This window comes from Argiope bruennichi, chromosome X1 (genome assembly GCF_947563725.1).
Source record: "Argiope bruennichi chromosome X1, qqArgBrue1.1, whole genome shotgun sequence".
Lineage (NCBI taxonomy): Eukaryota > Metazoa > Arthropoda > Arachnida > Araneae > Araneidae > Argiope > Argiope bruennichi.
The window spans coordinates 17,908,315-18,021,712 of record NC_079162.1 but is presented as its reverse complement, the minus strand read 5'-3'; the positions used below and the strand labels follow the sequence as shown (position 1 = coordinate 18,021,712).

General features: G+C 29.7%; 2 protein-coding genes across 2 annotated transcripts; both read left to right on the top strand.

Moving 5' to 3' along the window:
- Window positions 1-20,022: 20,022 nt before the first annotated feature.
- LOC129958669 (uncharacterized) lies at window positions 20,023-77,837 on the top strand. Its single transcript, XM_056071298.1, has 9 exons — window positions 20,023-20,101; window positions 21,012-21,101; window positions 32,606-32,669; window positions 42,237-42,334; window positions 49,000-49,092; window positions 54,520-54,582; window positions 57,288-57,371; window positions 58,336-58,762; window positions 77,625-77,837. The coding sequence occupies exons 2-9, from the start codon at window positions 21,027-21,029 to the stop codon at window positions 77,705-77,707; spliced, it is 987 nt and encodes a 328-aa protein (XP_055927273.1). The 5' UTR covers window positions 20,023-20,101; window positions 21,012-21,026; the 3' UTR covers window positions 77,708-77,837.
- A 13,201-nt stretch (window positions 77,838-91,038) lies between these two features.
- Window positions 91,039-113,112, top strand: LOC129958670 (uncharacterized). Its single transcript, XM_056071299.1, has 4 exons — window positions 91,039-91,357; window positions 99,688-99,801; window positions 107,482-107,551; window positions 112,974-113,112. The coding sequence occupies exons 1-4, from the start codon at window positions 91,259-91,261 to the stop codon at window positions 113,000-113,002; spliced, it is 312 nt and encodes a 103-aa protein (XP_055927274.1). The 5' UTR covers window positions 91,039-91,258; the 3' UTR covers window positions 113,003-113,112.
- The last annotated feature ends 286 nt before the right edge of the window (window positions 113,113-113,398 follow it).

Below are 113,398 nucleotides of genomic sequence, written 5' to 3'. Positions count from 1 at the left end.
AGTGATGAGGAATGGGAAAATACTCAGGGATATATCCTCAAATCCTGGATATTTTAAGAAATAAAAAAAAAATTAGAAAGCAGATAGACAATAAAACATCTACAGAGTTTTATAAATATCCTTCAAAAAGTATTTTACAGACATAATATGTTTATGAATGGTCATTCGAATTTAAATTTTAAGTTATGTTTTAATTTAAACCTTAAGCTGAAAAAGCAAAATTAAAGTTTTTCCCCCTTCAAACTGCAAATGAGTTTTCTTTTATTTAGATTTCAACCATGACACTTACATTAAAGAGCAAAAAAGTATATTAAAGTTCATGATCCAGATGAATGCTGTCTATCAAAGAAACTGCAAAAAAAGGAAGTGTGTGTCCACTATAGGGTCAATTACGTAAAACAGATTCAGCTACAAAATGATTTACAATCCTTCCTTTTGAAATCTTGTTACAATAATACTTTTGTTGAAATTAATATGAATGAATATACTTTCAGAATAATCAAAATTTAAAAACTTTGAATTTAACTTATCAGCAATGTGAAGGGCAAAGAGTTTTTCTCAATCTTATGCTCCTGAAACAAGGTTCATAGCTTGTGGCAAGTTTTAAAAAAATTTATACTCGATTATAAAAAAATATCTATTTGAATTTATAAAAATTATCTGGTAATTTGATTTATTAATCTAAAAAGAATTATAAACAACTATACATTACATTTTAGTTTCTATTCTCTGCTTTTTGTAATTTCAAAACCGAACTCGCCATTTAATTTCGTATCAAAAAGGGCTGATACTTTTAGATCACATATTTTATCTAAGATCCATACAATAAAATTACTTATTTTCTCTTTCTGATTTATGTTTTTGATTGTTATAGAATAGAATATATTATATAGAGTTATTATATGTTAAGTAAAAATTTTTTTAAACCTACACATATGTCACATTAGAAATTCACTAAGCATCACGATTATTTAAATTAACAAAAACAAAATTCCTGGTACCCACTCGTGTTATATTAGTATTTTAAAACAAGTATAAAAATGCGAATTTTTTTTAATACATAGAGAGTTAGTTTGTGCGCCAAAAAGGCAGTATATTGCCAAGATAAGTAAAACTTAGTATTTAGCTCACGTGATTTAGACAACCAATAAACGTTAAGATGTTTAGATCCATGCTTGTGATATAGACGCTTGTGACGGCAACGCACTGCTGGTAGTTTTATCAACAACATCCGCAGAATATCCACTCAAGCCAGATTCTTTGAAACAGATAAATTTTACAAACTATAATTTTTTTTCTGTCTTTCTTATATAATAGAAATGCATGATTATCAATTTTTTTAAATAACAAATATTTTTCCTAACGATAATTTTAATTTTCTATTTCAAATAGCAATTATTTTATTCTCACCTTTAATTTTCAAAAAGTTACAAATTCCGTTACATTTTTTCAAAAATTGTATTTTGCTCTCTACATACGGCAACAGACAGCTCAGGAATAAAATGCATTGTTGTATGTTTGAGCAAATCGCCTGTTTTATGGCTGTATTCACCAAAACGAATTATCTTTGACTTGCGAGTTTACCTATCAGTTCGTTGTTCGCCATGACAAAACATCCAGTAGAACTCCATCTATTTGTTTCTTATTCGATTGTATTCACCGAAATAGTGAGTATACTCCCTAGTCACTCAACCTGCGACGGTGAGAAAACTCCTCAATCAAGAGTAAGGGATAGAGAGGTTGTTGCCCACGCAGTAGGCAACTCCACGGTCAGTTGCTTTTTTCAACTGTAAAATGTGTATGAAATGATCTTAGGCCACCTGGCTACATGATGAAAAGTTTATGTGTTAGAATAACCCTCCCTTCTATCTAAGTTCTAGTTTTTATTAGAGCATTATCAAAAACTGAAAGAAATTGGAATTTTCCTTATAATTTAGGGCCTTCGGTTTTTAAAATAAAATCCTTTTTCAGAGTAATAAAATCAACCCGCTTCTATAAATATTGTCAAATCTGCCATTATTTGTTGGAATAGATCATTTTTTGATTCAATGAGGCATGTTAAATGAATAAATTCTGAGTGGGATAATTTCACGAAGCATGAAACTTGGTGCATGGTATTAATCCATCCAAAAAACAAAAAAAAAAAAAAAGCTTTATCTAACGGGCATTTTGCAAATTTTTTAGATGTAATTTTTTTTTATACACGACATATTTAAAAGGCATTTTCCATAAGAGACCCATATCCTTAAAAAGAGTCCAAACTGACAATCATAAACCATGTTGGTGATTTAAATATCGAGGATGTCGAAAATTACTATAAAAATTTACGAGCAATTATTGAAAAGCAAAAATTAATCGGAAAATGAAACTACAATGTAGAATAGACGGGAAAACAACGATCTAAAACCTTGCAAAAGTAATGGAGAAAAGAAGACGAAATAATTCTGATTTGTTAAATATTGCAAACAGCGAGTTAACTTGCATGTTACTCAAACAGGGTAGCAACTCAAATCAAGGAAAAAAATGTCCCGTGTTTTCCCTGTACGTATAAGCAATATAAGAGGAAATGCGCGAACTAGAGATGCATAATCCACGATTTTTTGAATAACAAATAATATTGCTATTGTTATTTTTAAATATGCGTTCCAAATATCTGTTATTTTAATCATATTATTAAATAAAAATTATTACTTAATATTAAATATAAAATTTATTAATTGTAATTAATACTTAATTTACTAATTTAATTAACGTGTGAATGAATTAATTTATCTGTTTCAGCTTACTTCTTAATTTTTTTTCAAAACTATTTATTTAATTTATTTATTAGAGTGAACCATTTTCTGGAAAAGATGAGTTAAAAATATATGTCATTTCTTTAAAATGTTTACTTTAGTCCTATATTCTACCAATAGATGGCGCCAGCAGTAAACAGAGTACATGTAATCAAAGTCAATCATGTCACGAGCAATAAAAAATGATCTGTATGGAATAGTGCATCATCAAATACGAATATCAGTGACTTTGCACTTTCCAGTGAAGCCTCGCACTTTCCGGTGAAATCACCGCAGCGATAAATTTCTGTGATATGCAATTCAATGATACGATACGATAATTCCAATAACCGGTCCGTTCACTTTTCAATCCAATCACAGATTTCTTTCGAGAGCTTCCATTGGACAGATCGTATCGTCACCGCTCCGGCAAATTTCAGTGATATCGTATCGATTGTTAGTTTCTATCGTGATCCAAAACTTGTAATCGAAATATCATCAGTAAGATCGTATGAAGGATTTGAATCACACCCCTCTTTGAAAAGTATTGATCACTTGTATTTGTGACTTTTTGATATTGGTTACGTAATAACCGCTCTGAAAATATTCGTCATCTTTAGCGCGAACAGCACTCATGTACTAGTTATAATAGTATAACAATACTCCATAGTTTTAATGAGTGGGAAAAGCAAGAGTCTTCAATATATGTGGATTTAAACAAGATGCCTTTTTTAAAACAGTAACATTTTTTGGCATGCGTTCGAAAACTTTTTATAGTATTCTTCACAAATATAAAACACTCAGCTAAAAAGCCAGTAGCTACATTAATAATCAAATAACTTATAGTCATTATTCCAATACCGGTATTTCGTCTGTGTTAGATTTTTAGGATCATCAAACTCTATCAAAAATAAGTGTCTAAAATTTTTGATTCTTCCATTATGCTTCTTTTGACAATGTTTTTCATTAACAAAAATGAAAAGATTTTCATACAAGAACGGTAACATATTCTGAATATTTTAAAGAAATCGCTGATGAAGGTTAGAGAAGTAATAGGAGAAGCTAATTTTAATTCTTCAGTTTATTCTGACAATCATTTATCATATTATCACTCGCGGCAGATCCAGGAAAAGTTTTTTTAATTAAAATCTATGCATTTCCTTATGTTATCAAAAACCCTTAAAGTACTTTACAATCACTGATATTTTCAATCAAGCGGATAGAACAAAACTTCAGTGAAAATTCAGAAGAACCATTAACTTCTAGGAAAACGGCACATCTGTCAAACACATACTATCTTTAAATATTCTACACATTTCTCTTAGAGTAACATGTATTTTCTATTCAATATATTTATGTTCATATTGAAACGCGTAGTGGATTATGTGTAGTTCACAAGTATCTAGATCTGAAATTTTAAAGTCATTTTTGTATGAAAGTTCTTCCTTTACATGTTTAAAAAATTTTTTATTTACATTTCGTCCATCCATACTAATTTGTAAAAGTAACTGTATATGTCCAATTTTATATAATTTCTTTAAAATTCTAAAACAATTCTTGAGTAGTAGTATACCTTAAAAATATTGAATTCCAATATCTTGAGGGGATTCTATTGTTTGATTCACACCAATATCTTACAGTAAGATACATTTGGTACTTTTGTGATGTGATTCAAAGCTTTGTCAAAGCACATAACAATTATTTTTTTTTATTGTTTAAAGATTTCTTAAGAGATCGTTGAAAAAACAGAGCTAACCGGTAATAAATAATGTACGACCTAATGTACATTTTTTTTTTTTTTTTTTTTTTTTTTTTTTGCTATTTTACTACCAGTAAATGTGTTAAAATATTTCCGATATATAATTGGATGCATTAAAGGACGAATGTGACGCAACAAGTTTTAATGCCCATAAATTTTTAGCTTTAAATTATCGTCTTTGAACTAAAAAGTTCGAAAGCGGTGTTTTCGGACATGGCATATCATCTTCTGCCTTCCTTGTAGATACAAAGTTCAATATCGCATATGACCTTTTGAATTGGCACGCATTTTTGTATGTTTCCCTCTTTTGGCATGACTAGTAAGCGTCTGTTTTCCCATATTACTTAAGCTTATTATCTTCTTATAAAACAAGCAGTACGCATCAAACGGATTTTGCGGAACTTCTCTTACCAATTCAGCGAAGTCAGGGTTCATATTTTTATTCGTCTAATCAGTATTAAATACGGATTTTAAACACTTCCTTGTTTTAAAATTTCTCAAATAAAAAGCAAACATTCAATAAACTCACGTGTGATTGATTAAACACCACTACGATGCTTCCTCACAAGGTGAGGGCACGGGGTTGAAATCTGAAATCGGGATGAGATTTAATAGAATGATAGTATACATTTAGAATGTTCATTCATGAAAATATTAAAACGCAATGGCCAGTCAATTTCGAGAAAATGGTCCTCTAATTTTTGGTAAAGCTTATATACTGATAACTTGACTCCCATACAAATAATCCCAATGGCGTGGTTGTCTAGGTAACAGTCTCATATGCGGAAGGTCAGAATTTGAACTTGGCCGGGAATTTTTTTCTTTTTTAATAATTTTTATTCATTTAAAAATTTACAAAATTCTTTTAATTAATATGTTTTTATTGCTTTTATCCAAAATAAATATTTATTATCGAAATACATAATAATAAAATTAAAATTTTAAAAGAAAAAATTTATAAATACAGATGCATTATTTAAAAAATAAAATTATTTAAATTTAATTAACTATTTACAGATAGTTTTAATTAATATGCTACTTATTTTTATGCAAGGATAAATGCTTATTTTTTTAATACTTAAATTATAATTTAATGTTTAAAGGAAAAATAATTAAAAACGTAACATTAATGGCTACAGATAATTTAACTTGCTTGCATCATTTTCAAACAATTAAGTTTCAAATTCTTGGATTTTAATAATAATAAATTATTAATTCTAACTCAAACGAAGCTGTATTTATATCAAAAATTGAAGGGAGCAGCTGATATTTGTTAAATACGTAAGTAAACGTCCCTAACTGCAATAATCAAAAGAAATAGTAGAGAGCAGATGTTAATTTATTAAATGCTTAGACAGATGGTTCAAATTTTAATAATCATTTAAATTTGAACAAAGGCAGAGAAAGTTAAGATTTTGGTGTGTCTTTTATCACACTTTAGCTAATTAACCCTTAACTGGGGAGGTGCGGTCTACGAGACCGCCTTTTCTTTACTCGCAATTTTAATTTTCTAATGAAAGTATTAATATGAAAATCCGCTAATATATCCTGCAGATATTTTTCTTGATATATAAATATGTTTTAGAAATTTTTCTAAATATATTATCATTGAAAAAAGTAATTGCGTTTGAACATACATTTTCTTCCCAAATTATATGTTACAACAAATAATATTCTTGAAAAGGCATATTACTTATTATTTTTTAAATCATATTTATTTTTTCATATATAAAAGTGTGTATAATGGAAAATTCAACAATTACATGAAAAATAAAAAATAAAAAACTGACAATGGGTTAATTTGACCCTTTTTTTATCGGCATCATTGGTTTTCGAGGGCATTTTAAACATACAGGTTAAGTATTATTATAAAAATCAGCTTATAAATTCTGTAGATATTTCTCTGGGCATGTTAATATATTTTAGAACTTTTTCAAAGTACATTATCACTAAAAAATTTAATTATATTATAACATATATATCAGAATCAGCCGAATGTGAACTTTCATCGAAAAAATCTTCTGCACAATTATCCTCATCACTCAAATCACTTTCTGCTTCATTTAAAAGACTCTGGAGCTTTGCTTTATACCGAGGATCAGTAGGTTGGATGATATTTCTAGGGCCAAGTTTTAGCACCATCTGCTAAACCTTGTTTAATACTGGGACACTAAAAGGGAGGTGCGGTCTTACAGACGTCGCACAAAGAAACAACTGAATTATTTAAAAAAGCATCCACTGAAACCGTTTGAAAAATTGCTCGTGTATTGAAGATCACGAAACGGGAAGCTACAGGGTCAATCCATTCAATTGAACTAAAAATAGAATAGTGACCGAAAGTCCATCGTTAGTGGTCTGACAGACCACACTTCCCCAGTTAAGGGTTAAAAATAATATAGATATATTTTAAGTTTAAATGTCTGTGAAAACGGACACGGCAAATGTATCGGAGACTGAAAATGAAATCCCGTTGGAATCACTATACAGTGAAGTGTTAAAATTGAGATTAAAAGATGCAGTTGTTTATTATCAAGGATTGCCAGCTGAAAATAATCTTACTGCAATGGAATCTTCAGCTTCAATTTCTAGAGAAGCAATTTTATTGGGCGAAGAAATTTATCAAAATACTCTTGACATTCTCTCTGAAAAAATTGTGTGTGTAAAATATCTTCAATAATTACTATGGATGTGATATGAGAGAACACTTTATTTGCAATTATTTACATAGAAAGTTTCTAAAGCATATTTACATCGAGAAAAACGAAATCTTAATTAATTACACTGGAGTGGAGTTGAGTTGCAACTGGTATGACGCTTACATAATCTCCCACCTTTCAATTTTATAGAGTACCTGAATTGCAACAAAAAATATAAATTGAGTCTATTGGGAATTTTAATACACCGGCCAGCTTTAGTGACAACATCAGGAGTTACTTTGGTTATATAATCATCATCTTCACTGGAATCTTGATCTGAAACAACTGGAATTGCAGGAAGTTGAGTGTTTGTGTCTTTATCCTTTTACTGAGCAATGAATGGTAATTTTTCAGAACTTCTGATTTCCAAGGAATAAAGTCTCTGGAATGGTCTTAATTTTTCCCCTTGAGCTATTCTTACTCTGGCGACTCTTGAATGCTCATCTGCTCCAGGGAGGACTTCAGTTACAATTCCTAAGAAGTGAAGGCGTTTTCCATGAGTTTCAAGGAGAATTATGTCTCCAACATTCAAAGATTCATCTCGGGTGTGACGACCTTGATGCACTAATATTGCTAAGTATTTGTTGCGAAATCTCGTTCTTAAATCATGCCGTAGTTTTTGAATAAAACATAATCTTCTATTTAGGCTTTTACTGTCGATTTCGTCTAAATCAGTTGTATCACTACTAGAAATGCCTTGCAAGAAACAAGCAGGTGTCAATGGTCTTAGACCTTCTGAGTTTGTCTTCAATATATGTGAGAGGCCTGGAATTTATTGTAGCTTCACAGTCACATATAAGAGTTTCCAATTCTTCATAATCAATACTCTTTCGACCCAAAATTCTCCTTAACATTTCTTTTAGCATGTGGATCATCCGCTCCCACCATCCACCCCACCATGCAGCAGTTGTAGGGTTAAAATTACATTTAATTTTCTTGATAGTGGAAAACGACATGAACCAACGAAGTTGGTGCCGTTATCAGTGTAGATTATGTTAACTCGACCTCTCCTAGCAAAAAATCTTCTTAAAGCCATTATAAAGGCTTCCGTGGACAAGGAATTGACTAACTCAAGATGAACAGCCCTATAAATAGCACAGGTAAAAAGGACAATCCATGTCTTTTCCCCAGAACGCAAAAACAATGGGCCTGCCAAATCAATCCCTGTGACTTCAAATGCTGCAGCAACTTTTATTCTATTTTTAGGAAGAGGTGTTAAAGGTGGCTCCGTAGGTTTGGCTTTAAATCTTTTGCAAGCAATACAATGAGAGCTTACTCGTTTTGCTATTTTATTGACAAAAATAATCCAGTAATTTTCCCTCAAATTGGAAATGAGAGTTCGAAGTCCGGTGTGTGCTGCATTGTGCATTGTGCTGCAACTCACAATGTTTCTGGTGCATCAATCGACGAATTATTTCATGGTTACCAGGCAATAATATTGGGCACCTAAAATTCTCTTCTTCATCTCCCAGTATGAGCTTAGTTCTAACTTTAAGAATGTCGGAATGTTCTCTGAAAGTTTGCATATTTTTCAATGCTTTGATCTTGCTTCCTGCAAAACTTTCCTTTTGAATTAGCTTTAGCAAACAGTTTTCAGCTGATTGAACTTCTTCATAGTTTAGTTCGGTTTCCTTACATTTTTCTTTAAGATGACAGTTTTTAATAAAACGTAGTAGCCAAGCCAGCATTGTTAAAATCTTTGTATATTTCGAGAAATAAAGTAAATTGTCAGTAAAATTAATTGATTCATGCTCCACATTATAATGACTATTGTTTTCCTTTTCTCTGATTCAACTAAATTTTCATCAATAATTTGTTTTTCATTCAAATTCTTGTGACTTTGATAATCATTCAGGACCTCCCCACCACTTGCTCTTCAATAAAATCTTTGCATCACAACCTCTTGAAGGAAGGTCTGCTGGATTCATATGACCTGGCACGAAATGCCAGTTATCAGAATTGGTATGTTTTCTTATTTCAGTTATCCTATTTCTTACAAATGTATTCCAAGAACTGCAAGAATGCTCAATAATTTAAAAACGATCAAATTTCAAACGATTTAAATAAATGAAATTTGATATGTGATCTTGATATTAAAACTCCAGTTCTGTATTAAATTTTAATTTCATTCGGTTGAAAACAAAGGCGTTCATAATGCATATTGTCTTTTTTTTAACCGCATTTTAGACTTTTTTCTTTCTTTTTTTACCTGCACAAAACTTATATTCGGGTGACTGCACTTTTTGCGTTGACGGTATCGACTAATGTCCACGATTTTATAGGATGAGGAAGGTGATACCTTTATTAAAAAGTTGGAGGAGACCATTCCTATTAGTTAAATCGAATAAGCTTCCATTTGTTAAAGATTATTTCAAGAAAAAAATTATTTATTTATTAAGTGTACTTCCTAAATTTTGTTCAACTTTAATATAAAATTCGAATTCTTAAATACCATTGTGTTCATTCGATTTAAAAGATCGGGAAAAATCATTGTCACTTCATTCTTTTACATTATTTAATAAAAGAATTTGGAGTAAAAAATAAAAATGAATGTGTGTGTGTGTGTGTAATTGATCTATGCTCTGAAAAATATTTCCTTTATTTTTAACTCCTTAATTACTTGGGATCGTATTTTTCTCACGGAATGCATCGATTCTCAAAACGCTGCGCTTGTAAAATCTTTTCTAAAATTGCATAAGTTCAAAATATTTTCTCAGCCTTTCTTTCCTACTCTCTTACCTATTCTTATTCTACAGCGTACTCATTAAAGCTTGAATATAGGATCTTGATAATGTATAAAAATTGGACAATTTCCTTGAAAGTATAAAGAATAAAAATCGCCAGCTAATTCCACAACTCTTGCTTCAAATCAAATGTTGTTCATAAAATCATGTTTTACATAGATACATTGTGTCGATAAAAAGCATATTCTCACTACAATTGAGGAGAAATAAAAGTTGTAAAAGTGTTTAATAACATATAGGAAATGCCTTCAAATTATAAAACGATATTAGAAAACAAGCATGGAGATAAAGAGAAAAGATCAAATAAATTTAGTTCCCGTTATTTTCTTATCATCAATATAGTTTTTCCAGGAAAGGCTTTTCATTAAATAAGGCTGTAAATTGTATGACAACACCTTGACTTCTGAGGAGGTTGGTGGTAAAAAATTAAAGTAATTAACTTTTTATATGTCCACCATAAAGCCGAGCAAGAAAATGAAATTCTTTGACCGCATTTGTGTGCTTTCCAGAAAAATAACATATTTTAATAATAAGGAACATTTGGATCTGTTAACGACTTCTGCTATATGAAATAGTAATCCGGTCTAGTTGTAGAAGAATGCATAAGTCGTGTTCCGAACTCACAGTTTCCGCTAGGAAGTAAGTTTACAGAAAAGTTTAGCGGTTACAAATTACCGGATCCTTTCCGGAAGAGGAACAGAGAAATTGAAGCATTACACATTTGATACTTTGGCTTATTTTTCAAGTTGATCTCGTACTGGTGTATGAACATTTAGTCCGAAACTCAAAATTCCAAAAACGACAGCATAAAGAATATTTCAACGTAATAACTAGCATCTGTACAATATTCGTAGAATGAATGGACAGTCGCAACAGTTAGATTGATAACTAACAACATGATCGACGTCTAGAATATTACAACGGAGTCCTACTTTAGGTGAAAGCAAATCCTTTTATTCTGAAAAATAAAATTTGGGATAGATGAAAGTTGTTTTAATCGAGATATAAACATTAATCTTCAAAACTATCGCTTTCGCGACGGTGAAAATTCATTCTTCGTACAAAAGATTCATCATCAGTGGATAACTTTCTATAAATTAGTCACCCTTAGTCGTAAGCTTGTTTGCCCAGATTATTGACTTTTTAGACTATTAAATGATTAATATGGAATGCAAATTTTTTCAAAATTCACTATGATATTTCATACAACTGAAAAATATGAAATCAATTTACTGCAAGCTAAAAAGTGCATATATTAAAAAATAAAAGTAGAAGCGAATACTATTACGGAGATAACAACCAACAAAAGCAATTGAATGTTTTGATGGATGAGTTTGAATTTCATCATAACATTTAAAAACATTGTTCATGAAACTGAATTAAAATATAAGGGGGGAAATGTACAGAAATGAAAGTGATCTAATTAAAAACGTAATTTTTAGGCTTATTACAAAAATCAGTTTTGTAATGTAAATCTTTTAGAAGATAGGACCATCAATTTCCATAGTTAAGCCATAGTTATTACCCACCAGGCGATGGTGCAGCTTATTTTCGCTCTTGTTTCAATTTGCTTGAAGCTTATTTCTTGATTCTTTGATACCTTCTTTCATTTTACTGAATCGACTTTCTGTTGACATAGCAAAACGTTTCCAGAACATTGCTAATAATATTTTACAACTCCATTAATTAGTTAAGCGAAGCGTTGAATTCAATCCAGCTGTAAAAGCGTTTAATGAAGCAGATGGAAATTCATAATATGGTTTGTTTACATCTGACTGTTTGCAAGTCGATAATAAGGTATAAGGACGATTTCTGTGCCATGTACTTTAGCGCTTTATATAGTATATAGATGGCATTTTTAGGAGCTACTTGCTACAAGTTGCTAGTACAATGGTGACCGATATATTCAGTTAGTTTTAATTAGCCATAAGTCTGAACTACTGTTGAATCAAGGACTCGAACCCCCCCCCCCAAGCTTTTGCGTATGCTTCAGGAAGTATTTGTTTAGTCAAAATAGGGATGGAATGAAAGATGGAAAAAAGAGATGTTTACTTTAAACAATAAAGTGAACTCGGATTATTCAGGGGCTTAGAAAGCGAAAAAGCTGCGGATATTGCAGGAAAAAGATTCTAATTCATAAGGATATACTTTAGAACAATTTTTATTTACTGTAAATATGTAGGGTGCTGCATATTTAGTTCTGATGAATAAGTGGAAAATTTCTATTCTTGAAATCTGATAATTCACTGCTTACAAAATAATAATTTTTATGTTCAAACACTCTTTTATTCGTTATTGAATTTTTTTTTTAAAATTAACAATTGTAGATAATTTCGGTCACATTTAATGATATATAAAATATTCTTTGTGCCACTACTATATTTTTTTTGCCTTGAGCCATGATCGTCTGGAGATATCTCCCGACGACCATGCTTGAACTAGCCATATAAGCAATCATTGCACAATTTTGAATTAAAATAAAATAGTACTGCCAGAAATAACATGACATTCAAAAACACGTGGGGATAAAACTGAACAGAAAGTATCTAATGGGGCGGAAATCAAGGTGAAAGAATGACGAATTTCGGAATTCGTCCTTCCGCGTCTCACCCCTTAGAGAGGCCATCGAAAAGTGATAATCTCGGTAAACTAAAACGAACAGTAGGAATGAATTGGCTTTGGCATCACACGGTCTGTAGATCTTTGTCTACGAATTTAAAAAGCCGGCATTTAAGTAATAAGTGATGAACCCGATTATATATGTGTAGGTATTGTTAAAAGGAGGAAATTTTGTTTAAGTGTTGAAGGTTTTTATTTTCAAGAAATTTTTAAGCGCTTCAATTAATGTATTATCTGACCATTTTTTAATTTAATGAAAATTAATAAATTTATTCTTGTTTTTTGATTCCGATTTTAATGATCTTGTGGTGAATAGCATGTAAGCCAGTTAACAGCTCTGCTACCCGAGTAATTGGTTTGGTATCATGGCCATGTTACTGGACTGCGAACCACAAGGTCCCAGGTTCTATCCTTCACTCATTTCAATTCGCCACATTGGTGACCTCGGATGATGAACTTTCAACCTTCGTAACAGCTGTTGTGGCGCCATCTACCCGCAACCAAAGTCGTCAGACTCACTTGACGCAGCAAAAACCAAAGTCGTCAGATTCACTTGACGCAGCAACCACTCACCCACACACACTCGCTACTCAACTGGGTACAGGCCCATTAGACAACAGCTCAATACATCACAACTCAACAGCCATATCGTTCGTCTCACCTCCGACTCACTGGAGGGAGAGTCTGTGGTGAATAGCATATAAGCCAGTTAACAGCACCGCTACCCGAGCAATTGTTTTGGTATCATGGTCATGTTACTGGACTACGAACCACAAGGTCCAGGTTCTATCCTTCACTCATTTCAATCCGCCACAATCTTCCGCGGTGTGTATATTATCCCTGAAATTTACAACGACAATTTTATTCAAAAACCGATCAAAGGTAATAAAAATGGTCTAAGTCAATAAATTCGCTTTTTAATATCTCAGCACATTTTACAGATGAAAATTTTAATTTTGTGTTGTTATAGATGAATGCAAGAAAATTTGCAAGAATTTTTGCTCATTGACACTGTTTCACTACGGAGGCCGTATAAAAATGTGTTATGATGACTTGTTAGTAGAGGTCCATTCTCAAAAGCAGGCCCATCAGATTTAGAAACTAAAATCATTGTTTCCAGTAACAGTTAATATCAATCCTTATCAATCGCTAAATACCTCGAAAGGTTCATCACCTGCGGGGAGCTATTAAATGCCCAAGTAGATGTAATAAAAGCAGTGATGAAATAGCATAGGGTTATAGACGTTCGCCACAACAATATATGGTGTGATGGACAACTCAAACGAAACATAGCATTCTAACTTTTCAGACCCCCAAACTACTCGTGCAAATTTATGCAGGTTGTATAAGATTAGCAGTCAGACCGTGCATTCCATACCCACTTAGACATTTCCAATAACGCTGCTTTAGCCACTCAAGGGCAAACTGCCGTGGGTCACTCACTTGTGCCCATTTTCTGGAAAACAGCATGATAACCAGTAGTATTTCGTGCAAGAAAAGGGCGTGAACTGCAATCGCAATCATCCTTCGTATTCTAGATCCTACCCGCGCTGAAATTGGAAAAATAAATAGATCCCATGAGTAAAAATAATGCCTCAAAGCCAGGCGTGTTGTGCAATCTAAAACTTCTGCTCTTGGTATCACTACGCTTCCGCAGTCAAAAAATCATCTTGTGAAATGTGTTCTTGTAATAACTGTATGAAAAATGCTATAAAACCCAAACGCCTCATGAAAAAAAAATATATTATGATACAGAAATTTCACAACAAGTGCACCTGAAAACTCTCAAATAGTAAAACTAAAATCAGAAACAAAAGCAAAATTCATCGTCACTGCAACTTGCGAAACGCGTCCTTTCATAAAAAGAACTCTAAAATTTAAAAAATTCAATCGCCTTAAGACTAGAGTTGCAGGATGTTGTGCACAAAGAGTTAACGTTTATCTTTGGCGACACATCTAACAGCCCTGACCCATCAAATAGCCTACATCCGTCTGAGGATGATGACCTGGAAATGAGTTGCGAAATTCAGGCAACTTCAATAAATTCATCTAATCGTTCCCTGTTAAAATCTCTACCTTAGTGGTTGCATTTCTCTCTTGTCGCGGCATTAAGTTCAAACTTCATGGCATTAAATCCATTCTTAACAACTTTCATCTGGTCTGTTTTGGTGTTCTTCTAGACAACACTCAAATTCCCTCAAATTGAGCGGTTATATTTGTGTTTGGAAAGATGCAGATAATGGATATCACAGTTTAGGACTTGTCTGCATCTTCACATCAAATTTATATCGTAACACACCTTTTAATTTGCATATGTCTCTTCCGGCAGTAGCTGTACAAGTTCTTACACGAATGCTGGACACAGTTTGCTGTATTTATCTTCCATCCAGTGATGCCATTTGTCAATAATGTCTCGTCAATTTAGTGGACTAGCTTCCTTGGTTATTTATCCTACTAGATGATTTCAACGGCTATAGTCCTTTGTGGGGTTTGGACAGCACAAACTCTCTTGGGCAGCAGACTGAATAGTTATTTCTAATAATTATCTTAATCTGCTCATTAATGATGAGATAGTGTTCTTCCATGAACCCTCACTAAACTTCCACAATCTTGATTAGTCCATATGTTCTCCTGAGCTCCTACTGTTTTTCATATTTGCAGTCAGCAAAGATCTATATAATAGTGGCTTCTACTCAGCATAAAATGGTTATTTATACAAAAAGCATGAGTTCTTTGGAGAAAGACTTTCTCACTATCTCAATCGGATGTATCCGATTGCTATTCGCCTTTTGTTCACTTTACTACACTAGAGAAAAAGCAGTTTTTATATATAATTTTTATTGGGTTCCGAGTTATGCTGGCATTCCTAGAAATGAAACAGTAGTAACCCTTTTCCATTGTTCACGACTGCAATGACGATGCTGATATGTCTATTTCAAAAGAAAATAACGGCGATATAGAAAAGGCAAGGAAACCATGGAACATCGGCGTCGCTTTTGGAATATGTTATTATGACTAATGAAGTGTACGTTTAAACATTTTGGGGAATTCTTTTCTATGAAACTCGGTTAAATTTAAGGAATTTTATTTACAGTTAAATTTCCCCCATAAAGCAATAATTTCCAAAATCACAATAAAATCTTCACGTTTATTAATTTTAAATTTTCTCTTCACCAGTCTTGCTTGGAGCTAATATAGTTTTATTTCAAAAGAAATTACACTTCAAACATTGCCTGTATACTTTTTTTGTGAAGTGTCCATAAGACAAATGTTGGACGCTTTTGGCATGTTGGCAATACATATGCCTATTTTTTATTTCACTAAAATAAAATGAATAACACGTTCAAACATTTGGGAGAATTCTTTTCTGTGAATCTCGTTTGAATTTAAAGAATTGATTTTTATTTACAGTTAAATTTTCCCTATAAAACAATTTCCAAAACCACAATAAAATCTTCCCTTTTATTAATTTTAAATTTGCCTTCACCAGTTTTGCTTGTAGCTAATATAGTTTGATTTCACAAATAAATTTTACTACAAACATTGCTTGTATGATTTGTGTGTGTGTGTGTGTGTGTGTGTGTGTGTGTGTGTGTGTGTGTGTGTGTGTGTGTGTGTGTGTAACGTCCATAAGACAAATGCTGGACGCCTTTGGCATGTTGGCTTACCTTTCATTTTTCATCTATAAAAATGTCTATGAAACATATTCTTAGTTTCTACGTGGCTTAGAAGGCAAAAAGGAGATTTTTTTTTCAGATTATAGCGGAAATATGAAGATAATCGACGGAAACTTAGACGAAAAGGTTGTCCTTTTGAGATTATATTACAGAACTGCGCCACCATTGTTAGCTGCATGTAATAAGCACCAAAACAGTATAACCAATGCTTTTATAAGGGTAGATAAGGTCATGCTCTATTTTTTATGATTTATTATTCTATTTCATAGTTCTAATATTTTTAGAAATATATTGAATTCACTGATTATTTTCAAGTGGGTGGTTCACCTTTTAATTTGGATCATATTCTCTTTGATAAAAACAATTTGCATTCATCCAAAATATATTCGAAAAAGAATTTTGCTATAAATAAACTTGTTCAATGAGAAGAAAAACATTTCAACACTGAAGAAATATGATGCACAAAAGAAAATTTAGTATCACCCGTATTAATCACTGTCCACTATATAATGGCTATTTCTCACTTTGCATGCATCAATGTTTATACAATTTATATTTGCATAATTTAAATTGAATGCTTTGCTATCTTTAACTTATCACTTGAATTTCTGACGGAGTTAGTGATCTGTAAAGTGAATTAATTTGAATAATTAAAAAAATAGCTTATTAGTAAAAGAAAAAGAGCTTTTCAAATACTTTTTTAGAATTCGAATCATAAAAAAAACGGTTCTTGAAATATAATTATATGCATTAAATGTAAATTTTATAATGCAAAATATTTGAATTACAGTTCTAAAGCTTATGCTACTAAAACGGAAGTACCATTGAGTTGTAGATTGCAGAAACAGCATCAGTCAATCATTTCAAAATATTAAGGATTAATAAAAACTGATTATTTTTTGAGTCGTCGTTATTGTATTTCTACTTAGTAAATTTTGTACACCTGCAAAGGGTTTAAGTGTTAAATTACTGTATTTGATAATAAAATGGACAAAATTCTCTAATTGTTATGGTCTAATAAAATGGTCAAAACTTTTTTATTTTTGCGGATTTTACACTCAATAAGCAATTTTACGCGAATTAATGAAATGGACAAGAAAAATAAAAAGTAAGCACATACATTGTTTACTATGCATACTGATTTATTGCATATGGTGTATAAAGAAAAAATATTTACAAATAATTATAACATTAATATCACATCATTATTACATAAATATAAAACAATTAATCATCTACGTAGTCAGTTTCTTCAGACGTTAGCCTTTAAAAAATTCGCATTGCAAACATCGATGCGTTCTTTTTCAACATAAATTTTTAATTGCTTTGAGTTACCCTATTTTTTAATCTTGATAGGAATCTTTGTTGCAGCCAAGATTTTATTTTCAGCTTAATGTATTCACTCTTCTTGAGATTCTCCTATGGTTTATTCATCTATTAATGAACGTTTGAACCATGACTGTACTCTTAACCTGAATTTTAGAATCTTTTTTCCTAGAATCCATAGTCTTCCACTGATCAAATAACCTTGATTGTTCATTTTTGTTACCAATCATCTTGTTCATTTTTATTGGTCAATTACTGCTGTCATATCTAGATGAGTAAAATTTCACAAAAATTGACAAATCCACTCAGCTGCTGAACAATCCGCAACCTGCTTCAAGCGTCCTTTTTCGAGCTGTTATATTGGTCAACTAAATGCTTGTAACAACCAAGAAGGAAAATCATAACATTTCGTTTTTGAATTTATCTACATTAAGGTCAGGCAAGAAATAGGTTGTAACTTACTTGCAATTTCCATCAATATTTTTCTTCTTTTATTTCTTTGCTTTTTCAATTTGCGAAAGTTTTTCCTGATAAATTTAAAGTGTTGACAATGTTTTTTCTACGCATGCTTGGTTTTTCCCTTCTTTTTATACTCTGATCCATTATTCCTACTTCAAATTACGAAAGATTTTATGAAAAAGACTAGTATAAAATGATAATAATAATAATAATATCAGAAAACCAAATAATACCAATAAAAGAATAAATGCAAACAATTCTTTCAAGATTTTCGCCACCGGTTTTTGGTGTACAAAATATTGTAAATCAGTGAGTCGTGCGATTACTCCAGTGGTTCAAGCATTTACACGGCGAATCTGAGAATTTTTAACAAGATTCAAATCATTTCTTCACATATTAAATTCTCCTACAAACTTTAAAAGCAGAAAAAATATAATTTTCAAAAGAAAAAAATAACTTATTTGGGATTTTTAATCTGTGATTAAATTACATTTTTTTTTTTTTTTTTTTTTTTTGTAATTACCCTGTAACTAGAAAATCATTATTTAAATTATCGATAAGAATATTTTCGATGCACATAAATGACGGAGAACTTTGAATTTTTTTTTTTTTTTTTTACAGAACAATATGAAGCTCAATTTCTCAAAGACTCTAATTTATTATTTAACTTTACATCAAAACTTAGTTTGAATATTTCAAGAATATTTTTTCTTCAGTGATTAAGATTAAAATAATTGAATAATAATAATAAGAATTTTCACCACCTCTTTGTAATGAGACTAAAACAATTGCGAAAATAAGGGTGCGGCTATTTAATACGAAAAGCCAATGCACAGTGTCTCCAAAAAAGTGGACTTCGCACATAAAAGCGGAAAGTATTCTATCCTATAGTCTAATTAATAGTATTTCAAGAATCAACATAAAGAAGCTGTTTATAAAGTATCCAATTGGATACTGTATGCTTACGCTTTTGATCTTTTCTTCTGCCTTGAGATGCCTACTAACCACTAAATGAATTAAATTGAAATGTCTATGGTAAATTATTTTACTATCCCTATTTAGATTTGTCATCTTCTAATACACAAATCACAGAAATTAATAAAAAACATCTTCTGACTATATGATTTTACTATAGAGGTTAGTCGTGGGTAAAAGAAGGGACAACATTAGAAAGCCATTTATTTTTTTGTTGCGGATAATACTTTTATCAATTGCGCATTTTCCATCCGATTATATTTGTGCTTTATTGATTTAGAAACACAGAAGGACAAATATATGTTACAATAAGTAAAATCCTGATTTATATTTAATACTTTTTAGAATTTTGCATCCACTGGAAATCTTTTACCTAAAACAAATTTGACTTTTATTGTTAGAATGTATAAAAAATGCAAATATATCAACGAATGACTTACTAAAAAGGTCATATTTACAAAAATTAGAAAGCAAATTATTGACATTTAAAAAAGTTGTAAATAATCAAACTGATTTTATCTAATAAGCTAAATGAATTTCTTTCTTTAAAGCAATCTCAATTCCAAAAATATATGAATATATAATTATTTGAGCTAAAAATGCATATAAATTATATTCAAATCAGAATAGATTTTAATTGTGTTTATTTATGCCTTTAAAAAAACTTTGAATTTCTTTAAGCACAGCTAATTTTTTTTTCGTTGTTGTTATAATACAATTTAGAAAGGCTATCAGATTTTTTTCTCTTGATTTAGCATTGTATTGAGCCTTATCGTGAAAGAATTCAAAAATGAATTTTAGAAAAAGGGATTAATAGGTACAGCATCAATTTTGAGACAATACTTTTATTAAAGTGTTGTTTGATTTTATACCAGTTTGCATTTCGTTTAGAACCCAATGAAGCCTTACGTGAGAGAATTGAGCGCCCCCTAACGACCCCACGTGCGCTCGATAATCTAAGCTCCTCGCTTTCCCGTCAGAGCCTCGAGATGTTCCAGAGATTTCTCTTCAGACCAAATGGGCTAAGTCAGGACAACGCAATGTAGCCTGTATTGGATAAAACAGCTTCATTGTAAGTAAAACTTTATTCTTGCATTATTAGGATGTAAAGCAGAAAATTAATCAAATGCATTGCCTTCTTCAATTTTCATAATGGGCGCTGCATCCTGCAGGACTTGTTTCCATAAATGTTACGAGATGGTGATGCAGTTCGGGTGAAAGTAAACAATACAGGACATAAAAAAACCACCGCTTTTTGACATTTAATGCAATTTTTGTAAAATCGCTCACACTTTGCGAACTTTAACTAAGTATTTATTTTATTAAAACTGTTGCTTGCTTACTTTATTTTTCTAACATGCATGAATGTTTTAATTTGTTTATTTAAGTTAACAAAAAAAAAATGCTTTTCATGCTGGCTAATTTATTAGATCGTGCTGTTTAGGTCGTTGTCATTTGAGTCGATGATGAGAGGAAATCATTTTTTTCTATGCAATTTGCAATTTCAAAGTTATTCTGTAAATGCTTTGTTACAAAACTTTCTGAATTGCTTAGAAGAAGAAAACAAGAATGTTTAAGTTCAATTTTATTCAGGTGGTTTATGTTTGGGGAAAATTATCAGAAAATTTGCCGTAAATTTGTTCAGTAAAATTCATCGTAGAAACTATTTACTAAATGATAGTTAAAATTCTTGTTTTCTCAAAATTATGATTTCATTAGAATAGTGTTTAATGCTTTCATGTGAGAAATTTGTGAATTAGAAAACATAGCAAACAGACAAAAAAAAAGTTTTCAAAATTTGTTTGTCGTTGTCTTTCAACTTTGATGATAAATATTTTTTGCCTTACAATATTGTAAATAAATGTATTGAATATGCTTGTTTATAAGAAATGCAAGTAATGATGAATATTTATTGAATAATTTTTGTTTTCTTATGAAAAGTAGAAAATTATGTTAAATCTGAGATGGATTTTTATTTCTAGATCAAAGCAGATACCATGGCTTTGTTGAAGTCATGCTGCTGTTGGAGATCCATCAGAAGTGGGAGTTTTGCCAGCGGAATTTACACTATGGTAAAGTATAGTTTAATTTGATGTGTAGCTTCTTTAATGACATGCTCAAAATCCATATTTTTTTAATGCTGATAAACTATTGGAAATAAGTTTTCATAGAAATTTTCAAAGATTTGCCTTAGAACTTAGTAGAAAAACACATTTCTTCATTAAAAGAACTATGAATCTAATATTAGTCATAGGATCTAAGGCATTTAAGAAACGATAGATGAGTTTAAGATATTTGGGATAATTTAGAAATGAAAAACTGTTACCATTCAAGAATTATACATCGATGCCATTTAAATGAGTACATTTCAAGATGTATTAAATGTAACTGTTTGCTTTTATTGTAATGTTTATAGGTTTAAATTTGTAATTCTATTGAATATAATTTAAATATTGTTAATATAATTAATAATATTGAAACTCTGTTTACATTAGCGAGGTCCGCTAAGCTTGCATTGTTTCTGTTGAAGCATTTTTGGAGGGTTTCACTTGAGTCATATTTTTCTATTTTAAATTATTTGAGCGAAAGGTGAATGTTTTATTTAAAAATGAATGCCTAATGTTTAATGAATTTTGAAGAATGTTTAATTTTCACATTTTTTAAAGAAGACCTCAGTGTATTTAAATTTCTAAAATGATAGTTTAATCCATTTCTAATCCACAAGATGATTTTCAACCTGTTGATTCATTATTCGGGTTCCGAAATGAATAGATTTCTGTCTTTTGTTCAACCATATTTATAAATAAAACTCAATATTAAAGCTTTACTCCAGAAATCACTATTTTCAATTAATATGAAAGCGACAAAGAATAACAGGAGTTTTTTTATTTATATTGTTCGATATGTTTTTAATGTATATTGCTTTTTTCAATCAAATAATTAAAATATTCATGATATTAATACTTTAGATGTTTGATAAATTGTAAGATATGTTCCTTTTGTAATTTTTATAATTTATTTAAATAAGAAAGCAGAAACGGAAATGCTGTCTGGTTAACAGACACACTGCCGATGACAATTCGTACCTCTCTTTGAGGGATAGATGTAAGTATTGTTCTGAAGGAGGAAAATGAGACTATTATGCGCAGGCTGAAAATCACTATTCGCGATGACCTGGTCATGCTATCTCACTTCGGAATTCTAGGCAGGACGGGTTAATTCTTTTGTATTGTTTGAATAAAGATCTTTCATAAGTTAAGTTGCAAAATACTCATTGATATAAAAAAAGATAATATATAGATAAAAAAAAAATAGTCTGTTTCTCATCTTTTCATCACGTGTTAAGTTAGGATAATGCTTTACAAAAATAAAATTGAAGTAATTAATTCTATCTTTAACTCTTTCTTCTCATTTAATGTAATTTCAGGTTTTTGTGGAAGAAATTTTCTCATTTAGTGATAAAAGAATTACACATGTCGATTCAATTTCTATTTAAATGAAGTGGAAACCAGGACTTTTATTCGTAGTTAGCAACTTGTACCTATCTTGACTAATATGTTTTTTTTTTTTTTTTTTTTGAGAGTGTGTTTGTTTCATTTTCAGTTAATTCAGCATTATAAAAAAGCTATACGTTAAACATAAAAATTTTAGATATTACCACTCAAAATAAAAATATACGAAATAATATTTCAATTCTTTTCTGATGTTAGAGAACAGTCAATTTAAAGGATTTAGACTAATTAAACTGAAAATAATTCATGCATTTCCTTACTTTCACTTCTTTCTCACAGAATAGCGGATCACTTGCAGAATAACAGCGTAAGATAATAGAATTTTCCTGTTTGCATGTAGGAAATATTATTTGATAAGGTTTTATAAAAATATTTGAGGTAATTTGAAATTTGAAGCCTAACCATTTAAATTCTTTTCGCATTTTTAACTAGAGAAGGCAGTTATTTAAGCTGTAAGCAATCTACATCTTATATGTCATTGTTTTCTGATGATCTCTCTGTAAAAGTTTTGAACAGCTTTCTTCTCAAAGTTGGCTTCCTCTAGAATGTTTTTTTAATCACTTATAGAAACGTAAAGGATTTTCAAATGGAACAGTATGCAAACGCTCACAATTTTTCATGCAGAATATTCATAAAAAAATCAGGGCTTAGTTTGTACTCTTCGTGTTAGGAAGAAATGCTGCTAACAGCCGGGTTTAAAGTTATCAATCATTTCATCAAAACCTTTCGAAAACTTAGAATATTCTATGGACGGACAATTCCTGCAATAATTTATTCAGCAGATGCATTGATGGATTCATTGTGGCAGGAGGTAATATTTTTTCGATTGGTAATTTAAAATACTGCATAAATTTGTGAGGAGACAATGTTTTGTATTATTTATCTGAAAGTTTATGGAAGGTGGTGTATGGCGTCATTGCACTTTCCTGATTTCTTCTTTCCTAGAGGAAAACTGTTAATTGTTAAAAATTGCAACAGCCTACCATCGTATTCTTAGAATTTCAATCTGTGCAATTTTGCTATACGAAGAATGTGGTGTACCTACCATTATCTCAAATGTTTGAGGAACTTAAGATTTATCAGTCAAGCATGTGCTCTAGTTCCAACAGTAAGGCACAATACATTGCTGATAGTCTATGACATATCATTTTTAAGTATTGTGGGCATTTTGAGAACATTACCATGAGATTTCCACCATTTTTTTTTCTAATTATTGACAGCTTCTGAAGGAGAGCTACCTGTTAATGACATATAGTAGTAACGTAAGAAAATGTATCAACAAAACTTGCAGCCTCGCACAATAATATTCTGAAACAACAATTTTGATTTCTTTCACGTTTTAAAAATCACTAGTGAATTTTAGGAGCTCTGAATTTTTGAAAGTTTTTTTTTATGTGTATATTCAGTTAATTTCATAAAGTAAAACCCTCCAATTCTACATGATATGCATACTCATCAAATTAAAAATTTATATCTTGCATATTGCTTGCATTTTTATTCTGGAATATTGCATGCAAAAAAGCAACAAAATCCTCTGCTGTGTGCCTGCTAAAATTGAGAATTAGTCACACGTTTAATTGCTCAGAATACTTAAAAATATTTAAAAAATACATTTTTTAAAAAAATTTGGTTTCTTTCTTGAAATGAAAAAAAAAAAAAAAAAAAAAAAAACACCGTTCTCAGTCGTTTCAACAAATGTTAAAGCAAAAACGTCAATAGTCTTACTTCATACTCAGTTTTACGTTACTGGTTTTTTTTTACAGTTTTTTCAATCAAGTTTTCTTATTTTATAGTGTTCCGATTTCTCTTGTAACATATATCGACACTCGAGTCTTGTAATACGATTTAAAGTAGGTACTTTCAATTGTATTTCGTTGAGCCTGGTTCGTAATCTGAAATTATTTTTTGGTACACTGGATTAAACAAGTCTGCAATTAAAAGATGAAAATAAGATAATAGTTTCATCAACGGGGAAACTCGAAGCTAAAAATCCTTTTTCTGAAGCTTTTTCAGAGGTAATTTTTTTGCACTGACATTAGAGGTTTCAAGAGCTTCATCTAAAAATTTATTAGATATCGATTGCAGTTTCTAAGTTGACGGCAAATTAACAACGTTGCAATCTCTTTCTATGGATAATCATTTAGCACAGAAAATTTCTTCCGTTTTTATTGTCAAAAAAAAAAATGAAACGCTTGGGGAAATAAGCTCTAGTATGAAATATTTGAATCCTCGTTTATAACATTCCTAGCTGGCCACAAGGGAAATATGTATTCTCTACAGAACGAGATAAGCAGAAGATGATACTCATTTCCTTGATATTTTCATTATATAGAGTGCAATGGCATAACCACACGCATCCAGTTGAGTTTTCTTTGAAGAAGAGGTGTCCGGTTCTATATGAGGAAATTTAGAAAAGCTCGTGGCAGATATAATATGGGTATGGCATCATGGCCTGTGTTTACCTCAGGTGTACGTATTTCAGGTATATGTATCATAGCCATAGATGTATATATTTAGGAAGAAAACCTTCTGAGAATGTAGTGAATTTTACTGTTGGAAACTGAAATCCCATTGATGTATTATTTAAATGAGACTGATCAGCTGAAAGATATAAATTTTAGATTTGCAAAACGGAATTTTGTCAGAAAGGCAGAGACATTTGTTTGAGACATTTTGCAACCTTTTGAGATAGAAAATGTCAGATTAGTGTTCGACAACAAAATACAAAAGCAATGTCAACTTAATCCTTGCCGATATTTTCCTTTTTACTCTCTACGGAACATTTCAAGATTTCTTCACGAGCGATTATTTAATATTTCTTGAAACAGCATTCAAGATTTGTGTATTTCTTCGACACATTCAGGCCTATTATATATGTCTAAAAATGGTTCTACGTTTTACTAATAAGTTTTTTGCATTCATTTGTGGTATTTGCATTATTTTGTCCACTAATGTATATTTTTTTTTCTGGGAGCCTTTTTATTTCAGGTTTATTATTGTGACTTAACATATTTCCATTCTAAAAACATTTGCGCTTATTAAATACCTATCAATTTTAGTGAATACTTGCTTATCCCAACATTTAATTACCGTTTTTTTGCAAGATTTTTTAATGCAATTTTTTGCATACTAACATTTGAAATATTCTACATTATGCCATCTAAATTGTTAAGTCTTGATTATAAAAAGGTAATTTCTATTTTTTTTTCTTTTAAATCCTTTACGCTGTATATTAAATCTGATATTAAATTAAGCAAAGAATCTTTTTGTAACTTTTTTAAATCTGTGTGGTTTATTAGAGAATTTCTTGCTACTGAATCCAAAATTTCCTTCAACCAGCCAAAAATGAAAACACCAAATCTCGTTGTTCAGTTCTATTCGGGAATTCGTTTCCTCATTGAAACCGTCTATAATCTAATTATAATTCAAATAGTTGAAATCATAGTCGAATGAAATCTGAAAGCGGATTAACTAACTGGCTTAACTCGAATTGTGTTAAACTATTTGATACGGCATGTTTACTTTCGATACATAGTTCGAATTAAATCCTATGATTGTATTATTTTCTGTTTTAGAACACTTCAGATTCTTGAAACATTTATCCATTTGCATATAATCTTAATACTTTTTAAAAAACCCAGCCAGAAATAGACGGCACTAATTCCACGCTTGAATGGCCAATTTAGAAGATGTATACAATCATTAACCCTTTCGCCATTCTCTCATATCGGCAAAAATTTCTGTTTTTCCTCTGTTTTTTGCCGCATTAGAACAAACAAAAATAAAAACTCAAACAAGTAAGCATTTAAAATCGTTTTAAACGTTTAAAATTTTTAAAATGTAGAAGAACGCTTGAAGCGCATTACGGCGGTCCTGCAGAAGTTTCACTCGAACGCGTTAGACGAGTTACGGACGAGTGAAGTATTCATTCATTTATGTATTTATATTACCCGTATTCTGAATATTCAGAAAGTGGTTAATTTTTATTTTTCACGATGTACCAGATACAGAGTAATCAAAAAGGTCGTTCACGTTACAACAAAAAAATTTGAAAAATTATTCGACTGATAGCCTATTTCCTTGTAAACATTCTATATACATAGTTTCTTTTTCTGGCTCGAAAAATGATGAACCATTTGGGGTGTTGATATAAGTTAGGGAATAAGTGTAAATTTTGGAATTCATATAGGTATAGCTTGCAATTTTAACATTTTTATTAAATCAGTATTGTGGCCAAACCATAACGCCAGCGATAATATAGAGCGGTATGATCGGAGAATACCTTTCGGCTTTCAGTTCCAATTAAATGAAGGTCACGATCGATACTCACGCGATTTCAAATACATCCTCTCCCCCTCCCCCCCCCAAAAAAAAAAAAACAGAATTCTACCAGAAGAGAATCTGGCAGTCGAGGAATTCATTGGAACTTGCAGTACCTGCTAGTAAAGTCTTCTTCAAAGGTCCCGATTAGGAAATATTTTACTGGACGTGCAGAGAACTTGTTCCACATCCTATGTAAATTTTTAATTAGAAAGCCTAGGAAGACACGACTATATTTTTCAGAGTTCCGGATGATATTATCAATATGAAATAATCTAGATATAAATATGCAATCCAATTTTGCATATTTTCAATGCAGTCTCTTTTATAGTATCGTCTTTGGTGATTTTTACTAAAAAAAAGTTTTTATTAAAAATAATCTTCTATGAAAAAAATGATTGCTTCTTTAAAATAATTTTAAGCAACGTTTTTTATACGTTGAGAATATATTTATGTTATTATTAAGAACATCTGAAGGTACCCGACATTCCGTTGTACGCTTCTTAAGTTATTTCTTTTGGGGATTGTAGAAAGTAGGGTGGCGAAAACTTTTTTAACGATATAGGCACAGGCAATAACCGGAAAAATCGAAAAAGAAAAAACTGTGGCTTTGGTTTTATTGCTTTAATCGCTTAAATTAGGTTCTTGTGTTACTACCCACTTTTCCCTCCCTGCCGAAGTCAGCTTTAGCTACTAAAAGAAATGACAGCCTTTCTTACTCAGATTTTAACTTAAAAAGACGCAATCAATCTTAAAAATGATTTTCATAAGAGATATAGAGCATAAAACTGCAGCTTAAAATGAATAAAAATCATATATTGTGGCAAGAAGGATGAGTACTAGCTCTTATTCAAGTTGTGATGATATTTCTAGTTTTCAAAAAATTCATTTTCTGAAATACAATGCATGCGACCAACGAATTATCCACATAAAGATTCTACAGATTAATGTTCATTTTAATTTACAAGTATTACATATGTTAGGGCACAACTACCAGCGCCCTAACATACGGTATTGAAGTTTGGAATAGGCGTTCCAGCAAAGAGTGCATCTTATTTAATTCAGAAAGATTCGAAATCATGATATCCGTACAAAAATAGCTACAATATAGCTCCTAAACAGTACGTTGTCATTCTCTATTTTTTTCAGCTTGAACCGAAAAAAAGAGGGAAATACGATGTTCTGTCATAAGAAATTTTGCTTTCATTATATATTATAATTATTTACAAAATAAAACGGTAAATGTAAGGGAAACAAACTATCGCAAAAAAACAATAAGCGGATGTCGTCGGTGATGCTATTCCGCAGGAACACTCCAGAGAAATCAGATATTGAGTAACGGGATTATTTTGCTTATGAATTGGCACATTAGTCAATGTCCCTCTTGAATGAATGCGATATAAAGAGTTTTAAATTTATTGCCCTCTTTGTGGGGCACTTCACATTCCGTATAAAAATTGGTAACTTGGTAACTGATCATAAAATCCAAATGTAAACAATTCGGAATATGCCATAACGCCAGGTGTCGTTACTATTAATTACACTAGACCAGTACAAAACGAGCTTAACCATTCATCATTTTTTTTCAGCTTAAATCGAAAAAAGAGAAAAATATGAAGTTGCGATGCATGAAATTTTGATTTCACTAGGTAGCATAATTACATATTAGACATATACAAAATAAGGCGACACATGTAAGAGAAATGTAGATAACAAAAAATTGTTAACGTTTCTAGGATTTCTGGAAATGCAAGAACATTTTTCCGTGGAGTCGTTCTCATTCACTAGGTATTACAATTGTGTATTAATTATGCATTTAGAAAAACAATCAGTATGAATAATTAATGTAAATTTTCTGCTTCTTAACTACTTGCGGTGGAAAGACGTGCCGTGTCACAGAATCGCCAATGACTTGCTACACACGTCAACAGGCAATTGTCACAGAAATAAAAATGCTTTTCACGACTTGTTGACTGAGATTGCTTGTCGGATCACAGTCTTAGGTTGAAAATTAATTCATTTAGAAGATTTAAGTCTTTTCCGATTTCTATAAGGTATCGGATATTTTGTGTCCCCTTGCTGCGAGTTACAGCGGATTGTTTTGGCATGCGCATCTGTGAATTTCTTGCCACCGCAAGTGTAAAAAATATTTATTCTATTTTTTTACTTTATTATTCAAGTTCTTTATAATTCAAGTGCTTTAGGATAGACAATAGTTTTTGTTTTTCCGTCTTCATCAAAAACAAATTCCTTGGCTGTCCGACTCGTGAGCATACAACATACAAAGGACCATGTGAAAAACATGGATTTACTAAGTTCAATCTGCACACTTGAAGTGATTGATTTTGCGCCTTCTTGATGGTCATTGAGAATGCAAGTCGAATGGGGAACTGCAGTCGTATAAAATTGAAATCAAAAGGCATGTAGGTGGGAATAATGGGAATGCGTGGAATGAGCACATCTTCTCTATTCGACTTTCCTTTAAGAATAGTTGAGAATAATAGATTCGTAAACGATCTGCTTCATTGCTCGCTTTTCGTTCCTCGTTTCTTTGAAGAGCTCGAATTTATTTCTGGTATATCTACTAAGTGACGAACGTTTGGGAGGCATATATATTTTGACGAATCAATTAACACGACATACGCTTGTATAACCGAAGTATAGTTTCTTTCGTCAATTGTCAATTTTAAAATAATGTTGAATCATAGAAACGTATGAAGCGATTTGTGTGTGAATTTTATAGTGCTCAAAATGAATGCCAATAATTGCACTATGCCTATGATCTTCGCTCAAGTGCAAGCAATAAGTTGGCAAAGTTTTTTTTTTTTTTTTTTTTTTGCAATCTTTGAAAGGTATGATTACGCATAAAATACGAACAAACAAAAATTCCTTTTCTATATATTAGATAATTTCAAGAAAACATACTAATTTTTATACATTTTCAAGAACCTTTATCCAAGCTCTATGAATACGCTGTAAAGTAAGAAGAATAGGTAAGCAGAGAGTAGAAAAGAAAGGCAGAGAAAATATTTCGAACTTATTCTGTTTTAGAAAAGAATTTACAAGCGCATCGTTTTGAGAATAGACGCATTCCATGAGAAAAATACGATCCCACGCAACTCAGAAATTAAAGGTAAAGGAAATATTACTTACACACACACACACACACACACACACACACACACACGCGCGCGCGCGCGCGCACGCACGCACGCACGCACTAATATATAATTCGCTGTGCATAGATTAAGTAGGTAAAAAAAGAGGTACAATACTTTGTTGCCCTTTATTTTTATTTTTTACTATAAATTCTTTTATTAAATATTGTAAAAGAATGAGGTTACAGTAATTTCTTTCTATCTTTTAAATGGAATGAATACAACAACATCCAAGCATTCGAATTTTATATTAAATGGGCTCAAAATTAAGAAATAGAATTAATTAAAAAAATATGTATATTAAGTTTTAAAAAAGGAAGCTAATTCAATTTAATTAGCAGGAATGTTCCCTCCGCATCTTTCCAATACATTTTCTAATAAAGGTATCACTTTCCCCCTCCCATAAAATCGTGGACATTGGATAATACCGTCAATGCCACAAGTGCTCAGAATTTTATTTTCAGGCACCCGCAAATGAGTTTGTGCTTCATTGTGCGGCGAAGAAAATTAAATACGCATTGTAGATGCCTTTTTACTTTCGCGTATATGTAGTATAGAGAAAGTATAGTAATCGTTGAAAAATTCGAACTCTGGATTTTGGCGAATCTCTCCGTTTTAGAACTTTCTGAGTTCGAAAAATAAATTTTTGGAAAATGTCTGTCTATCTATGACAAATATAAATAACTCAAGAGATTGGTCATCTATTTAAGAAAATGCTAAACAAAACAAATAATATCATTGCATTCATAATATTTAGAACTAATAGTCAGAAGTCATTTAACTTTCAGCAGTTCAGTCAATTAGAACTGAATGACTGCAGCCAATTAGAATAAAACAGCTGAGTTATTAGATTCCAGGTTAAATGAAAGGAATTTACTTGAAAACTCCTAACAAAAGCTTCTTCTTTCCCCGAGAAAAGAAGTTTCTTTTCAGACCATTAACGTCTGTCAAGATATCTCAGATCTTCTTTGTAAAGTACTTTCTGTAATCCAGCATAAGGGCAGTTACGTTTCAGATTGCGCTTCCTTTTATCAAAAAGTATCTTATTGCTTATTGATAATATGTATGAAGCTGTACATATATAATATGTGTGAAGTTTCATTGTGTTTGTGAGAAACATATGACTACATTAAAATAGTATTCATTTAAATTCGCTAATATAATTGGATTATTTGTGTTGACAACACAAATAACAGATTTGTTACAATGCTTAACATTCTTCTGGGATAAAAGAAACGGTTCATAAGATTTCCAGTATCTTTGCATGTGGAACAACTGTGTCCAGAGAAGCACTAGACACATAGGGTGTATGCATGTCAAGAATTGTGAAAGGCTAGTTACCAAATGTGAGATGATCCTATTCTTCCATTTCATTTTAAGCATAATAAAGAAGTTTTTTTTATGGTGTGGATACATAGTTTTTTTTTTCTTTCCCCTTTTAACTTTTCAAGAACATCAAAGCAGATGTGTTCGATGCAACTCAAATTCGTCATCCTTGAAGATGCTCATGAAGTTGTTAAAATAATGAACGAAAAATCAACGTTATGAATGATTCTATTCTTTATCAACTTGTATGCTATTTATAAAAAGCTAACAATTGCCTTTGGTGAAAAAAAAATACACTAGCTTTAAATTTGAAATCAACATACTTGAATTAGGTAAGAATAAGTGCTTGTTTCATTGCGATTTTGCGATTCCTTTATGAATTAGCATTATTAGGGAGAATATTTTGGAACTTGTCATTATAAAGGATTTAATTAATTTAAGTTTATATCAGTAAACCTCCTTTAAGGGATTATCCAAACTATCACACAGATCCTGGAAAAAACTTATTCTCTTAATGAAAGAAAAATTGCTAAATTAATAAATTATTAAGAATGATGTAAATAATGATAATAATAATCACATTTCTTCGAACTAGGTTTTATAATGGTCAATTTTGATATTTATAATATGATTATTTTAAATTATTCAAAGCGAAAAAAAATCGCCTGTATTGTTTAGAATACAAGGCTAGTTTTAAAAAAATAGAACCCCCCTTTTTTGTAAATTCTACTGTTGGATAAAATTTAGAAAAAGGAATTATTATTAGCACGAATTTGTATTGCATAAATAAATGAAAATGACAAAAAATTGTGATTTGAATGAATAGAATTTATCATAATATACTTAACAAATTAATTTCGCAGTTTTATCTTAAGAATGAATGAGATTCTTGACGCAATTTTTATTTTATGCTTTGGAGCAACCGGCGTGTTCCACAAAGAATCATTTCATCTTCTCAAATGAATTAAAGTTTTCAGAGTTTTCAGTTGTTGCATGTTGCTGTACGCTTATTTTAAAGAATTATGTATTTTGTCCAAAATATGTTGTAAAATAATATTCTGAAAACAAATACCTGCTGTATTTTATAAAATTTATTTCTTTATCCTAAGCTGTGACATTGGTTGCTAGTAGGAAAGCGCAAATTAATGTTCATTTTTTGCTTTTACATGCTTCTTGAAACTCTAATTTTCTACCAGTTTAGACAGTAACATCTACGAAATGAAAATTCTTTTATCACCAAATTTTATTTATTTGTTTTAGGCATTTTACACTGTGGTCGTAACAGCTGGTTCCTTCCACGTGGAATCAATAGTAAATCTTCCAAGTAAGTTATTACATATGTTTCCCTCTTCATTAAATGGATGTTCAAGAAGGTCTGTCAAAAAATAAAACGACAAAACAAAGCAAAATTTCTACGTGCTACCTGTAATTAGCAAACTACATTAAGTATTTTATGACAATATAAAAAGCTGCGTAATAAAATATTGTTTCAATTAATTTTTTAAAAATCCTAATCAAAAGAAAGACAGTTCAAAGTTGATTATTATATACAGGGGGCGTCATAAATTCCTAAAAATTTCATAATAGAAGAAGTAGCTCTCAGAAGAAAAAAATTCGGTTTGCATGAATATGATCAGGGGAATACTAGATTTTTTTTCCATGTATAGAAAAATGATTTTGAAAGTAAGCAAAGAGGATACTCGCACATCATACTGAGACTTTTATGCAAATCAAGCAAACACAGACAATGAAACTGAGCTCAATAAAATGAATGCACAGTGTCATGTTAAAGTACAAAATGTTCAGCATAATGACCACCAAAAGGTATTAGGCAAGTGAAACTAGTTACTAAAAATATTATAGCTGAGTGTACATGCCGGCATCAATGCCACCGATAGTCAGTTGAATGACGTCTTTGAGTTCTATCAAAGTGGTTGGGGAGCCTTGATACCCACGAGACTTCAAGTATCTCCACAATCAAAAATCTGCCGGAATCGAATTTAGTGATCATGAAGACCACTTAAACTTACAACCTTCACTTATCATTAAGTCTAGGCAATGACCGAACTTCAACATCGTGATATATCGTCAAGAATAAATTGATATTTTTCGATATATGGCAATTTTATTATTTATTTTTCGGAATACTAAATTATTAGATCTTAGCATACTACTTATCAGAATTTCTACAACAAAAAAAAAAGGAATTTTGAGTTATTTTGACAATTTTGATTTATAATAAAAAAATATTCGTGTTTTCCTTCCAATAAAATAATTAAAATATAGTTAAATGGATAATGATTACATACATACATACGCACTATTTTTCAGGTGCTAAATTAAATAGTTTTGCCGCATCGTGAATTCGAAATCTGAAGTCGCATAGCATGAAAAATTATTTCTGTGCATTAATAAAATACATTATTATTTAAAAAGTATTGGTGGCGGATTTAGGTGATTGTACAATTGTAATTTGAACTCAATTTATAGATAAAAAAAATATTTAATTTATAAATAAAATAGACAACTTAAAGACGCTTGAACATAAAATTTTAGAAATTAAAAATAGAATTTCCGAAATTTATGAATGTTAAGTATTATGGAGTGTAAGCGCACTTATGAAAGAATATTGTAATACGTTAAAAGTTTTAGAAAAGGGTTTCAATGCTGGACTAATTAGAATACTTGTCCAATAAATGCTCTTATATGTATCATAAATTAATATAAGCTCATCGATAATATAATCAACATCCAAACAAAACGGTTATGTTTCTGAATATTAATAGCATTTCCGATTATTTCATCAACATTTAGATATGATGTGAAAATTTGATTGTTAAAAAGTGTGATATAAAATACAATTACAAATTAAAAAATACAATTAAAAAATTTTTTATGATAAAAATAAAATATTTCAATGAAAATTATCTCAACTTAATGGAGACATTTTTTAAACAATTCAAATGATTGAATATTTGAAAAGAAAAAACATTTTTAAATTGTGAAGGAGTGTAAAAGAAATGCATTATATCATCATACAAGCTAAAATAAGACCAAGAAAAATCATTTATCATTCCATCGTCACATATTCCTATTAACATTGCCCATTTTATCAGCGTAGAACCTGTTCTATTGCCATGTTACCGAAACGAAAAGGGACATATTGCAGAATATTGCCAGGACTAATTGTCTATACACTTCGATTAGCAAGATTGGATCAAAAGTTCAATTAGCACTGAACGCTTGAAAAAATTAGATAAGTAAAAAAATTTAAATAGTTATCAAATGATAGGTGTACCGATATATCACTGAAATCATATTGAGTCATATCTTTATCATAAATGCAGAGTAAAATGAATTAATAAGCAATATATTATGAAATAGAAGTGAAGTAATATTTTTAGAGATATAAAGTGCTAATATATAATTTGAAAATACATAGAAGCATATAAAAAAAATAAAAGCAGTAAACATCATAAATTTCCAAGCTAATATTCCACTCATACGCAATCTGAAATAAATCGGAATAAAAGTCTGTCAATTCATCAATACACAAGATGCTCAGAATTAAAACACCCTTACTCTAAGCTCCCTATACAGCGAACTACTCAGAGTGAAGGCTCCAAAACTGTTAAACATGGGGGACCAAAATAATTCAATACATGGGGAAGCGGAATACGCGAAAAAAAAAAAAGTTAGTTCCGAAAACACCGATAAATGTAGTTATACAGCAAAAAATAATCGCAAAAAAACAAACACATGCGGTATGGAATTTTTCCTTTACAATTTCTATTTCTGATATGAAAAAGAAAATAGAAAAAAAAAAGTGAAGAAACTTAAACTGTCATTGTGACTGCAATTTCGCACTGCAAGTACAAAAATTTGCATAAACCCTTGGTTTGCAGCTACTGTTCTGAGCACAAAAGGAGATAAAACTGGCATAAAGTCATTCTTATCAGTGATGGTTGTCACGTTGCTAGAACTAACTCTTTGCTTGTGAAGTTGTTTCATGAAAACAAAGGAAATGTTGCAGCTGCACTTCGAGTGTTTCGTCGAATTAAGAATTTACGCAAAGGACCATTACTTCCACAAGCTCTCAGGAGAAGGATTGCTCGGTTCGAGAAAATTTGAGATCTTCGAGTTCAGCCGGGTCGAGGAAGCTCGTTCAGATGTAGTTGAAGATGTTGCTAACCGCTATTATTGAACAATCAATGGATAATGTTGTAGGCTGTTGTAATGCACGTGCTGTGTCACGACACTTGGGTGTTCCCTACAATACAGTGGGAAACGTACTGAAAAAAATGGTACATTTATATCCTGTGCAAAATTCGTTTTAATTTAGCAATTGCTACTCATCGATAGGGAGAATGGACTGACCTTTGACTTGACCAGAAATCCCTAGTACTTCTGGGTTGTGCGGTGTTTTTGGAACTAAATTTTTTTCACGTAATCCGTTTCCCCATGTCTTGAATAGTATGATTAAAAATTTTGGTGCCTTTACACTAAATAGTTCGATAAGAATCGAAAAGGTCATATGTATAGAGTACTTGATCAAATCTGATCGATATCAAAATTTTTCTGATGATCAAATGACAGGAGAACAGATCTGCGGCCAAAAATTATCAGTAAAAAAATAAAAATAACAGAATCATCAATAAAAAAAACAGCAGAATTTAATGAAAAATACATTATAAAATAGAAATGACGCAATATTTTTAAAGGTAAAAAAAATTGTGTACTTTTAAAACTATAAAAGCATATACTATAGAAACACATGTGAATTAAAAAAATGAGAATGAAAAAAAATATGCATGTCAGCATTTTTCCATTTATATGCAATCTGAAATGGATCGGAATAATAAAGATCCATCATCCAACATCATATACGTCTTCCCGAAATGTTCCAAAGCGATGCCTTCGGGTCCAGTCGTTAAATATTAGCAGACTTATTCTCGACAGCTTGAATGTGTAGAAAAGTTCCAAAAAACCTTGATTAGAGGTATAAAGTTCGAAAATTTAAAAACACATACTGTAGAAAAGGGAAAAAAACATTAAAGTATAAAATAATCTTAAAGTAAAAGAGCTGATTTCGAAATTTCGAAGATGAAATTTGAGAAGTTTATCTGCATCAAAAGTTTCATTAGAATTTATTCATTCAATTGTAAGTAAAATCGTGACTTTAGTTTTTCAGATTATTATTCCTTAATAATATTCTTCTACTTTTGTTTATCATTACTAATAAGTCAAGAAATCAGTTACTTAAAAAGCTCTGTATAAAAATATAATAAATCTTATACTTTTAAAGCTTGAGAATTAAAATTTGAATGATATAATAAATATTTAAAAGAAAACGGAAAATGAACTAAATTTAATATAAATGCTTAAAGCAGAAAAAGTTACTGAATTTGTTAGCATACTTTAAATTTATTTCTAAAATTTTATAATTACATTCATAAAATTTTCTGTTAACTCTTTTCATGAACAGTAAATGTTATAACCAGAAAAAGTTTTATTGATCAAATAATCTTACAAACTTTAAACATGAGAACCATATAAATCAGCGATTCTCAACCTGTGGGGCGCGAGCACACTAGAGGGGAGTCGCGAGAATATCCAAGATAAAATATTATTTTAAAAAATTGATCAACTGACTGAAAGGAAAGCACAATACACATATAAAACAAAATACATTTTGACATATTTAATAACTTATTAAAGAAAAAAACTTACTAAATCAAAATTTACTTAATTAAAACATACTAAATTAAAAACAAATTTAATAATTATTATTATTAGTGACTTCCTTGGGCCTGTCTTTCAGAGCAAAATTTTTCGAAGGAAGGCTTAATATTAGAAATAGCCAATCTCAGTTCTGTTTCTATATTTAGCCGAGATCTGCATTTTGTCTTCAAAGAAGCCACTGCAGAAAATCCAGTTTCATAAAGGTAGGATGTTGAAAATGGTAATAGAATGCGAAATTCCTTTGTTTTTAGTGCAGAAAAATCATCCTCTATTCCTGCCCAAAATTCAAATAGTGATTTATTAGTAAATTGTCTTTTAGTTTCGCCACTTGTAGTGAAGTCTATAAATTTTTCTTCCTCATCAATTGAGAGTCCTTCGGGAGTCTTATGAAATGAATCCCTAACCCACTCGTAACTTGCTATCAGTTTGTCGTCAACAAGAATATACCTTTTAAAATTCTTTGCCAGCATGGCTAAATGATTTTCAATGGTTACAAAAAAAAATTTACATGTTCTTCTTCAGCCTTGTAAACTTTAGTACAATCATCCACTTTTGCAAACATTGTTAGGTTTTTTTGCTTTAAAATACGGTTCCACAATACCAATTTTCTAAAAAACGCATTCATTTTATCACTCGTATCGAACATATGTCTATTTGCTCCTTGGAGTTAAAGATTCAAGTTATTTAATTTCTCGAATATGTCGACCCATTAGTTCAATTTCATCACAAATAAGCCACCGCGAAAATTCTCGGCCTCTGGTCTGTTTTCTTCTAGGAAAATGGCGAATTCTTCTCTTAATTCATAAACACGTTGAAAAATTTCCCACGCGATAACCATCTTGCCTCGCAATAAAATAGTAACGCTGAATGTACTGAACCCATGTCTTTACAAAGTGCAGAAAATATTCTCGATTTCAAGGGTCTCATTTTTATATAATTTACAACCGTAGTTAAAACAATATTCAGACCAGGACTCATTTCTTTCGAAACCAAAGCTCCTCTGTGGATCATGCAATGTATCCAGACCCACTGAGTCGATTTTTGTTTTACAAGTTCTTGTATACCTTGGAATCTTCCGGACATTGAACGAGCACCATCGGTGCATATTCCGACGCAATTTTTCCATTCTATGTTTGCCTCATTCATAAAATCATTTAAAATAGCAAATAATGCGAGTGCCGTTGTTTTGAGTTCTATTGGTTTGCAGAAAAGTAGTTTTACTGACATATTATCACAAAATCGAACACAGGCAATAAAATGAACATCTTTATTACTATTTCTTGCTTCATCAAGCTGTACTGAAAACAATTTGTCACGCAACTTCGAGAAAAGCTGACACTGTACATCTTCAGCTATACTTCAGTACTGATAAACCCAAAATTTAAGTATTCTTGAGAATATTTTCTTGGTTTTATTTTCGGAGCCACGCTCGTATGTGCATTTGTTGGTGCTTGACTATTGTCTAATTCTCGCTTACTTCCGCTTAAAAATTTATCCACGAGTCTGCATAAATCTGCTGCCGTAAGTATTTAATATGGTGAATTGCAATTAACACGAAAACATATATAACATACACATTCACGATATATTCGATAGCGATAGAAGGATCGATTCGAATGAGACTGGCAGGAATTGAAACTTGCGTTATCGAACATTTTTCTTCTTTCTATGAGAAAACCTTTGCTCTGCGCCTGCTCGAGCCGGCATCGGTCGTGTGGATTCCCTTCCACAAACATTTTTTTTTTTTTTTTTTTTTTGTTTAGTCGTGCTTCTGTTAAAGTGTATTCCCAGTTTCTAAATTTAGCTCACCCCGTCTAGGTTAACTTTCATTAACGAATTTTTCTACTTTCTTTTTCTTTTAACGTTATCTCCCTTTTTGGCGTTCATTTCAAATATAATATTTAAATTTTCCCCGCTTTCATTCGCTTCATCTGTTCACTATCCACTTGGCAAAATGCCAAATGTGGTTTCTCGCCAACGTTGGCTCGCTTTTGCTCTTGTTTTGGCAGTTAGTTAAAAATAATTTAAAAACAGAATCTAAAATACTCAATATGTATTATTGTTGTATACGTTTTATTGCAAGCGGGGGGGCGATAAAAATTATGATTGAGACCTGGGCCGCGAGTACTGAAAGGTTGAGAAACGCTGATATAAATGGCAGTTTTAAATGGTTGGTATAAATTGAAGGACATTTTGCAATAAAGAACCGACTATCAACTTATTGAATTTTGATTTTATTAATAAGTAATTTGCATCTTGTTCGAACAAAAATATTTCGTTACACAACAAACTTTACATAAAATGCACAGTTATAATTGTGAAAATATGTAAGTTTTGGCTATATTTCTTCGTTTTATTTCATGTTTTTATTTCAAAGCATATAAGTTCGAGTTCGTTCCTTGCAGGACAATTAAATCAAAATTGATTTTAGAAGATTCATACAACAATAAAACATAAAATTGTAAAAACTCCACAAATGTACCAATGATAAAAGTTCGAATACCTGTTAAACTTCGAAAACGAAAATTAACGGTGTGCATCACTTCATTGGAATTCGATTCATCGTGGACCATTATTCATTATCATGATATCGATAAATTGATTTTTTTTTTCAAAATTTGATATCGAAAAATTGATATTTTCGATATATCGTTTTTTTTTTTTTTCGATCGAAAAAGATCTTGGTTTTATCATTGGTCACTCGGTCTTCAGTGAAAGTGTATAACAAGAACGTGGAGTCAAGTGTATAACTTGACTCCACGTACAAAATGAAGGAGGAGGTACAATCCTGCACGAAGGTGACGAAAAGTAACTCTCGAGTCTCTCCTGCAATGCAGGCACAACGTGGTCATGCGAAAGCGCAACGTATAGTTACACTTTTGCATTGCATAGATCTTCCAGCAAGATAAAGGACAATACTTTTTAAAAAAAGAAGGGGACCAGAATGAAAGCTACATTGAAACCACACCAAATAATCACGTGAGGAGAATGCAGTAGCTTAGTGAGGTTCTCACGAGGGTTTGACGAGTGTTTTGTGTATTGATGTCAAAATGCAATCAAAAGTGGGCTCTATCCGTCCATATGACATTCAGCAAACATTGAGGCTCACATTTATTTATACCCGCCTCCATATGCCAAAGTTTTCTTTCATCTGTATGTGCCTGATAATATCCGATGAAGTAAGTGCCTGCATCTTATATGAATACAGATTCAAGATTCTGTCTAGAGTACGTCCAATAGATGATTCAGTTGTATCGGGGTTGTAGCACATAAGATGATTCTGGAATATCCTTTATTCTCCTAGTTTCACGAGCACTGCTACTCCTCTTTGATGCCTTTGTTGGCAATTCTTCCATGACATTTTTTAGAGCATGGATGCAGTCTGAACTTAAAGATTATTTACCACCTCATGGACGATCCTCCAAACTTCTCATTTCCTCAAAACATTGTATTAAATTCAATATCTCATTTTATGAAATAGGGCTTTCTGCCTTCAGCCCTTTTTTCCCGTGAGAAATTTTTGCAGTACAACAGCTGTGGATTCACCATTCTTGTGGAGACGTTTAACCATCAACACTTATTTTAGTAACGATAGCATGCTGCCAGGATCGAATAACAAATCCATTTCCAGCCAGGTGTTTTATTGCTAGGCTGACTTGCATAAAACGCCTGTTTATTACGTGTTAGTGCCCGCTTTTGGTTAATTTTGAAATCCTTTTAATAAATGGAAAAGAATCTACTGTCCTTCTGGTCATAATCGTACAAACCGAAATTTTTTCCATGCATTACTACTTTAAAGCGGCGCAGTACCATCTAAACAGTCTTTTAAAATTTTGATGTATGTAGTTATATTTTAATTGTATTTTATGCAGAATAGTATTATGTAACTGTTCCTCACAAAAAATTTTCAATTATTTAAAAAATATTTGTAAAATTGAAACTTTTAAATAAATTTTGAGCTTTTTTTAATCCCCTGCGACCCTTTTAAAAAAGCTCAGATTTTTCTACAAATTTTTTTCTATGTGGTTACTAATGTTCTACATAAAACAAAAACACACTATGCATTTCCTCCTGCTAATGATATTTAAATTTTTAAAAGTTTTTTTTATATGAAGAAACATACAAAAAATTTTAATTTTGACTTAAAAAAAATACTACACATGTTAGAGCTAATTCCATAGAAAGTTTTATAAAGCATATATTTTAGAGCATTCACAAAAAATTCTCACCACAACTTCAATTTTTTAAAAAACCTTAAGCTTTCGAAAAATAGTATACAAGCAAAACACAACATGGAGAAAATTATTTTAAAGTTTTCATTCATCAATACTCTTTGATATTTATCCATCTCATTATATCTTTATTTGTATGGAGACATGTATATTCTAAGGATTTTCTAAAATTAGCTGAAGTTTTTTTTTTCTTTAGGCAAACAATGTAATTTTTATACCTCAGAATAAAACAAACTTCTTTCAATTATCTGCTAATACCAACACTTCTGTAAAAAGTATCAAATGTAATTTTTTTGAGTAAAAATAAAATGATATAAGTCATTTTCTCATCTTCATGAAATCATTTTAGTAGATACTCTAATGCATATATAAAAAGAAACCAAATCGTTTTGAAATAATTCAAATTCTTAATTTCTTTGAAAGAATGGTAAATTTTGAACCAATAGGTTGTTTTGTTTGATACTGACGCCTTTCTAAGGACAATTTTTTCCAGTTTTCTAATAGGTTTCTCTCTCTTTTTTTTTTCTTTTTTTTTTTTCGTTTTCTTTCTTTTTGCATTATTTGTAAGAAATTTTCATAACAATTCAAGATAGAAATATTCAAAGGAGAAAAAAAAATTCTTCAATTTTTAATAAATCAAAATATTTCCAATTGACTAGAAAACATCGTAGTTTATAATCTTTACCACTGAACAATCAATGTGATTTCGGGATTTAGTGTTGGATCTTTAAAAAAAAGTGTTCACTCCGAAATATTTACCTTTTCTTCTTTTGAAATTATCCGCGACAAGAGATCGATGATGAATATTTCGTAACAAATTCATGAAGTTTGTTCTGTGAAAATGTTTATTTGTAAGTTGATTTCGAATTACAATGCTATTTTTAATTAATATCACTTGCATGATTGATATGTTACAGTTTTCCTTCCTGTTCTCCTAACGTTCAGTATCTTGATGTTGGTCTTTGCAGCTGTATCTGTCTTGACATCTGTTCTTTTGATTGTTGGTCTATGTACGGTAAGTAGTATAATCTTGCTTTGGTTGCTGTAAAAAAAGAAACACAGATAGTATAAAGTAGAATAATATGTGTGCAGTATTTCATTTAATAGAAAACTATTTACTATTTCAAAATTAAAATGCTGAACAAATAATCAAACTGTGTAAGAAAAATTTCCTCAACTGAGAAAGTTACGACTCCTGTGAAAGTATATAATTCTGATTAAGAAAAAAGTTGTGGATTTGGGACTCAATTCAGCTAGAGACTCATCGTTTGTACGGGTTCATCGCTCGTAAGGGGGTATCAACTAATTGGGGGTTTACAAATCTTGAGAGAGGGAGGTTATCTGACCACTGTTAAAGAATTAATAGTCCCAACTACAAATATTTGTAGTGTATCTTCAAAGCAAGTATTAATCTAATTAAACAAACAGAAATGAATTCATTCTCTACCATAGCTTGTTTATTCTGAATGTGCAGCAGCGGACAAAAATGGGTGCACGAAGATTTATTTTGCAATCGATTATCCTATGTGAAAAGTACCATTTTAAAGGTAGTAATGAATATTAAAAGATGCTGTGCCTAAAATGGGTGCTGTAGGGGTTTGATTTGAATTTCTTATAGCAACACCCTTTTGTGATATCATGAATAGATTTCCTGTGGGGGAAAAATACCCGGAGCATAATTTTTGGTTAATATACCATGATTACGGCAGGAGATATTTAAAATTTTCTGTTAAGGGGTTGTTTCCGTATTTAGGTGTGTAGACGTAGGAAATAATATTTTTTCTTTGTCATACTTTTAAAGCATCTTTAAAGCTTCAATCTACATGGTAAAATCGTTTGTTATTTCCTTCATGACAAAATACTTATAGCGAAACTTTTAGGAGAATCTTAACTCTTTTCAGGAAAGTACTCTAAAGCATTGAAAGTTTTGTTTAAATTGCATCCGAGCCTGATTCTTTATAACGCTGAAAGCACCAAAATGGAAAGTTTTGTTGTATGAATAAAAGATATAAAATTAAATATATATTTTTTTAATTTTATAAAAGAAATGGCCAGTTCAGAGAGAAAAATATTAACTTATTTTTAATCTCTTGAACTTCATTCCAGCATTTCTTTATCAATATATGTTATTCTCACTGCTTACTACTCATAAATATACATGAAAGGATACACCCCTTTTTTTTACAAGCATGCAAAAAATGTATTTTACTCACTAATAAATGCAAATCTGTTTTCTTCCATGCTTTACGAGCAATTAGTTTTTGTTAGACAAAGATTACCTTGTATGGAGTTCATTTATACAAGATATATGCGTGTTACAGACGTGAAAAGCAAATTACAGAGCATCACTCTAAATGATCATTCATATCTTTGATTTCCATTATTGTAGCACTTTTCAGGATATAATACATCTCATATCTTGCTGCTTCTTATATCAGTAGAAATTTGAATGGAGATATAGTTATGAGAATTATTATATATTATTATATGAATAATTACATATAACTATAAGAATAACTATTTCTTTGCCTTTTTTGCCTTTCAAAAGTAGTCAGTTTAATAATCGAAAATTAATATTAGAACATATTTGCGAAGTTAATTTAATTAAACTGAGATTGAAAAATTCTGTACTTATTAATCAGATATATTAGATAAATAAAAAAAATTACAAATTTAAATAATATATTATTACAATTATATATATATCAATACGTTAAATGCTTAATAAAAAATGTTTGGATGCCTGATTTTTTTTTTTTTGTTTCATTTGTGATTACATGTAATAATACAATAATTATAAATAATCTTAAGATAAGCAGATTAATCTTATTAAGTTTGAAACTTGTGTAAGAAATTTTATGCACTTAAACAAACATCAGTAAATTTAAACAGACACAAAAGACCTTTTTCTTTTTAAAAAATATGAAGTTTGTTATCCTTTAATTACAAACAGAAATAATATGTATGTATGTTTGTAAAATAAAATATTTAAATCTTACAAAGTAATAATTACGACATAAAATCATCATTTTTCTGGAATTTGTTATATTCTGTAAGTGACATTCGATGAACTGACGAGTAAAAACTCCAGCATATTATAAAGACAGAGACTATCCTCCACATTTAAAAATCGAGATTGTTAATAAAATATTATAGCAATAGGATTTTTTAAAACTTCGATTTCCAATTTTTTGCCACTCACGAATTTTTAAATATATTTTTATATTACAACAATGCAGAAAACTATATTTGTTTCAAGAAATGCATGATCAGCAGCATTTCAGTGCCAAATAAAAATCTGTCAATATTTTGAAATTTGTGAATGCTCCCTTAATTGCATCGTTTAAGGTGCAATACAGAAAACTTATAACTGAAAAACTACTCAAAATGAACTGAAATTTTGCATGTCTCCATAAAATGGTCTTGTCTGATTTATGCCAAAATTTAAGTATTTTTCAGATTAAAAAAAAATTTAAACTCTAATTTTGAAATTTTTTTCACATATTGAAAATTACCTTTTCATGTTAAATATGTATACAAAATGTGTAAAATATCAAATATTTTCATTAAAAAAAAGAGTTTAGATCAATAACTATATTCTTTTTAAGATATGAATAAAAGTTTAAAATTTTATTTTAACATCAGAAAATCAAAATTTTGTTAGTTCATATTCAAGACAAATAGGCCTAAACTAATGAAACTTGCTTTTCATGAGTAATGCTTGATGCAATTTTAAAATTTGATGAGAAAAATGAATGTTGCCATTTAAAATTTCGAAGTTTGCTCTTTTTCCAATATAGAGAGGGCCCCTTACGAAATTTTTAATTCAAAAATCTTGAAGAGATTGTACAATGAGCGATGCCGGAATAAAGCTGGATGGCTCCTTTTTTTCCCCCCCGCGATTGTACATTTGTATTCATAAAGTAGCAGGAAATAACATTTCGTAACGAAAAAGCTATTACGGTTTTAAGATATTAACCCTTTGTCTCGCACTACCATTTAAATATTAAACTCACACAAAAAAAATTTGTAGAACATTTTTAGGCCTGTAGGAGTACAAAAGTTAAATTTCGTGAAAATTGTACTTATCGTTTTGATTTTGGGGGTGTTCCATCGCCTGAAACACCGCTCTGCTAGAGCTCTGGAAAGTGCGACTAAGTGAGCATTGCAGTATAGCGCAAAAATGAGTAAAAACTCTAGAATTTGAATTTAAAAAAAAAGCACTACGTTATACCTGTGTAGCAGATTTAGCATGATACAAGGTGCACCACACAGAGGCATGCTCGGATTTGCTATTGAACTGAAACTAATATAAAATCGGAGCTCCAAGTTTAACTTCAACGAATTTCATAATGCAAGAAAAGTTCATTTACCTTCAAGATGTTTTTAATGTGATTGTTCTTATATTTTACTGATGAATTATACTGCAATCGCTTTTGTCGTGGGAAAAATTATGTTCAAAACGTATAATAAATCTTGCAGAAAAAGTTAATCGAAGCTAGAAAAGTTAAGAATAATAGATACTAATCAAATATTCCAGTTTTAAGATAGTACTAAAATGAAGTCTATTTCTTTTACTTGAAAAAAAATTTCATTTAATGAAGCGAACTTTAAAATAGTTCCGTATTTTCTTATTCTCGAAATTGAGAAAAGACTGAAATTGAGAGTTGAATTTCATTCATAACTGGAAAAACTCATTCATATCTTTGAATTTTTTTAAAATGATGTACATCTTATATTTTACTGACGAAATATACTGCGATCGCATTTATCAGTACAAAAAAACAGGCTCATTACGTAAAGTGAATCTAAATCGCTTCAGAAAGAATTAGTCAATGCTAATAAATTTGAAGAACAGTTCTTTATAAAAATGTATTATATATATAAAAAAATAGCTTTTTTGAGAATTAATCGGAGTAAGATAATCATAGAAGAGAGAGAACGAACGAATAAATTATTTGTAATTGAATCATTGAGCATTTCAAGAAATTTTATCAAAAGGTCAAAATGAATTTAAATCTCTAAATACATTAAAAAATGTCCAAAATCCAAAATAGAAAGATAAAAATGATCAATCCCTTGAAGTGGTTGAAGAAGCGGGTTCCATTATCGACCGCCTCAACTGAGGTCGAGGTCAATTTATCCCATTATCTCCTTTTTCTCCATCCTGATGATTATAGACAAACTGGTTTTATAATTTTTCTCTGTAGCAACATGAATGCGGATTCCTTTTCTTTTAAAGGTATTCTCTTTTAAATTCCTCCAGAGGATCATCTCTTCTGACTGTCGCAAAGTAGTAATGACTCTCTATTTATTCATATTAATTTACTTATGAGTGATTAGCAAAAGAATTAATATTGCCATTCTAATTCAAACTAGACAATGAATCACTTGTTCTCATTACATACCATTATTACTTGAAAATACCTCATTAACAATAAAATTTTAAAAAAAGAGAGAAGTCATAGCCTTAACATAAAAAATATATTTAAAAATTGCTGATATATTCGTAATTTATTGCTGATACAATCATAATAGCATTTTCACGCTTCTTTTTATGCTATGACGTCTGTAATATAGTTCCACTTGGAAGCTCAATTATTGCACATGTCAAATGCAAAATGATGGCGATCCTTTTCTTGATCGGTAATTTTTGTTTTGTTTAACTATGACTGAGATTGCCTTCAGGCCTATATATATATATATATATATATATATATATATATATATATATATATATATATATATATATATATATATATATATATTGTGTTTGTGCTGAAGTTCATTGCGCTGAATTCGACGCAGGACTGCAATTTTTGCGTCGAAGCTATATACCAAATTTCATATGTATAGTATGTTGAATTTCTGAGTAAACCCATTTCATCACGTCAGAGAGGCAGTTAGCCATTTGATAGAGTTGACCCAGATCTATGATAAAACCTTATACAAATATTTTTTCAGTTATTGTATTTGCATGCTCGTGATCGGACAGGTAGACATAATGACTTCTTTTATTTAGGTTTTCTCCAAAAGTTGATACAGTACTACATTTTGGTCCACCACATACCGAATTTCCTCTTTGCAACTAATTCCATTTCTGTGTTTCGTGTTCATCAAGAGGTGGACATAAATTTAAAAATGCGACTTTCTGGAAGTCAGAAACATAAAGGTTTAGTCAAATTATTTCATGATTTGTCTTGTATACTTTACAAATGAACTTTCATCTGCACATTTTTATATGCCCTCTTTAAAATCCTATTACGTATTCTAATCTGATTAAAGCATTGTTGAAATCCCTTTAAAAGTAAATGAATAATATCTTTTTTATTAACAAGAAATACTAGTTCGCATAATAAATTTCTTACCTCATTAACAATCGCTTCCACCTAGAAGTAAAATTTCATCCTTTTAACAAAACCTGATAAGTTGATTGGATCAGAATGTCATTATAATAATTATTTTCCTACCAATAAGATAAAATTTCAGTTAAAAACAATTAACCCAATGCATTTTCATTCTCAAAAAGGCTAACATATCTTTAGGGCAGAGCTCAATCAGAGTTAAATTTGTATAAATAATTTAAAAAGTGATCAAATGCGCTTATTTCAAAAAAAAAAAAATAATCATATATTAGGAAGGATATAAAAATAACTTTATTAAGAATCAATCTGAATCATTATGGTTGAATTTCCGAAATGCCAGTTTCAAATATGACGCTTTTGCATTGAACAAGCTGAGATTTACTTACTATGCGTCTTTAGTGGGTTGATTGTTTTTAGGCGCTTTCTCAAGCAAAAAAAAAAAAAAAAAAAAAAAAAAAGTATATCAAGAATTACTGCGAATTTCGGTTCAAAATTTGATACAAGTATACAAAAGGAAATATTAATTCGAATTATTAAATAACACTTTGGTTTCCGTAATGTGGAAATTCTAAGAAGTTAATTATGTTATTAACTCGGTTCACAAATTTTTCGATCCAAATAAACTTGTTCTCTTGAGCCATTTCTATCGACGCCATTTTTATGAAGATGCGATATTAATTACCCAAGTTATATAGGTGTCTTTTTTTTTAAACAATTGTATTAATCAAGGTCTTTGCTCAATTATAAAGATCGGACGAGAACTAATGTATGGCTTGTGGCGTATTGACCAGAAAATATTGTTTTATCTGTAGGATTCTGTAACTCCGAATAATGTTATCCTATAATTGTAACGAAAAATTACTTCCTCTTTATGTTATTCCGAAGTAAAATTTTCCTTTTGTTTTTATTTTGTACTATGTACCCATTTTAATATTCACAGGACGAGATTATTTTTTATGCATTAATTTTTTAAACTATCTGACTTTTATTTGTTTTTTGCATTAAAAACTTTAATTTTCTCAAATTTTACTCATGAAAAGTAAATGGTTCTAATTAGTCTTCATCCGAAACCAAAGTTGATACATTTTCCCCGAAATTCTTTTATTTCTTAAAATGCTGGAGATGACACAAGAGAATTATTACACAAATTATTGAACTTTATATTCTTATCAGGAACTTGATAATTTTGGAAGTAATATTAATCTAAAACAATATTAATTTGCCATAAGAAATAAAAAAAATGTTCTTGCAATTCCCTTTGAGGGGAAAATAACTCATCCTATTTGTATTAACTTATGAAATTTTCTTTTTGTAGGATAATCGAGTTCTTCTAATACCATGGATTGTCAGTGTCTCCATGACAACTATTCTTGATGTCATACTTTCACTTTATCTGATAACCGATTCGGTGAGTGTTAACTATTTTTATAACTGTCAAATAATTTTCCATTTTTCTGAGCACGACGAATGTGGTAGTGTCTAAGAACGCATGCTGTCTGAAATATTTTTCTCTTAATTAAATAGATCATGTAATTTATTAAAAGTTGACAATTACCCTCACTGAATTTCTTTTCAAAATGATTAAATACTTTTCAACGTAAATCCACTTTTCCTTGAAAGTTTCTTCAACCTCCAAGAAAACTTTCTAAATGAATATTAATCTTTTATGGCATCATGAAAGAATGGTAGATAATTTTGATCTCTAAAAATGGAAATGTTATTTTAATTAATTTTACTAGAATTCTAAATTACGAAATAAGTTTCTTCATATATTGACTTTCTAGTTTTTTGTACATAAAGAAAATAGCCTGTTGCGTGTTTGATTCTAACTTTTTACAGGCTTCAAACAAAATCATTTCATTGCATATCGTATAAGTTGCACGTATCTAAAATTCAATTAATTCATTTAATCTGTTCTGTCAGTCATAATATTTATTAATATAATATTTTGTAATAAAGTTTCCTACAAACTTCTGTATGCTTTGTACATTGAACATTGCAACCAAACTAATACTTTACATGCCTTTTAATTTAAAAAAATAACCAATTTCTATAGGAAATGCAAAGATAACAGTGTGTGTTACTTTTGGAAAGAAAAATCCAAAGAAATTGCCATTTTAAGAATGAGAATACATATTTCGAAAGATTATTTATGCCTATCATTCATACTTGTTTACATAAAGCATTTTAAGACTTTATTCTTATTTCGTCGAAATTAATAGGCATATTATTTAAAAACATAAAACCAATTCCTGCCTATTTTTTCTGGCAGTCCGGGAAAAGGGTCTTTATTTCACTCTTAGTTTAGCTGCAATACAATCCGCCAATGAATTGACTCCACCAAAGAATGATCAACAAGCTCTGAATTAAAAGATCATATTGAATTTAAAAACATGCATTAACACGTTATATCACTATAACTGCTGAAGAAATAATCGAAGAATAAAAGAAAGTAAGTCTTTAAGTTCCAGAGTTCATTCTAATTTCAGCCCAGTTTCATTTCTGACCGTTGAATCTACTGTTTTAAGGGGGCCTTTAACGCATATAATTTATAATTATAGCAATGTCACGTGATAAAGAGGAAGAGCAATCTGATCTGAACCCTGTTGTTCCCTCATTCCATTTTGTTTTCTAGTAAGTTTCTATAAATTTCCCTAGATCTCAATAATTCTTTGCTTCCTTTTTTAATAAAAGTAAAATACTTTATATACGTTTCAACAAAAGTTTGAATTCGTCTTCAATTCTTATTTTAAAAAATCTAGTCAACCGACTTTAAAAAAAAAAGTTAGCCCTTAATCGCAATTGAATATTTTACATTATATTTAGATTTGAAAATTAATTTCTTAAGAAACACATCCATTTTTTTTTTCATTTCTAAAAGTTCCTATAAAAGTACCTTATATTATATTATATTTAATTATCAAACGATCACGTTCAGAATGTTGAGACTCTATCTGAATTTAATTTAATTTAGTTTCTCCACTTAAAATACTTTTATGATGTATTTTCATAAAACAAAATAACAAGCACGTTAATCTGATTTCATTTATTTTCATATTAAATTTAATATTTTCAATTGTATTTACATAGATATTGCCGATCTCAAAAAAGAAAACGTCATTTCGCGAAAAACAGGAAACTTAATTTTGGTTCACTAGCTGCTGTCATGACTGTGTCTTTTTTTTTTAAAAAAAACCCATTTGTTGTACCCAACAATTGGAAAGATTCTAAGCTACAACAAAAATTAATGTCATTTAGTCCAATATACTCATCAATTATTTTAAACCCATCTTCGATGGAATTTGCAAAGTCCGAAAAAAAAAATTACAATGTATTTCTTTTTAGAAAAATAATTAGTTTTTCATGCCTTGGAATTTTACTGGTGTTTTGGATAAAATATGGTTAAGACAGATTTTAAAGAATTTTTTTAATTAGAATATTTGTCACTTAAAAAAATAAAAGTGTGAAAAATGAACTAAAAAATTAGATTTCATAAAATATATATATAGTGAGGTGACAAGTCATGAGATAGCATTATGCAAATATATAAATAGCAGTAGTATCGAATATAAATTATATAAATAAGCAGTGCATTGATAGGGATTTGATTTGTATTCAAGAGATTCATGTGAAGAAGTTTCTGACGCGACTATGTTTCTGACGACTATGGCTGCATAACGGGATTTCACAGATTTTGAACGTTGAATGATAGTTGGAGCTAGACGCATGTGACATTCCATTTCGGCTATCGTTATGGAAATCAACATTCTGAGATCTATAGTGTCAAGAGTGTGTAGATTTAATAATTCCTAAAATCCTAAGATCCATACCTAATTTCAAGTATAATCTCCCACTATGGAAAAAGCAGGGGACGACTGCCTGCACTTAGTGACCAAGATCAGTGTCTGTTTCATAAAATTGTCAGTGTCAACAAACAAGCAACACTGCGTGAAATAACCGCAGGAATCAAGATGGGACGTACGTCGGAAGTGTCCGTAAGGAAGTGCTGCGAAATTTTGCTTTAATAGGTTATGGCAGCAAAAGACGACAAAGTGCCTTTATAATAACAGCACGATATTGTCTGTAGCGACTCTCCTGGGCTCATAGTCTTATCGGTGGAACCCTAGAGGACTGGAAAATACTGGCTTCATCAGATGGATCACGATTTCAGTTGTAACAGCTTATGGTAGAGTTCAAGAGTGGCGCAGTTCCCACAAAGCCATGGACCCAAGTTGTCAACAATTAATTTTGATAGCTGGTGGTAGCTCCATAATGGTGTTGGCTATTTTCAGAAGAGATGAACTGGGTCCTCTGTTTCAACAGTACAGATCATTGACTCGAAATGGTTATGTTCAGCTACTGGGAGACCACTTGCAGTCCTTCATGGATTTCATGTACCCAAACAACGATGAAATTTTTATGGGTGATAATGCTCCATGTCACTGAACCACAATTGTTTGCGACTGGTTTGGAGAACATTCTGGACAGTTCCAGGGAATGACTTTGCCACCTAGATCCCACCACATGAATCTTAGAGGTCAGTTCGTACACAAAATCCTACATCTTCAACACTCGCAATTATGGGCGTCAATGAAGGCAGCATAACTCAATATTTCTGCAGTGGACTTCCAATGACTTGTTGAGTCCATGCGTCACGTTTAGCTGCTTCAAAAGGAGATCCGACACGTTATTAAGAATTTCCCCATGACTTTTGTCACCTCAGTGTATATGAATATATTTGTCCTGATAAATGAATGTATTTCATTTAAGGGTAGGAAATAACTTCTTGAGTTTGAATTTACTTGTCTTCATTTTTTAAATGCACCTACTTATTAATACTGACTTTCCCACAAAGCTCCCGTACCTTGGAATGCACTCAAAAATGAGTATTTTTTCTCAGTTATAAATACTGGCTTTCCTCCATATGGTATATATATATTCTTTCAACTTTTTAATGAATCGACATTTTATCAAGACATCTTTATCCATAAATCTCTAAAAATTTAAAAGCATATCGAATTATGTAGCTTCTACGTAATTGACAAAAAGAAGAAAAACAAAATTGTTGCATTTTTAAAATATTGAATATAGATTCTTAATAATCTGGGTATGAAATCTTTCAAGAATTTCATTATGTTTTTCTTGGATAAATTCTTTTATTGTACATAATAAACCACCGTTTCATATATTTAAATTTTGTATTAAATTTGCGGTCTGCAATATTTTCCTAATGAAATAATAATATCTTAATTAGATAAAAATAATCATATATCTAACATCTACCATTTTACTTACTCCAATGGTTTCTGTTGAATTCGTATCCTTTCATTACAACAAAGGAACATTTCTTAGCATGACTGCATGGTAAGGAAAGGTAGCAGCTTCCTGTGTTTTTACTAGATTCACTTTAACAATTAACAAGATTTTAGTCAAGGAATTATTATGATTATATAAAATGTATTAAACTAGAAAATACTGTCATTGTATTACCGAAAAAAAGCGATTGAATGAAAAAAAATGTGCTTCTTTTTATTTTTTTAAATATTCAGTAAAATCTTAATAACGCAAACCAAATCCATAGCTGTCCATGGATTTGTAGTAATAGTCTATCGTCACACTTTTGTATAATACTTCTCGTACCATATTATATTCTAATCTTCAATAACAATTCCACCGATAAGTGATCAAAATAAACAATGAGTGCAACAAAACACAAATTTTCGTTCATCCTGTTGATTTTTCAGCCGACAATCGACAAAACGCGACATCTGATTCACTTGTCGCTATGTTGATTGTTCTGCAAATGTAGGGTCAACTACAGGCTGAATGGCTGATACAAATCAATTGTCTGTCGTTCTGTTGATTTTGTTGTGTTCCGATGTCAGATTCAGACACAATTTACTCATTTACTTATTCAGGCACAATTTATTATATAGTAACTTTCAGATGAAATGTAAATTATCGGATTCTTTGGAAACCAATTCACCTCACCTTCTACCCGAAAATGTAAAGGTTTTGTCGATGAACCTCTTAATTTTTCGGCGACGGGAAGCAACTGGTCCTTTTTGCCTCCTGCTGTCTCAATCTTGCATTTGACATAAGATAAATTTCTGCCACCTGAAAAGAAAATAATCCGATTTCTCAGGAAATGTTATATGTTATATTCTTTCTAGCAGCTAGGTCATGGAAATAGCGCAATTTCTGCCCCCTTCAGACTTTATTAACTCCTATCTGCAGTGAATTCCTTATGTGCACTGAAACCTATAAACAGAAAAACTTTGCGCATTCTGAAATAGCATTTCTTTGAAAATAAAATCCAGGTGTCTTTAATAATATTAGATAGTCTTATGGAGTTTTTATATTTTTTAATGAGCTGAAGTTTTATATATTTCATTATAAAGGCCAAAAAACGCAACGTTTACATTTTTATAAATATAGTAATATTAATTGAAATTGAACTAGTAATGCTCAAAAGGAGGTAATTTTGGTCATTTTACAGTTGGGGAAAGAGATTGTATAATCATCTTCGCTATTGCATCTTTCTTTAAGTAATTGCATCATCGTCGTGTATAATAAATGACGAAATCTGGAACCAATATATTGGCTATAACCAGCCTCTTTATTATTTATAACTGTCTGAAATATTTAATTAACATATGGATTCATATAAAAAAATAAGTCTTAAATGCACCAAGCTTCTTCGTTAACTTCTCAGTTCAAAAAATTACGCATCTTGCATACTCTGATTCACTAGCATCTCTGTAAAATATTTTCCAATTTGCGTTTCTGGTACATTCTTAATCTAGTATTTAATTCGCTTGCTTTCTTTATTTAGGAAGAGTTGGACCCCTTTTTTGCCGTTCTTGTCGTCACGGACTTCTTGATTTGTGCTCTGAATGTAAGTTATTGCTGTGCGTTCTCATCTGTTATAATTAATATTTATGAGCTTAAAAAATAAAAACAAATTCAAAAAATAAATAAAATTTAGCTAAAAGAGGCAAAAGTTCTCTATCTTGTGACTGAATTTTATTAAATATGTATTTATATAATATACACTTCTCGAATAGGTTATGTTAATTCAAAAATTGCCATCTAAATCAAAATATATGGCATTTATAAAAACATTAACACACTTTTTAATGCAAAGAAACATTTTATGAAAAAAGTAAATTAGAGATCCGAATTTTTAAAAATATGAAATTTCACATTGGAAACGATTGATGAATCTTTTCTTTGGTACATAAATTTTATTTATTATGCATCATATTTTAAAGTTATTTACTTAGTTATTGTGAGAACCTTTCCGACTTTGGAATAAAACATAAACTTGGAAATTAGTCTTTCATCAAAATCAATTTTATGCACATACACAATGAACTGCCCTCGTTTATGTCTGTCGATGCTTGTGGCATCATCAAGGAAAAGGGGTCAGATGTATTTTATTTATCTCTCTATATAACAGTACTATCTTCGTCTATATTAATCATTTGAAGTATGTAGCTTTTCTTACATTCCAAAAGTATGCAGTAACTAAGATACTGATACGTCATAAAGAACCATCGACTTACTTCATCTTCCCACAAACTGTATTTAAAAAAAAGAAGAAAAAAAACGCTACTATTGAGAAAATGTATGAGCTCTACTTTTATCTTTAATACAATATAGAAACTGCTAAATTACCTTGACTTTATACGGAGAATTTAAATAAAAACTCATTTTTCTTTATTGTAATTTTATCTTAGAATAATATTGATTTGTTATTTGGAAGTATCATTTAAAAATAAACAGAAGTCCATTAAATATTAAAACGAATATTGTAGTAATTATAGAAGTTTCCTTTATTCTTAACTTTGTTAAGTAGTCTACATATGGATAAATACAAAAAAAAGGAGTATTGTTTTCAAGAAAAAATCTGGCATCACATCCAAGTATATTTAAAAAAAAACACCCTTAAAAATAATTCGTTACCACTTTTAGAAGCGCTTTTGAGGGATAGCTTACTCAAGAATGGAATAGTTTAGCAATTGAATAGAAGAATGGAATAATTTAGCAATCTTCATTCAGCAGTTATACGTTTAAATAGCAGGATAGAAGATTTCCCAAATTCAGATAATTATTCATTGTAGCAACATTCTGTGATGAAATATGCTGCTTTTACAGTAATTAAAAGTCAGAAAATTACCTTGACAGTCACACACTTTGGCATTGCACCATCTTGAACTCCTGGTGCCTATAACACTGAAAACATCTAACCTGTTAGATGGATTTACATCAACAAATCCATTCAGTAAGTGTATCCCTTCGTAGATAATTAGCAGGTGAATTAACTTTTTGAACTTTCAGAACTTTCCCTAATCAAATTGAATAGGTTAGAGTTCAAGTTGCATCAATTGGTGTCTTAGGAAAGACAGCAGCAAGTACCAATTCCTTATGTTCTGGTAGGTGGATTGTCTTCTGCATGAGGACTGTTCATCTCATCCATTTTAAAGATCCTTGTCTTTCATCCCTGATTCAGCCCCGTCTCTCAAAGAAATCCGTGTCATATAATCTTTGAAATAGCCGTAGCTGGCATATATCTCATCGGTTGGTTCTGCTGATATGAGTACTAAATACTCACGTGTTATTTAATGCATTTGTGAAACTGTCCATTCTGCTAGTCACCAATTTCGGATGGTGGTGGTGCACTGATGGTTTTCTTGCGCTGTCGTTTTCCCAGTTCCTTAAAAACTTTCTCTAATTTGCTATGATTATGTTTCCTATCCTACATTACTTACTTATTCTGATTACTTTTTTAATAACCTACCCCAACTAAAAGTTTATATATACGGTAGCGAACTCATCCTGATATTGCAAATTGAATAGATATATCTATGCGCATGCATTACTATCTTCAGTACTCTGTAATTACTATCCTAAATTACTGAAAGTAGTTTGGTTACTTCAATCGCTCAAATATCTTGCATCATAACTAGCCACCTAATGATACATCAAAATTTATATTCAAATCATCAATAAAGATTAGCCTTCTTGTTTAGAATTAATTTAAAATTATTTCATTAAAGAAATCAGTATTTTCAAATTATCTTGAAAATCATCATGAAAATGTGAAGTTTTTGATGCTATTAAATAATTTTTCAATCATATGTTTTAATTTTTTAAGTATATTAGAATCTCTAATGAGCATAATTACCCTTTCGCACTATAAGTAATCAGAAACAATTTGTCCTTCTATAAATTTTAGGACATTTTAATAGAAATTTTTATTAGCGTCGAATGTTCATTCTATATTTTTAATTCTATTATCATCTTAGTATAGACAAGTATTCATTTTTTTATTTTTAAGACAATCTCATGAAATTTTGCGTAATTTAGATTAAACATAATTATTTCATCGACCCTTTTTTAAGCCCATTTTGAGAATAATGTTGTAGTGAATTCAAAGTCATTATGCAAATCAACATTGAAATACAATAGGAAAGAAGAATAGATTGGTATACTATAACTAGCAACTCATTAAATTCGATGCATTTCAATTATAAGTTTTCACAGATTTATTCCAAATTTATTCATACTGAAATTTCATTTTAACGTTTCGTTTTCCAGGTATACTGCATCCTTTGTGTTGCTTCCCAATACCAAGAATTCTCAAATGGCCGAAATCAACCATTGCAATTCAGAGCAGATGACGTAAGTAAAATTTTAAATAGATCTGGTTTCTTTTTTCAAATAAGATAACTTTTCATTTAAAAGAAAATTGGTTTCTATTTTATTTTTTCTTTATTCAGTTGTTAAAAAAATGATGGCAGAGGAATAAATCGTTTCCCCTTTTTTTTTAACATATTTTATATTAAACAAATGATTTAGAGAGAGAATAGCGGGCTATTTGCAGCATTATCGCAAATAACTTGGACTATAATGCGTTCTATACATGCATGGTAGAATATAGCTACATCATAAATTTCGCCTACTTTGAATTGATTATTTTTTAAATTAAGAATGCTTTTGCACTACAATTTCAAGCGTTTCATTATCATAATTTTAAAAAATGCATTTTGAATAAAACTGTGTATTTTGTAATTTCATTTAAAGATTGATTTTCGTGATATATTTTCATTTACATCAAATGTACTTTCAATAGAATTCCGTGTTTTTTTTTACACTGAAATTAATTTTCAACAATATAGTTGAAGTTAGAAGCTAATATGAATATGCAGATTTGTTTTAGTTGTTACAGAAATTAACATTATAAATTTCATACGATTTTCTCAAATGCTTGTAGCATTTAAAAGTCACATGAATCTGAAAATAAAAACATCTTTTAGAGAGTAGCTAATTTAAATCTTACTTATGATTCTGAACCCATTAATGTCATTTTTTAACAATATAAGTTATATTTTTCACATAATGTTTCTGTAGAACATGAATATTCTGTTCTATAAACAAAAATCAGTGTCACATTTCTGGCCTTCATGATAGAGATTTTTTTTTCTGGATATGGGGAACCGAGACACACTGTTTTTAGGTACAATGTTTTAATAATGAAAGTCAGTTTTTCCTTTGGACACATTTTAGACTATTATTAACTTGATGATATATATTTTAGAAGAAAATATTTATTACAAAACAAAATTATTTTTACATTATGCTGCAGGTCATGCCTGTCATTCAGATTGAACCCCCGTCGATTATTAGACCAGCAATGACCAGTCAACAACCCTCGCCAAAGCTTACGGTTAGCATCATTCCAAACGAAAGCATTTCATTAGCGAGTTCCAGCCTTCGTCCATTGTTGTCTTCATCTGAACTTCAGCCTTCTGGATCTCCCAATCTGGATGTTCGCCATTCTAGTTTTTCATCCACAACTGAAATATCCTTCTGTTCATCGGATACATTTGGAGGCAGAAAAGAATCGGTATTACACTTGCAAGAAATATCGCACCCAGGTCTTTTATCCTCAGGTGAAGAAATGAAGTCTTTCATTGACGAAGTTTCCTCAAACGAAGTCGAAGAACAGAACAATACTACTTGTCTTGGTATTGAGGTTGAGAGAGATGAAGTTTCGCCTAGAATGTCGCCAGGTAAATTTAAAAGTTCCCTTATGAATGAATGCCATTTATACATAATTGAAACACATAGTCATACATTTAGAGGAATCCTGACAAAATATTTTAGGAGCGCGCAAACGAAATTGTCAGACTATGGTTCTAGAGGCATTATTTTATCTGGTAAAACATTTAAGATTTCTCTGACAAATAGCTGCGTGAGTCAGGGAAAATCTTATATAAAACGGTTATCTACGTCTTGATCTTTTAACGAAACTGAATCGATAAAGTAAGTAATTATGCGTGGTCAGGGATATTCTTTCAGACTCAGCGCGTAATAATTCAGTTTCTGCCTTTAGAGGATGTTAGTAGAATCGGTATTACTCTCGAATATATTTAGGACTTTTTTACATCAAGAAGTGAAAAGAAATGTGACATTAATGACTGTGATTGATATATCAGTTTTGCACACATGTAAATAATTAACGCCACTTCACCATCGGTAAAATATACTTAAGACACAAAATTGATTTCATACATATTCAACTGTAAATAGGAGTTATACTTCTCCTGCAGACAAAAATCCAATTATTTAGGGAAATCCATGGAGCGATGTTACTTATTTTATCTTTCTGACAAAGACACCACCATTTCTAAATGCTTATTATCAACTTTCACCTGAAAGACGCAATTATCGTCCTGACAAATCTCGAAGTTCAACCATTTAGAGTACCAGAAACCACTTGGATGCGAGAAACAAAGATATATGATATATATATATATATATTAGTCTATAATTATACTATAGGGACCTGGGAAAAATATTGTTATAAATAGTTTCAACATATGAAATTATTTACTTTTCATCATATCTTCAAAACGAAAATTTTACTAACAATAGGTAAACAATGCAAAAATATACCTAAAAGAAACATATAAGCATAAGTTCACATCGTTCGAAAATCACAGAAAAAAATTATTAGAAAAGAATCGGTTAATTTTGTTAACAAATTTAGAAAAGATTTTGTTAATTCAACGACAGGTGAGCGAAATAGTGAATGGAAATAAAAACTCAATTTTTTATAAATGTTGATATTTTGTCCTAAAGACAATAGGCAAAAATTCTACAACTTTTTCATTTGCCTCCTCGTCAGTTCTTCTGCCAAATAAAGAGTCTATAACTATAGTCTGAATGCACTTCAGCTGATCAAATGAGGAATCATTTTTCGATTTAACGTCGTCGACATCCGTCGCATGAATTTCTTAGTCGACCGGCCAAAAATAGTCGCCAAAATGCGACATTTTATTTACTTGTCACCCTGCCGATTAATCTACCGAATGTAGGGCAAAATATACGCTTAATAATAAAACAATTGATTCAAATATCTGTTAATCTATTGATGTAATGTCGTCGGCATTCGTTGCATTGATTTCTTAGTCGACTGATCAAAAATAATCAGCATAATGTGACATCTTATCCACTTACCACCCAGTATCAATTATTTTGCTTAATGTATTCATTCTGTGTACCAAAACCATTGCTCGGATATTCAGATTTCTTACAATATATTAACTTTAAAATCGATTTTTTTTTATCTTATCATATTCGTTAATACCTACCTCGTCATACCACCGCTCCAAAGAGATAAAAAAAAAATTTCCGATGGTAGGACAAACTGTCACTCTCCCTTTGCTTCAGCTATTGCCGTCGCGTCTGGATAAAATAACTGACTTGGTCTTCCTCACGTCGGAAATTCGGAACGCCTATAATTACGAGCTACGCACATACGCTGCAAATCTTTCAATTGGATTGAACCTGCCCCGAAAAATCAGTCACATGTTACTTTTTCCTTGTTTTGCGGTAAATTGCGTAAATAATTTATATTTGATATACAGTTAAAATTCCCTATAACTTTTTGAATGCAATAGTATATTTCGCATTCCCCGTGTTTATTTAAATTATCGTCCCTCTTTCTTTATAAGTTGTTATAATTTTCAATATTTTTACTTTTAGTTATCATTAAGTTTTTCGCTGAGTAGGTTTATTAAGTTTTCTGCTTTGTTTATTCCATATAATACGAGTAGGGAGAAAAGGAGAGTTCTGGGCCAAAATGACCTTTGACCCCAACTGAAATGGATGATAGCGAAACCCCTTCCCTGCAACTCACCCCTCCCCTCCCCAACCCCTTCGAAGACAGATAAAGCTTATCTTCCTTTTAGGACTTTGAAGATTTTTGGAGTGTTTTTCTGATTTTTGGAACTTAGAATTTTTCCAGAATAAAATAACTACTAATTATTTTTTGTTACTTCTCGAATTTAAATTCTGCTTTTCAGGAATACCTTTAGATTTTATCCATTTAATGAAAATCTTACTTTGATTAATTCTCATGAAAGATGTTTTATTGATTGTATAAGGCATTATTTTCCTTTGTTTTTTATTTATTTTAATATTTTGATAAAATTTGAATTCAATAGGATTGAATGGAAGTATTATTCAATAGAATAGAAATTTTAAATAATAAAATTTCATTATTTTTTTCATAATCTGTTTTAAAGAAAATGTTAATATTTTATCCATTTGATATACATAATATATATTCCGCCAATATATTAGCTTTAATTTTTCTAATCTGATTCAAATTCACTCTTCATGTTGAATATAAATTTTCCAATGACAAAGGTGATGATGAAATATTCCTTCAATAAAATATAGAAGTGATCTTTTAAGAAATTCTTTTAATGGTTAAGCATTTCTTAGATATTGAAATTCAACCCAAAATATTACTTTTCTAATGAAAGTAATAGTAAGTTTTCTAATGAAAAAATTCTTCAAAGCTAGAAAAATAAACTTTATGTTGACATTTCAAAATTGAATTTCTTAAAGCTTAAAATTGTCCAAATTATTTTATCAAATAAATCTTAAAAGCGATGCCTCTCACATTTTAATTTCTTAAGTGAAGATTAATGTGCTTATAGATATATAAGTCTACCTTCAATAATAATATCAATCATAGAAGTATATTCTAGATGTAATGCTTATATTAGTCAAGACTCATAGAGACTATCTTTCGAAATGTTATGATAAGAGTTGTATTTTATCTCGCGCACATAGTTCTCAGCGTCACTGAATATTTTATCGTAAAAATTTAGTGAATCTTCGACAGCATACACTTTTTAACCTAGATAATTCAATTTTATAAGGATTTTTCTTCCTGACTTCGAATTCTTACAGCAGTATGAAAAAATTTCTAGAAATAGAGTTAACGTTTCATAAATTTAAATTCCATTTTTTTCCCTTTGTGATCGAGAATATTTTAATGTGTTTTTTTAAAAAAATATTATAACTTAATTCATTCTTTTCCACTTCTATGAAAAGTTTGCCTAGATTAATTCTCATAAAAGCTATTTTTTTATTTCAAATCAGTTTTATAAGGAATTTTTCTTTCAACTTATTAGCTTTGATTAAATTTTCTGACCTGATTCAAATTTACTCTTTGCATTGAACATAGTTTTTCCAATGAAAAGGCGTTGAGAGAGTATTTCTTCAATAAAATAATAGACTTATTATAAAAAGAAATATATTAGATGTGAATAAGTTTTCCTTGGATAATGAAAGTAAATTCGGATTCTTAATTTTCTATCGATTTCAGTATGAACACAACGCGAAATTAATTTAAAGTTCACCGCTGCAAGTGAAAAAAAATTTAGTTAGAGAAATAGATTTCATTTTAGCGATTTTTCAAGAATTAGTTATTTTATGAGGATTTATTCTTCTAATTTGTTAGCTTTGACTAACTTTTCTTGCTTGTTTTAAATTCTCTCTGTTGTATTAACATACTCTTTCAGTAACAAAACTGATGCCAGCGTAAATCGTCAATAAAATGTAAAAGTAATTATAACTTCTTGAGTATGAATAAGTGTTTTCTTGCATAATGAAATTTGTTGAAATTAAAATAAGAATTTCATCCTTTTATTAATTACAAGCATAACAAAACTGTGCACTAATTTTAAAGTTCACGGCTGTTGATGAAAAATTCTTTCGACTTAGAGAAACAAACTTCCCTCTTTCGTTACAAGATTGCGTTATTATCTTAATCTAAAAATTTTAAACATTTATAGCGCAAATGCTAAAAATTAAATATATTACTCCTCGAGTTTTAATTCCTTATAATAGATCAATGCACTAACAGATATATCAATTTATTTTCAGTAATAGCAACCATCAAACCATTTATTTTATATTCAATGCATATTTTGTCCACGCACTTGCACTGGAAGTAAATTACTAACAATCTTTGCAAGATTAACAATAAAAGGATTGTATTTTAATCCGTGCCCGCGTTTACTGGAGTACTTCTTTACCGATTATTTTATCTTCAAAAAGTTAATCTTTAGGAAAAAGAAGTCAAAATGTCTTATCGAACACTGGTCTTGGCGATTACAAACTCGCTGCACATAATATTAGATTATAAGAACTTAGAATTAGGTTGGCAAGACAAAATTTATAAAATATTACTAGTGGTGAAATATATCAAAATAATCGAATTAGAAATTTAATATATTTTATGTTTAATTTCATTTAGTTTTAGTTTATTAGTTTTCACTTTTAGTTTTATATTAGTTTCTAGATATTTGTTTCGGCATAAAAAAATGATTATTTCCGATTTTTTTTTCTGTAACATTTTCTTTGTTTTAATTTTTGATATCTAATCCAAGAAATGAATGTCTATTGCTCGGAGATTTTTTCTTCTTATTTTTAACAGGAATCTGTTTTTCCCAGTAATCTGTAATGTCCCAGTTTTCCTATTCTGTATAATTTTCCTGTATCATTCCTTTTTTGAATCCACATTGCACACTTGCATGTCATAGAAGAACTATTAACAATAAGAATAACATAATTCTCTAAATAAAGATATAGGTTATTTGTATCATTAAGATCCTCTATGCACTTAATAAATTTCTGAGATTTGCGATAGCGGAAACAATAGATCTTCTCGGAAGCAATGTAGTCCCTTGTCATGAAGCAAAAATGACCAGCTAAATTGAACAGGGAAAGTCTGCTGTATCGGTGACCTCCCTCCCTCTTCCCCACTTTACATTTCTCTCTTCTGATTGCACAAGTCATTTATTTATCTTCTTCGGACTTCGAAGGGCTTTCATTTCATTGACCTTTCAGGTCTGCACCTGTGTATCTGTCGTTATAAGTATAAAGAGTCAGCCACTGAATTTATTTTTAATCAATTTCATCTACTATGATTTTTAATGTTACTAAATATTTTCATTAATTTTAGCGTTATTAAATTGACATTAGCGTGAACTTGAGTAACTCCTTGCAAAATTTACATTTAACCCTTTGCATTCGGATCGCGACTCTCACTCACCATTCAAGACGATGCGTCATTTTGACGTTCTATTTGTTTATTTTCTAATTTTAATTGTTAAAAACACCAACAAAATGGAAAGAAGATATGAAAAATAATTCGGGAAAATATAAATTAAAAAATTACATATATATATTTATTTTTCGAAGCAACGAACAAGCCTTCGTCTTAAGTGAGTAAATATGCATCGGATTATTTTTCCGCGTGAAAAGGGTTAAAATTGACTAAACAAAAAAGCATATAAATATAACGTAAAAGGATTTTTGTAACAGGAATACTTTTATAATTATTCATCGAAATCTATTTTTAAGTGAAAAACAGTTTATTTATTTCCACCTTTCTGAAAATGAAATGGTACTATTTTTTTAATTTTAAGATATATTTTCAAAGCATCTGGTGTTTCAGAAAACCAAGCCGTGTATAGAATTTCAACAGAATGAAACAACATTAAGAGATGATTTTTTTAATAAAAAAGAAATGTTTATTAACTCTATAAGATGATATCCATACTTAGATTATTCATTTATAATAAATAATACTGTATGCGTTTATTATCTGACATCTGTTTTTATTCTATTTTCCTGTCGCTCATTAGACGTCATAGTTTATATATTCATTGAGACAAAGATCAAATTTAGCATAAAGATTCTTTAGAAGATATAAATGGGTAAATCGGAGCAATTTTAAAATTTTAATTAGAATTTAAAATAAATAAATATCGAGCAAAATTTTGTCGTTTTCCATTAAGAACTTCCTGAAATCTGTATAAATAAAAATGTAAATTTTGCTTGTTCAAAATCGTTAATCTCCGAAGCTTCTGAACCGATTGCTTTGAAATTTTTACACAACTTTTTATTCGAATAAATTCGGCTTTTTATGTATGTATTACTTAGATGTCACACCTGTAACAGGCACCCCTCCCCCTTTTTCACTGTTTTTGATAATGGAAACGACCAAATGGTGCCACCTAAAACAGCGCTATCTGTTGGATGTAAAAGCAACACACGCTATACTAATTATTTTAAGATTCCATTTTAGTGTTTCCAGTTGCAATATTAAATTGAATTTTCACAAATGTTGGGTTATTTTCATTTTGATTTAATTATTTCTCGAGACATTTCGTTGGAATTCAGGCATATATTTTATCATGGCGTTAATTTCGTGCACTCAGCAGAATGGCAAAAGAAAGGGCACACACATATACAAAGCTGGCTCTATAACAAAATAGCTTCAAACGAAATAGACAATGTAACATGCTGGAATACCTGATGCCGACGTGAATAAGGATTTGCATTAAATTGAAACTAAAAATATAATGCGTGCATCTTGCGTTACAATGAATCCAATTTCACCATGTATGATAGAAGAGAAATGCTCTAAGTATCTCTCGAGCATAAGCATCAAAGACAGTTAAAAGAACTCATAGATATCCTTTATGCAGAAAAAGATCAACAGAAGATGACGATAAATTAGCAACTGTAGAAATGTGAAACGGTTATATCGAAGTAGATAATCGGTGGATTGTTCCATATTTGCTTTTACTATGACGCAAACATGGAAAGCGAGTAGGCGGATAATCTAGCCCATTCATTGAAATTAAGATAGGCAGATTGTACACCAGCCATCCCAGTCAAGTTTCTTTTTTCACATACTGTTAATAAACGTGTCAAGTTCAACATCTTTTCAGTAATTGGGAATTGCCAATAGCGTTACGATGCCTGTTTCCGCAGTGGATGTCTAGCTCTTAATTTACTGGAAAAGGGCCGACATTGAGATGCATGTATTAATAACATGTGCAATATGTCACATCCAAATCAAATTCATGCATTATTTGCAATCATACTGACTGCTTACTTCCTCACTTCGACAGAGTTATGAGAGAAATATAAATAAGTATGACTAAAGATATTTTCCGTCGAATATGCAAGGAAAATTCAAGTATGAACAAGGATTTCACAGCAGAAATCTACAAAGAAGCGGATAGAAATCACGGATAAAGTTCTCAATTGCATTGGAATCCTATTTCCGAATCCTTCTGCTACTGCTTCGTTCGATGTAAAAATGCGTCGTAAGCAAATACAACACGGGTGACCTTTTATCATATGTGCAATCAAATATTCCTAAGCAAATGCTTGAGCAAAATATACATTTACGATTAAATTGTACAAATTGTCGATAACGGGGCTGGAGAAATCTTTTTTAGTTGTTCCAGAAGGTACTGATAAAACATTCCTTATTAGATTAATTCTGGCAGCAATTCCATCCAAAATGATCTAGTGTTCGCTCTTGCGTCCGAAATATCTGCGACATTGCTACCAGAACGTTGGAAGGACTGCCAGTTGGAAAAACTACCCATTCCACTTTGAAATAGTCATTGAACATGCTATTCATTGAAACTCCAATTTGCAGCATATGCAAAGCATACGGCATGGTAAAAGTATGGCAGAAATTAAAATTTATTGTTTGGGATAATTCAAAATGGCGCATAAAAATTCGCTCAAGCTTCTTTATCGATCATTGCAAGATTTGCGTAGAAACATCTAATCCTTTCGGAATGCATTAATGCTTGCAAGAGATTTCAGGCAAACTGTAACAATTCCTTCATTGACATCAGCGGATGAAATAATTGATTGCATAAAATATTCTACTTTGTGGCGATGCGCAAAGACGTAATTAACTACAAATATGCGTACCCTGATATAAAACGATTGATTAGCTCAGATATTATCATATTAGTATCAGAATTATTTAATAAAAATTTCTCTGATTCATCATAAAATTCAGTTTTTAGATTTATTTTCAAAAGGACTTAAATGACGTAAATAATACATTTTTTTCAGTCAATAAATGTATTTCTGAAAAAATTATGAAGTTTAAATTTTATACAGTCTTCGGTCCTAAATAATCATATTCTGTGAAATATTCTTGACACTCCACCCTTTAAATAAAAAAAAATAATAATAACGTTTCTCTCTTCTGTGAGTAAATCTGGTCGAGTTATGAAGTTTTGAATATCACTATTTTAGAATAATCAGCAATTTCGTAATTTTAGACCACCTGCCTTGAAGAAACTCTGGCTGCTGCTTAGCTGTCTTTTTTGAAACAATCAATGGAATTGTCTAAAAACCGTTCGTTTTTTATAAAATAGCAATATACAAATTTTCACAACTCACTTAGTTTTAATCGCAATAGAGGGGCCTTTCTTTTTATTTAAAATGGTAGTGTCTCAAGAACATTTTAACAAATATGACTCACAGGACCGATAATCTGTATAAAAATATGAAAAACATTATTCATCAGAATGTTTATTGACTCAGATCACATAAAACATAATTACTCACTTCATTTAGATCATTTTTCTTATTATATAGGCATGTCTATTACTCATCTTTCAGAAAACAGTTATTGAGCCCCAATTAACGTGAATATGCAATGTATATAAAACTGTGTTTGCCTTAAATAACAGCATTATTGAATTAATAACGCAGGGATCTTAAGAGTCGCAGAAACTTTTTTGTTACATTTATTTTTTCTATAAAATATCATGTTTCATATTTATTTTATTTCATACAGACATATGCTAAAAATTGCATTTCTCTGGATTTAGTTTGTAATGAGAATTAACTTCATCATTTAATTTGAGCCTTTATCAGCGTGATGGCAACACATTAATCGAAGTTAATTTTTTTCAAGCAAAGTATAACATGCAGGTTAAATTTTATTTTTATATTTTGGAAAATATATTGTTGGAAAATATGCTTAAAATATTTTTTAATTGATTAAAGGTAAAAACCTATTTTATATGTTAAAAAATGGGTTTCCGTATTGAAACAGTATTGAAAAGGTGTTTTTTTTTTTTTTTAAGATGACATAAAAATCATTTTGTACTATAATATTTTCGAAAGTTATTGAGGGAAATGTCGAAATTTTGTTTAATTTTTAATTAATTAATTTTTTTTAATTTTTAAGTTTAATTTTTTTTAAAAAAATTCGCTCTGATGTGTCTATCCCTACTTTCCAGAGTATGCATGTGTTATCTTTCGTAGCTCTAAGTCAAATGGTCATGCCTGTAGCAACACGCAAACACAGATATACGATTCACAGAAACTTTATGCCGCTCATATTACTATTAATTTTTTTGTCGGTTCCCCTAAAATTCGTTAAAAAATTGATACACTTTAACAATGTAACCTAATTTCTAACCTTAAACAATATAAATTTGGCATTTTTCTTCATGTTAATAGTATTTTAATAAATTTAAATCTTTTTTTTTCTATTTTTTCCAGATTTAAATAAATATATTGCTTACTTTGCTGTGACCTGCTTTGCCAGTAATGATGCATGTTAGGAACAGGATAATAATTTGGATCGTGAAACAAAAACGAAAATGTATCTGCAACTTTAGCAGTGATTTTTATCAACCGCTTTGATCTGCTTCCTGAATTCTTAGCTTTTCTTCCTTTGTATTATTGTTCGTGATACGTTTAATATTCGTTCGGAATTCTTATTGGACATTATGCTTAAAATATTTTTTAAAAATTGATTTAATACAGAAATACAATAACATAAAAACGTTTAAAAGATATATTTTTTTTTAATCTTAGGAGGATGTAAAATTCCTTTTTGTACTGTAATATCTTCTGAAGTTATGGCAAACAAGTGTAAAAATTTTATTTAATTTTTAATCGAAATTCTGTTTGAATTTTTTTAAAAAAAATAGCTGTGAGGTGAACATTCCAGACTTCTAATTATATATGTTTCAAATTTAGTATCTTTAGGTCAACCGGTCTGGTCTGTAGACTGTGTGTGCGCCAATATTCACACACACACACACACTCATCTTTATTATCAGTGAAGAAGTCTGTTGTGGAAAATATTAACAAAGCATTCTTAGAAAATATGTAATACTCATATGCCATAAACTGAAAGATAATATTTTTTGGCATCATGTTTCAATATATCACACTGCTTTCACACATGCTGGTATAATACAAATAAAGTTCGCAGTATTATTTGAATGATAGCTTTCACTGTTTATTTTACATGAAGAATTAGAAAACATAATTGCAGCTCTGCGAAAAAAAATTACAATTCAATGTTTCATGAAGTAAACAATAGCAAGTTTCATGAATATAGCTTCATGTGAATTGATACCATTGTATGTACCCAATCAACAGAATAAGTGTATGACTGCCAAAACAGCTCGACATAAATAACACAATTTGCTGTTTAAAATTATTCGGTGAGGAACCATAAAAAAATAAGAGATTTGATTTCATTGAAACTGAATACAGCCAATATTCTTTGCAAACCAATTAGTCACTAAAGACAGCTAATCTCTAAAATATATACTAAGAAAATTATATTAATCTAGTGAAATGAATTACAGAAACAACGTGTTATTCTACCATTAATATCTTTCAAGCATTTCAAATAAAGAATGTGCCCTTAGCAGCAATATTTCATGTATTTTGACATTTTGTACATATTTATCCTTCATTCAGATGAAAGCATATTCTTTATCAAATGAAAATAATTTTTCATAAATCTCTATTAATAACGAAATGTGTGTGTCTTGATGCAATGTACAGACCAAATCATTTGACCTAGAATTACCACACTTGGCATGTATATACTTTGGAGGCTGAAGATGTGTGGCTGACTCGCCTCTACCTGCTATACTAACTAGATTATAGCGACTATCACTGCTCACTATACAACTGACCGGTGGGAATTTAATACTTTTTCCCCAACCCTAAAAAGAGGATGCTACTTTTTTAAAATTTTCTTCCTTTCCTTTTTCTGTAAAAATAAGTCATTGTTTGCTCTTGTTCATTTTTGAAGTTCTAAAAATTTACGTGAGGGAAATTCTCTACTTCCTCCCTCCAAACATGATGACCCTGATTTTAATACCGTTTACGGCTTCAACTAGTGGAAATGATTGAAATCATTTTAAACTTCAAATATGTTTCTGATTCATTTTTGACTTTTTCTTTCGATCGTGTTCCTGTTTTATAGAATTATAAATGGATACTGAAACTAAAATTCTTTTATTGCTTTGAGTGATGCTGCAGTTAAAGCTCCACTTTTTCGAAAAAGTAATCATGAGTTGTGATTTTTAAATTTAGAATCTCAGTTTACTGCTGCAGAAGTTGTTTCGGAAAGTACTAAATTCCGTTCCGAAATCTCGATTTTGAATTGTGATGTTTTGGATTACGTAAGTAACTTAGTTCGTTCTCATCTTCCTACCGCTCTATTCACACAATTAGAAAATAGAATAATTAAACAAAATGTTGACTCCGAAAATTTTAAAGCTCTTATACAAGACTTGCATGTAGGATAAAAATTCCTTCCCAACTTTTAATGCAGGCGAAAGAATTGAATAAGGGTTGTATCAAAGACGATGTTTTAAAAACCCTTTTATCGAAATGTTTTCCTGTTACAATACAACAGATCTTGTCTGTGATGGTGATTTTGAGAAATTAGCACAAATCTGTGATAAATTTAATGAAACAACAGCTAATGCTTCAGGGGTTTGAATTGTGATGGTTTTCAAGGATTCTTTCTTTAAAAGCGCTAGAATTGAACGCTGAGGAGCTGTCAAAGCAGGTTCAGCGAATGTGTACACACTTATTTAAGTAATAGAAATAGAAGATCAAAATCTCCATCTCGATCAATCTCTATAAGCAGCCTCTAATACTAAGAAATAATGGTATCATATATGCTATATTAATAAGGCTAAAGAATCCTTGGAAACATGTTAAAAATCGTCAGATGTAGCGGCTGCTGACGATTGGGATGATAAGTACGCTTATTTGTTTATGACTGCAGATCTGAACGTAAATTTTTAATAGATACATGTGCAACTTGTTCTGTTTTCTCGGCTTCTTATGCAAATTTATGTAAACATGTATAAGACACGAATTTTGTTTTTTATGTTTTAAATTTTTAAATTATTCGAGTTTACGGTTCTAAACTTTTAACTTTATTTCTTGGTTACGGTGATTATCTTTCCTGAAATTTTGTGACTGCGAATGTCTCTCAATTAATTTTAGGTGCAGACTTAGACAAGCTGACTCTCCTTAAAAGTGAATGGCAAAACTTGCAGTAGCCCATTAAGCGGCTTAACAATGATTTTTAATGATTCGCCTTACCATCAATTGCTTTCTAAATTTCCCAATATAATCGAACCTGTTCTCAATTTTATACCAATAAATCATTCTATAAATCATTGCATACTCATTAAAGGATCTCTGGTCTTCAGTAAACCGAGATTACTTACACCTGAGATAATAAAAGTGCTTAAAAATGAATTACAATCTTTATTAGAATAATGCATTATATGCTCTTCTGAAAGCTGTTGGAGATCCTATTAGCCTTGCAAAGAAAAAGGACTCGGCGCATCTTTGGTGATTTCCACAGATTAAATGCAGTTACAATTTCGAATAAATATCCTTTCCCTCATATCGAAGATTTTTCTATGGAAATAAATGGCAAAACAATTTTTCTTAACTAGATGCGTTGAAATCTTATAATCATATGCCAGTTAATTGATTGAATTTCGAAAAAACTATTGCAACCATACCAATAGTACTTTTTAATTTCAATCGCGTACTATTTGGCTTTAAGAATGAAGGTAAAATATTTCAGAATCATATGGATGAAGATTTGAATCATTTAAATTATTATATTTACCCAGATATTATAGAAGGTTTCTCTATACATTTGCGTGATTGACCGATTTATCAACGACTCCATCAACATCAAGTTTTTTAAAAACATTTAAAATAAAGTTTTGGCCGAGCAGAATTGCCCTTTCTTGGGTATTTAGTAGAAAAGTAAAATATTTCTCCCTTGCTTGAAAAGGTTAAAGCTGTTTCCGAATTCCCATTGCCTGTTTAGATATTTGATTTGCGCCGTTTTCGAACAAAGATTAATTTTTATCACCGCTTTCTTCCCCAAGCTACATATGTACAACCTCCAGTTTATTAACAGTCAAAAGTAATAAAAAATGAGATAGAACTCCAGTACATTGGGCACCAGAAGCATTTGATTCATTTGAAGCGTGTAAAAATATGCTAGCTAAAATATGCTATGTGCTGCTCTGAACCAGCAGAACTTAACTACTTGCATTTTTTTTCTCGTTAGTTAACTTTTATTGAAAAAAATTTTAGTGCCTATAACCGAGAATTACTTGCGATCTATTGTGCTGTTCGTTATTTTCAACATTTTCTGGAAAGTAGACGATTCTCAATTTATTGTGATGACAAACGACTTACTTTTTCTTTCTATCAAAAAACAAGCAAATTTTCTCCTTATCAAGCAAGATAATTAGAATTTCTAGTACAATTTTCGATTGATATCCAATAGATTTCAGGGTTTTTTTTTAATGCAGTAGCTGATGCTTTTTTACGTGGAGATGAAATTCACTTGCCAATTCAATTTATTATGAAACTATGGCTAGAGAATAGGAGTTTGATAATAGTCTTAAGTCTTTGTTGGAAACTGGTTGAGGGTAGAATCTTAAACCTATTAAACTTGCATGTGGATCAAAGTTTATGTGTGATGTTTCAACTAGCACCATATGTCTTAAAATTCCAGAAATTTTCACAAAAGTTGTTATCAATAACCTTCATTACCTAACTCCTCTTGGAGGGAAAACCACGACTAAATTAAGGATTGGCTTTTCTTACAGAAAAATTGCATCCATTTCACAAGAAACTATATTTCCGGAAAAAATGTAAAATATCGAGGCATTTCACATCTCCAGTCGGATTGTTTCCTCTCATTTCAGCACGATTCAGTCATTACGCCTCGAATTAATAGAGCCATTACCAACATTTGATGGCTATACTTATTGTCTCACATATGTCGATAGATTTTCAAAGAAGCTGGAAGTTTCCCCGATGCGGGATATGAAAACTAAACCTATTTTGAAACAAATTTTTTATTTGAAAAGTTTGGAGTACCTGATATTATTACTGCAGATCTTAGGTCACAGTTCGAGACTGAACTATTTCAAGCGAATAGATTTTTATCTTCCCAGAGAATCCGAACGATAAGCTATCATTGAATTTCAAAAGGTATAGTGGAGAGATTTCATTGACAGTTGAAAGAGGTTATCAGATGCTCCCACCTTTCTATGTAGGACGAGTATTCTGCCAATGGCCATGCTGTGAATCAGAGAAAGTCTAAAAAGTGTTTCTTATTTGTACTACTCTGCAATGAATCCTTGCGTTTTCCTGGAGAATTTTTTCGCTCATGCAAATTCAAACCTGTAATTTCTGAATTCATACGACTTTAAAGAATAACATCCAGTGATTGCAACCCGTTCCTTCATCAAATCACCTAAAACACAAGAAGTTTCTGCATAAGGATCTGGCTGCAGCAACTCACGCTTTCATACGGCAGGACACTGTATGTCAACTTCTTGAACAGCCTTATAATGGGCCGCACAGGTCCTATAGAGAATGGACAAAGTGTTTACCTTTGACATACATGGATAAAAACGAACTGTAACTGTTGATAGGCTCAAGCCTGCTTACGTTTTAAATGGCCATCTTGAACCTGCTAACGTGTCTCTCCAAAAGAATCCGGAATATAAGATTCGATATGGAAGGATGGTCAGATTTTGCCTTCCTCTTTCAATTGAATCATAACCATCCAGGAGAATACTTTGGTGACTTGCCACTACTTACTATGGAAGCTATATTATAGTAATTATCACTACCCACTATGTCAACTAGCCGGCTAGAATCTAATATTTTTCCCAGCTCTAGAAAACTACCAGTACTTGCTTATTTATTTATTTTTAATTTGTTATGTTCTTTTTATGTAAAAGTAAATCGTTGTCTTGTTCTTATTAGTGCTGTAGCATTTTTTCAAGCTTTTAACATTTAATGCAGGGGAACTTATCTTACTAACCATAATGTGCACCTCTCAGCAATTAAAAAAAATTATTAATTAAACGAGGTTGTACCAATTTTTCATGATAATACCCGAAAATATTACACAAAAAAAAATTTGCATCGTTTGAGAACTAAGAAAAGTCTTTTAAATGATATCAATTTAATTAACTGCAAATTTTTTCAGAACTTTGGAAATTTTTAAAAATATTTTTTACCTAATTTTCAACAATGGGTTACATGATTGTGCTAAAATTTAAATCATTTTCATTGATTTAGCATATATTTAATCAAATGATTTTCTACCATTGTTGAAAACTGAGAAAGAAAGAGTTTGTTTAATGTCTGGGCAGTTTACATGACGAATAAAAAAAAAAGGGAGGGGGGACTTGAAATATCGCGAAAGTTAGACATTAGATAAACCGGACAATTACGTATTTGGTATAGCTATGATGTCTCTAGACTATGATCGCTAGGAAGGTTTATATAGTACACAATGAACAGAATGTGTGTAAGTGTATTAAACGTATTTAACCCCTTAACCTATGATTTACGTTTCAAACGTTTGGGACGAAAACGTAAACAAGATTGCGCTGACTTCGAGCCATTCCACGGTTTGGCAAATCGGTCCTAAGTTCTACGCGCACGCCTTACGGAATGTAAATACAGTGTATAAGACACAACTCCTTTAATTTTGTGAGATTTGGATAGGTAATAACAACCTGATGTAATAATTGGGGTAGATATACAAAAGAATTATTATCGATCTCTAAAATATAACATAAATCAATAACATTTATTTGTAGTTCCAGCCCTATCATACTACTACGAGCTATGCCCGTGATATTTACGTTTGGCCCGATCATTGTGCTACGGGCTATGCCCGTAGTTATAAGTTAAGGGGTTAATACTAGAGAGCTGTTATTTTGATTTTAAACTTTCATATTTTCCTTGCTTTTTCTTCGATATCCGAATTGTTTAGTGACTTTTCTTAAATATTTATAAGGAATATATAGAGCAAGAATAATTTGGTTTTGATCATTATTACAGATGCTATTAAAGTGTATACCTAAAAAGACGAACTGTCGTTATTCTGACTGATGAAAAAATAGTACAGACTATGTTTTCGATTTTAATTTTATATACGCACTATTTGTCTTGACATGTGAATAGGATTTATTGGAAAGTGTGAATATAAGTAGAGATTGTGCTAAAAAGAATTTGATGATCACCTACAATCCTTTGTGCTTGAAAGCATTTGCTTTATTGTAGTAACTGATATTCCTTTCTTTCTACAATTTTCTTTTTGATTCATTCATTTGTTGAACAGTTCGGCACATGATTTCTTATTTATGTCACACAAAATTTGTCAGAAAAAAAAATGTTGCGGAATTTAAGTAAAAACGATTCTGGTTCGGACCTAAATTCTTATTCATCTAAAGAAAATTATATTCCAGTAGGATTCAGCGAATATGCTGTCAGCGGCCAAATGCTGGTTGATTTTTTTTTTTTTTTTTTTTTTTTTACAGAAATTGAAGGAAGCGATGTTTTCACTGAATCATAAAATGAAGTAAATTCATTGATAAACGTCGATAACCGACAAGTGCTTCACGAGATGTCGATGATTAAGATGAAGAAGGTGGGGGTGGGGGGCTCAAAAGCAAAGTATAGTACAGGAAAAAAAAAATCAAGAATATTTCTCTCTTTTAAATGAAAAAAAAAAAAAATCTGGGGTGTACACTAAGAGTATAGATTGACTCATATTTAAGGTTTGATCCCAAATTATAGGATTTAAAATACTTCGAACAAATCAATGTATACTTGTAGCAGAGATGCATAACATATTTAATCAGAATTGTATTCTATAACAAATCATGTCAAAACATAACGGCTGATGATCAGCTATTCCAAAGAAAGATATTTGGTCCATTTATATACTATAGGCCGCAAAAACTGGATTGTCTCGACTTTAAATTTAGGATAACAGCTTATGTTTGGTCAAAATGTTTGTTGAACGCCTTTCCATATTTAGAGAGAAAAGCAAATAAATACATTAATGAAACCGTTAGAGAACATGTAATATGAAATTTGGTTGGGTTATTTCACAATATAAGAACATCCGATCTAACACCTTTTTTTTTTTTACATCATTGAAGTTAACCAACATCTTAGGGAATAAAAAGCCTCTTTGGTACTGTGAAATTCTCAAATATTTGAAACTAAAAAGAGAAACCAAGTCCCGTTCACTATTTTTTCTCCCTTTCTTAGAACTAATATATGAAATAAATATGAAACTAACATTTAATTAAATTCTCACTAAATAACCTCAAAAGAACAAAAAAAAACACTAATAAAAGTTCTTGAATAGAGTTGAACTGATCAGAAAATTTCAATGTACTTGCGCATTAGAGACAAAAAAATCTAGGCTGAAATTTTAAGGACTTTTTAACTAAGAGGATGTTTGACGGCAATCACTAAATGAATTTTACTTATTTTCATCCATAAATATTATTACATAGCAGTTTAACCTATTTGTTTTGTTTAAAGATAAAAGTATAAGCTACAATCTGTTTCTGAATGTTCAAATATTGATTAGTCTCCCCTTTTCTAAGAACACTCACTTCCGCTGTTTTAACTGCCGTTTGATGAAATTATTTGATTGGTTAACAATAGTTTCAATAGGACAACTTTATTAGCCACCGTCATTTCCTGAAGAGACACAGTAACACCAATTGATGGATGGAATATGTCAGCAAAGATGCTTGATCTAAATGCAATGGAGAACAGGAGATTAGTTGGTAGTCCAAGACTGAGTGAAGATTAACTAAACTATTCCTGCTTTATATTCATCAAAATTCAAATAGTTTTCATTTCAAAAAACCTGAATATTCAGAAAGAAACAACGAAAATTAATCTTTTACACTCGGATGACTTTTGTCATGCACTATTCTGTACGGTGCATCATTTTGACATTGCTTGATTTTGATAGTTAAATACTTACCATGATGTAAAAAATCGCAGATTATTTTTATGAGCAAATAAATGTATATAATTATGTCCTTTTACTTCTCGAAGCAATAAGAGGACCCCTTGTATTCAGTAAATAATTATATTGCCAATTATATGTTTTCAAGAAGGAAGCGTTAAGTATTCTCATTTCAGTCATTATAAAGAACTTCAAAAATGCTATATCTTATTAATTTCTTTAAAATTACTGATACACTACATTCTTCATCAGAATTAAAATGAATGAAAAAAAAAACAAATTTAAACATTGTATTTGTTTATATAACAGTAATGAAATTTGCATAAAATATTTCTTTCTTAAAAGTTGGTTAGCTGACAGAGTATAGAAATGAGAGCTTAAACCCCAAAATAATTTCTTCGACGGTTATTTATTCCATTCTTTGAGCTTTTCTTCCAAAAAAATAAATATTTAGAGATATATTTTTGCAAACACTCAGGGGAAAGGGTTCTTTTTGTCTTACAAAAATAAAATTGGAAGATAGCTTAACTTATTTACTTTAGAAAATTGAAATTTGAATTGAATTTCCTTATCCATGAAATGAATTTATTTCTTGATTTTAATAAACTTCTATTTTATCTTTACAGGAGCATCTCGATTCGGTGTATCAGGCTTGTTTTCATCCAGCATTTTCCGACAAATCCCATCCAAAGATCCAACTCTCGAATGATATGATCCTTACAACGAATTATTTCCATCTGAATCTCCTGATGGGATTGAACAATAAGACACCTCAGAGACAGTAAAACCATCTCTACTGATTAATGTACCTCTTCTCCTTTAAATTGTTTTTTCCGTTATTTGTGCTGTTTTCATTCATTTGGTCTAAAAATATGGAAGGAATTATTTGAAAACTACAACATATGCCAGAACATTCCTGAATCGTGAAATTATCATCATCGCTCATGTACCAATTATAATTAAAATTGAAATATTGACAAATATATGACATGTGCGTCTAAAGAGAGATGGCTTAATATAATAGAATATAACTTTTAAATTTTTATATCACTTAATATGGATGCAATTACAAAAAAGTTACACGGCGCTCAAAAGTTCATTTCACGTTACAGAATTGAATTTCCATCTTTCAGGTAGAGAAGAGGAATTCTTATCCCCATGTTTGTTTCTATCAATTTTGTCTGTGAAATATCTGACACATTCCATACCTTCACAGTAATTGTCCTTTAATTTGGAATAAATATGTTGAAAACCTAGCATCTGCCCAAAAATATTAATTGAGTGTATCTGCGACAGCATTGTAAAAACTCATGAATATTGCAAGGCTGTTAACAAAATGCTAAATTCGTAAATGCACCCATCATTCAGTTACTCCTTCCATCGGTATTTAAATTTCTTTTCGATTCTTATCCATCTACTCCAATGAAAAGCAATTTGTCCACAAATTCTTCAGAAAAAAGAATTGAAGTTTTTAAATTCTATAAAAAAATTAACATGTTGCAAACTACTTTTTAAAAATAAAAAAATAAGCCTTAAAAAAAGAATTTTAATATAATAAAACCTGTTGAATCCTAGTTTAGTGTGTCCCTGAGTTTGCCATCAATATGGTAAAACAAAACAAAACAAAACAAAAACAAAAAAGCAAGAAGAATATTTTTCCTAGTAACCCTAATACTAAATATGTTTACAATTTTTTTCTATTGTTGGCTTATACATATGCAACAATTTTGTAAGAAATGAAAATTAAAAAGAATCCTTAAATAAACATCCATTAAAGAATTAAGTTAAATTAAGTTTTATAATTGAATGTAATATTATGCTAATAAGACATTCAGTGCTGTCTTAAAAGTGAATTATGAACAGATAATATTTATCCTTTTGCAATTCTTACCGAATCCTTTTATTCTAATTAATGCCGTCTGCTTACGAATTTTCTCAAAACAGAAAATAAAAAAAATAAAAAATAAAAACATCTGTTGTGATGGAATATCTTTACAGTATCTTGTAGAATATGACACTGATAGTAAAGAGGGTGAGATTTTTTAATAATTTTTTTTCTGCAAAAAAATCAGTTTGATTATGATTCACTGGCCTGGTCTACCTTAAAGGCGTAAAACTAAGTTAAGTGTTTGGGTAGACTTATGTTGCATTTAATTTCGCCTTTTTACAAACAGATATCTATCAGACATCAATAAAAGAAGCTGAAATTTAAAAAATCTTAAATCATAATATTTCAATGTATCATTTCTTTTTTTTTTCTCCTTTGTTTACTGAAATTTATAAAATCTTAAATCTTAATATTTAAATGTATCATTCTTTTTTTTTCCCCTCTGCTTTCGTAATGTGTCGTCTGCTCCATTTATGAGCAACAAATGTTATCAGCCTTGGATCATAGCAGTACCTTTAATTTAATCTTATAGCACGTTTATTTTTCTTCAAAAAATCCGTGAAAATCCTAAACTTTTGTAAATATGTATCTCTAAGTGTAAAAAATGTACGAAACAAAGGAAAAATCAATTTTAAAAACATCAATCGATTTTTTTTATCATTTATTTTTCCTTTTTCTATTAAAAAATTAGGCAACTAAGTTTATTAAACAATTTAAAGCATAAAAAATTGGAAAATGTTAATGATGCAAACACGAGTTGCTGCATAATGTAATATTTAAAGTAAGCTTACTTTTTTTTTTACCATAATGAATTACATGCTTTCAGTGTTTAAACTATCAGCATGCATTTCAGCTAATTAATTTATTAAACAGTTTGCTATTATTTCACTATTTCAATTAAGTACTTCAATTATCACCGAAGTAATTAAATAGTTTATAAACTATTAATTTACATAAATAAAATCTAAAAGTAATAAATAGAAAAAGCAAATAACAAAAAAAACTGAAGAAGGATCTCCAAAATTTAAAAAAATATGAAATATGTGATGAATTTTACCTGAACTGAGTACCTGTTCCCTGTAGTGAGTGTCAAAATTCAAGAATTAATTTAATTTGATTATAATAGAGCTCATTTTTAATTTACCATTGTTCATAAAATTGTATTTATTTCTCAGCTCAGAAAAACACGTATCGTTTAACTTTGAATTCGCACAAATAATATTCCGTTTTAATTAAAATATTTAGGAGGCTCTTTTGATTTTCGTTCTAAATTATTTATTTTATTCATAATTGACATGTATAGGGAAAAAAACTCTTACTAATATTTCCAAACATAATAATGAATATTACAAAATATGTTCAAAACTAAAGAAATGATGTAATGCGATAGCAGTAGCCTCAAGTTTAAGTCAAATAGTGCAAATCCTATAAGCGTAATATCTTCTATGGTGTCTACACACTGCTGTGCGATTTTCTGAATGCTGGAAAATATGTAGAGATATCGTAACAATATTATTGAGCATTTTGTGATAATAGGTAAAATATCACGTTCTAAATATATTATTAAGACAATAACATTAAATTAGAGCTGTTTCAATTAGAAACAGTTATAATAAATAGATGTGTTAATATAAATCAAGTAGAATTTAATAGAACGATAATATTAAATTAAGGGGAAAATATTTGTTTGTATTTTTTATTACACAAATATGATAGAAGTTACAGTTTCTAACGTTTTTTGAAAATTTAAAGGGAATATCTATTGATAGTTCGCTTGTATTTCTAATATTTTCGGAGAGTAAAAATAATTGTACTTTTATAATCTGAATATAAGCAATAATTGTAATCATCACAGTTTTTAATAATTTCTAAGAAGGAAATATTAAAACTAATCAAACAATTTTTGAATAAATGACAGAAAGCAATATTTTCAAATATATTTACAATATGAGATCTATCAGCAAATACGAGAAGTAAAAGTTTTTTTTAAAAAAAGGCTCATTCATTTTATAATAAATTCTAGAAATATTTATAGTAACTTAAATAATAACTTAAATATTAACTTTTTTTTAATTATTGACATTACTGTAAAAGAAAAAATATTCTTTCACTTGAAATTTTACATTCCCAGCAGAGGAAATATATGAATAAATACTGTTATTAATTTAAACTTTTTTAATTCAGTAATACACCTAAAACAACACAGAAAAAAGCCTTCAAAAGCTTTATTAAGAAATATATTATTGGTTTGGACCATGGATTTTAAATTGCATCTGATGAAAACTACATCATTGCTTTCAACAATTTCATTTTCGGAATTCGGAAGCAAATTCTTGAATGTCATATTTATTATAATCGTTTCATTTTCATCAATTAAACAATTAACTCAATTAAACACAAAGGCGTAGTTCGTATTCGGAAATTACCAAATGCGACACCCAAGACAAAATTAATTGAAACAAATTTAAGCTTCGCTTATAATGAAATTTTCCTCTCTCATCTGTATTAGCTTCGATGTCAGCCAACGATATTACCTGATTTTCTCCCATATTTGATATAGGGTAGAGAATGGGAATATACATCCAGGACACCCTGCTGAATTATTGATTCAAACATGCCTTGAACAGAGACAAGACTATCAAAAAAAAAAAAAAGTGCTCATCCCGCAGCAGAGGGGAGAGATAATATTGGCAGCTGTTTGATTCACTTAGAACAGGGAGGGTTTATATACAGTCTTCACTTGTATAATTATGTCGACTCTCAGATAACAAAAGACTATTAACAGATTAAACATACATATAAAATATACCGGAGGAATGGTGATAAAAATGGAAGAGGGCGTTACTTATTTTATAATTGGCAGTCTGTCCAAGGACGTTAACTAAAATAAAAATTGAGATATAAAAATAAAGCTTGGGCAAAAAAAAAAAAAAAAAAAATGAGAGAGAGAGAGAATACTAAACAATAAACACGTGTTAATAAATGTCAACCAAGTTCTATAAAAAGAGTGTCCGGAATTTATTTAATAGAAAATATATAAAGCAGAATTTCCAGCTTATCACTCAATTTTACTTAGGTTTTACCATTGTTAAATTGCAATTAAAATTTTAATTTCCAAAAATAGAGAATGTACACAAAATCCTTCCTATAATTTTATTTAAAAAAAAGATATTAAAAGAAAATATTTGGAAATTATTATAAATCTAAGAGTAACCATTGTAATGTATGGGGCTTTTCATTTAACTCTCTCATGACTCCAAAGTGCCCTTCTCTTGCGATATCCTGAATCTGTCATAGAACTTCTAGAATTCTGCTCTTCAACAGAATCAGCTGCCATCGATAAGAGCTTCCATCATCACTTATGATATAAAACAAAATCCTTAAGATTTAACATTTAAAATGGTAATTCGAATATATTTTTATTTTGCTAATAAGTATTTTATAATTAATGGTATTTGGTAATGTAATTAATGGTAATTATTGTAATTTCCTCATTTTTTAATGTTTCCTATGTGCGTTTCTCTCACTAAAACGCCCTTCAAAAAATACATTTCCAATAAAAATAATGTGTAGTCATTAGATATTGGAATATAAAGACTTACAATCGAAAGGCGGATCGATGTCGGAAAGATGAAAACCCTTTACCGATTCATCCTCCTTCATCTTCAGGAATTTTTTTTTTTTTTTTAATCTTTAGTTTAATTTCAGAGACTTCAGAAAACATTACCGACATTTTCTTAAAATAAAGTCATATATTATATGTCCGAATCTATAAAACTAAGGATTACATTTCTCTTTTATAATGAAAAAAAAAGAAGGAAAGAAAAGTTTTAATGTTAAATTGGCAATATATACATATTTGCATTTCAAATAAAAATTCTTTTAATATATTTAACGAAAAGTTATTTTTTTTAATTTAGAGAAAAATGAAAAAGAATTAGTTAAAATAAATAATTTTAATGTGAACATTATATTTTTTCTGTTAAAGAGAAATCCATGATACACTCAATTTATATAAGATTAATAATTTATATATCAGATTAAGATTTTATATAAGATTAAGATTTTATTATAAGATTAATATTATAATAAAAGCTTAGAAATTTTAATAAACTAAACAATTTAGATTTTTCTGTTATACATTTTATAAAGTATTTACAGTCTGGTGAATTTTTATGCATCACCCAAAATATATTTAAAAATCTATAAAGGGAAATTTATCAGTGGTAATTCATTTTGGATATCACTTTATTTTTCAATGGGCTTGAAAATAAACAATATATTTGTTTTTAAAAAATTCACAAAGATTAGTTCTAGTTTTTGCTAAGTGTTAATTAAGGGAAGAAGAAACATGCTACTGAATAATTCACGACGCAAGATTATGTTTTTAAATCCATTCACTAAATTCGCAAATTACCATCAATAATTTTTCTTTCATTGTTGACAATTGATCAACAGCATGTATCCTTCTCTTGAAAATTCTCTAAGAGAAAAGATTATTTCATTCTGTGCTGTTTTCATGAACTCAAAACTACCCTGGGCCCTAGGGCAACGGAATTCTCATGCTAACTGGGGTCAAAGAATATAATTATGTGAATATTAAATCGTTTTTATCTCAAACAATATTAACAATTGCAATAATTTTGGCATTTATATCCATTTAAGAGATATTAAATATAAAATTTCTTTTGAGCATCGTATATCTGCATTAACTTCTTGAAGATTATTATATTTCTATGGAGGTTTAAGCGAGAAAGAAATCTTGTTTACGTGTAATGTGATAAGCGGCTTAGTGCTTCCAGTGATGGCCATTATCACGCTGTAGTTTCAGGAGACTTCTGCCGATCTCTTTAGAAAATAAGAGGGTCTCTGCATGTAGTCATTAAGCATGCTGTGGTCATCATAAGTCCGGCCACAATTACATATAGAGACGCATAATCCACGATTTTTTGAATAACAAATAATTTTGCTATTGTTATTTTTAAATATTTGTTCCAAACATCTGTTATTTCAATCATACTGTTGATTATAAATTATAATTAGTATTAAATATTAAATTTATTAATTGTAATTAATACTTAATTTGCTAATTTAAGTAGAGTGTGATTGACTTAATTTATCTATTTCAGCTTACTTTTTAATTTTGATTTTTTTTTAAATCCATTTATTTAATTTATTTCTTGGAGTAAAGCATTTTCTGAAAAAACTGAATTAAAAAAATGTCATTTCTTAAAAATTTTCACTTAAGTTCTATTTTCTGCCAATAGATGGCGTCTGAAGAGAGAGCAGAATTAATGGCATTAGAAAGTCATGTCACAGACAATTAGAAAGGATCTTTATGGGATAGTGCATTGTCAAGTGCGAATATCTGAAAGTCAAGGTCACAAAGGAGCGGTGACTTCACACTTTCATGTGATAACTCCACTTTCAGAGATTTGCGATTAAATGATACGATAATTCCAAGAATAACCGGCCCATTGACTTTTCAACCCATTCACAGATTTCTCCTTTTCTCTTTATTCCCATTAAGGGGATAGGAGAATACATATCCTAAGAAAACAAGAGAAGAATGTTTTATGTTTCTGGCATTTCCTTTCCTCCCCCGGGAGGGTCGGGGATCAGCCGATACCCCTTCTTTTCTTTCAGAGGTGTTGGTTGAGGCCGCGTAATGTCAATGTAATTAATCATTTATTGACACTGACTAAATCGGATATTTGTGGGGCAGCAATATTTTAGATTATACTCTTTTTCTATTGTTAAGTGAAATTAAATCAAATTATTGACTGATTTACTATTTTTGTTTGAATAGCTTTCAATTTTTAGTAATTTGCATAGGAACAACAAATATAGACAATATTAACGTATTTAACTCATCAGATTTCTTATTTTTTCTTAATATTGTACAAGAACCAAATCTGGGAAATACTTATATTATTTAATTTATAGGGAAATATTATGTTCTATGCGAATCATAAGAGTATCTTATAGGCTCAACTAGATTTTTACACTCCTAATGTAAAAGATAAACCATAAGTGTCATTTTTACGAATACCGCTATAAAATTATGTTTGATATTTATGGGGATCCCAATTGGATTATCTTGTTAAAGGGTAAACTATCCAAAGATAAGAGAAGAATTTTATAAATTATAATCTTTAAAACCTTTATATTTATAATATTTATATTAGTAAAATAATGTATTAATTTTACTGTTATTTTTTTTTTTAATTCCTAAAAATATATAGTTTTGTGAGACACAAACACCTCTTTTAGCTATGTTCTATACGATACCAATTTATTAAACATTTTCTATAAAACATGGCTAAAGTTTTACAATAGACATTTTTTTTAAATGCAGCATTTATTTTAATATGTAAGAATGTTAGTTTAAAGGAATTTTAGTTTTGATAGTAAATATTTTATAATTAATGGAGTTTTGAGATTTTTCAATATACTTTATGATCGTTTCTTTTATTAAAACTTTCCCTGAAGAAATTAAATATAACTTAAATAAAAATAATATGTTGACAATACAATCTAGAATATACATAACTGACAATTGAAAGGCTGTTTGCAACTCTTTTTCAGAAATTTATCTTCTTTTACTTACAGAAATTTCAATTCGATTTTTTTCAGTCTTTAGTATAGATTGATTGAGACTCAGTAAACATTACTGATGTTTTCTTGAAATAACTTTTTTGCAAATTTATGAGATTATATTTTCGAGTCTAATGATTTCATTTCTCTTTTATATACCTCTAGAACACTTTGTAGAAGAGAGGAAAAAAACAGAAATTTTATGTTAAAGTGGTAATTTATTTAATTTCATTTCAATTAAAAAATATTTCAAAGAAAATCAGTTTATTGCAAAAATAAATGAATAAATATTTTTGATGCGAACATTATAAATTTTACCGTGAAATTTTGAAATCCAGGAAATTTTAATAAACGATGTATTTTTTTCTTTACCACATTGCCAACCATAATATTGATGATATATAAACAAATGTATTTATATATACGTAATGTTAGATTTTCTGTTATACATTAAAAAATATTTACATTTGGATAAATTTCTGTGCATCACCCAAGATGTTTCTAAAAATCCATGAAGAGAAATTTATCATGGCAATTTATTTAAAAAATCACTTTTATTTTTTAAAAGCGGTTGAAAATAAGCCATAAATCTGTTATTTTAAAAATTGGGCAATTATTCAGAGCAGCGGAATTCTCAAGCTAACCCGGCGCTGAAAATTTAATTTTGCGAATATCAAATCGTTTTAATCATGGAAAAATAGTAACTATGATGTTTGTACCCATTTAAGGATATCACATATGAAATTTGTTTGGAGCAATGAATATCTGCAAAAACTCTACATGTGACAAATAATCCCCGCCGCCCGCCACAACTATTTTGGAACGTGTATCAGTGTGTAAGGGACTTTCCCTATGCATGATTGAATTTGTGTTCGAGAGCTTCAATTGGACAGATCGTATCGATTGCTACTTTTTATCGTGATCCATGACTTGTAATCGAAATATCACCAGTAAGATCATATCAAGGATTTCAATCACATCCCTCTTATATATATTCGTCATCCCTAACTACATGGTAAATTTTTTTCTAGAATGCGTGTCAGAATGTAAGGGCCTCTCCTTACGAATGCATGAATTCTCAAGTTTCAACCGATCTGGACAGATTGAATCGATTGTTACTGTATATCGTGATTCAAAATCTATATAGAGATGCATAATCCACGATTTTTTTAATAATAAATATTTATGCTATTGTTGCTTTTAAATATTTGTTCCAAATAACTGTTATTTTAATCACATTTTTATTAAAAATTTTAATTAGTATTACTAATAAAATTATTAATTATAATTAATATTTAATTTGTTAATTTAAGTAACGTGTGATAGACTGAATTTACCTATTAAAGCTAAATTTCTAATTTCTATTTTTTTAAACATTTATTTAATTTATTTATTGGAGTAAAGTATTTTATGAAAAATTGAAATAAATTGTCATTTTTGAAAAATGTTCGCTTTAGTTCTATATTTTGTCTTTAGATGGCGCCTGCAGAATGAATGCCAATAGAGGGTCACGTCACAGGCAGTTAGAAAATATCTTCATGAGATACTGTTATTGTTAAGTGCGAAGTCACTGAAAGTCAAAAAATTACTGATACCAGTGAACAAGCAATGACTTCATACTTACAAACACTTCCCGTAAGAAGTGATATCCGGTTTCGAATGATTTCAATGATTCTGTAATTCTAAGAATAACCGATCCGTTCACTTTTCAACACATTCACAGATTTCTCCCTTTCCCTTTAGGACCTCAATTAAGGTGGAGGAGAGAAAATGGTTTCCCTGAAGTTAAAATCTATTTCTGGCGTGTCCTGTCCTCCTGCGGGGGACACCCCTTCTTTTCCTTCTTTACACTCTTTCTTTCGGAGGTGTCGATCTGAGGAGATTTCTGACGTTTAAGGTTTTCGGCAGATGTTCTCTATGGGGATCAGAGTTCCCTGACCAAGATTGATTTGTGGTTTCGTCAACTAATTCTGTGGGAACTCAGAAGGATTGAACTCGGTAGAAAGCGTTTAACCGACCAGATAAAACATTTGCCAAAAATGCAATTAATAACATGATTTTTAATGCATTTTATTACGATTGACATCAGAAATAGTTTAACTCATTTTATGCATAAGATATGTAAGAAAAAAACATATCTTTTTTAGTAAATGATTGAAGAACTTTTTTTCTGTTTATCATTTATTGATACTGATAAAATCGGATATTTGGGAGATAGGAATCTCTTAGATGGTATATCTTTTCTGTCATTAAATTCAACGTAATTAAATTATTAACTGATTGATATAAATTTTTGTTTGAGTAGCTTCGAATTTTTAGTAATCTGTATCGGAACAATAAATATAGATAATATTATCGTATTTGACTGATCAGATTTATTAAAGTTTTCTAAATACTTTGCAAAATTCAAACTTGGGAATTATTTAACTTATATATTAAATTTGTGTAAAATAATTTTATTCTATGTGAGTTATATAAGAGTATCTTATAAACTCAGCTTGACTTTTACATTCTTAATGAATAAACAAGCCATAGATACTATCCTTTTTACTAATGCATCTATAATATGTTTTTATTTATAAATTGTATATTTAAACAGTTAAGCAACCGAAGGCATTTTTTTTTTCGATAATTATATTAATAGTATAAGATTCATGCGAATCTCTATTGGATTACCTTGTTAAAGGGTAAAATACACAAAGGGAGGAAGAGACTTTTACAAATAACGATCTTTAAAACCTTTTACGATTTTGTTGAACAGTATTTGAAATTTTTACTTTTATTTATTTTTTAATTATTATTTATTATTTTTTATTATTAACTTTTATTTACTATTTAAACAGTATTTATTTTTAAATATGAAATTATTAAAGTTATTAAATATAAATATTATTTATTTCTTCGAAATAATATATTACATTAGAGTTAAGTACTTTTAACTCCTAAAACTATATAGTTCCGAGGGCCACAAACACCGCATTTTGCTGTGCCTTACTTATAGACAATACTAATTTGTTAAAAGTTTTCCAAGAAATGTAGCTAAGAAACTTTATTTGAAATTTAAAAAAAAGCACTTATTTTAACATTTAAAACTGGTAATTTGAAAATACTTTTGTTTCGCTAATATATATATTTTGTGATTAATGAAATTTATAATTTTTAATATACTCTATGTTTGTTTCTCTTAGTAAAATTTTCTCTAAAAAAATAAAATAAAGTTTTAATAAAAATAATATGTAGACATTATACACTGGAGTATAGTTGACTGACAATCAAAAGGTGGGTTAATAACTTTTTTATCGATTCCTTTATTTTCAGAAATTTCGTTTTTATTCGCTTTTTTAGATATTGAGACTTAACAAGTATTATCGGCATTTTCTTGAAACAACTTGAAATGTTTCTGAGTTATTATATTTTCAAGTCTATAAAATCAGAGATTTCATTTCTCTTTTATGTATCTCTCAAGCAGTTTTTAGCAAAAAAAGTATAAGAAAGTTTATATTGAAGTGGCAGTTTATTTATTTGCATTACAATTTAAAAAATTTCACAGAAAAAATTAGCTTATTGAAAAAAGAACAAGAATTAGTTAAAATAAATAATTTTAGTGCGAACATTACAATTTGTCTCCGCTAAGGAGAAATCCCCGTAACACTAAAAATAAAATCAATATTATAATAAAAACTTATGAATTTTAATAAACGAAACTGTTTTCTTTACCACACTGCCAAACATCTTACTAATGATGCATAAAAGTCATAAAAGTTCGATGTATACCTTATCTAAACATGTAGATTTTCTGTTACACATTTTTTTAAAAAAGTATTCACATTTGGATACATTTCTATGCATAATCCAAGATGTATTTAAAATCTATGAAGGGAAATTTATCAGTGATAATTTATTTAAAATATTACTTTTGTTTTTAAAAAGACTTAAAAATAAATTATATATCGGTTTAAAAAAACTGGGCATTCTTTCGCGGCAGCGGAATTTTCTCTCTAATTGGAAACAGACAGTTTAATTATGTGAATATCAAATTGTTTCAGTCATGGAAAAGTATTAATATATGACAGTAATTATAGCTTTATGTCCATTTAAAGAATATCATATGAGGAATTTGTGTGCAGCATTGAATGTCTGCACACAAAATAAAATAACTTTAAATAAAATAAATAATTATTTTACTGTGGAAGTTTCAGTGCGAAAGAAACTGGTTTATGCACAATGAGGTTACTGCTTTCAACTATAGTCGTTATCAGGCATGGTTTCAGAAGACCCTGTTCTGACTATCCGTTGCCTTTACGTATATGTTCGTAAATTTGCCATCTGACCCATTGTAGGACTACTCATGCCTGTGGGCGTCGATCAAGAGTTTTTCGCAATCTGTCGGTAAAATGAACAGACATCAAAGTACACTCGGAAACCACAAGTGGCAAAGAATACAAAATGCGCCATACTGAAAGCGCTCACGGGCCGTCGGAATGGGGCTTTCTGAGTGAAATGAAAAATTCTCTGCTTGTGACCAGTGAGTCTGGCAACAACAATGGGGAGGGAAGGGCTTTTCCTAGAACATACATCATTGTGTAAAGGACTTTCCCTTTGCATGACTGAATTCTTGTTCTTTAATTGTACAGATCGTATTGATTGTTACTTTCTATCGTGATCCTCCAGGTACTATAATCGAAATATCACCAGTAAAATCATATCAAGGATTTGAATCACACCTCTCTTTGAAAAGTATTGATTACTGGTATTTGTGACTTTTTGATATTGGTTACATAATAAGATTTCGTAAATTATTCGTCATCCCTAGATCCATAACCGTTAAGATCATGTCAATGATTTGAATCACACCTTTCAATCAGCAGTACTGATCACTGGTATTTGTGACTTTTTGATATTGGCTACGTAATAATAGTTTAAAATATTCGATATCCCTACTTCTCCAATAGTATTCATCACTGATATTTGGGATTTTTTAAAAATGAATTACAGAATAAGATTTCGTTAACTATTCGTCAAATGTAATTGCATGTAAGTTTTGTTCTTTCTTGTAGAAAGATACGAATAGATATTTTAAAGCTTTCTCTGAAAATTTTATAAAATAAGTTCGATTTATTATTAAAACCTCTTGCTAGAACTTCTAAGCAAATGTTCATTCTTGTGAAAAGATACAAATACATATTTAAAAGCTTTCTCTGAAAATTCGATAAAATAAATTTATTTATTCTTAGAACCTTTGGCTAAAACTCCTGAGCAAATGCATCCATTATGTAATTTTTCTTACTTAAAAAAAAAAAATGATAGGGTAACTACTGTATTGATGATTTTTCGAATGATTTCATGCCTACTTTTTTCGCTATCTTTATCTCCTTTTGCTAATATAGGTGATTATTATAATATGAAAAAAAAAAATAAAGCTGGTTGATTCGATAGCCTTAAGGAATTTTGAAAAGTACATTAGAATGCTGTAGTTTACATACCCAGCAAAAACAGCCTAATTTGGGTTGCCCACTAACGACTGTTCTTGTGCATTCTCGAACCCAATAGCTGATTCGGGCAACTGTCATCACATCTCGGCACACATTCATTTTGGAAGCCAGTTTTTACTCTATCCGAAGAGCAGGAATCTTATTGGACACAGATATCGAGAATGTGAGAAGGAACTATAGACAAACCTGCTCTGACAAATCCAAACAAAACTGACGTTTGTGTTTCGAAGGTCAGACCGCATATAATTTTCGAATTCAGAACACAAGTAACTTCGTAGATTTTATGATGTCGCCAGAAGAAGCTTTAGCATTCTTGCAAAAAGAAGCATTTGTGTTGAGTCGTTTAAAAATTGCTTTGGAAGAGAAATTACTCCAGTTACAGGTAATGTTTTACGACAAAGCTTTCTCTCGGTGTTCCTTGATGTTTCAAATGTATAATGGGGCCCTTAGTGGGTTCACAAAATAGTTTCATTTGCGAAATCCTTTACAGATGTATTGCGGATTTTTCGGCATAGTATTTTATTTCGTGGAACTACTCCATTTGATTGAATTTAGATTGACGGTTGGTGGGGTGTGTTGCATACATTTTATGAAGCTAATTTGATTGAGTAGTTATAAAAAATGGAGTCCCCATCCGACCTGGTTTGCACATAAATAGTGAACATAAGTTCACTTAGTTATTTTTCTTTTCTTATTAGCGATTTAAGTTTTTCAAACCGTTTGACTCTCACTATTGCTTAAATGCATTACATCCGAATGTCTTAAAAAAGTGCTAATAATACAAACAATGAGTATAATCGCTATATATTTTAAGATAAATCTGCCTATAACTTGTCTATAGTAATACATGTATATGTAATTTAACTCTCAATTGAGCTGATAATTAGATAATCTTAAGCAGATTTCAGACGTCTCAATTCCTAGTAGTTGCTCCAATAATTTGCAGAATATTTATAGTATCTCTTCAAATAATGATAGTTTGTCTGTATATATATATTTTTAAAATTAAACATTACTATCATGAAATTTTTATCTATAAATATTTTAAATATAGTAAATATTTAAGAATGAATTGAAAGCCCAAATTGTATTGTTTGTTATATTATAATATGGTTAATAATATTTTGCTGTACATAAATTTTTTGACATTGATTGCTGAATATGTGATTAAATTATGACATAAATGATAGCTTCTGTTGAAACAAGTATTCCAAAATATGTATTTTGCACTGACTTCTGTTTTAATTAATGAATTATCTAAATGAATACTCTTCATGCCATTAAAAATTTGAGTATTTATTTTTCAAGAGAATAGTTGTATTGAGAAGGTTTCAGAAATTCCTTATCTTTATTTATAATATAACTTATACTTAATCAATACCATTTGCAAATTACATATGTTTCTATCATTCTGTGTGATGTAAATATTGAAAGTATTTTCTTTTGTATTATCTTGTCTTAACCTGGGTATTTGTTACTTTGATTGTTTTAGTTAATCATATATGTGAAATACTTTGCAAGTAAAGCATTCATTTTATTTATTTCAGTGGATAGAAACTTATGATTTTTAGAAAGTATGACATGAAACTAAAATTAAATTTAAGATAATGCTTGTACAATATTATCTTGTATTTGTATTCTTGTTGTATTGCATTTTGTTGTTCTCAGTTTTCTTATAGTATATTAAAATCCTCAAGTTTACATTTATGAAATTTTAACATTCCTGTCTTTTACTCTACTTCAAATGTAACAATGTTTTTTTTTTTTTTTATGTATCGTCTATAAGAGGGAGATGAAAATAATTTATTAAAAATCTTTAGGAAATTGAAAGGGTAAGAGATCCAAAAAGAAATTCATTTTAGATTATTATACTTTAGAAGAAAATATTTTTTAAATCTAGAATAAATGTTTAATATGGTAGTTATAATACAAGTTATTTAAATTTAAATATTTCCTGTGAAGAAAGAATATTTGTTGCATCATAAACAATTTAAATCCATACCATGAAAAAGAATCAAATTATTTTACTAGTTCAACTGACTTTCTGGTAGCTAATGAATGAGTAGAATTTAAGAAGGAGAATAATAGTAACAATTTGAAATAAATATTGGGAATAAGAAAAATATTATATCATTTAAATAATATGTACTGGTGAAGTGTTTTCAGCTTTTGGTTTTGAATTTCAGCATTTTTTTCTTTAATAATTTTCACCTGTAAATATTGCTTCCCATAATTTGCACCGTCATTCCTCTGGTTCCTTGAAAAGTGTATAAGTGAGGTGTAATACATTTTATGATTAAGATATCTTGTGTTAATTTCATATCAGAAATTAGAATAATGTTTAAAATACTTCAGTTTTAAATATTTTTTAATTTCTTAAAAACATTTTTACTTTGAATGTATAAGAGAAAATCATATGGAATGCAATTTGTTCCTGGAGCTTTGTGAATTTTGGTGAATGAGTTAGTAGTAACAAAACTTTAGATGTTCTTTTCTTTGAGTTTGTATAAAATCTGTGAATTTTGTTTTTATTTATTAAAATTCTTTAATTTTAAAAGGTAGAAATTTTCTTTAATTTTACATTTAACTCCTCCATTAGGATCTGAAAAGGTTTTACTTAAAAAAAAATTCTTATGTTGTTTAGTTCCCATTTATTTAAATATCTAAGACTATGGCATTTAAGTATATAGAGTAATTTCTAAATTTTCTTTTACTGAGAGCTAGCATTTTTATCCCTGCCATATCCTTTAGAAAAAAATTTACAATCATGAAATTGAAAATTTAGGAAAATAAAGATTTCTTTTAGTTTTGAATACTTATTGTTTATTTTTGTAAAATACCTATAATTAGAAGTATGATTAGAAATAGTCTAATATAATATCTAAGGTAGTGATGGCAATTTTTTTCACTTTTATCCCTTTGTTAGTCTTTTCATATCTGGGTACTCCTGTTATGTCCCCTTTTCTCTCACCCATATTTCTATGCAAAAGGAGTTTTTATTAATAATATTCAGTACTTAGATCAAGATTTACATGCTTTAAATAAATTTAATAACATTGGAAGAAATTACATTAAATTGATGTTATTTTTTATAATAGTATTTCTTCATTGCATTCATAGTTACAGTATCAAATAATGTAGCATTGGATTACAAAGACTATTGAGTTGCTAATTGTGATATTCAAATAGTAAACCATTTCAATGCAAATATTGAGTTCGTTTTATGATGGTACAAAATATAAATGAATTTTGAAAGGATTTAGGATTCTTCTTCATGATGAGAAAAAAAGAAAAAGGGCAGCAAAAACTATAGGGCCTTATTAGGGCAGGGATGAATGGTACATGACCATACATATTAGTGATGAGCAACACTGGTGATAACCAGTTATAAATCAATTACTTAATCATAATTTACTCTTGTCTTTTCTTTTTCTTTTTTTTATTGTATTAAATTTTTGTATTTTTACCTTAGCTTGGAAAAATAATTTTCTCTTCCCCCCCCCCACATTTTAATTCTGTATGTTTTCTGCAATTACCAACATTGTTACATTCTCTTCAGGACTATGTATATCACAGGTTAAAAGCATATGATTTCAGAAATGATGCATAATTTCTTTTTTTAGATGCTTTTCCATAACCATTCTTTCTGAGATAAGTTACATTATCTGGCAGGTTTCATTTTCTAATTAATTGGTTGAATTGCTTTTAATAAGCAATTCAACTTTTCCATCCTGTCAAACACAGTGCATTTGAAAAAAGTGTTAAGTATCTTCTTTTCCTTACAGTTGCAGTAATATGCTAATCCATTTGTTGGTCAATGTGCTTTTTAAATTAAAAATATGAATATTTTTGATACAGCATATAGGGATAAGAATATGGGGACAATTTTTAAATTCTTTCTCTCTCTCTCTTTTTTGGGTAGGGGGTAGAGTAACAAGAAAGCTATCTTGGGTTCCATTTCTTTACTGTATTTTTCTCATTCATTCCAGAATTGTATACTATTATGATATTGCAACTATTTTAAGTTTGATCATAAAGGCAGATGAATTATAGCAATGTTGCTTATATCATCAAGACTCTGAAAAATGCAGAATCTGTTTAACTGTTTTGTTAACTTTAGTCTCTTGACAACATTATGCATTAAAAAGGGGGGGGGAGTGAAAAAGCTAATGGACTGTGTAAATCTTGCTTCTACACTGTATAAATAATTAAAACAATTTGTGAAGCTGCACAAATTTGATATACAAAACAATTAAGAGGTTTGACATGATTTTGAGAGTGCCAGCTGACATAATTTAATGGTGGAAAAAGTTTTTTTCTAAATCTTTTTGTAAATTAATTTAATAAAACATTATTACTATGATTTTAAGAAAGTTAAGATCATATGATTTTCGAGTAATTTTTAAAGGTTAAAAATATTAGGTTACATATTTTATAACATTAAGCTTTTGAATACATAGATTCTTCTTAATTATATGTCTTTCATTATAGTTCATCTAATCAATGAAAATTATTTTGAAACTTCTTAAAAGATTATATGTAATTATTTTTTTCTGGAAATTGGAAAGTGGTTTAATTTTTTTAAATTCTATAAGTATTAATATAGCCAGGGAATGAAATAATCCAAAAATCCTTTTACAATGAACAATGAGGGTGAAATCGCTGTTTGACACATTGTCATTGTTACTTGCAATGTCAGGTAAACGTGTATACATAAGCATTATTAAAAGAAATATGGAGCCTTTCTTCCTCAGACCATTGTCCAATTCCACAAGTATGACTGGAAGCAAAATTTTGGCATGGAAGTTTTACTCTAAATATATATACTAATATTCAGATTGAAAGTTGATAGGATCAAAGAGGATGTCTTGGATCATTGTACTTTTTATATTGTGTTCAAACACTTCTAGCTGTATAAATAAGAGCGTTATTATCTTGAAAAAACAGTCACTCTTTGGTGATTAACATTTTGTTGCAGAAAGATTCAAAAGTCATTACTTTAATCCAATGCAGAATAATACTGCAGATTAAATATGCATTTCCAAGAAAATTGTGTTCAAATCATTTGTTAAACTAAGATGATTGCTGGCCATTCAAGTGAGGAACCTCTTCTATCCTTCACAGTTGACAAGTATCTGTGTATTTTCCAAATGAAATGTAGTCACCAGTCTGAAATGACACAAATTCTGATTAATCAGATTTGATGACTTACTACTATTGTTGCAGAGCTGTAATGGTTTATGAATTGTCACTGTGTGATAAATAATTGCAGTACAAGAATTGTCTTTCAACAGTTTTGATTGAAATGCATCCTATCGATAAATATTCATGAGATATTTATTGAAAGCATTAACTTGTGCTTTTGGCCTACTTTTTCAGTCCAATATATTTTACTTTATCTTTTGCATGCCATTGTGCTCTGAAGACATCTTATGATCTGTTAATCATGTCTCCATAATAATTGATATTGAACTCCTTGCATTTCTTAAAAGATTTGCTAATTCAGTCACCAAAGCTGTGGCTAAATGTGCTTCAAGAATTATGCCTCTTTAAAAGTCGATTATATTTGATACTGCATTATCTCTTGAAGAGTACAATAAGCATGTAGCACATGCGACAGCTATTGAGCAACAATACCTCATTTCCACTGTTTTTGGTTGCAGACTTCTATGTTGAGAAAAGTGGCTATAATGTGGTTATGAAATGTGGCATACTTTTTGTGTGTGTGTGCATTATCTTTATGTAAAGACATTCTTGGAATCTCCTCCCTTTTCTATTCACTTCCTTTTCCTGCATACATCAGTCCAATTTTCAAGAATAGGAACAGTGACTACATCAATTTGAATACTAGTGGAGCTATTGCAACTGAACAAAGATACTTCTTAGCAAAATGTTTTTTATTGTTCAAAAAAGTATTTTTATCCATGTCCAAAAATTTTACTATTTTAAAAGCTGTTTCTTGTTTAAATTCACATTTATTTATTTGCTTCTTTATTCCAAAGCACAAATTTTCATTGCGTGTTCAGAAAGTGCAAAGATCCATTAATAATTTCCTGTAAAAAAAGTAAATGCGAAGAATAACCTGATTCATTTACTAAAGAAATTCGTTTAGATTATTTCTATTCAAATAGTTTGAGGTCCAAAGAATTTCCTGATTTTTGGGAAGTCATAAAAATAATGTATTGCTACTTGGTAATGGGACTGTGTAAAGCGGATTTAGTATCAGCAAGGATATGCTTGGTGAAACTGAAAAAAGAATTCTTTAATTGGTTTAAAAACTGTGTATTATGATGCATAAACTTTTATGGAGAATCTTGCATGTTCTGGTATTAAGAGATTTGCTATAGTATACAAAATTAGCACATGTGAGATATTATATGACGCGTTAGTAAAGCAGAAAAAAGTTCAGGAAAATAAGAAGAGTGAGAAAGAAAGAATCCTACTAATGCAATATAACTTTGGAAATTAAATTGTTGCAAAAGAGAGAGAGAATGAAGTCGACAGCTGAAAAATCTGTAAAAATTGATGCTCAAAGTATAAATTGGCAAAAAAAAAAAAAAAAAAAAAAGGGAGGAGAAGAGTTTTGTAATATTTTTTATTCAGTAATTTTTAAATGGTTTGTATCATGGTAACAAGATAGTTATTTTGGGTTTTATTTCACCCGAGTCCTTAATTTTGAATTACTTTAAATTGAGAGCATAAGCAACATCTTTCTCTTAACATATGTATTTGTCTAGCCAAATTTGTAGCAGTATTTTTTTTTTTTTTTTTTTGTAAATATAAACATTTAATATACCACTATTTAATATATTGATGAATTTTTGCTTACTTGCCTTTACTTTTTCCCGCTGATGAAAACTATAAGAGGGTATTGCTATTCTCTTGGTAATTATCGCTTCCTCTGTTACTGCGTATACACTGGGGAAACATAGGGATTTTTCTTTCCTCAGATTTCAGTGGCAATCCTGTGATATCCCTGTGTCTAATGGGATGACTGAAAGACTTCTACAACTACAAAGTCGATACTGCAAAATGCTGATATCGATATAAAATGCCCTTATTTAGCTTTGTTGGAATATAGAAATATTCTTATATCTGAAAACATACCACCTTCATCGAAACTGTAAGGAAGAAAAGTGCAAGATCTCCTACTCATAAAGGAGTATTTTTTTTTTTCAGATGAAAATTACAAGAATGGCTTCAGAAAGAGGCTTTTAAAAAATACAAGTTTTTTTTCATAAAGAATGCGATTATTCCAGACAATCAAAACTGTTAAAGCCGCTTCTAGAGGAAAATATGGTGTTTAGAGACCTGGACCGCTGTTGGTAGAGCTGTGATAAAACGCGTTCTTTCAAATTTTTGGAAGAAGATGAACAGATAATGGAAAAGGAACCGAGGATCTAACCTGAGAAGCAGCAGAAACATTGAATTTAAAACCTAGAGATAATTCCATTTCCACAAATCCAATGTACCAGTAAACCAACCTACATCTGATGAAGCGAGAACCCACCTGTCAGTGAACGTTTTCTTCTTATAATTAATGCGGAAAACGATTCAGCGATTGCTCCACCTGTGTACCAAACCAGATGTGGGAGATTGGTTGAGGCCGCGGTGGCCTTAGTAGGTTTCAGATTTGGAGAGTATCATGTTCGAGAACCGATTTCTCCGGAGAACCACCATATAAGCGGATCAGGTGGGCATTAAATCTGCCAGGAACAGGTGTCCCCCTGTTGGTGTTTTGCTGAATTATGGAGAGGAGAATGTCAGCTGAGGTGTCGTCATCATCATCTGACCGCGGTTCAGATTACGAATTTTCCAATAAAATTGGGAATGATTATAAATTACTTGAAATTGTATTAAATTGTTATGATATTTTATATGCAATATTCCATGTATTAGAATTTATTTTTATTTAAAAACTGTTTTTAAAAAAAGCAGTACCTCTATGTAGTTGGGAAAAGGTGGTAAAATAAGTTCTCAGACAAAAAGCTGTAATTTTTTTATTATTTAAAATATTCACTTTAAATCACTTCCATTACTGTAATCAGAAGCCAAAGCAAGTATGCCCAGTTAAACCCATAGTCTGCGGTAAAAAGGAGCATATCAGTGTATTTATTAATGTTGCTGTAACTGAGACTGATTAATTAATCAACTGATTTGAAAAAAAAAGGGCTTTAATTAGTCCTACAGAGCATGATTATGCACTCATAATTTACAGGCTTATTTTTTTATTTCATACAATCATTTCAAGGCGAAGAAAATGACAAGGCCTGCAAAGCTTGTTTGTTTTTATATGGACTGATTATATAAAAGTTTTCGGAGCCTAATTTACCTGTAAAATTATTTAAGAATGAAACATTTCATAGAATATGATTTTAGTTAAAATAATAACTTTGTTACTATTCACACAGTATCAATTATGTCAATCTTTTTATGTATGAATTGAATTTTTGAATATCTTTATTTAATTTCAAAATGTTGGAATGTTAAATTTAAGACATCCATTCTATCAAATGTCAAGTGCATTCTTTACATTTTTTTATCAGCATTTTGATAAGCTGATATTGAATTTTATTTCTCTTCGTGAATCTTGTATTAGTACTATCTTTAGATTTGCATTTGGGAAATTTAAGTCCTCATGGCATATTTAGTCTGCTAAACAGTTGTCAAGAAATGTTTTTTAACTTTCAACTGTATGTTCTGTGTTTTTAGGTGGAAGAACTGCAGCTAGAAGCTGGAGTGAGAGTTCTCACAACAAAAAAGGAACTGAGTGAAATGCAAGCGAAGAGAAGGAAGAAATCTCGGGTTTCTAGGTTCAGATCAAAGGTATTGGAATGTTTTTGATATAGTATGTTGCCGTCTCTGAAAGGATAATTAATACGAATATTATCTTTTATAAAAAAAATTAAAGGATCTAGACTATTTGTAGGCAAAAATGTGTTAACTGAGTGATATTGTATATGATTACAACCAAAATGCTGAATTTAGTATTTGCGGGATTAGAAATTTTGTTGCTTTGATGTACTCGGAGACAATTTTGATTCTTTTTATATATGATTGTCAACGCCATAAATGCCTTGAATTCTGAAGTATACACTTCTAGTTATGATGAATTGGCTCTGCTGGCTGTTTTGAAACAACTAATGTATTTATTACTTGTATTGTATCCTATATCATACACGTTTATAATTTTTTTAAATGACTCTTTCACTGCGATTTCTTGCATAATTTATATTACCATAATAATCAGATGGTATTATATTTTGTTAATTCATCGTTTTTTAAACAAATAATGATCAAGGCTCGGATTAGTATTCGTGTTCTTAGTCAAAACAATTGAAGAACAGTAAATTACATGCATTTCATTAACAATCGGAATTTTAGTTCGGAAGAAAACAAGAAAATTAATAACTAATTTATTACATGTGTAATATTTTTTCCGAAGATTTTCTTTTTTCAGAGCATTAAGTTGCAAAATATATTATGATACAGTATAATTAATGAAAGTAGTTCTGCTTTCGCGTTCTGTGGAAAATACGAAATAACTAAAACCCAGCTCACATTACTATTATAATTTCAGTCATAATTTATCTCTTTTATTTAAAAAAAGAAGAAAAAAAAAACAATTGACCAGTTTATTTCTTGTTTTCTCGTATACCAAGAAAAACATAGTAATCGTGAAAAATTCTAATTCGTAATTTTGACAAATCTCCACGTTTTAGACTTCTCCCGAGTTCAAAAACACATTTTTGGAATTGTGTTTGTGAATTCAAAAACATACTGAGCTGGATGGCATGAGATATTTACACCAAATTTGTGGGTTTCTATGAAATTTTCAACAAAATCTGTCAGAAATCAGGTGAACACCATAACTAAAAAGAAAGAACTAATTGGATAAAATTTGAAATACTGTTTTTGCTTTGAAAATGCAGATGAGTTTGAACCACATCTATCAAGGGGTTGGCTGTCTGTGAGTCTGTACTTTCACTTGCATGCAAACTAATTCATACAACAGCAACTTAGAGTAATAAAATTTGAGACTTAGTTTCAGCATTTTAAGCATAGATTTGTGTAAAATTTTAAACAAAATTTATAAAAAGGCTTACCATTCTGCACATATAGATTTCAGTAATTTCTCAACATTCTTCTGTACTTATGACTTGTAAACATAATTAAAAAATGAAATGACTTAGATAAATAAAGTTTGCTGTTTAGTCTTGTTATTAAAATTGTAGTTGTGTCAAATGTTGGGTTTCATCTGTAGGAAAAAAGTCTAAAATAATTTTTCTTCACTATACTATATAGCAAAGAATGCTTATGAGTGGTACTATAAAACTAAAAATCTGGTCACTCGTGGCATTCTTTGGGAGGGGGGGGGAGAAGATGCACTTTTTTTAAGGAATATGTTAGAAAGTTTCGGAAGACCCCCTCCTCCTAATTTTGTCTTCGAATATCAAATTGATCTTGCTATGTTTTGCATATGTATGAATTTTGTATTATTAAGGGTCATTCCATTGAGACAAACATAACATTTGAAAGATTTTAACTAGTTATAGTGTAACAACATATTAGATGTCAACTTGTCAATATTGATACTAGATGTCAGCTTGTCAATGCTGATACTAGATTTGAACAACCTAATGAATCCGCTTGATTCATTAGGTACTGACAAAATGAATTTTCAATGACTTGTTGATTTCAATTATTACAGTATAAATTATTCAGTATATTATAGTATATATTATCATTGATATGTCTTGATCCGTCTTCCAGTGGGCTCCAGAACAACTTCATTTTATTGTTTTATTTCCAAAATTTGGGAGTAGCAAATCTGCATTAACAACTGTCAGTGTGTTAAACCATGTTTTAGCTTTCTTAACTCTGTTGCTTGATAAGACATATTAAGCTTTAGAGGATCAATAATTGCAAAATCGGTTCTTTAAGAAAATAGTTGGTTTCAAGAATATTTTCTTTTCTTTTGTTCTGCTGATTTATATAAACTTGTTCTACATCTAAATCCCATTCTTTTTCAGTGAATTTTCTAATTTATGATAGACAGTTATTTTAATTTTACTTTATACTATTAGCATTATATTTGTTGTAAACAATTAAGTTTCTGGAATTTTAATATTGCTCATTTTCCTTTCGTACATTTTAAAAAGGAAAACAAATTTTCACAATATGAGCACTAGTAAACTTGCTGATCCAACAGAGCCCCCAATTTCAGTATTAGGATGCTCAATTTTAAATAACTGCGTCTTTTAAGATGTACATTAACAGATTTCTGCAAAATTGCTTTTTTAATGAGTTCTATATTTCAAATGGAATTCACATCTCCCCCCCCCCCTCTAAATTAGTTTGATATATCATCTTGATATTAAAAGTTTTCTCACACTCAGTAGCATCTTTAGGAAGACCATTTTCCTCAGATTTAGTAATGGAATAACGAGTTATATATTTGAAACTTATTTCTTAATAACTGCTTGCTTTTTCTTTGGATTAGAAGACAAAGACTTCTTAACTTCTCTTATTGCTTTACCTACTGTTTGTGTCTAGAAGTTTGTTGTTGGCTTATAGTAAGACTTTTTTTTTCCCCCACTCTGTTTTATTTCAGTTTCTTTTCTTTTTTTTTAATCCTTTTTTTCTAGTTTTAAAGCTTTTTTTTTTTTTTTTTTTTGCATTTTTTAAAACTTTTATTTCACATTAAAAGTTTTTTGCTTCACTTTGTCCAACGCAGCTCTATTACTCTCTGCTGCTGCACTTGATCCTGTCTGAAGAGTTAAAAAATATTGTTAGTAGTTATTATTGTTTTTACATTAGTCACAGCTATAAATCGTTAATAAATAGAACTGTATTAACAATTTTAAATAATTCATATTAGTTAATTAATAAGGTAAGAAAATCTACACGACAAAAATTCCACAAGTACTATCTGTAATTTTAGAGAGAAAATTAAGAATTTTGTTATTAATGTTACAAAGAACAGCTAAGCAAAAATTTGTTGAGAAGAATATAATTACCTCTTAATAATATTCAAATTATTATTTACAAGCAGTTAGCAGTATAATCTTCAAATAAATATATTCATTGAAGAGAAAAAAGAAAACAACTTTTTTATTAAAGCCACATTTGAAATAGAAATATTAGGTTTAAAAACACTGAAATACAAGCGTATACTCTTTCTATAGTCAAATTCAAACTGCCTTCTATTGGAAAATTTTGATGTTAAATCTAGAAACTAGAGATTCTTCTGAAAAAAAAAAAAAAAAAAGATGTATTATGATTACAGTGAAATTTCATTTAGGTGTAAAATGTAACCATTTTCATGAATTGACCCTTAATCAATTATTTTAAAATAGATGTAATATATTGTCCAGCATTATATTCTGGCACATATTTATTATAAATAAATGTCTGAAACAAGAATGAATTGATTTTTTCAGTTCTTGGTGATCTTATTATTGAACTGGCAAGTATTGGACATTATTGCTTATATTTTCTTTAATTGTTTTTGTTCGCATAAGTTTTTTCTTCTTTTGACTATTGGGAAACAACTTGAGTCTTTTGCTATATTATGGATTCTGCAAAGTATCAGAAGATCATTAGTACCAATATTTTATTCCTTTTTAAAATTTTTCTGTTTATCTTTAAAATATTTTTTAATCAAGGAAAATGCTTCTGAAGTTAAAATAATATTAAACGTATATAATTAATTTAAATTTGTTATTCTATACATTATACTTTTTATCCATCTTTTTTCAAAAGGAAAATTAATACAAATTTCTTTATATGATACAAATAAATGAAACATTTTGTCTATCTGCAGGTGATTTTTTTTTACTACAGTTGGTAGGATAAAAGTTATTGCAATTTTATTGTCACGGTATAATTTCATTTGTTTTGATACAATACCATCTCCTTTTATTTGAAAATACATACTATTATTGTGAATGGTTATGGCTAGCTGTTTTGCATTTTGTGTTCCTATTTGTTTTTCCATTAGTGAAATTATTGCTTAGTCTTGATTTATGTGTTAATAAATAATGTGTTAATAAATAGGGATGATTCCACTAGAAAGAAATAGATTGTTTCATTCTTAAGCATTCTAATAATGTGCATGCTATTTTGTATTCACTCCTTCATTAATTGATATGTGATAATCAGCTCTGAGTATGTTGTAGACGTCTAGACGAGCATACATTTTCTTGTACTAATAAACATATATAATGTATATCTGCAAAAATTATTTTTGTTTTCTGAGCATTAAATTTTATTCTTTCTTGATTTTAATCAGAAAGAGTAAAACATTATTTATCGTGTACTAATAAAAATACCATATACCATGGAATTGTACTGTGGAATACATAAGAGTAAGAAAATAAAACAAAATCATTCTGACTATTTTAGATATTTTCCAGAAAAAATCGAACTTTTTAAAACTTGGAAATAACAGGAAAAAATCATGGATAATCAAAAAGCAGAAATGCTGGCCACCCAGTTATCTTGTTAATGATTGAGGTACTCAATAAAAAAAAATTATTTCCATAAATTTAATTCAGTAAATATAATTAAATTTTGGAATACCAAATCCATCAAGTATTTTTTTGATAAAAGTGTATTTAAGAAGTTGCTATGATGGTATACTTCCAACCAATATTTTTATCGCAACTTTAAAATTATTTTTAAACAATCAATCTTTCATTTCATTTTATTTTATACATTGCAAACAGCTAACTGTGCTTTGGTAAGAATATATTCTAAAATTTTTCATAATTTTAAAAAATATGCCATTAAGCTAAAATCCTAATTTTTTTCATTTATTTTTTTTGCATAAAATTTAAATTAAATAGTAATAATTTGTTTTTATGGGGAAATGATTTTATAAATTTTTATTTACTCCTAATATCTCTAGTTGTATTTTAGTTTGATATTCAGTTGCTATTTATTCATTTCTAAAATTTAGTAAGTTTGTTGGTGATATTTTTTTAAAGAATTCATTGTTATATATATTCTATTGTAGATTATTAAGAAAATCAAACATTGTCTTATTTGCTGAATGTAATGGTAAATTATACCTTTTGTAATTATACGTGAAAACATAATTACTTAATTTTACTAATAGACTAATCAATGAAATATGACAAAATGTTGAATTGAGGCATAGAAATTTTCAGATCTAATGTTTCACAGGCGTATGACAAATTAAAAGGTATATCTTGAGATTATCATTTATCAGCGTTAAATCGCTATACAGTGAAACCAGCTTTCAATTCGAATTTGTAGGCAAGTTGGAATTTTTCTGTGAGCCCTTTAATTTCTATTAACATAAAATATCATCAGTAAGTTCTATTTATTTTGCCTGATACAAAGTAAAACCTAAGAATTGAGAAAATTCTTTATTTATTGTAAAATTATTTTTTGACAGCTAAATATATCTGTATTTGTTTCTATCTTATTTTTTTTATTTGGTGCAAGTCAGGGCACTGATTATTTTGAAAGTTTTTTTGTACAATTCTTCATTCAAAGGGCTTTAAACTGTTCATTTACTAAAATTATTTTTTAAAAATTAACTTATAATTATCAATGAATACTGGTTATTTATTAATATATTATTTATCGAATTGTAAAATATAAAACTAAATCTTTATTGCCATTTTTAGCTTAAAATTGTCCTTTGTTCTTATATTTAGACCCCCCCTTTTTTTTGTTAATATAAATATTATTTGATCTTTTTTTGATGATGATTAAATTAGCCATGTTCTATTTTACTGTAAAAATAGAAGCAAATAAATTCTGTTAAAAGTTATGAAAATTAAATTCATTGTATTTTTAGTTATATAGAATTAAATCTTTTTATTGATCAAGTTTATAATAAAACGACCATGACTCAAAAACTAATTTGTTTGCAAATGAAGTCAGTTGAAAATGAAATTGGCACTAGTCTTGATGTAAATTCTAACATTCATTGAGTACAGAAATTAGTAAATTCTCATAAAAAAAAAAAAAAGTTATTGCAATATGTATTTCCGATCACCAGAGCAATACTGTGTTTAAATATTTTATTTTTCAAAATGCAAATTACAGAGTTGTTGTTTTTTTTTTAATTGTAAAGTTCTAATAATAATGTTTTGTTAGCTGAAAAAATTAATTTTTCTGATGTGACCCTATGAGTACATATGAATGAATGGCATGTAAATTTTCTTTGCATGGGTATATCAGGAGTCTTTGTGCTGGCATATTGGCATCTTTTGTTAAGTAAAGTAATTGTAATTAGGAGAGAAAGCACAATAAAGAAATATGAGTAGAAAGAGCATTTATTCATTTAATGACTATTTGCAATGAACAAAGATAAAAGTACTATTATTATTTAGGGACTGGCACTTACTGTGATGTCAGTGAGTACCAGCATAGAATAACAATAGTACTTTATCTCTGATTAATAACTGTTGATTAAAGTTCTTTCATTCAGATGTGCTTACAACTATAATCAAATTTCAAGGAAATTTGAAACTGTGTAGATAATTTAATCATGGAATGGGGTCAATATTCAGTAAATTTTTAAAAATTATAATTCCAATATAGCTACCAATTTTTTTGAATATAATAATTTTATTTGAAACTAAATTTTTTAATCTCAAAATGCTTTTTCATTCCTTATTATGTCAACCATAAAGTTTTGCATTTTTCTGATGAATGATTATGACTGTATATAGTTATGGTATAGGGGAATTATTTATAACTCTGTGTTGATGAAGTAACATTATCTTCCGTTTTCATGAAATAACATTTTAGTTTATAAGGAAGATATTCTCTGTTCTAATTTTCATTTTTTGATATTTTATTAATCCGTACATGACACATTAGGGGGTAAATATGGATTTCAGCATTTTCAGAATTAAATTTTATCTTCTTGGATTGATTAATTTTATAATATGTAGTAATTCTAGAAAAATTTTAATAGTTTATTCAATTTTTGTTTAAATTATTTTATTGTTGAATTATTCATTTATTTTACTTCCTTATGCTTGTTTGCTGCAATTCATTATTTTAGGGAAGTTCAGATATTTTTGGTCTAAGCCTTGGGTTAATTATAAACTGTTAGAATTAAAAAAATAGAACTGAAAATTATTGCTGTTGAAATAAGATTTAAAATGAAAATTTGCAAATCAAGTATTGGAAACCTATATTTTTACAATGGGGTCAATTCATGTGATGTTACAGTCTCATGACAAAGGTAATTGCTCATATCTAACGGTTAACTGTATCTTGTCATATGCTGTGATGTGATGTCCTTTCCCTACCCTTCTTCCCAAAATTGATTCAAACTTCAAGTAACTTAACACATTGATATATATATTGTAAGAGCATGAAATTTTTTTTAATTAATGAAGTTAATATTCTCTGAATATTTCTTTTAAGTAATCAGTTGAATGGTTTAAAGGTGCAGATATCTATAAAATTTAGGGATGAAATGCTTTATTTAACAGTGTGAAATATTTTTCATAGGTTGTGACAAGTACTCCAAGAAATAAATGTAAGCAGCCCGAGTTGGAATCACTGGATCCCGATTTTGATGGTAACATTTTAAGTTTAAAATATTAATATATTCTAAATGCATTTGAAAAAATTTTTCAGTTTTAAAACTATCTTACTCTAAAAACACCCTCAAACCCTGGGATTTTGTAATATGTTAGATACTCATGAATGAGGTGATTAAACACTCGCTATGTTATATAGCATTTTAAAAATATGTTAATCTGTTTCAAATTAATATACTGGTAGGAAAATTTAAAGGAACAAGCTTTAAAAAGGCTTTCTCTATATAAAATAAAGTGTAATGGGAGCTAGTTAGTCTAATGCAAGTCACTTTCGCTATCCAGAAATATGTAAAATTTTCATTTTATTCTTTCATTATATATAGAAAAGAGTACCACTGGGTACTTCATATTTTAATTTCAAAAATTATTGTATAAATTTTTCACTTAAAGAAAATGAGCACATAGTATGATTCGCATTTCATGGCTTGTGAGAAGCTGGGAGTGTAGAACTGACATTGAACTCTCATGATCTAATATAAGCATCATGTAAAGACACTGATGGTATTTGCTGACAAACCGACGAAATTGGAAAATAAACCAATAAAAGTATCTCTGGAGCACTATTTTACAATGACTGTGGAAAGAAATACAACTGGCATCAGCCCAAATTGTAAAGAATTATAGGTCTCAACTATTCACATATACTATGAGGAACAGTCAGCATAAAAAAGACCTGTCTGTAAGTAATCTTACGATTTATGTCCTGTTAACTCAGGCTGCTAAATATGTCTAGTTGAAGTTATGCAGAGAACCTTATGGTTGAAATACAGTGGATTAGAATGGAGTTTTCTTTATTGATATGTCTTGTTTTTGGTGGCGAGTGAATTAATTTCGCTTTCTTCAAATGTATGGCAGTCTGGAGTGAGTGAAACAATACTATAAGTTTAAAAGCATTTGTTAAAGACATCGCTACAGACGTTTTGGCATCATATAATGGATGGACAATATTTTGAATGGATGTGCAAATTTTCCGGTGGAACTATGAATGCTGAAATATATAAATATGAGGTTCTTGATTCTCTAATCAAGTTTAAGAATGCAGTTTACAGGAGCATCCTTCTAATGGATAATACTTGTCATGATCTTGTTTCACTTGTGGCCTATCGTTTTACAGACGAAAGGAAGCTTGCAACTGAAATGATCCTTGTACTGTCTGGATTTAAATCTGATAGAATGTGGGATAAAATGCAATGCTGACTTGATTACGTCTCATTTCCTGTTTAGCACCTTCCAGGAAATTCGGGATGTTCTTCAACTAGAACACGATTTTTTTACATTAGACACTTGTGTGCAATCTAATTCACAGTATTAAAAAAAAAAAAAAAATGTTACGAAAAATTGCTGTTTCAGTCAAAAGTGACTACACTCATTTTAATTTTAACTGAATTTTTGAATAGTTCAAACACCAACTTTTCCCTTTCTCACTTTTTTTTTTTTTGCAGAAACAGACAATTCTGCATTCGGACATGACAAATTAAAAATTTGTTTTTCAAGTTCTGTGTTTTTGGCTGCAAGATCATTAAAATTATATGAATTTTTATAGTTATCCATTTAAATTTTCTTGCCCATATATTGTTAAATGTAATTAAATTAGCCTTAAATTGAGTGTTTTGTGAAACAACAGCATAAAACAAATAATTTTATTTTTTAAAAGCAGCAATTGCTTCATTATTTAAGATAGCTCATTTTCTCCATGCAGCTTTTAAAATTTTGATTATTGGATAAATAACCTATTATTAAACTGTATGAGATTTCTTATACCATTGGCTGTTGCCAGTAAATTGTGGAATCTCATTTCTATTTCCGTAGTGTTGATAAAGTCTTGAAAGTAATGCATTATCGTTCATAAATTGAAATTTTTTTGGTCAAACTATAATTCTTTGCCGCAGGAGAAAAGTCGGAGAGTAAAAAAATTATCTAAATAAAGTTATTTTCAAGAATAAAAAAAAAAAAATAGCATTATAAATTCTGACATATCTATTGTATGCAGAATAAATCAGTTTGTTGGATTAAATTTTGATATTACTAAATTTTCTATTGGATTCTAAAAACATATCTATTTTTCATCTCCCCTTTCTCTCTTCCTCATAGGACTTATGTCTTAAAAAGTGCCGAAAATCAACTGTTTTGTCAAAAAAAAAAAAAAAATTAATTTTTGTATTTGTTTATTGTAGTATTAGCTTTAAAGCAAATATGAAATCATTCCAAATGTCAATTTTTAATTCCTAATTGCTGGTAACTAAGTCATATATTCATGCAAATTGCTTCTTATGTGTCTCAGATGACATCATAATTTGTCCTCAGACGTGCAATATGAGCATTACTTATGGTGTGCATTTTGTTTCTAAATTGATTGGATGAGCTTGCTTGCTAAGCTTCGTATGTTTGTTCCTTTTAAGTTTAAAATGAAGTAACGACTCACAAATTCATTTTATTTGGCAAACAATATAAATGTGTAAATTCTTCAAATTTGTTCCTCAAAGCTTGACATCTGCTGCATTCTTCTGGGTTTTCATCACTAATCGTCACCATAAGTTAAGCATATTACCTTGTCCAAGAATTACAACAATTTGATGTGCATACTTATTAAAAAGTTTTGTATATCTAAAAATATGAACTTTATTTATATTGAAGCATTGTAAATTAAACTCCAAAACTAGAATATCATCAAAGAACGAATGGTGAAATTACAGAAAGCATCATAAATTAAGAAAGCACTTTCAGATATTAAAAACATCTTTAGGCATTTAAAAAATTTTGCATGGCATTTTCTCTCTCTCTCATCTGATAATACTTGGGAGAGAGCTTTGGATGTTAGACTTAGCCTACTATGCTGACCAAAGGAGCAAGCACTCAGTAAGGATTAAAAATATCTTCTGAATTTTTCAATTGCTCTAAAATTGTTAATGTGCATTGAAGATTAGTCTTCTTTTATTGATTTCTTTCATTTCAGTACCATCTGAGTACCCTATTTTTAACCATCTAAAATGTGACGAGTTGCAGGAATGTGAAAAGCCAATTCTTTAGTACAATAAGATGGTACTTCGATATAATTTTATTCAATATAGATGGGTTTTTTCTGTAATTACCAAGTTATCTCCCAAGTGCTCATAAATCAAACTTCCAAATATCATTAGATGAGGTAAAATAGATTGAAATTTTAAAATGCATAAAGTATTAATCTTTAATAACTTTCTTAACTCTTTCTCTATTTCTACCATTTGTTCTTTGCTAACAAAGGAAATTTTAGTTGAATTTAATTTTGCAATTTGTTACTTTAAACAAAATAAGCTGATGTTTGTTTTAGCCTTAAAATACCTTTTATTAAGCATTTAACTATTATAATTAATTGGCAAGATTATATGCATAATTTATGGTGGCCACTAAGAATTAAAAATTGCATTTTTCAGTAATTGCCTGTATTTTTTTATTTACTCTGCAAGCGATATCCAAATGAATGTTATAGGTTGACTTTAATAAAATAAATTTGATTACTCTTACATAATAGCTAATACTATAATGAGCAGAGAGAAGTTAATTTTTGTATATTTTACGATTTCCCATGGAGGAGCGAATGGTACAATTTTTTTCTTATTATTATATTTTTCATTAATTCTCAATTTTTCCACAGTATAGCAACATAAAAAAAAATCGGGCAATTGTAATGTATTGTGCACGTGAGCATATTCAATGATTCCCATGTTACTTAATTGTTGAATGTGGTGTGAATATTTATTTGCATAAAATAAAATACAGTATTATTTTTTACATTTACTAGTACGTTTTCATGTGTAAAGTTTTGAATCGATAGAAAATCTTGCTTCCGAATGCCAAGCTGAACATACAAATGGTCAGTCTGTGCTAGAATCAGTCTGAAATCTCAATATCCGGTCCCAATTGCTGGAACTGCAACGTTCCCTGAATTCTAGTGCATCATCAGTTACATCTGCTCATTTGTGCCACTAGTGTCCATCTGCACTTCTAAGCAGCATCTGCAAAACCATCAAACTTTTCACCTCAGGCAGGATCTTCTAAACAAATGTGTTAATATGCCAAAAATTTCTGTCACTAGGAATCTATTGGTTTATTTCAAAATTTAAAAATAAAATTAATTTTGCACCAATGTCTACTCCCTAGAATTAATTTTGCACCAATGTCTACTCCCTAGAATAGCATGTTATATCTTTAGGATTTCAACTTTAAAGTATGTTTCAAATCTCTATAAAGCTATCTTTGGGGTAGGGGAGAGAAAAACATGCATCCATTTACTTAGACTTTTACTGTGTAAATTCTCTTGACAGGTTTTTTTTTTTTTTTTTTTTTTTCCATGAAAAGTTTGGCAGTTTTTATTTTTTACTTCATAAATGAATATGAATCACCTTATGAAATGTGAAAAATTGTAACATATTTTTGTTTTTTCGTGCATGGAGCGTATGAAGTAATTATCATAAAAAAAAAATTTTAAATTCGAACCTAGAGACTGATGAATCTCTACATTTTTTCTTTGTTGTGTTGTTTATTATGTATTTAATAAAGTCTTCCATTGTTTTCTTCAGAGCTAATCTTAGGTTTTATTATTCATGGACGTGCATTCAAATTCGTTTGAAATAGATTCTTTCCAGGTGTGTAAAGAAATTACCTAAAATAAATACTTTAAAAACTACTAGAAATTTCAGGGTTGTAATTTTTCAGAAATCAACGATGTTTTTTTAAAAAATGTAAAGCCTTTTAAAAAACAATTTTAATTTGCCGATTATTTTTATACTCTATATTTTTACAGTTATGAATGATGAACCTGACTATTAAATAAATTAAATGCATTAAAATGGACGCTTAGAGGCGCAGGAAAAAGTGTTGTTTCTATTTAACATTGTTAAATTGGAGATGGATGAAATACAATCTTTTTGAAGATAGAGATTACATGCCTGCAATACTTTAACTAAATATAAATTCTGGCAGAAAATTGTATGTTTAGTTTTTCAAAAATGTTTCCCTAGATAAGGCAAAACAGTTTTGACGGGATCTAATGAAATGTAACAAGTTATCCACCTTTTATTTGAGTAAAAACTGCCCTAGATATGTGTATCTTTTCCCACTTCCATTGCAATTTTAAAATGAAATTCGATTATTTGATTGTTGTAACTTTTTTGATACGATTCTTATTTCCATGAAATTTTTTGCAATAACCCTTTAATTGCTTTTGTGTTATTACTATCCTTTGTAGGCATTGATTTTTCTTGAATTGAAATGGTTATAATTTTGTAGATTTAGCAATTTTTTTCGTGGTATTAAAACTTTTCGTTATGATAATATAATAAAGTTTTTCACATTTCTTATAAATGTGTTTAAAGAATATACATATATAAGCTACATTGTTATTAATTTACTTTCTTTTATTAGTGTCTACCCTATATTCTGGAGAAAGTTGAAGAGATTCAAGTCGCAACAAGATCTTACATTTTTTTTTTTTTTCTTTTTTTCTTTTTGCATTTTTACTATATTCTGTACAATTTATCTGAATAAAATGTTTTGTGTTTTTTTTATTTTGTTTTATTTAGAGTGTTAAAATGTCTTTTGTTTATGTGAATTGTCTGCAATAGTAAAATTGTAGTTGCTGGAAATCTGTGAAATATATATTTGAAGAGATAAAAGAAACTCCAGATTGTGCATCATCATATGAAAATAATTAACAAAAAACGCAAATTTTGTTATGGTTAACATGCAAGCAACTGATGAATATTCAAGTAACTTAACTGATTCAAAGACCATATGCATCCTGAATGTTTTTTGAAGTTTGAGATAATAATAGTGTATAATCTTTCTGG

What these genes read in the sequence shown, in the direction of transcription:
- LOC129958669 (XM_056071298.1), top strand. Translation starts at nt 21,027, where the DNA reads ATGGCTTTGTTGAAGTCATGCTGCTGTTGGAGATCCATCAGAAGTGGG. An exon ending in CCAGCGGAATTTACACTATG is followed by an intron (nt 21,102 to 32,605) that starts GTAAAGTATAGT and finishes TATTTGTTTTAG; the next exon opens with GCATTTTACACTGTGGTCGT. An exon ending in ATCAATAGTAAATCTTCCAA is followed by an intron (nt 32,670 to 42,236) that starts GTAAGTTATTAC and finishes GATATGTTACAG; the next exon opens with TTTTCCTTCCTGTTCTCCTA.
- LOC129958670 (XM_056071299.1), top strand. Translation starts at nt 91,259, where the DNA reads ATGATGTCGCCAGAAGAAGCTTTAGCATTCTTGCAAAAAGAAGCATTT. An exon ending in AGAAATTACTCCAGTTACAG is followed by an intron (nt 91,358 to 99,687) that starts GTAATGTTTTAC and finishes CTGTGTTTTTAG; the next exon opens with GTGGAAGAACTGCAGCTAGA. An exon ending in TTTCTAGGTTCAGATCAAAG is followed by an intron (nt 99,802 to 107,481) that starts GTATTGGAATGT and finishes TATTTTTCATAG; the next exon opens with GTTGTGACAAGTACTCCAAG.